This window comes from Miniopterus natalensis, chromosome 11 (genome assembly GCF_054644295.1).
Source record: "Miniopterus natalensis isolate mMinNat1 chromosome 11, mMinNat1.hap1, whole genome shotgun sequence".
Lineage (NCBI taxonomy): Eukaryota > Metazoa > Chordata > Mammalia > Chiroptera > Miniopteridae > Miniopterus > Miniopterus natalensis.
In genome coordinates, this window is record NC_142091.1 from 13,436,908 (window position 1) to 13,581,086 (window position 144,179).

Here is a 144,179-nt window from a genome sequence, read left to right on the forward strand (position 1 = left end):
ATTCCCACTTTGCTGAAAGTTTTTACCATAAATAGATGTTGGATTTTGTCAAATACTTTTCTAAATCTATTAATATGGTCATATGATTTATACCCTTCATTTTGCTTATGTAGTGTATCATGTTAATTGATTTGTGGATATTGCACCAAACTTGCATCCTAGGAATAAATCTCACTTGATCATGGTGTATGATCTTTTTAATGTATTGCTGAATTCAGTTTACTAATATTTTGTTGAGGATTTTTGCAACTATGTTCATCAGGGATACTGGCCTCTGATTTCCTTTCTGTGTAATTAATGTCTGGTTTTTGAATGAGGATAATGCTGGCCTTGTAAAATAAGCTTAAGAGACTTCTCTCCTCTTCAGATTTTTAGAATAGTTTAAGAAAGATGGGTGTTAATTCTTACTTGAATATTTAGTAAAATTCACTTGTGAAGCCATCAGGTCCAGGACTTCTGTTTGTTGGAAGGTTTTTTTATTACTGATTTGATTTCATTAGTAGTTAGCAGTCTGTTCGGATTTTGTTTGTTATTAATTCAGTCATGAAAGATTATATGTTTTTAGGAATTTATCCATTTCTTCCAGATTATCCAATTTGTTGGCATCTAACTGTTCATACTATTTTCTTATAATCCTTTGAATTTCTATGATTTTTTTTTGTCATTTCTCTTACATACCTGATTTTATTTACTTGGGTCCTCTCTTTTTTTCTTGATGAGTCTGGTTAAAGGCTGATTAATTTTGTTTATCTTTTCAAAGAACCAGATCTTGGTTTCACTGATCTTTTATATTTTTTAGATTATATTTCATTATTTCCACTCTGATCTTTATTAATTCCCTCCTATTCACTTTGGGTTATGCTTGTTGCTCTTTTTCTCATTCCTTTAAGTATAAGGTTAGATTGTGTATTTGAGATTTTTCTTGTTTCTTGAAGTTGGCCTGTATTGCTATGAATTTCTCTCCTAGAACTGCTTTTGCTATGTTCCATAGATTTGGGGTCATTGTGTTTTCATTTTCATTTTTCTCAAGGTAACTTTTGATTTCTTCCTTGATCTCATTGTTAACCCATTCATTGTTTAGTAGAATGTTTTTTAGCCTCCATGTGCCTGGGTTTGTTGTTGTTTTTTCTGTTTTTTTCTTGTAATTGATATCTAGTTCATTTCTTTATGATCAAAGAAGATCCTTGACACAATTTCAATCTTCTTAAATTAAAAAAAAAAAAAATTTTAATCCTCACTTGAGGATATATTTTCCATTGCTTTTCAGAGAGAGTGGGGGAGAGAGAGAGAGAGAGAGAGAGAGAGAGAGAGAGAGAGAGAGAAACATCAATGTGAGAGAAACACATTGATTGGTTGCCTCCTACATACTCCCTAAGCAGAGCTGGGGATGGAGCCTGCAACTGAGGTACGTGCCCTTAACTGGTATCAAACCTGAGACCCTACAGTCAGCAGGCCAACACTCCAACCACTGAGCAAAACTGGCTAGGACTCAATCTTCTTAAATTTACTGCGACTTGTTTTGTAGCCTAACGTGGTCTATTCTGGAGAATGTTCCGTGTGCACTTGAAAAGATTATATATTCTCCTGGTTTGGGGTGAAATGCTCTAAAAATATCAATTAAATCCATTTGGTCTAATGTGTCATTTAAGGCTGTTGTTTCTTTGTTGATTTTCTGTCTGGATGATCTATCCATTGATATCAATGAGGTATTGAAGTCCCTTACAAATATGTATTGCAATTGGTCTCTCCCTCTACGTCCATCAATATTTGCTTTATATATTTAGGTGCTCCTACATTGAGTGCATAAATGTTTACAAGGGTTATATCCTCTTATTGGATTGATCCCTTTATCATTAGGAAATGTCTTTCCTTGGTCACTTTTACACACTATGTTTTAATAAAGTATATTTTGTCTGATACAAGTATTGCTACTCCACCTTTTTTTCATTTCCACTTGCATGAAATATCTTATTCCATCCCTTTACTTTCAGTCTGTGTGTGTCTTTCACTCTGAAGTAAGTCCCTTCTAAAGAGCATAAGTTGGATCTTGTTATCTTATCCAGCTAGCCACACTATGTCTTTTTATTGGAGCATTTAAGCCATTTACATTTAAAGCGATTATTGCTTAGCCAGTGTGGCTCAGCTAGTTGAGTGTCTTCCCATGTACCAAGAGGTCACTGGTTCAATTCCCAGTCAGGGTACATGCTTGGGTTGTGGGCTCGATCCCCAGTGGGGGTCATGCAGTAGGCAGCCAACTGATGTTTCTCTCTCTCTCTCCCTCTCCCTTTCTCTCTCTGAAATCAATAAAAATGTATTTTTAAAAATTAGAGTGATTATTAAGAGATACGTAGTTATTGCCACTTGATTATTCATATTTATGGGGGGGTTTCTTTCTTCTTCTTAAAAAGTCCCTTTCACACTTCTTGTGGTGATAAACTCCTGCAGCTTTTTCTTGTCTGGGAAGCTCTTTATCTCTCCCATTCTAAATGATAGCCTTTCTGAATAATCTTGCTAACATCTACCATATTCATTATGATTTTCTATTTTTTACTCTTATATTTGTTTCTATTTTTATTTTCCACTTTTTTCTGCCTTTTGTGGTATTTTGCATTTTATATGATTGTATTTTCTCTCCTTTCTTAAAATATCAGTTTATACTACTTTTCTTATTACTTTTTTTTTTAGTAGTTGCTCTATAGTTTGCAATATAAATTCACAAGTAAAACAAGTCTAGATTTATGGCATTTTACAGGTAGCATTGAGTACTTGTAATAACAAAATAATCCTAATTCCTTCCTCCTGTCCTTTGTATCACTGCTGTCATTCATTTCACTTATGTATAAGCATACATAAGCATATATGTACTATATGCATAAGATATATACATAAGCATACATAATAAAATCAAATACAGTATTGCTAATATTATTTTAAACAAACTGTTATCTGTTAGATCAACTAAGAACAAAAAACAAAAGTTTTTATTTTACCTTCACTTATTCTTTCTTTGATGCTCTTTCTTTTTTATGCAGATCTGAGTTTCTGAACAATATAATTTTTCTTCTCTGGAAAGAAGTTTTAACAATTCTTGCAAGTCACTTATACTGGTAACAAATTCTCTCCACTTTTGTTTGAGAAAATCTTTATTTCTCCTTCAGCTTTGAAGGGTAATATTGAAGGGTATAGAATTCTAGGTTGGTGGCTTTTTCTCTCAACACTTTAAATATTTCACTCCAGTCTATTCTTGCTTGCCTGGTTTCTAAGAAGTTCGAAGTAATTATCTTTACTCTTCCATAGAAAAGTGTTTCCCCCCCCTCTGGTTTCTTTCAGGATTTTTCTTTATCTTTGATATTTTGTAATTTGAAAATTATCTGCCTGGGTGTAGTGTTTTGGTATTTATCCAGCTTGGTGCTTCTTAAGCTTCCTGGATCTATTGTTTGAGATTAATTTGGGGAAATTTTCAATCATTATTGTTCCAAATAATTCATTGTTCTTTCCCTCTTTCTTCTCATTCTGGTATTCCTATTATGTGTATGTTGCACCTTTTATAGCTGTCCCACTGTACTTAGATATGCTATTCTGCTTTTCTTGTGTTTTTTTATAATTGTTTTTAATCCTCACTTGAGGATATGTTTTTTTATTTTTTTTAGAGTGAGGGGAAGGGGGGAGTGAGGGAAAGAGAGAGAAGAGAGAGTGAAACATCAATGTGAGAGAGAAACATGGATCGGTTGTCTCCCATACAAACCCTGATTGAGTATTGAACCCACAACCTAGGTATGTGCCCTTACCAGGAATTGAACCCACAACTTTCTGGTGCATGGGACTACACTCCAAACAACTAAGCCACCTGGCAAAGGTAAATATTCTATTGTTTTTTTCAGTTTTTCTTCTCTTTTTGATTTTTGAATATCCTATTGATATATCCGTTAGTTTAGAGATTCTTTCCTCAGCTATGTCCAATATACTAATGAGTCCATCAAAGACATTCTTGATTTCTGTTAGAGTGTTTCTTATCTCTAGCAATTTCTTTTTTATCCTTTCTTAGGATTTCCATGTCTCTGCTTACAGTGCCCATTTGTTCTTGCATGCTGTCTACTTTATCCATTAGAACCCTTAGCATATTATTAATCATAGTTGTTTAAATTCCAAGATCCTTGTCATGTTTTGATCTGATGTTTACTTAGTCTTTGTCTTCGTGTTGTGCTTTTTGCATATAGTTATATCTTATAACTTTTTCTTGATAGCCAGATATGATGTACCAAGTAAAAGGAACTGCTATAAGTAAGCCTTTAAAAATGTGATGGTAAGAGGTATGTGTATGGCATGTGGCTGGGGGACGGGGGGGGAAGCATTCTATAGTTCTATAGTTCCATAATTAGGTCTCAGTGTCTTAGTGAGCCTATGTCTCTGGACTCTGAACTTCACAAGTATTTCTTAGTTTTTTCTCCCCTTTTGGTGAGTTAGGCAGCTAGAGTGTGTTGGAGTTGGGTATTTCCTTTCAGTTTTGATAATACCCCAACAGACTGGACTGTAGTAAACTAGTTTCCCCTGAGGGCACTTCAAAATGGTTCATTTTCCCCCCCTCTCCCTGCTGGAAGCCTGAAGAGATTTTTTTCTCTCTGATACTTAGTATGGAAACCTGGTCAACCTCCTGAAATAACTCTCACAATATTGTGAGACCCACCCCATATATCTGGGTCTCCCTGGAATTTTTAACTTTCAGAGCTTCCAGCAATTCATTAATCATAGTTCAGGTTTCCCTACCCTGGCAATGGTTCCTACAGGTGGCTTCTGCTGGTGAGTCTCTGCTCCAGCAAGTCATGACCCCCTGTATTTGCCTGTCTGACTCTCCAATATTGGGTGCAGTGGTTTGCTCTGTGTCCCCCCATCTCTTATGGATCCAAAAAGAGTTGTTGATTTTTCAGTCTGTTCAGCTTTTTACTTAAGATTTAGTAGTGACTTCCAAACCCCTTATAAGTGGAACCTGAAACTCCATAATTATCTTTTAATTAATGAATAAATGAAAAAACATTTCTTCATTCTTTCATTTGTCAACAGATGTTTACTGGGTACCTACAACTTGCTAGACAGAATTCTAGGCACTAGCAACAGCAGTGACCAAAACAAACTCTTGCCTTTATAGAACTTGCATTATAGTGAAACCTTGAAGTTTAACAGTTTAATAAGAATATGTCTTGGTCTTAACAATTTTGCATTAAATTTACCAAAAACAGAGAATGCTCTTTTGATGTTCAAATTAAGTTTTTGTGTCAATTTATTTGTTCCGTAATGACATTCGTTGGGCACTTATTTTTTTTCTTAGGCATGCAATATCCCTTTTCATTTAATCTGTCATCACATCTCTGAGCTCTTGTTCATTGAATACTGGTTCTCATTAAATTCTAAAAAATGCAGCATTTATGAAGGTTTACTTTCTGTTTCCTTAGGTTATATTTTCATATGAATTGAACTCTTTTGCATGCAATGCATGATTTCATTGTGCTATAGCATTTTTGCATAGTGTCATCTTGCTCTTTCTCTGCTGTCTCTTCTGGGATTTCATTATTTATTATCTATGCTGTCTCTTCTGAGACTTTATTATATATTCTAGAAGTCTCTGCTTTTAGTTAGGGTGGAGGGTGGTACATCAGTTCCATGTTGGATAACTTTCAAGCTTTTGATCATTTGATTGGTAACTCTGGAGTCCTTCCTTCCATGAGAGAGAGAGAGGTGGCTTCATTGTTCATTTTTATGATCACCTGTTTCTCTGCAGTGGTAGTTACTGCTAATCATTTATTAAAAGGAGAAAAGAATAAGAATACTTAACTCCATTTTTTTTTTTCTAGATTTAGTTGATATTAGGGAGAAATATGTTTGGCCAATTCAGGAGTTTGCTCTGGAGAATTTGGGGTGAGGTAAGGAATATAAGCCCTACTACTCTTCTTGACTACTCTACAGAATCCTTTTTCAGTCCCTCAGTAACCAGGTTTTGAAATATTTTGCTTAGGTCAACGGTTTTTAACCTTAGACGGAGCTACTGAGCTTAAAAAATCCTGACATTCAGGCTGCACCCTGGATCAATTAAAGCAGAATCTCTGGAGGACCCAAATATTATTTTTAAAAGCCCCAATATGGTTTCAAGCTTAAGAACTGAAAGCTTAAGTCATGCTCCTTTCCTTCTTTGGTGGCAGTAATTTTTTAATAAAAATTCTTTTTGTTCATTCTGTGATATGCTTTTGGAGAGAAATTCTATAATAAAATTTTAATCTGCTATCTTCCTAATCACTTCTTAACAGGAAATTGAAAAGTTCTCAATAACAATTTGCTAATTGCTTAAGAATATATTTTTTTAAATATATCTTTATTGATTTTCAGAGAGAGGAAAGGAGAGGGAGAGAGAGAGATAGAAACATCAATGATGAGAGAGTCATTGATTGAGCCCACAACCCGGGCATGTGCCCTGACCAGGAATCGAACCCTGATCGCCTGGATCCTAGGTCGACGCTCAACCACTGAGCCACGCCTGGCCAGGCAAGAATAATTTTTATATGTATGATACAGTCCTCTAAAATCCAGTGCTGCCTTCCCCTCACCTATTTATCATGGGGGGAGGGAGGAGACCCAAACCTCTCTATTCTGTCTGTGGGTCATAGAACAATCCTTATTTTGAATAAAAGTAAGAGTAGTACAAATGCTATAGTTATATCCAGTATTAGGAAAAATATAAATTCACTTATTCAACAAATTTGTGAATCTATAGTCATGATTCTTCTCAAAACCTTGAGTGTGTGTGCATGTGTGTGTGTGTGTGTGTTTGCAAGTGCACATGTATGCTGGGGGGGAAAAAAGAAAGGACAGGACCTTGGGAAATGCCTAAATTATAAATGTGAGTAGGAAAAGAGGATCTAGTGAAGGTGACTTAGAGAATTCAGAGAAATAGGAGAACAAATGACATGCAATCTTTAGGAGAGTGGAAAGCATGTCTAAATTTTTCATTTTCTACCTTCGGTGCCTAAGATGGTACCTAGGAAAATTGGTTGGGTAAGTGATATATATTTGTGGAATGAATGAATGAATTGCAAGTACAGTGTCATAGCTGCCAAGAAAAGAGTGGCAGGTCATATGGTACCAAAAAAGTCATCCTTGAATTGATTGGGGAAGCTATTGCATTTGATCACTGAGAAATTATGGAAGAGACCTCATATTTGCAAGAAGGGAAGGCAATGAAAAACTGGAGGTGGTGAATATGGATTTCTTTCTCCAAAAGCTGGCAATGAAGAGAAAAAGAAAGTGGGGGGACAAGTAGTAATAACTCAAGAGGCAACCATGATGGAAGAAAGTTTTATTTTGAAACTGAAAGGACTAGAGTGCGTTTTGTGCAAAGAGGGGGGAAAAAAAAAAAAAAACACAATGGAAAAGAAGTGATTAAATGGGAACATGCCCCATTCTCCCATCTCTATTAAAATTCACTGCATACCCAGCAGTGTTCTTATGAGACTCTATTAATTTGTTAACTATATAGAGGGAGAAAAAAGAATAAAGCAGGGATTAAGCATAATCAATGATTTTTTTAACTACAGAATTTGCCAATGACTTAATATATACATTTTATAATATGCATTATCACATTAGCTTGTTTCCTTAGGCATACGGCATCCCTTTTCATTTCATCTGTCATCACATCTTTAGCAGTATTTCCCATAGAAGCCTTGACTAGTGTTGCATATAACATGCCTTGGAAAATATGCTTTAGACATTCTTTCAGAATGTCTACACATAACTTCTTTCCTTTTTCTTTGACATAAGCACTATTTAAAAAAAAATAAGCCATTTTTGTTTAATTACCAGTATCATTTTCTGTTATTTTCTATTGCAAATACTCAACAGTTTTCACTTATAATTTAAATAAGTCTCAACAGAAAGGATTTAAGTATCATACTTTCAAGGGTCAGAATGAACTGAAATGCTGTTCCATCACTTACGAGCGGAGCAATCTTGCACAACTCACTGAACCTCCTCGTGCACTGAGCTCCCTCTCTCTCTTCCATATAAGCATTGGTATAACCAACCGTGCAGCAGATTAGCTATGAATTAGGGGTGTAGTTAAAAGGGCTAATTTCCACAAATCTTTGGGCAGAATTATAAGATAAACATGTAGACAGAACTAAAAAATATGCAGCCAATTGAAGCGCCTAGGGGGGGAAAAAAAGAGAAACAAAGAAACCCCAAGTGACTTGTTGGGGAGAGAAATGTCACAGACTTTGCTTGCCCTTGAAGAATGGGCAGAAGCAGAAGGCACGTGGTAGACAATAACCGATGATTAGTTAATTAATTTGCTCTGGCTCACAGAGCAACCTAACTTTGATGGGAAACAGACATGTCTTCTTTTTGCTGTTTCTTATTAAAATATCAAGCTGCTTTGTAAAATACATTTTTAAAATGATTATGCTAAGCCTCTGACTAGCAAGCAAGCTGACCATGGACTAGGCAGAAGGGTTTGGGATCATACATAGGTTTACCTGGATGCAGTACAACTGATGATGTTTTTCAGTCACAAGGAACAAAAAAAAAGAGACAATACCATCAAATATAGTGGTTAAGAACATGGGTTCTGGTGTCCTGGGTTTGATTCTAGCTCTTGCATTCAGTAGCCATATGATCTTTCACAAGTAGGTTTACTGAGTGTCAGGCTCTTTGTCTGTCTAGACAGCATAAACATACAAGCCATTAGGGTTGTTTTTAAGATCATGATAGCAGTGCTTCACTACCAAATCACACCTCCACCTCCCTCTCAATGAACGGTAGCTGGTATCAATAAGAATACTATTGGCCCGGCCGGCCGTGGCTCAGCGGTTGAGCGTCGACCTAGGATCCTAGGCGAGCGGGGTTCGATTCCCGGTCAAGGTACATGCCCGGGTTGTGGGCTTGATCAATGACTCTCTCATCATTGATGTTTCTCTCCCCCGCCCTCTCTCCCCCTCTCTCCTCTCCTTTCTCTGAAATCAATAAAGATATATTTTTTAAAAAATAATAAGAATACTGTTGGCATCATAAATATATGGTTTTTGTACTCACTCAGATCTGGGTTCAAATTCTGGCTCCATCACTTACTAGTTGTATGAACTCAGAAAGTTGCTTAATTTCTCTGAGCCTCATCTTTATATTTGAAATGAGTATAATACCTACCTCTCTGGTGAACAGTGAAGGTTAAACAAGATCATGTATGTGAGGCATACATAACACATGGCAGGCACTCAACAGATGCCAGTTCCCTTTATACCACCTTCCCTAGAGGGTAATATCCAAACTTATACTGTGGAACCCAAGGTCCTTCATAGTCTGGCCTCTGGCTCCTTTTCCAGTGTCAGCTCCTAGCACCTTCCCTCTATCTTCCTGCTCTTCTTTCCTAACTTCTCTGTCTCCCACCTCATTAGCTTCTCTCCTTAGAATTGGGATTATGTTGTTGGAGGAAATGGCCCCTTTTGAGATTCTAACCAAGGGAAGAGAAAATCCCACATCTGATCGTGATAATTAAGTGAAGTCAATAGCTCTCTTATATCACTGCTCATAGTCACCTGAGAGAGCGTTGGTTTCTTACAATATGATACTGTAAACCATTTCTCTTCTTGAAAAACTTTATTACTTTGCCTTTAAACATTTCTGTGTGCACCCACACACACATACTTGTGTCTCTCTGGCCTCCTCTCTACCTCTCTTGCCAGTTTTGCATCTTCCATTACCTTACTTGTTAGTTCCCCAGCACTAGGGACAGTGGAGACTTTGACAACCATAGGGTTGTTGTGAGCATTAAATAACACAGCTACAACTCAGCTTTAACTGATTGTTGTGTTGGAAAAACAGAGCCCAGGGTTACCTATTTTCAAGGGACTTTTTTTCAAGAGAGCCCAGATTTCTATGTGAACTATTCTAATTTTTAAGGTTTGCAACATGTTTGAAAATTAAAAAGTGCACTGTGAAAAACATGCTAAACTCACTCTTTGGGCCATCAGTTTGCAACCTCTGCTCTAGATGTTTGGACAGCACTACCAATGATTCCTGTGTGCATCCTAGGAGTTACAGGGACTATATACCTGTGGGTTGCTCTTGGCTGTAGTCCAAGCACCTTTCACAGTGTCTGGCACATGGCAGGTAAATAATAAAAACACCTCGAATGGATGAGTTGTATGGACATCTTTTATAGTTAAATGTATTCATCATTTTTCAATATGTTTGGAAAACATTTTGGTTTCATTCTTAGATTACTTCCTGTTACAGATCTGCCATTGGTTTTTCCCAGCTGTTTAATGCTGCTATTCTTAGTACTTTGCTTTAGAGTTTGTTTCAAGATATTCTGGATGCATCCTGCTTGTATCAGACATGGGCAACACTCTTCCAACTGCCTTGTCATCACTTCTGTCTTATGGCATCATCATTTTCTACAACAGAACATTCCCAGTTCAGAGAAAATGGTTTCACTGCCTATAGAATAATAGGGCTAGTCCAGGATTTTTCCCCCATCAGAGCATCTTCCTCAAACTGTACAGCATAATGAAGACGGTTGTTTCTAATAATTCATTCATTCAAGGCTAAGTCATTGAAAAAATAATCATTGAGAGCATACTTGTGCGCCCAGCAGAAAGAAGTAAAGACTAATAAAACACAATCATTAATTTCAAGTAGCTTACAGGCAAGTAAAACAAATATAGTGTAATATGTACGACAAAGAAAAGGAAATATACACAGGAAAGGCGGTACAGCCACGTGGACAAGGGCACTGGTTCTGGAACAGACTTTCCACCTCCCAAGCTTGGCTTCACTATTTACTAGCAACTTATTTAACAGGTGGTTTGGTTTTCCAATCTGTAAAGTGGGGTATAGGGGAATACTACCTGGTAGGATTAATATGAAGATTTAAGTGAATTAACATGTGTAAACTCTTTGGGACAGTGTTTACTATAAAGTAAGCACTAAATAAATGTTATCTGTTACTACACCTGAAGGCACACTTAACCCTGTGTGTGCTTGGTGTGTGGAGGTAGCTAGGTAAAGAGAAAGTCAGGAAGATTGTCCTGAAGTCATTGTTGATGTAAGTCTTGAAGATTTATTTCCTCAACAAATAGCTACTTGATATTTACTAGGCACCATTCACTAGACAAGTAAGTGTAAAGCAATAGGAGTTGGAAAATACAGAAGAAAAACATCCTAGGCTATGGCAACAGCAAGTTCAAAGTCATGAAGGGCCAAGGCAAGTTCTTGCAAGTGCAAATAGCTCAATGAGGCAAAGAACTGGGAGAGACTCGAAGAGGGGAAAGAGATGGTAAGAGAAAGAAGTGAGGATGAAGGTGTCAGATTGTAAGCAGCCTTGAACGTCATACTATGGCACTTGAAATTTATTCCATAGACACAAGTTGCCAAAGAAGGTTTTAAGCAGGGGAGTGATGGGATCAGATCTGTGTTCTTAAGACATTACTCTGGTGATAATTTAATCTGAACCAACTCAATTTTCTTTAGGAAGTGAGACCTCCTGCAAAACTCCTTATCAGAGAGCGGTAGGATTGTTTTCTATGCAAATCAGAACTAACAGAGTTCGAAATAAAAGCACTTCCAAATTAAGAAGTGAAAATGAGTTTTCCATACAAGCAGCATAAATAATACTTTGGTTTGGAGCGTGAAGTATTTATCTCAAAAGAAACACCTGATAATGCATGGGGCTCTCGGAATGAACCAACCAACTCTAGCTTGGCCCTTCTGCAGCTACCTCGCTTGTACGTGTGTGTCATTCATTCACTTAACCAACAAACATTTATTGTGCCAGGCATTGCCCTGGGCACTTGGGATACAACAGTGAACACCAACAAAAAAAAACAAAAGGTTCCTGACGTCTGGCATACAGAGACACAGGTCATAAACATTAATAATAAATAAATTACATGAATTATTAAAAGGACCTAAGTTATCGGAATAAAAAAATCAAGCAGAGTAAGGAAAATTGGGATTGTCCATTCATGATCGGAATCGTAATAGGATGACTTCAACCAGGAATGAAAGGAACTGCAAAACCCTCTGCAGTGTAAAATTCACGATAAACTCTATGGTGGGTGCAAAGTGCTGTGACTGCACATGGGTCTAAGCAGCAAAAAGAGGGTTACAAAATATATATATATTAGCATGACTTGTATGACTATATATACGTGCATGACTTATAAAGACTGTGTAAGCCTACTTTGAACAATGTGATGTGGACAAGGCTTAAAAAGGGCTGTAACATTATTCTGACAGTTGCTTCCACAATAAACAACTCTGGGGCTTGGTGGCGGTGGTAGCGTGTGGGTGGGTGTGCTTTGGGCACCATCTCCTGCTTGGAACAGAGCCTGCCACAGAGCCCCATTCTTCTACAACCTGTCCTGATAACAGCCCAATCCGGCAGGAACCTCGATTTTTTTTCCTGCTTACCACGAAAACAAACCTCCTTCAACAACCTAGTATCCTAGAGTGGTGTCCTTCACCGCTCATCCGCCCTTCACGCAGGCCTGGCTCCGAAGGAAGCGTGCCACCTACCGAAGCACCCGCGCCAGCTAGCCCGTCCGGAGCGCGCGGCTCCAAATCCCGCCCTCGGATTATTCTTGGGCCTTAAAAAAAAAAAATGTTGCCACTATTTGGGCCGACAGGAAGTTATGCTCTGGGCGCAGATATCTGATAAACACTTCCACCTATTGTAGCCCGCTCAACAGCTGAGCCAAATTTCAGACCTCCCTCTGCCTGCCTGTTCCTTCAAGGCGCTTTCGCGTTTCCATTGCCCGCGTCTCCGCGGCGCGCAGCCAGCGGAAACCGCTGGCGCAGATGGTGCGGGGGCTGCGGAGCCGGGCTGCAGAAGCCCAGGAGGGCGACCCAGGCAGGCTAGCTCGGGATTGCGCAAGAGGTCAGGCGACGCCGCGGGCTTCCAAATGCGTGCAGCCGCGGCGCTCTGCGACGTGCAACTCCGTCCCCAGGCCTCCGGGGTGGGGGTGGGGACGAGGGTGGGGAGACCCCTCTGCAGTCCCCCGAAAGCGAGGCAGGAATCCCTGCAACTCCTGCGTTCCGGCAGAAGTGGCCCCAGCTGCGCGAATGCGGGCGCTGCAGCGGCGCCATCCCCCGCGGGCGCAGCGCGGGAAGGGATGGGTCGGAGCGAGCGGGCTGGGCGGCGGGAGAGGCGCGTGTCCGTGCTCCAAAGGCCCCGGTCCGTGACACCAACCCCTGAGCTCCTGCGGGCTGCACCCACCCCGAGCGGCGGACCGAGCAGGTCAGTCGGTCGCCGGCGCCCTAGGGTTTATATAGGAAAGCGCCGCGCCGCAGCGCCGCAGGCCGGGCCGCCGCGGGAGCGCCGGCGCTGGGGGGAGGCGGCCGGGGGCGGGCCCGGCGCGGGGCGCCCGGCGCGGAGGGGCGGGCCCGAGGCGGGGCGGGCCGCGGCGGGCGCAGGCGGGCGGGCCGCGCTGCAGTCGCCTCCAGCCCGCGGCGTGCAGCGCAGGCGGCGGTACATGGCCCCGACGGGAGGCGCGCTGTCCTCGCCCGGAGCCTGGCGCCCGGCTTGAGCGCGGCGGCCGCCCGGGCCCCGCGCGTCCTCGCCCCTCCGGCCGCGGTCCCGCGGATAGGACCGCGTAGCCTCCTCCTGGGCCGGGATTAGCCTGAAAGTCTTCTTCATGGAAGCGATGTCCCCCCAGCAGGAGACTCTAGGGGGGCAGCCGGGGCGCTCCTCCTCCCTGACAGGAATGTGTTGGATCGCGGGAGGCCCCGGCACCAAGAAGGTGAGGACGCCGAGCGGGGCCCCGCGCCGCCGCCGCCCCTGCCGCAGCAGCAGCAGCCCCCTCGCCGCGCGCCCTCCGCGCCGGCACCGGGGCGCGGGAGCTGGGCGCTGCGGGGATTTAACGCTCGGGGCTCGCGGCCCCGCGGCGTTAGTTCTAGAACGTTCCCGCCTTACTCGTCCTCACTCCAGCCTCACCGCCGTCTCCCCAATCACCCCGGTACCCTTCGCTACTACCTTTCGCATCTAGAGTCGTAATCACTCCGGCAGCGGGCCAGCAGCCTCCCTGCTCATCTCCATCCGCGGCCGGGCCCGCCGCAGCCCCGCTCCCCCGCCGGGGCGCGGGCCCCCAGATTGGGGCAGAGCCTTTCCCCCGCCCCTCGGGGTGCTCAGCCCCCGAGTCTCCCCCGAGGTCCCCCGGACACTCACCGTCCCTCGATGGGGTCAGCTCCGAGTTCGGGAGGGCTGGCAGCGTCCTGCGGGGCGCCGCAACCCGCGATCCGGAAGGTAGGTGGCGGGGCTGCGCGCCCGCGGGGCTCAGGCCCCTCACCTGGCTGGGGCGGCGCGACAGCTCCGCGGGGCTGGGCTGAGCCGGGAGCCTTAGGGTTGGGCCGGGGGCGGGGGAGGGGGGTTTGCGCCCAGCGCGGCGCAGATGGAACGACGCGGGCTCCCGAGGTGACGGTCAGACGTGTAGGTAAGCTTGGGATGCTAACGGTCGGCCCTGCGGGACGGTTCGGTTGGTTCGGCCTAGAACCCGACTGGGTGGGGCCGGTGGGCTGCGGTGCGGGGTCGAGTGTGCCGAGGCCAGGGGCCTTCGCCCTGCGCTGGTCCCCTAGCCCTGGGACTTGGGGGTGCTGGAGAGGGGCCTGGGGGGTATAGCTGTGGACGCGGGGGCGGCGCGCGTGTTCCCTGTCAGAGCTGGGAGGAGGGATGCGGGGACAACTTGTAGCGCTCGGCTGGGAGGGACGCGGCCGCGGCGCGGCGCGCTCCTTCCCGTGCGGCCCGGTTTCTTTGGAGCCGGCCCCTTAGCAAGTGCACGTGGCCGCCAGCGGCGGCCTCTGCCTTCCCTCCGAGGCACCCATTTGGGTGTTTCTAGCTATTGGGTGTTTCTGCTCGTGCTCCTCCCCCCCCCCAGGACCTTCCGATATTTGGCCGTTTGTGGGGGTTTTTTGCTCTGTCCTGGCGGTTCCCTCCCTCCCAGCTTCCCTGGAAACATTGGATTGGAGGGATCCTCTAACTCTTTAAAGAGCTGCCTTCATGCATTGCATTTATATGCTGAGAGCAGCAAGGGGTCGCGCCGGCGCCCCGACCGTCCTGTCTCGCTGCCTCGCGCGACCCTCACCACCCGCGTTCTGGGCTGGCCAGCGGCCCGCTGCCGCGAGGTGGGACCGGTGCGCCGAGCGCAGGCGCGTCTCCGGGCGCCGGGGACCTGGACCGGCCGCAGAGCCACCTGGAAGCGAACTTGACGATGTGTCATCGGCTGTGCTGTCGGCTCGGCTGTTGATGTATGAGACTGCGGCGTGTGGCTGTCCCCTTTACCCTTCAGAGATGCAGGGAGCGCGCGTGTGCGCGCATTTACCAGGCTGACACTACATTTGGGAAGCTGAATGAATGTTCGGAAATTGTAGATTTTAAAGCAGTTTTTATCCTTGTAAACTTAAGGAATTGGGGGAAATCAAAGATTCATACCCTTTTTTACTGAGGGTAATTAAGCTTAAACATGCCGGCAAAGGGAGAAAGCATTAGAGGGGCTTGGCCATTGCCAAGGTAGCACTTGTCAAATAAATGAAAGGTGGCTTTGCCTCGTAGGCCGTTGTCCTTACCAGGGCTGTCCATTATAACCGTAATGGGTTGTCATATTGCCAATCTAGGCTTTTCCTTTTCCTTTTTATTTTTATTTTTGATTTATTTATTTATTTTTGAAAGGGAATAGATTTTGCCAATCTGGTCATTTTACAGCTTTTTACTCCCTTTTGGAGTAAGGGTGAGGTTGAAGAACTGTTTTATTTTGCTTTTAATATGTTTTCCAGAAAAGTGAATCTCTGCTTATTTTAAACATAAATAGGCATATCAGTTTGATTTCAGACCTCCATGTTAGCAAAAGAAAGTAAAATATTTCCACAGTGTAGCTCATAGAGTCATTGTCATTGCTACTCTTACGAACGAGTCTTCATGTATCCCAAATACTCACCAGATTGATCTTTTTTGTGTTTCATCTTGCCTTTTTGGAGCTTGGTAGTCTTCGTGAGTCATGAGACATTTCAAAAAAAAAAAAAAAAGTCTACTTGTGTGGTTGAAATGTTAATTACTAAGGCTTGGTCAATGTTTAAATGCCATGTACAATCAACATTTAAAAAAATGAAATAGAAAATAAAATATTAGTACATTAGTAAGGATAAGGGCTGTTTTGCATAACTTCTTTTTCCATTTCATATATGTATGTGTGTTTTGGGGAGTGATGTAAAATGTGTTTCTTACTTTTACTGGTCAGATTTTTTAAAGGCAAGTTCACTGGCCACACTGCTGTATGAAATAAGTTCATGGGGCTTTTAGTTCTAGCTCTGTTAACTCTCTCGATGATCTTGAGAAAATCACTTAATATGTTTCAGTTTTCTTATTTGTAAAATGGGAATCAAAGAGATAATGCTAAGGAAAACGTACATAGATGACAATTATATCTTGTACTGTGTGAAAATAAGGTGATCTTAAATTAATAGTTTACGAAAAATAGCATCTTTCGAGTTAGTCATCCTGAGAGCCTGTCAACCCAGTGGGACTGCCATTGCCTAGAATGCAGGCCATATTCTCAGCAACTACTGTCACTGGGGCAGTGTTGAACAGTGTGGTAGAATTTAGAGTGTGATGACCTAGGTTCGAGCCTCCATTGTGTTGGTACTAGATTTCGGACCTAGGTAAGTTACTTAACCTTTTTAGTTTTCTATTTGTAAAGTGAAGATAATAATAATACCTACCTCCTCAAGCTTGTTGGGAAAATTAAATGTGGAGTTGAGTGAATATTGACATATAATGAGCCCTCAATAAATGTTAACTATTATTGTTTGTAATTTCCCTCATATCTATAAATCATACTCCTGTGTCCCAGTTGTTCAAGCCAAAAATCTAGGACTCATTTTCAGTTCCTCCCAATTCCTCACTCTACAGCCACCATCAGAAAGGCCAGCCAAATATTGCTTCAAAGCATATTTCGAATTTCTCCTTCATCTCCGCTGCTGCCACTGAGTCCAAGCCAGACCGCCACCATCTTTCACTTGTACCTTTGCAGAAACCCCCTCACTTGTCTTAACACCTTTCTTGCTCTTCCCTGGTCCAGTCTCCACTTCACAGCACCAGAGTGATCTTAAAAAATATAAATTGATCATGTTGCTCACATGCTTAAAAACATGTAGTAGTTTTCCATCATATTTATTTATTTTGTTATTTATTTATTATTTTAATTCTTACCTGAGGATATTTTTTCCATTGCTTTTCAATGGAGAGAGCGGAAGGGAGAGAGAGAGAAAAAAAACATTGACGTGAGAGAGACACATCGATAGGTGCGAGGTCAAGTTCCTGCTCTAACCACTGAGCCAAACTGGCTAGGGCAACTTTCCATCACGTTTAGAGTGAGATTCAGACTCCTTCTCTTAGGTCTCTACTTATGCAACCTCCTCTCCCTTTGCCACCTTGTGTTCTCCAGCCACACAGGCCTTCCTTTTCAAACATCCAGTCATCAAATTCATTCCAGTTCTGAGGCCTTGGATTTGCTCTTCCCTCTGCTTCTGCCACAAGTATTTGCAGCATCGACTCTCTTCTACTGTTCAGACCTTAGGTCCTCCCAGGGGCCTGTCCTAACTACCCAAGTGGAAGTTGCCCCTCACTCATCTCTATACTTTCTATTTTATTTTCATCTTAGCATTTCATCCTTGCCTGATACTTTCTTGTTTCCTTGTTATGTTACCTGAATCCCTCATGAGACTGTGAAAACCGTGAGAATATAACCTTATCTGTGCTCTTCAAGGGTGCCTCCCGAGCGCCTAGGACAGTGCTGTATGTCAGGTGCTCAGTACCAGTTGGGTTATGTACAGCAGTGAACAGGACAGATAGTGGCCTTTGCAGTCAGAGTTTATGATTTAGAGCAGGGTCAGCAGACCTTCTTAAAGGGCCAGATAGTAACTAACTTAGGTTTATAGACCATAAAGTCTCTGCAGCAGCCATCCACTCTGCCGTTGTGGCACTAAAGCAGCCAGAGACCATATGTAAATGATTTGACATAGCTGTGTTCCAATAAAACTTTATTTAGAAAACAGATGGTAGGTCCCTGCTGTATCGTTTGCTGGCCCCTGGTCTAGACCATCACTGTTGGCCAGAACTTTCTATGCTGATGGAACTGCCCTTTCTCTACAATGTCCAGTTCGGTAGGTACTAGCTACATATGGCTAATGAGCACTTGAAATGTGGCTGGTACAACTGAAAAACTAAAAATTTTTAACAGCTTCACTGAGGTATAATTTACATACAATAAATTATATATATTTAAAGTATAAAATCATTAAGTTTTGACACATGTATACACCTGTGAAACCATTATCACAGTCAAGATAATGAACATATTTATCATCCCCCAAAAGCTTCCTCATGTCCCTTTCTAAGCCCTTTGTTCCTTCCTTGTTCCTAGGCAACTATAGATTAATTTGCATTCTCAAGAAATTTATATAAATGGAATCATTGTGTGCAATCTTTTTTGCGTGGCTTTTTAAATTCAGCATAATTACTTTGAGATTCATCCCTGTTTTTCCATGTATCAGTAGTTCATTTCATTGCTGACTAGTTTTCCTTCATATGGATAAGCCACAGTTTGTTTATCCACCTATTAATGGGCATTTGATTAGTCCCAGGTTTTGGCTATACAAATAAAGCTTCTGTGAACATTTATGTACAAGGTTTTGTATGGACTTATGCTTTCATTTTGGGGGGTAAATACTTAGGTGTTGAATGGCTGGGTCATATTTTAGGTGTATGTTTAACTTAAGAAACTGTCCAATTATTTTCCAAAGTGGTTTGACATTCCCACCGGCAGTGTGTAAGAGTCCAGTTTCTCCACATCTTCACCAGCACTTATTATCTGTCTTTTTTTGTCATAATCATTCTGGAGAGTATAAAGTGGTACCTCGTGGTTTGGATCTACATTTCCCTAATGACTAGCTGAGCATCTTTGCACGTGCTTACTTGTCACCCATATGTTATCTTAGTGAGGTGTGTATTCAAATATTTTGCCCAGTTTCAGTTGGGTTGTTAGTTCTCTTATTATTGAGTTTTGAGAGTTGTTTATATACTCTAGATTCAAACTATTTTATCATATATGTGCTTTTGCAAATGCTTTCTCTCATTCTGTGGCTTGTCATTTTCTTAACAGTGTCTTTTAAAGAACAGAGTTCTTAATTTTCGTGAAACCTGATTGGCCATTTTATTAAAATTTAATCTTACTTCATTGTAATTTATTTGAATTTAAATTTAAATAGCCACATGTGTCTAGTGGGTACTGTAATAAACAGCACAGGTTGAGAGGAAGAGACAAAAACAATAATTTAAAAATTCATAACCAGTAATAACTTATTAAAGAAACAAACATGACACTGATTTACACAAATGTGGATACGAAGCTGGACCACTCTGGCATTAGGATGTTGAGGGAAGGCCCCTTCAAAGTGATGCTTGACTCTTCTCTGGGTTACAAAGAGCATGCTATATAAAGATTCCAGAACTGGGAGTGATTGTTCAAAGGTCCCAAGATAGAAAAGAGCATTAGATTGTAGATGCTGTATAAGAAGTCAGTTTCTTTATTTTACAGCCACATTTGACCCCAAGCAGAATTACCTAGTTGATTCATCCACCTTTACTTAATAGTCAGATGATTTCACTATTTCCAAAAATCAAAGATTTTTCATCAACTGAGGCTCTTCTAAAGAATGCACAAATAGATTTGAACATTAATTTCTTAAAATGTGGCTCTAAAACATAACAGCAACATGTAGATAACCCATTCCTGGTAGAATTCTGGATAATGCATCTTCAAGGATATCCACATGCAATCAGAAACGTTTGTGTGAAATGGAGTGGAAGCACATATTAGAATAATTCCAGGCAGGGATAATTTGTGTCATACTCAAGCACCCTGACCCTTTGGTTTCATGTACCAATTGGAAACTCTTTGAGTAAGATGATTACGTATTGGGATAGGGAAGACAGACAGGCACAGAAAGTAAGTCAAAGCAAAGGATTTTAAAATAGCTCCAACATTTTAAAATGTGGCAGCTGCTGTTGTGTGTCCTTCATTCTGTCTTTTTTGTCTACATTCTCCAAGTCCAAATCTGTTTATAGCAACTCACTACAGAACACCCCTGAGAGCTGACTTTGGCCATGGGTGTGTCTTGTGCTGGGCTTTGAATGACATATCTTGGTGAGTAAGCTTTAGTTTTATTCTTTAATACTGAGAAGAATATTATGGTTAAACCAGTGTCCTACCGAGTCCTTTCCTGGCGTTTATTCACAAAGTGAGTGGCGCAAAATCGGGGACCCGAGACTGTTTTGGCCGAGAGGAGTCTGGAATTCTCAAAAACTGAATTAACTTGATCAGAAATGGCCTCTGCTATCACTGGTATGACCTCTGAACTTCTGACTGTACTATGTTTCTGTCTGTAAAATGGGTGTAATAATCCATATGCTGTATATCTCACAAGGTGATTTTTTATGGGTCAGAAGAAGAAAATATATGAAAACACTTCTGGAAAAAAGCACAGAAACCATTAGTATCCTTTCCAGGTGAAAGGAGGTATAAAGCAATAAAAAGAGTTTTAGTTCTTGGAATTTGATACTAGAACATTTACATGCGAATGAGTGAATGCCCTCTGTCTTGTTCAGCTCGGGCTGCCGTGACAAAGTGCCCTAAACTGGGTGGCTTAAAACGACAGACACTTCTTTCTCACGGCTCTGCATGCTGTGAATTCCCATCACCTGGAAGCCGGCTAACTCAGTTCCTGGGGAGAGCCTGCTTCTTGGTTTGCAGTTGGTCATCTTTTTGCTGCACATGTGGGGATGGGGTGGGGGAGGGAGGGAGGAAGAGGAAGGAAGAAAGAGGGAGGAAGGAGGGAGCAAAAGGGGAAGGGGAAGCAGCCAGATGGAGCTGGAGCTGGATATCTCCAAGCTCATCACAGGGCCACCACTCTTGTGACCTCATCTAAACCAAATCACTTCCCCAAGACCCCCCACCTGCTAATATCATTCTATTGGTGGTTAGAAAATGAATTATATGAATTTGGGGGTGAGCACAAACAATCAGTCCGTAAAACTATCCCTCAAAGCAGTCACGCTTGAAGGTCATAAATATCAAATATCCAAAGGTAACAACTTGAGCAGAAAGAGTTTACTGTTTGTCGTTTATGGAATAGTAAAGGAAGTTTTTAAAAAACTCTTTAAGTGAATGCCTAACTATATGTAATACACGTAAATTATCTGGGGCAGGTAAAGGAACTGGGCCTTGCCAAGGGCACGTGTAGTAAGCAGCAGAGCTGGAGTTGGAACCCAGCTTTTCCAACTCTTATTTTTCTTTCCGATTGGACCACAGATGTATTTGTTATTATTTGCAACATAAGATGTAGGAGAGAGTAGATCTGAATTATATGTAATCAGCTGAGAAAAACACATTTTTCTCCCGAGAAGTAATTTTATTCTTTGGGGAATAGAGCCTCTACCCTCTCCATCTACCATTGAATGTTATGTTCATTGTTGCCAGTAGGTAAATGTATTCCTCAGGGTTCTGCAGAGAAACAGACCAATAGAAGTCTGGTGATCTGCCATCTACAAGCTGGGGACCCAGGAAAGCAGACAGAGTAATTCACCACCACCTTTTCCTGAGGGCAAAAAAAGATGAGATGAGACATCCCAGCTCAAGAGTGAGGGGTTGGGGGGGGGTGCGGAGTATTCCTCCTTCCTACACCTTTTGTTCTAGAAAGACCCTCAAAGGATTGAATGATGCCCCCCCACACACACTTTGGGGAGGACAATCTGCTTCACTGAGTCCAGTGATTCAAATACTCATCTCACCTAGAAGTACCCTCACAGACATACCTGGAAATAATGTTTCACCTGGGTACCTCATGGCCATTCAAATGGGCACATAAAATTAACCATCCCAGTAAATATTGACTAATAGTGACAATGACACAGTCATTGGTCTAACGACTTCAGAAATGTGTGATTTTTATGCTTGGTATCAATCATTTCCATGTTGTATGTAAACAAAAGGTGGTTCTGTTTAAGGCTTGCTTTCCATGCTGATGTCTCAGTCGTGCTTTCTGTTGGGAAGCTGGGCCTATTCTCCAAACTCAACCATGTTTGCAAGTTCTGTATGGGTGCACCGAATGCTGTGCCTCAGCTGACTCCACCACAGAAAATCGTGTGGGAAACCCAGCTGAAAAGTCCTCCATTCAGTAAACATTTCATACCACGAATCTTGAATGAAGGAAAGAGAAAACAACACGTGCTTCCATGGTTTGTTTTTTTTACTTAAAATGTGAACACAATAGTGCATTTTAACATAGCAAAAAGAAAAATTAATTTTTTGTGACTGTTGTATTTTTTATAAAATTAAAGGACAGTCTTGTTTATACACATTTGTGTAAAAAATAATTATTAATTTTGAATTACTGAGCATTCCAAGTTAGAATGGAAAGTTGTAACTCATGAACTGAAAATTCACAAGTCACAGGTACTTAAGTAGTACAGTTGTTGCTTCTGGTTGAAGTGAAGATTATTGTAAAGTGATTTATCACCCCTGCAATTTCAGCATCCCCTCAGGTTATGATTTGGTGAAAGGTCTGCAGGGCAAAAGGCAGAACATGTTCACTAGACTGGGAGAAGTGAGACCACGGATAGAGCCTGCAGAAGATGAGTCCTCCAACTTCGGTCATACGGCGTCGGAGTTCTTCCACAGCTCTCATCCTGCCACTCAGACCGTAGTGGCTGTTCTTTTCAAAGTAAAGACATCTTGTACCTTATAGGGCCACATATAATTTCTCAAAGATACGTGATTATAAAGCTTGCCTGTCCTTAGATTTCAGTTTAAAGTGCCACTAAAGCGGTATAGACCATACACACACCTACATGTACCTGCATTCATATACACAGTGCTGTGAGGAAATATATGTACATTTTATTATTGTGATTTGATAGCATTTCATACTCATACCCTCATGTCTCCAGAGCATTTGGCAAAAACCTCTGTTGTGGATTGAATGTGTCCCCTGCGAACTCATATGTTGAAGCTCTAGTCCCCAGGATGATAGTATTTGGAGGTGGGGGCGTCTGGGAGATAATTAGGTTAGATGAAGTCATGAGAACAGAATCCCCATGATGGTATTAGTGCCCTGGTAAGAGCCCAGAGAGCCTGCCCTCTCTTTCTCTGTTTCCCATGTGAGGACACAGCAAGAAGGCGGCTGTCTGCAAACCAAGAACCCAATCTGCGGGCACCGTGACCTTGGATTTCCCAGTCTCTAGAACTGTGAGAAATATCTGTTGGTTAAACCATCCAGTCAGTGTTATTTTGTTAGAGTAGCCTGAGCTGACTGACTACCTCTAAAGAAACTCATTGAGCAAGGAGTCTGCTCTTCCGTTCTTTCTGTTGCTATCTCAAGTGTTCTAGATCACAGGGATGCTCCAGATTTCCACGTGTGCAGAAAACCTGCAGGGTGCTTGCTCAGTCTGGCAGTGGCAACGGCGGCGGTTTTCTGAAACAGCCCAGGGCGAAGGTAACATTTCGCTTTCCTTTCCTTACGGAAGACCAGGCCACCGTGTGGGAGCCCGGAAGGGGAGCAGAGGACACCACCTTCCGTCAGCCCCCAATAATGGGGCTTGTAGGCAGCACGGCCCAGTTCATTTTATAATTTTGTTTCAGTCTGATTTTCTTTATCTAGGACAAGTTTAGATTAGAAACATCCAGCCGACATCAGAAATAGCCGTATCAGCACTGTATGCCAGTGCTGTGCCGAGCAGCCTTGACCTAATTTTGACAGACAGCTGTCACATGGCGCAACTGAAAGGTAAAACCTGTTTTTGGCTGTCTGGTCACTAATGTGTGGACTCTGAAAATGGAATGTGCCCACATCAGCTCATATTTCAAAGATCTGAAAAACCCAGCTGCTCTGTGGCCTCCTGCTTCCCTGTTTACCTGGGTCCTAATTTATACCTAGGCGAGTGTCTGTCCTTCCTCTTGCATCCCTCCACCCACCCTCTTGAGCGTCAGCTTGAGCAGTAGCCATGACTGAGTTGCACTTTATCTGAATCTGGGTAGACATGGGCCTGCTTTGTATTCTCATTTGATGCACTCTTACCGTTATGGTTCTTGGCCTTGGTCACCGTGCTCTTTCTCTCTGCTTGAGGAAAGGGAGAGGTTGCTATAAGGCAGTCTCCAAGCCGTTGCAGATGTGTCTGACACATTCAGCCCAGCCCCTTAGCCTTCAGGCAGGTAGATAGGTCCTGGGGCAGCCAGAGAGCCTTTTTGTTTATTATACTGTGCCATGGATGTGCAGATAACATTACTTTGTATGGGCCGTGGTGTGGAAAATGTAGGGAAGCCCCGCCTGGAAGGGATTATGAGGGAGAGCGCATCAGTGATTGGCCTTGCCTACTCCAGGGTGCTGCTGAAAGGGTGTTCATGACCTGATGTTGAAACTGGTGGCTTTGCCAAAGAGGAAAGTCCATCCAACTTGAACGCCCATGGTGATGCCCCAGAAGTGTGCATGGGTGGGTGGAGGCCAAGGAACAGAGAATTATATATAAGGGGAGTTCTGCTGTCCTCATATTTATTTCTGCGCAGTACTTATGTACTCCAAAGCATTACTGTCACGTGCTCTCCATGTCAGAGGGCTTTCACATGTAACATCTTAATTCGATTCTTTGGGGTAGGTTGGGTAGTTGAGTCATTTTTACAGAGACAACTCTGAGAACTCAAGGGGTAGAATCAGGGTCCAGAATTTAGGTCTAATGTCTCCTAGCCCCATACCCATTTCTCTGTGTTACATTGATTCTCATGTTTGTTGTTTTATTTCAAAGTGGTTGTCTCACAGAAAGAGGAAAGATAGCGGAAGGTAAAAAAATTTTTCTTAACCTCAGAAAAGAACTTTTATTCCTTTCCAGTAGTCTGTGTTGTGATGACATTGGTTTAAATTAAATGTTCAGTGTGATTCTGGATCGAATGGTTATAAGTAAATAGATTACACTCTTGAAAGACCAAACTGACAGCAGTGAGAAGCTTCGGCTCACCCAGTGGTCAAAACACTTTTGTGATAATAGGACCTGAGAAGCGAGGTGCAAGGTTAAGAATATGCTCATTCCCTTGAAGAGCCAGTGTCTTTGACATATGTCTCCTCAAATAAATGCGGCAGGCATGTAGGGAAGACAAGAAATTGTACAGACTAGCCACCAAAGGATTAATAGTCAATTTGGGGTAAGCTAATTTGCAGATGTGATTAAATATCTCTTCTAGCCTTGAAACTTTAGAGTATTTAAAAGCTTTCATCAAAGCCCTTATTTTAATGCTATGCTAATTTTAAATGTTCGAAAGCGACTTCCGCACATTTGACTTAAATTCAACTGATATGCTTCAATTTTTCTTCATAAAATGACTGGAAAAAAAACAAGTATGAAAAATTGCAGTTCCTTTCTTTTGATAGGTTTTCTTTTCCTTTAATTAAGAATATTCAGATTCAGGGTGATTTAGAGGTTTCAAAAACACTGCTATATCTCTTGGTTGACACAGAGTTAAAATTCCAGTGAGAAGCTACATATAGGTTTTTGTGTAAACAGTGTTTGCTGAGTTGTCGAACAAAAGAAGAAAACTTGTTTCTGCAGTTACCTGTTTACAACTGCATTTTCCTTCATGGCCACACTAGGTTACCGACTTAAACTCTCAGATATAGTCAGTGTTAACTCACTGACTTAGCACACAGGCACTGGGAATTTACTATGTGGAAATACTGAGCGGAGCACTGGAGGGATGGGGGAGGAGTGGTGGCAAACCACAGTAGGCAGGTGGGCGTATTCCTGGGGTCTGTGAGGAATTCAAGTGGGCAGCCGCTCAAACATTTAGTACAAAAACATGTTAGACAAAAAGCAAATAAATAAGTTCCAACTTCAGATGATTGTTATACAAATAAAGAAAATTATAGGTTCTGGTTATGAACCAGTTGGCTGGGATGGAGCCCATTGGTTTAGGAGTTTGGTAGTTAGCATTTTTTAACAGCTTTATTGAGATATAACTCACATACCATACAGTGCATCCACTTAAAGTTTACAATTCTGTGGCTTTTCATATATTCACAGCATTGTGCATCCAGCACCACAGTCGATTTTAGAACATTTTCATTACCCCAGAAAGAACCACCACACCCCTGAGCCATCACGTCCCAATTCTCTCCTCTCCCCAGACCCCAGGCAAGCACTAATCTGCTTTAAGTTTCTATGGATTTGTTTATTCTGTATATTTCCTGTAACAGACCATATAATATGTGGCCTTTGGGGACTGACTTCTTTTAGTTAACATAATGTTTTCAAGAGTCATTCATGTTGTCGCACGTGTCAGTACTTTCATTGCCAAGTAATATTCCATTTGATGTACATACCACATTTTGTTTATTTGTTCATCAGTTAATAGACATGGGAGTTGTCTCCACTTTTGACTATTATGAATAATGCTACTGTAAACATTCATGTTTTTGTGTGGACATGTTTTCCCTTGTATGTACCTAAGAAGAATTGCAGGATCATATGGTAACTATCTTTAGCCATTTGTAGACCTTCCAAACTATTTTCCGAGTGATGGCACCATTTTACAGTCCCCGCCAGCAGGACACGTGTCGATCAGGAGCATGACTGGGCCATGGGGAATCCAGTGTATCCACAGGCCCATCAACAATTATTTAGCTGCCTTTTCTATTATGGTCATCCTGGAGAGTATAAAGTGCTGTTTCGTGGTTTCGATCTGCATTTCCCGGATGGCTAATGATGTTGAACGTCTTTCATGTGCTTATTGGCTGTTGTGTATCTTCTTTGGAGAACTGTCTCTTCAGATCCTTCGCCCATTTTAAAATTGGCTTCCTCGTCTTTATTTAATTGTAACAATTCTTTATATATTTTAGATACAAATCCCTTATGATTGGCAGAAATTTTTCTCCTATTTTGTGGGTTTTCTTTTCACTTCTTAAGAGTGTCCTTTGAAGCTCAGAAGTTTTTCATGTTGACCGTCATGTCTTATTTACATTGTCTTCTTTTGTGCTTTTCGTGTCATATCTAAGAAACCGTTGCCTAATTCAAGGTCACAAATATTTCTGCCTACATTTTCTTCTAAAAATGTTATAGTTTCTGCTCTTTTAGATCTTTGATCCATTTTGAGTTACATTTTGTATATGGCACGAGATGGGAGTCCAGCTTCATTCTTTTGCGTGTGGGTATCCAGTTGTCCTGGCACCATTTATTGGAAAGTAATTAAATTTATCATCAGAGAAATGTTTGTCATGTAGCTCAAAGTGGCAAATATCAACACTATGTCAAAAGATGTAGTTTGCAGTGTGCAAGGATGACTCTTACCATCCTGCTCCATGGCGAATGCTGGAATGAGGACCTTCCAGCAGAGCCCTCTAAAGGTTTGTTTGTTTGTGTGTGTTTGTTTTTCTGTGTGTGTGCGCGTTTGAGGATAGTGATATAGATGTGGAGAATGAGTGACTTTTAAAATTTGCCTAAAACTGCCTGGCTGGCGTGGCTCAGCAGTTAAGCAACGACCTAGGATCCAGGAGATCCCGGTTCGATTCCCGGCTGGGGCACATGCCCCATTTGCAAACTCGATCCCCAGTGGGGGCCATGCAGGAGACAGCCCATCAATGACTCTCTCATCATTGATGTTTCTATCTCTCTCTCCCTCTCCCTTCCTCTTTCTGAAATCAATAAAGACACATTTAAAAAAATAAACAAAATAAAATAAAATTCATCTAAAACCTTCACTTACTGGGTGTATAGTTTGTGCCAGGCCTTGTGCTATGCTTTGGGAATGAAGAGATAGGCCTGCTACAGAGTAGAGTCCCAGGAAATAATTGTTGAAGGATGGGAGATAGTTTGGAAAGAAGATATAGTCCCTGCTTTTAGAAAGGTGCAGGAAAATAAACAATATAACATGAAAGCTCTAACTGAAGCATAGTATGTAAAGCAAGCTAGGAACACAGGAAATTGAATATATAGTTAATCCAACTGATTAAAAGAAAGTTGAAGTAGAAAGCACGTTGCAGATTAGCTGGTAATGTTGCTAGAGTTTTGTGTTATTATTGAAATATAGAAAACAACTAATTATAGGTATTTGTTTCTTATCTTCAGTTATGAGTTCTGTTCATTTACTCTGGCAGAGTGGGTTTTTTGCCCTCAGTGGAAAGGAGACAGCTTAGAAAATCAAAGATCTAATTTCCCTCTAGTGTTTATGGTCTACCTTCCTTATAAATTGTTGTTAGTAAAAAAACAGCAGTTTAAAATTCAGTTACTATTTATTTCCTTTTACAAATTTCCCATTTAGGGGTGAAGGAACAAATAAAAGCTATCTATGTTTGTTTGGTTTTTAGCTCATATAAAACTCTTGTTTAGTTTTTTGGGCTGCATAAGACTAGATAAATGGTATGATATCAAGAAACTTGTTCCCGGAAGATTAATGCAGTTGAATTTTTTTACCTAATGTGTCGTTTATCAATTTAGACAATAATATTACCTTTTTAAAAATTATTTGGTTTCAAAATGGCATCCTGTATTTATGAGGTCACCTAGATATGAGCATCAAGAACTTGGACCTTCTGAAAAATCACACTGTGGGTTGTGATTTTTAAGCTAACAAAGAAAACATACACTGTTTCAAATCTACCTTCTCTTTCCTGTGAGTCAGAGTCGTAGTTTTCACTGTCACCGAACAACTGTGAAATCTATTGGTGCGACCCGGCCGGGCGTGGCTGAGCCGTTGAGCATCGACCTGGGATCCAGGTGATCAGGGTTCGATTCCCAGTCAGGGCACATGCCCAGGTTGCAGGCTCCATCAATGACTCTCTCATCATTGATGTTTCTGTCTCTCTCTCTCCCTCTCCTTTCCTCTCTCTGAAATCAATAAAGATATATTTAAGAAAAAAAAAAAAAAAATCTATTGGTGCGACCTGTCCTGACAAGTTTGTACTTTTGTACGTTAGTAGAGAATCAGTAATCTCATTCTATTCCCATGCGTTGTATTTCACACAGTGGTTATCAGCAGCAAGAAAATCGAAGTCTTTATTGCCTGAGAACGCATTCTTTGATATGGGAATTTGTTTCAAAGTTACTATTGACCCTTTGTTTTGCTATACTTTTGAGCAAAAAAAAAAAAAAAAGAGATCTGTGTATTTTGAATTAATTAATACTTAAATCTATTTATTAAGCCCTCATTATATTGGCAACTCTTAAGACTTATTTCTCACAAGAGAAATCTAATTCTAACTGTGTGATGTAGGAAATGTTTATTATCTTGCAAATCCAAGGTGAGTCTTTGGTGGACACTTAACATGAGACTATCAGAAACAGAAGGTACCTAGGAAGCTGTGTAGTTGGGTTTTTCTCATTTTGTAGGTGAGGAAATGGAGGCCTAGAGAAGTAATGGGATTGCCTGGAGCTGCATAGCTCATTAGTGGCACAGTCAGTCTCAGTACAAACAGTAGGATCTCAAATAAATATAATATTCTGCCTGTGGTTTGATTGCATTCTCTTGAATGTGCGTTCACTAGATGAAGTAGATACACTCCACTTAGCTCCTCATACATCTGACAGTTTTGTAACTACCAGAGCGCAGCTTTACTATGTACACAGACGACCCTCTATATTAGGTCTCCAGGACAAACTATTTTAATAGCAGCTTTACAGAAGAAATTATGTCACCCCTCTTGGGTTATCTGTCCTCGTGTTTAACAGCCATCACTCTCAGAAAGATTTCCTTGTATCAGAGGGTTTCGTATTTGGGTTCCATGAATCCCTAAGGAATCTGTATGATGTGGGTTTCTGAATATCCCGAAATTATGTGCACAATGTAGTTCACAGCTTTTGTAAATTCCTCAAAGAACCACTACCCAAAGTCAACCTGCATTCTCAGCCTGCAGCTTAACAGTTTCTCTTTGCCTTACCTTCCTCGGGAGATACTTCCTGTCCTCCACCTTATGAGTCCGTTGTATTAACTCGAAGATTACCAGTGTTTCCAAATGAAGGATTTCAGATCAGTTTAACTTTTCTCATAGGCTCTTTTTTTCCCTCCACAATTTAAATCATTTTTACGGCTGTCTTTTGAACCCTTCCCAAATTCTTTATAAACCTGAAAGCCAAGTAGCTCAGAATTAGAAATTATATCCTAATGCAGGTGGAGTCCAGGATCTGCTGACAGTGAGTGGTTTCTAGGGTTAGGGGCGGCGGAAGTGAGACTGCTGAGATAGATCCAGGAAGGCCCCCCTCACCCCCCACCCCGCTAAGGAAGGCTGGGCACACAGACCCTCAGCGTCGAAAGAGACAGAGGGTCGGGCCCAGGTCAGGGTTAAATGGATTGGGCACGTTTCAGAGTTCAAAGCATAGTAAACAGATCCTGAATAAAGGAGTCGGACCAGTGAGCAGGAAACAAGCCCGGAACTGAGTGTACAACAGAATCCCACAGAAAATCTGCAGATGAACAGACTGCCACATTTTCTTAGTAAAAATCAACCCAATCTTCCAGTATTGAGACGCTTCACTTGGGGCGGGCGCTTGTCCTCCAGATTCCGCGTGCCCTGTAGCTGCAGTCACACTCGCCTCCAGATGTTAGATTCCTGGGAGTTCGGTTCCGCAGAGGTGTGACTAATGGAGACGGGGGGATGCGGTTTGCAAGCCCTGATATGAAGTTGGCTATCAAAATCCCTGGGGCTGAGAGGATTGCAGGCAGTTGTGGGACTCTGATGAAACCACAGGTGGGCTTCCTCTCCAGAAGGAAGGCACCAAATACATATTATACAAATGGTTTTATACAGTTTAACCTGCCCTGAAACCGATTCATGGTTAATAACTCCCGATGGAAAAATGTTGCATTCTGTCTTTCTTATCTGTTTGTTTCCTGTCCTTTTATTAATGTTTTATATAATTGTTTCATTTGCTATCTGAGCTATGCTAAGGAGGTTTGGGCATGCAGTGTCCACATGGGAGCCAAGAGATTAATGGGCGAAACGGCAACCCTGAGGGCATGGCACTGGTGACAGCAGTAACTTGGGAGAGATCTTGGGGGGAGGGGGCACGGTGAGTTTGGGGGAGAAGAACTGAGCCAGAGAGTCCAGCATCCCCTTCCCACTGGATGAGTCACCTCTGTCCCTACGCTAGGGTCCAGGCTTTATTTCGGCAGCTAAGAAGCAGTTCCTTTATGAATCGTGTAATCCCCTTCTGACGCTGAGCCGGTTAGTCCTACGCGGTTCTGTGAGAGCAGCGTCCAGCTCCCAGGCGGGGCGGCCCGGACCCTCGGGCAGTGGGTGAGACCTCTGGCCAGGACAGGACGAGAGGGCAGAGTGGAAAGAGTGGCTTTGGTAAGGCAGCTTGAACTTCAGTCGTGGCCCTTTTGGGGCTGTTGCTAAGTTTACTCATCCATATACACCGGCAGGCCCTCTGACGCTGCCTAGAGGATTAAATATATAAGATTGAATTTAGAGAGTCATGATATAGATAATTCAAGCTAAATCAAACCTCATTTACCACAAATTTAAGGTCCTCTGAGACAGTTAATTCTATATTACATAATACCTAGAAAAGAAAAAAAAAATCACTTTTTTTTAATTACACCAAAGAAAAACCCTGTTTGAAGAAGGTATTTCCAAATCTGTAAATATTTAAATTTTAAGGTCTATTGAATCTATTCTCCATCTTTTGCTGTGTTTTTTTGCCTTGCTTTACTTGGGCTCTTCAAACCCTGTCTTCTCTCGAAGCCCAGCTTGAGGCCCACCTGCCCGTTATACAGACAGTAGAGCCTACGTCGATGACATTTTGGCGTATAAAGGAGATAATCCAGTTCTGCCTTTAGCACAGGGCCCAGCACGTAATGAGCAACGTGGACATTAGTGGAAGAGGATGGTAGTGGTTCTGATCATGCTTTTTCCAAATACTCTGGTCAGCATTTGACCTTATTCTCAGGCCATAAAAAAATAGTTTCTTTCGCCCTGGCTGGGTGGTTTAGTTGGTCGGAGCATCGCCCCATACACCAAAAAGGTTGTGGGTTCGATTCCCGGACATGGCACATACCTAGGTTGCGGGTTTGATCCCCGGTCAGGGTGTATACAGGAGGCAACCGATCGATGTTTCTCTCATGTGCATGTTCCTCCCTCCTCCCCTCCCTCTCCCTTCCTCTTTAAAAAAAAAAATTACTTTCTGTACTACTTTTTGACACTTAGTATCCTAGTTTAGATGTTACTGTTTTATCACCACAATGAGATGGCAAACTTCTTCATAGACAAAGATAGGCACTGTAAAACTTGCTGAATTCGATTGGCATTTACTGTCCCTGCAAGCCACATGGTCTTCATTATGATTCTCCTTCCTCAACAGAAAATGAAAACGCTGGCGGAGAGGAGGAGGAGCGCCCCATCTCTTATCCTGGATAAAGCGCTGCAGAAACGGCCCAGTACCAAGTAAGTGGGAGCTCTGCGTTACGCGTTTGATCTGCGCTGCACCCCTGTGTGCGTAGGGTTGCTTGTTTGTTTTTTAGCGGCACCAGGATTCTCTGTTTAATAATAGGAAATGGGGTTTCTGAGGTTGGTTAAGAAGGCCTAGCCTTTCTGTGAATCATAAAGCATTTCAGAGCTGGTATGTATGGTCGGGTTGCTTAAAACTGACTCAAAAGTGCATCTCACATCACGTGGTACACAGACATGAAGGCTCTGCATACAGTTAAAGTTCATTTATAAAAATAACGAGAAATCAGAATACTAAAATAGGAGTTATTTTAACCACCACATGTTTGCTGCGCATAAACGTTTGCCGAGGTCTTTATCATAAGGTGACGCCTGTGCTAGGATGTAAGGCGAATTTTTACCCATTTTAGATACGAGGAAAGATTAGGATCATTAAAAAAAAATGGAATGTCGATTTCTTATAGGTATTACTGGTTAAATGAATTAGTGACTCTATTAGTGAAATTTGAAGGGGAAAAACAAGCTAAACATCTGTTGGAATGGCCATTTCGCCTGTTGAGGCTGAATACCATTTCACTGGGCATTTTAAGAAAATCGTTCATAATGTGTAGAAATTGAGTGGATATTCAGCCATTAACTTATTAATTTTTAAGTGGCATTTTTAACTCAGGAGTTTTATGTTCAAAGGAGTCCTGTGGTGATTTTCTCCTGCTCTGTGAATCCTTTTTTGTAAAAAGAAGTCCTTATCACCTTTATTTAAAGTGAGTGCATATCTGATATTTCTATGAATGATGTGCTAATTTAACATAAAATCTATGTGGAAGCATGGCATTTTTTTCATTGCCCAAAATAAATTATATAGCTAAATTCCAGTTAGTGAAACTTGCAAAATCCTTAGGTCATTCTCAGTACTCAGCAAGTTCTCAGACTCAGGCAGCCCCATACCTGCCCCCAAAAGACATAAGCTTTAGTCATTGGTTGATCAGGAAATGTAAATTACTTTTTAATAGAAGCCTAATAAAAATTTAATTAGGAAGAGATCCTTCCGCCAAATAAACAGTACATTTCAGTGCCATATATAAATTACTTAGGTTACTGTGTATCTTTGCATTAGTGTGGATAAAAGAAAATGGTTATGTCTTCACAGTTTGACCTTGATTACCTAGAAAACTCAGGAGAAAGAATTTTTTATGGGAGGTAGAAGAGAGGAGGCAGAATTATCAGTACAACTTTTGAAATTCTCTTAAACATCTGTGAGTTTCATTTCAGGATAGAAATAAATGTATATGCATAGACTTTTATATGAAAAAAAGGTGGCATATGGTTTAATAGGATTGAGGACAGCTGATGTAGATGAAATGCCACATTAGAGAAAATGCTAACACTCGCTTGGCTCGGTGGAATTGTTCTGAGTTAGAGCCAGTATAATGTGCCGCCATCTCCTACCTCACTCCTGTCTCCCCATTGCCTCTGCAATAATTGCTGCTTACATGAGAGCCAGTTCCCCACATTCCTGCCTCAGAAATATGATTGCGTTTGTGTCAAGTAACAACAGGGAAAAAGCTGAAGTTGAAGTTGCATGTGTTTTAATCTTCAGTTTATTTCCTATGAGTTTCTCTGGGACAGTAATATGAGTACTTACTGCTAGGAAACAGGACCTTTGCTGTCTTATAGAAATAATGCTTTTACACTGTGTCATGTTGGTGGTTAATGTATATGACACCACCCCCCGCTGGTAAAAGCTGTTGGGTGCTGCATGTATACAAAGTATTTGCAAGTAAAGTAATCCCAGGGTTGGAAAGAACCTTAAAGGTCTTGTAGTCCAGTAGTTTCCAAACCTGTCAGTATTCTGCAGTGGGACCCAGGCCTGTTTTTCAAAAACTCTTCAATGATTATTTGTTCAGTTATTATGTGTTGGTTGACTTCGTGAATGAGCAGGTGACTCCATTTCCAAACCAAAATAGGAACTTAGTAAGTTAGCACCGTGGTTTCTGATTCTCCTGCCCTCCTTTAAGTAGCCAATACGTAAGAGACATTCCTTTGTCATTGGTATCGCTTGTGAAATTCTGGCTTAGGAAAAAGGGAGTTTCCTTTTAACAAAATAATTCTGAGTTATTATTGGGAAGTCATTTCATGCAGCAAAATACCACGAGAACTCACGTGTGTGATCCAGAAATGACGCACATGTTGGCACTCTTGCGGTGTTTCTGCACTGTTCACTTGCGGATAAATTCAAACTCTCCCTCCAGAAATTCACTTGTTTTGATATGGCCTTCAGCCCATATCACAAAAATTACCTGCTTTTGTTTAAAATTACAATCTGTCAGAGCTTTTAAGCTGGTATTCACCTATCTCCATCTTCTCCTCCAAGTCGGTTTCTTGTGTCTGTGCTGTTTGCAAGACCTTGTGCTAAGTACTTTAAGTATATTACCTTTTATTATTTTTTTCATTTATCTTTATTGTTGAAAGTATTACAGATATCCCCTTTTTTCCCCCACTGACCCCTCCTTCCCTGCCCCAGGCCTTCCCCACACTATGGTCTGTGTCCATGGGTTATGCATATATGCATATAAGCTATTTGGTTAATCTCTATATTACCTTTTAAATCTCTGCTCTGTGCTGCTGAGAAGAGAAAAAGACGGTGCCAGAGGAGCACTGCGATCTGGCAGAAAGTGCTTGGGCTTTGGCCGCGTTCATGTGCTGGCTCTCCATCCTGACTTTCTGTGTGGCCTCAGAGAAATTAACCAGCTCTGAGTCTGTGCTTTTCTCTGTAAAATATTGATCTAATGCTCACATTATAGAATGTGAAATGAGAAAATAACTAAAAATGATCAGAAGATTGACTTAGTTATTAGTTGCATCTTTCCTTCCCATAGATATATTTTATTATCAAGGTTCAGACACCCTGACTCATACAGTGAAGTCAAGTTTGTTAATGAAAAGTGCCTACTTTATCATCACAGGATTGTGTAACTAAAAGTGATTCCTTGGGCCTGTCTCATTATATAGTGGAAATTGAGTCGAAGACTTGCCCTAAGTCACACAGTTAACTCAGCATTGGAGGTGGGACTGGAAACCCAGGTGTTTGGTCTTGGTGGAATATTCTTCGCATTATACAAGCAAAAGTTGTATGATCGAGTGTCTAAAAGCTTGGATTCTAGAGCCAGTTGCCAGGCGTGAATCTCAGTACTGCCCCTGACTAGCTGTGTGATCATGGGTAAGTTTTTAAGCCAGAAATAATAAACAAAACCTACCTCATAAGGTTGTAAGGCAGACTAAGTAGGTCTTACATATGTAGAGTAGTCTGGTACCTAATCCATGCTATATGTATAAAGGCTATTTATTATTATCACTAGCGATAGTAGCAGTAGTAACAGCCGAAGTAGAAATACACGTTATCCTGGTGGAGAGATTCTTCCCGTCGCACTTAGGAAGTGAAAATATGAAAGATGCCATCTGGAAGCCAGCTAGATTCTAATATTAAATTCATTTCAACAAGATAATTATATTTCTAGGTCTGGCCTGAAGCAAAATTAGCTCAGAACGTTTTGGATTTATTCTTGACAGACCCTGATACCTTTTGAGGTCCCCCTAGGAGGAAATTCAAAGGATGCCTAGAATGACTCTGGGAAGTAAGGGCTTGAGGCACGTAGGATTGGCCTGGTTTGCTCGGCCACTTTAGGTGAAGAGGCTCTAGGAGGTTCATATGTGCCAAAGCTGTGAATCAAGAGCACACACAATAGAATTTGCTGGTAACGATGCTGGGGTGAGGGAGCCAAATCAGAAGGCGTTGGAGAACTAGGGAAGCAGCTGTTTGCTAATTGGCTTTGACTTTCTGTCAGCTCACTCCTGTTGTGCATCACCACACACACACACACACACGCACGCGCACACGCACATGCACGCCAACAATGTCCTCATCTGACTGTCCCCCATTGTGTGCTACAAGTTCTTCATCATCCTGTTTTTTTCTCTGTGATGTGAGCGTCGTAACTTTAATATTAGTCTAAAGTAGATAATAACTTACCATACTTTCAAATGCAAGGAGAACATCCGTACTTCAGAGTAGTTTAGTGAGGATCATGGTCAACTCTTTCATAGCAGAAGGAACAAACACCTCTTCCTGTGATAGTTCGGTGTGAACTTTCCAGAGATGATTATTGGAATAAACTGAATGACCTCCTAAAAGCCACTCTTGTGCTGAGACTCTACGATAGTTATGGTAAGTTTGATATAATTTAAAAGAAAAGTCAGTTTATTTTTTCTTAATATATCTTTATTGATTTCAGAGAGAGGAAAGGAGAGGGAGAGAGAGAGGTAGAAACATCAATGATGAGAGGGTCATTGATCGAGCCCGCAACCAGGCATGTGCCCTGACTGGGAATCGAACCCCGATCACCTGGATCCTAGGTCGACGCTCAACCGCTGAGCCATGCCTGGCCGGGCAAGAAAAGTCAGTTTAAAAGAGAAGTTACTATCAAAATGAGCCAGTCAGAGAAAGACAAGTATCACATGATCTCACTCATATGTGGAATCTAATGAACAAAATAAACTCATGAACAAAGTAGATCCAGCGACATAGAACCATGGATAGACTGATGAATCTCAGAGGGAAAGCAGGGCTGAGTGGGGAGAGATTAACCAAAGAACTTATATGCATATATGCATAACCCATGGACACAGACAATAGTGTGGTGAAGGCTTGTGGCGGGGCGCACAGGTGGATGGGATCAGTGGGGAAAAGGGGATATCTGGAATACTTTCAACAATAGAGATTAAAAAAAATTTTTTTAAAGAGAAGTCATTAGACTTTCTTTTGGAATTCTGTAAACCTTCTATGCCTAGATACAGTTTCTTGGTATAAGACTTTTAAATAAAAATTTGAATTTCAGAGGTTTTTTAAAGATATTTAAGGCCTTTTAAAAATTACAGTAAACTTTAGTTGGCCCTTGAACAACATGGGTTTGAATGCATGGGTCCACTTATACCTGGATTGTCAATAAATATGCAGTTGGCCCTCTGCATCCCAGGTTTTGTATTTGTGGATTCAACCAATCACGGGTCTGTATTTTCAGTGCTGAGTTGGGAAACCATGGATGCACAGGGCTGACCGTATGCCTTGTTTTGTGCCATTTTATATAAGGGACTTGAGCATTCATGGATTTTAGTATCTGTGGTGCCCTAGAACCAATAACCTTCAAATACTGAAGGACAACTGTAGTTAAGTTTGGGGGGACACAAAAGTTAGAGATGGATTTTCAACTGCACTGTTCTCGGTGCTCTTAACCTCTGCATTGTTCAAGGGTCAACTGTATATGGACATGTTATCTTAGAAAAATAAAATCTGACCCAAATGACATTCACTGTGCTGCCTTGCTTATGTGCCAGTTGGCTCTACAGAAGGCCCTTTCCTACAGTTTTGGACAACGTGTTCTGAGGTTTTAATTGATAGAGCCGTGGACGATTCAAGGTCTATGATTAGAAGAGCACAAAGTAGAAATTTATTACATGGAGATTGCCAGTGGCGTGCAAGATCCCTTCTTTCCTTGCAAGGAACATTTTCCAAAGTTGTAAAATTCAGATGTAAAGGAAAGAGACAGCAATTACTTTATAAGGTGGCAAAGTTGGCAAATTTTTACCAAGATGGAATTCATTGCTTTAAGCGAAAGGCATCCCAGGCCTGCATATCACTTTATTGTTTTCAAACGACTTTTCATGTTCGTTAGAAATGATCAAATGCATCTGTTCCTGGTGTGCTGTGCTGTTTGCCTGTGGTACGATTCTGGGAGGAAAGCTTTAGAAGATCTTATTAAATCTCCCCACAGTCTGGTGGGCTTTGGCAGGGCCAAATTAATTTATTTTCACACTTGCAGAACAGCACATCCGTTTAATTTCTTCGTTCCATCTATAGCCTAATTTGCTAATTGCAGTTCTGATTTAGTTTTATCTTCCATTTTGGCACAGGGAAGGCACCACTTCATTAGCAAATGTTTATTCTTCCTTCCTCACCTCTCTCCACAGGGTGCACAGGCTTAGGCTGTCCTAAGACATCCTTACGGCATTGGGCTAGTTACTCCCTTCCCAGTACAGCTAGGCTTTCTCAGAGGAGCGGCATGAGAACTTTGGCAAATTCCTTAAGCTCCCCAGGCCTCACTTTCCTCGTCTGTAAAGTGGGGATAACCTCACAGGGAATTAATAGTTAATATTATAATGTACCTAGCACATGGTAAGTGTTATATAAGATTTTTATTAAATAAAAGTATCCAAAATATAAATCTTTGTGCTGCCCAGTCCCACGATGTATAATTTTCCTAGCGTCCCAGGCTTAGGGCTTGTCTTCTCAGCTTGACTACCTGCTTTTTGAGTGATGGGACCATGTTTTCTGCTCTTCAAATCTATATGCACAGTGTGGGCATAGAACGGGTATTCTGTAAATATCAGCTACGCTGAATGAGTGATTCCTTTCTCCCCCTAGCTCAGTAGAACGTCTCTCAGGGGGAGTGGAAAGAGGGTAAGAGTCCACTGCTGCCAGCAGCAATATAGGCAGTGTCAAAAAGCCACCCAAAGAAGTGACAGCTCTGGGGTGACCAGCTGTTCAGTGTATACTAATTTGATGCTCACACGCTTAACATGTCATCTGCATCATGTCACTGCCATTGGTTCTCCGACACAGAGCTCCTGGTGCGATGAGAACACGCAGAGAATGGATTCTAGCCCCTGCTCTGTCACCAGGTGACCCTGGTAGAACCGTCTAGCCTTCCTGCAGCTAAGACCCTCCTCGCTTGTCAGCGGCAGGGGCGGGGGAGAGCGTGGTTGACTAGACCCTTTCCATACTTCCTGCAGCGGCCCTGAACTCTACTCTGTGCTCACCCTCTAACCAGTCACAGGGGAATGGACAGGGGTGTGAATAGTCACTGCAAAGCCTTTTGTCGCAGCTCTGAACACGTCCTCAGGAGTGTCTCTGTCACACCGCTAAGGAACAAGCATGCCTTTCACCCTGTTTCTGCGCAGAGGTCAGGCATTTGCTCATGTGGGATTTTTGGTCTGTTTGTTCATCATGTCATTTTGGTAGCCAGCCTCCACAGTGACCCCAGTGAGCCCCACTTTCTGGTAGCCACTCCTTTGTGTAATCCCTCCCCTCGTTGTATCAGAATTGACCTGTGTAACCGATAACGCGTGGCAGAAAGGATGGCCTGTCGCTTCTGACATTAGGTCATGAAAGACCGAGCTTCTGTCTCAGTTGCTCTCACACTCTGTCTGTCTGAGCACTTGCTCTGGGCGAAGCCATGTCCTGAACAGCCCTATGGAGAGGCCTGCAAGGGAAGGAACTGAAGCCTCCAACCAACAGCCACGTTCAGTGAGCTTGGAAACGAATCTTCCAACCCCAGTCAAGTCTTCAGAGAATGCAGCCCCCGCGTGATGCAACCTCATGAGAGACCTGAGCCAGATCCACCCAGCTAACCCATTCCTGCCTGGTCCCTGGCCCTCAGAAACTGTGTGAGATAATAAATCTTTGTTGTTTTAAGCTGCTGTGGTTTTGGAGTGATTTGTTATGCAGCAATAATCAACACAGCCATCTTCAAATTATGGAACTAGCTTTCTAGAATGCTTATCCCATGTACTTTGTTGGAAAGGGGGCCAGACGACATTCTTTCTTTTTAAACAGCTTTATTGAGATACAGTTCGTAAAGTGTGCAATTCAGTGGTTTTTAGTATATTCACAGAGTTGTGCAGCTATCACCACAATCCTGAAACATTTTCATGCCTCCTAAAAGAAACCCGTAGCCATTAGCTGTCATCCCTCATTGTCTCCCATGTCCCTTCTCCCTTTATCTCCAGCTCTGAGCAGCCACTGGTCTCTTTTCTGTCTCTAGAGCTTTGCCCCTTTTGGACATTTTATATAAACCCAGGCATGCACCATATGCGGCTTTTTGTGACTGGCTTCTTTCAGCTAGCATGATGTTTTCAAGTTTCCTCCGTGTCTTAGCTTGTATCAGTACTTCATTACTTTTAATTTTCAAATAATATTTTATTGTATGGATAGATACAGCACATTTTCCTTACCCACTCATCAGCTGATGGACATGTGAGTTATTTCCACCTTTTGGCTACTGTGGATAATGCTGCCATGGATGTTCATGTGCAAGTTTCTGTGTGGACATTTCATTACTCTCGGGTATGTACCTAGGAGTGGAATTGTTTGGTCATCTGATAACTCTATGTTTAGCTTTTTGAGCAACTACCAGACTATTTTCCAAGGCAGCTGCACCGTTTTACATTCCCATCAGCAACGTCTGAGGGTTCTGATTTCGCCACATTCTTAGCAGCCTTGGTATTTTCCGTGTTTCTTACTATAGCCATCTCGGTGGGAAGAGGTATCTGGGACAGCCTTAGGGCTCACCTCATCTGTTCCTCTTAGGGACCACTGTCCTGTGCTCTTGTTGTCCAATATCTGAATTAATTGTTTCAGGGTTTTTTTCTTTCTTTTTTTAAAGTTTAAGTTATTTTAGCATGGTAGGGAACCGAAATCTTTATTTTAATGACTTTTTATCTTTAGTATTTCCTCCCTTTCATTTATTTTTTATTTTACTTGTTCTTCTTTTCCTAACTTCTTCAAATGGAAACTCAGATTATAGGTTTTAAACCTTTCATCTTTTCCTAAAATGAGAAGAGTTTTCTTAGCACTGCTGTAGCTGCATTCCACATGTTTGGATATGTTATGTATGGATATGATTTCCCTGTGATTTCCTCTTCTATCAATGGTTATTGATTTTTGCTGTTTAATTTCCACATATTTTGGGACTTTCCTGATGTCTTTCTGCTACTGATTCCTAATTTAATTGTATTGTAATTGGAAAACATACTCTGTGTGACCTCCGCAAATTACCTGCTAGGATTTTTATTAGTATTGCACTGAACCAGTAGATCAGTTAGGGTAGAATTGGCACCTTAAAAGTATTGAGTCTTTCAACATGTGAACAAGATATATTTCTCTATTTATTTAGGTCTTTTTAAATATCTGTCAAAAGTGTTTTATCATTTTTAGTGTACTGGCATTTTACATATTTTGTCATTTTACCCCAAGTGTTTCATATTTGTAAATAGTATTTTTATTTAGTTTTTTTCAAGTGTTTGTTGCCTGTATGTAGAAATACAATTGATTTTTATACATTGTACATTGTCTATCATGCAACCTTGCTAAACTCACTTACTAGTTTTAGTAAGTTTTTTGTTGGTTTTGTTGAACTTTCTACAGAGACACTCATGTCTGTGAGCAAGAATAGTGTGACTACTTCTTTACAATCTAGATGCCCTTTATTTCCTTTCCTTGCCTGATTTCTCTGGCCAACACCTGCAGTACGGTATTGAAGAAAGCAGTGATGGTGGACATCATTGTCTTATTCCTGATATTAATAGGAAAGGAGAAAGGCCCTTCTGTTCCTGGATTGCTGACTTTTTATCATAATTGAGTATTGAATTTTGTCAGAAATTCAATTTTTCACCATCTATTGAGATGATTGTATGATATTTTTGTTTTCAATTTGTTAGTATGTGAACTATATTGACCTGTTTTAAAATGGTAAAGCAACTCTGCATTCTTGGAATAAACCCCTCTTGGACATGATATAATGTCCTTTTCAGCTATTGTTGAATTCAGTTTGCCGAAAGGTGTTTTCAGCATCTATGTTCTTGAGGGATATTGGTTCGTAGTTTTCTTTTCCTGTAATGTCTTGGTCCATCTCTGGTACCACGGTAATGCTAGACCCTGAATGAGTTGGGAAGTCTCTCCCCTTCAGTTTTCTGGAAGAATTGGTGTAGGATTAGTATTATTTCTTTCTTAAATCTTTGGTAGAATTCACCTCTGGAGCTGTCTGGGCCTAGAATTTTGTTTTGCTCATTTGTTTTCTGGGAAGGCTTTAACTACATGTTTCATTTCTTTCATAGGACTATTCAGGCTATTTACTTATTTTGAGTAAATTGTGGTAGATTATGTAGTTGAAGGATTTTTTCACTTTATCTGACTTGTCAAATTTATAGCCATAAATTTCTTCATAATATTCCCTTATTATACTGTTAACATCTATAGAATCTGTTGAATTTTCTTTTGAATTTCTGATCTTAGTAATTCTAATATTGGTGTATTATGGGATGATAATACTGGTATCTTTTTTCTTTGATTCCTGATTAATCTAGCAGAGGTTTTGCAATTTTTATCAGAATTCTCAAAATAGCTTTGGTTTCATTAATTTTCTCTGTTGCCTTTCTCTTTTCTATTTCAGTGATTTCCACCTTGATCTTGATTATTACTTTTCTTCTGCTTGTTTTGGGCTTAATTTGCTATTGTTTTTCTTAAGTTCCTACGGCAAAAGTTGAGGTAGTTGTTTTAAGATCTTTCTTTTCTAATATAGGCATTGAATAGCATAATTTCTCCCTAAGTGCTACTTCAGTGGCATCACATGGATTCTGATATGTAGTGTTTTCTGATATGTTGTGTTCATGTGAAAACACTTCCTAATTTCCCTTTTGATTTCTTCTTTGATATACGGGTTGTTTAAAGGTGTGATTCTGTAGTATAACAAGATGTTCTTGCTTCATCTTACGTATTTTCTGCCTCAGACCTGGAATCAAGACTGTAACCTGGATAGTGGGGGAGTCACTGCTGCTAGGTCGGTATTCATTCCTGCGTCTTCTCAGTGGATGTAAGAAGATACCTTCTTTAGAGACAGAGCATGTCATCACTGCCTGGCTGGTGTGGCTCAGTTGGCTGGGCATCCTCCTGCGCACCGAAAGGTCACCTGGTCCTTTCCCCGTTGGGGTGCACGCGGGGGTTGTGGGCTCCATCCCCGGTAGGGGGCGTGCAGGAGGCCAGTTGATGTTTCTCTGTCACATCAATGTTTCTCTCTCCCTCTCCCTTCCTCTCTAAAAGTCAATTTAAAACTCTTTAAAATTAAAAAAAATGTCCTAACTGAATATAAATTGATTCAGAGCTACAGGTGTTTCATGTAACCTTCAGAACAACCTCATCAGTACTACACCACAATCCCACTACTGGAACTAGTTGATTTTGTTAAGCAGTTACCTTCATGGCACATCCCAGTAGTCACGTATAATCAGGTTACTGTTTTTGAAAGTCACTTGGGATAGTTTGTCCCTATGTGGCTATTCGGCTAATTTGTTTTAATTTTATTTTTATAGTTTCATTAAACTTTATTGTATAAATAAAAACTATAAAATTTCAAGTTTTACAGTTTATTATAATTTTGTAATTTTGTAGTCTTATAAAAAGTGATAAAAATTTTTGTAGTGTAATAAAATGTATAATTATGTAAATATTTACATAGTCCAGTTGAATCTATTAAAACAAGATATATTCAAAGAAATTTAGTTTCTGTTTCTTTCTCTTCAACCTTATGTTTTTCCCTTTGCCATTGGTGACTTAAAAAATTCAATTTTATATAATCAGATATGAATAGATACACATATATTACCCTTCTTTTTTAAACAATAATATACTATGTACTTTCTACCCCACTTTATTCACATTACACTGTATCTGCATGATCACTTCATACTGTTACACAGAGATAGTTTTCTTCCTTTTCTAAAGCTGTTTGGTAATTCATGGTTTATATATGAACAATATTTGGTAATTCATGGTTTATATATGAACAGTGTTTGGTAATTCATGGTTTATATATGAACAATGTTTGGTAATTCATGGTTTATTCAGCCAGTCCCTTATTAATGAATGATTGGTTACTGTGTTTTCACTCTTTTGCTATAAATGATCCTACAGTTAAAACAAAACACCTTGTACTGATGAGAAAGGATTGCTGTGTGTCGTTTTGGTAGCTAGCGCCACAGTTTCCCCTCTGTGAAGGTTGTGGTTTCCATACTCAGCACTAATGCAGAGGAGTTCCTGTTTCTGCCACAGCCTCACTCAGAGTATGTTGATATGATGTGTCAGGGTAGTTTTAATTTAAATTTCTGTTGGTGTCACTTAATTTTTCTTAAACTGGGAACTTACACCCAGATAATATTTTCCTATCAGTATTACAGTAAGAAGTAAAAATTTTACTAAATTTGCAAATTATCTCATTGGTTTTAAAGGTGCTTTCTCAATTGATTTCTGGATGTGAATTCCTTGTCCTACTGCCATTTTTTCCCTCACTGTGCCCCCTCCAGTGTCTTGGGTAAACACCTAAGGTCTTCATTTATTATATAAAAATGAACTTATGGCTGTTTGTGCCCCTGAATACTGAAGTGGACTACTTCCTCTTGGACTTAGTAATGTTCTGCTTTTAATGAAAAATTAAATAAGATGAAAACAGGAAAAGTAAACAAAGGAATCAGTACCAACTTTTTATTTTTTAACCTCCAGCACACATTGGAGAAATGGGGTAACTTTTAAGTGGAACTACTGGTTCAACCGTGGTCCTCTGATACATTTGTTTTGGAATTGTGCAGACTTCCAAACTGAATATCATTAATCTGCAGTGTAGAAATCTGAATTCAGTTCTCATTGGACTGAATTTTTTTACTCTAATGACAATTAGAGATAACTAATTTGGGGGGCATTTAATTGTTTTCTAACATTGTAATTAGGAAAAACTTTAAACATAAACAGAAGTTTATAGGATAGTACATTGAATATTCATATATCCATTGCCTATATTTTGTCTATAATTGTTGACATTTGCCATATTTATTTTATCTATATTCATCTAAGTATCTCTCTGTTTATGAACCATTTGAAATTAAATTGAGACATAGTGCTTTCACCAAAATACTTAAAGATAAAACTCCTAAAAATAGGGCTTTCTTCTATACATCAAAACCATTGTCACACCTAGGAAAATTTAAATTTCCCTTAACATCATCTAATGTATGTTTATATTCAAATTTCCTAGTAATCCCTGCATTTTAAAATAACTGTTCTTTTTAAACCAGGATTTAAATCAAGGTTCTCAATTGCATTTGGTTGTTAGGTCTCTTTAGTATCATGTAAAATAGAACAGTCCCTGCAACTTTTTAAAATCTTTACTTATTAACTTTTTAAAGAGACTAGTCCTAAATTCTGGATTTGTCTGGAGAAGAGTCAACATATTAGTTATCTATTTCTGTGTAACAAATTACCTCAATCTTAGAAGCTTATAACAAAAAAACACATTATTTCACACAGTTTCTAAGAATGAGAAATCTAGAAGCAATTTAGCTGGGTGAGCCTGGCTCAGAATCTCTCATGAGGTTGCAGTCAAGGTGTCAACTGGTACTACAGTCATCTGATGGTTCGACTGATGCTGGGGGATCCACTACCAGTAACTCACTCGCCTGGCTTTTGGCAGGAGGCCTCAGTTTGTTGTTGCTGCTGCTGTTGTTTGCTTTTTTAAAAATATTTAATACATCAAAAAGCCTGCTTTAGCAAAATAAGCCAGTCAGAGAAAGACAAGTACCACATGATCTCACTCATATGTGGAATATAATAAACAAAATAAACGGATGAACAAAATGGATCCAGAGACACAGAAGCATGGAACAGACTGAAGGCTCTCAGAGGGAAGGTGGGGAGGGGAGAGTGGGTGGGGAGAGACTAATCAAAGAACTTATATGCTTCTGTGCATAACTTACGGACACAGACATTGGTATGGGAAAGGCCCCAGGGGTGGGGTGGATGCGGGTGGTGGGGATCAATGGGGGGAAAAAAGGGAACATCTGTAATACTTTCAACAATAATGTTTTTTAAAAGGCGTGCTTTATTTAGTGCCATGGTAGTCCCCCAGAAAATAACACAAAGGCCCCTTGTCAGTAACATACATGCTCAAGTTGACCAGCCAACTCATATTTCTAAACACATGTGTACATGTGTTTTTAAACCAAAGCCACTGGGCTCAGGTGACTGCTGCTGCTTCCTTCTGCTAGTTGACCAGTGTTCACCCCTCCAGAGGGCGGGGCAGGGCACAGAGAAACCCTGAAACGGTAGAGAGGGTTTACTAGCCCCTAACAGCCAGCTTTTCAAGCACCGCCACCCTCACCCCACACTCAAAAGGAGGGGAGGCTTTATTTCTCACCAGACTGCTCACCTCAGATTGGCTCCTGGTGACCAGAATGGTTTTTCTCCCTTAGAAAATGCACACATATCTGCACACCCATATATTTTTTTTCTCTTTGCATTCAAATACAAATCACTCATCTGCTTTGTGTTATAAATGAGGACCAAGCAATGAGAACTTTTTCTTCTCGGGTAGGGCCGCCCATCCCACCCTGTCCCCTGCGCTTGTCTTTGAGGGACGGCCTTTAGCCCAGGCCGGGACCACAGCAGGGTAAGAGGGCACCTTCCTGCCTGACTCCCACGCTCTCCTCCCTCCTAACTCTCACTTTAATGGGAAAGCTTGTTCTAACCTTTTAACAGACGGACCTTCCCACCGAGAGGGAATGTCTAACCTAACCAGGGAGCAAGCCCGGCCTCCCCAGCCCACCCCTGCAGCTCCCTGGAAGAAGAGCACGGTTCCGCGCCCCCTGTCACAGATACTGTGCTCACCGTCGGGATCTCTGTGCCTGTTGGACAAATACCTGCTGAAGTGGAGCGTGGATATGCTTCCCGCCCTCCCCACTAACACAGGAGAGCTTCAGGGATGGGGGAAAGGATGAGAGAGAGAGAGAGAGAGAGAGAGAGAGAGAGAGAGAGAGAGAGAGAGAGAGAGAGAGAGAGAGAGTGTGTGTGTGTGTGTGTGTGTGTGTGTGTGAGGAGATTAAGAACGTGACCCCTCTATCCTGGCCAGAGAAAGCAAGAGATATTAACTGAGCACAAGGACTCAAAAAAGACCTTGATTTTCCACCCTTTGAGTTGCAGCGATTGTGACCATTGAGAGGGGCGAGGGGGGAGCGGGAAGAAGCTAATTGGAAGGGGTTCCATGGCTGCAGGCCTAGCCCACTTAGTTTTCATACTGGAAGGGCTCATCGCCAGTTTTGTTGAGAAGACACATGCAGATGAGGGCTTCTGTCACCAAGAAGGGGTCCCAGTAGGCAGAGGGGTGCTGGTCTTCAAAGCAACCCTTCTTGTCCTGGCCCACAGCCCGGGGAACGCGGGTGCTAGCGCTGCGGTTGGCCACGCTGGACAGGAAAGCCACTGCTGTTGGAGGTTTCCTTGAACCCGGTTAGGCTCGGAGCGTCGTCCTGGCCCCCTTGGGACAGCAGGCTGGGGCTGGAACCGGTACCGGTGCCGCTCGCTCGGCCTCTCCATGGACTCCTCAGTGTCCCTGACCTTTCTCCTCTCGCAGGGCCTTGGTGCTGAAGGAGGCCTCGGTTTTTTGCTATGTGGTCTCTCCGTAGGGTTGCTAATAACATGGCAACTGACTTCCCCATAGTAAGCGATCCAAGAGAAACACACACACACACACACACACACACACACACACACACACACACACACTCTCCCTCTCTCTCTCTCTCTCTCTCTCTCTCTCTCTCTCTCTGACCGAGCTGAAAGCTAGAGTATTTTTTATAACCTCATCTTGGAAATGACATAGTGTTACTTCTGCCAAATTCCCTTGGCCATAGGGACCAGCACTAGTACAGTATGAGGGGACATGTAGGGGTCTGACTGCCGACAGGCATGCCAGCCTCGAGGCTTGCCACCACGGCCCGCATTCTGGATTTGTCTGGTTTCTTTGTGTTGTCATTAAATTTGTTCCTTCATCTCTCCAGCATTTCCTATACAAAGTTATGTGTAACTGCTTGGTTACATTCAAGCAATCATTATGTGCGAGAGTGCCCCTTATAAATGATCCAGTGTATTTCGTATGGCATCACTTCGGGACGTATGTCACGTCAGGTTATCTTACTTGGCTAAGATGATCTGACATCCTTTGCGAAGGTGTTCTTTCCCTTTGCTGTTAGAAAGTAATCAGTAAGTGGATATTTTCACCCTTACTTGATATTATGCTCTTTGGGCAAGAATTTGAATTCCATATGATTTTTTTAATATCAGTAGCTCACTTTTTGTGCTTTTTTTCATCTGCTATGTGCTTTTAAATACATTGCTTCATGTGCTAGAAGATACTTTTAATTATCCTCATTAATAGGTAAGAAAATTTTAAGTGCCTAGAGTTAAAACGGTAAAATGCACAAGTAGTAAATGGCAATACCAGCATTTAAATTCAGGTATGCCTCATTCCAGAACCCAGGCTATTGACAGTACTGCTTATAGGAAGGATGGGAGAGCTCACACCCAGAGCTTTACACCGAGTGTAGAAGGAGGTCTCTGAAAATGCAGGGAGGAGCCCAGGTGCTAAAGGGGTGAGCTGTTGAGGCTGAAGTCTAGGCTTCCACCTTGTGCATGGCATTGTGGGCAGAATTCCCTGGCTTAAAGTCAGAATCATGACTAAACAATTCTAGGGAGATGAGAATCTGTACTATTTTAGAGATTTCTAGAGGCCATTGTAATACTCAAGAACTCATTTCTTAGCAAAAAATATATATACTTTTTACTCTAGAAATAGAATTTTGTTGTAAATTTACATATATCTGATGCATAGTTGTGGTTACAACTATAACATAAAGTCGAGATTAAGGAAAATATTTCAGTGATTCCAGACAGAGTTTCACTGGTGGGGTGAAGGAATGGAGGGAGGAGGAAAGGAGATGGGCCTCAGTGGGAAAGAAAAGAGAGTCTTTTACTCTTTTCTTGGTTAGACTCCTAAAGCAGTGCTGGCAAAGAGTATTTTTTGAGGTAACGAAAATGTTCTCTCTCTGGCTAGAAGCTACCATACTGAACTATGCAGCCTTAAAGGGTAATTACAAATCCAAGTGGAATTTAAAATTTCTTAATTGTTCCTCTTGATCTCAGATACATGCATTTCTCCTTTTGTACTGGTAAGGAAATGTGGAGTCTTAGAAATCATGGAGTTTTGGAATTGGAAAGACTTTTCTAAAATAATTACATGGATCTTACCACCAGTCTTTGTTGTTTTATGAATAAGGAACCTAAGACTGAGCGAGACCGAATACCTTAGATCACGCAGAAAGGGAGTGTCAGGGCCAGGCCAGGCAGGGCCAGGGCCCAAGTTTTCACTGTCCTCCTAGTCTCAATTTTCCTCTCATATCTGGTCTTAAAAATACGAGAGTAGATGAGAAAGAGACCAGCATAATCAAGCACAGGACAAGAGAACAGCAGACGTGCCAGCTTGTTTCCTGAGGCATTGGAAATGGGCACCCAGAAACGTGGGTAGCCTCTTAGTTCTGAGAGCAGTGGCCTTTGGGAAGCGATCAGGATCGTTGTCCTTAGAGATTGTGTTCCTGAGACTATCCACCCCACCTTGGTGTAGGAAATAGGATAGAGCTACTATTGATGGGCTTGGATAAAATTGGCTCTGTGCTCCCAGGATCCAATGATAATGATATGAAAAGACGCTAACCTGCCAACACTCTCCCACCAACCCCCAAGTTAAGCTTTGGGATTAACCCCTTTCAAGAGCTGATGGAAGAACAATTTGTCCCTCTTTCCTCTCAGGCCTTGCCTCGCCCTGTTGTTGTTTATGCACCTGTGTCCCGTCCTCAGAGTTCTCTCACAGCTCTAACACGCACCCGGGAGCTGGAAGGGACACCGTGCTGAAAACAAAAACTGAGGGCAGTGGTCCTTGGGGTGTGGTCCTGGAACCAAGAGCATCAGCAGCACCTGGGAATATGTTTGAAATATTGATTATAGAGCCCCACCCCATAATGAATAAAAAATTCTAGGACTAGGACCCAGCATTCTGTGCTCTAACAAATCCTGTATGTATTCAGATACAGGCTAAACTTGAGAGCCACTGTTCTAGGGTATCCTCTGGGTGAAGCCTGATCGTCAGAAGTGATTAGGCCATAGACAGGTGGCGTAGTCCACGGAACTGGATTCAGGGGGTGTAGTTAACCCTTAGCAACACGAGGAGGGCGGTTTCCGGGCCTCTGCAGGATTAAGAAATGTCTGGAGAGAGCTCCTGTAGGCTCTAGTAGCCCAGGACAGAAACAGGCAAACAATAAACAACAGCCTTTTCTTGACTTTCATGAACTAAATTTGTAAGACAACCAGGTGAGCTAAATTCCAAAGAGTGACGAGCCCCTCCAAAAAGAGACAGGACACACATTGTTTTGGCTTTGGAAGAACATGGGATGAGGGTGTGTCATCAGAATGAGTCCTGCGTGGTGTAGACCTGGGCCAGACTTTGGTCCTCAGGGAAGAAATGGAGTCGTTGCTGAACAATATATTCATGTTTCACTCTATTCACATGTTGTGAAGCTGCATTTACCCTGCCCTGTAAATAAGAATGGTTTTTCAGCACACACTCTGTGTTCATCTCCTTTCCCTCCTACACAGACACAGTGAAACAGATGAAATTAGTAGTTCTTCCTACCTGCCCAGCGAAAATTGTTGCTTGCTGTTTCCAGTGGGAGGGACCCTCTCCTGAGCTACTTTTAAATATGTGTTCTAGTGTTTGTGCCAAGGACGAGATAGGAACTGTAATATCTTAAGGAAGAAGAGGATTATACTCAGGCTACATGGGGGCAATAGTTTTTCTAAAGCAAGCGACCCCTCTAGACTTATTAAAAAAGTTTTTAAAGTCCCAAATAACTGCTGCTGCAGAGTCCGTGTGGCGCCTCTGCTGTGTGACGGGGAACCGCCGCTACTGGCGGTGACAGGCGTTATGTGCTGAGCGCGGACCTGCTCCAGAGGTGCTTAGCTGGTGCCTTAGGTGATTATCTCACTTAATCCTCACAACAACCCTGAGAGGTAAGCACTAACACTGCCATTTGACGGACTGGCAAAATGCATTTTAAAGGGCTTAACCAGCCGGCCCAGGTCACGCAGGCTTGGAGCAGCAGACCGGGTTTGAAACTCTCACCCACTTTAGAGACCTGCCTCTTCCCATGTCACTAACCCTTGTAATATCTGCCACCTTCAGAGAAGACCCATGACCGTCTAGAAGGGGCTTTACAAGAGCATAACAAGATAGACATTCATCATCATCATTAGTTTGGCAAATATTTGTTGAGTATTTCCTGTGCCAGGCACCGCTAGCAATACAGCAGTGAGCAGTGAGCAAGGCGGCCTCAAGCCCTTATCCTCGTGGAGGGCGGGGACCCTGATTTTGTTCTGCTGATATTTTGGACACATTAAGCTCTGGTTCTGATCGAAAGGAAGGCTTGCATCCCCGCATCCCCCCACCCCACCCACTGCGGTCACCACCACCACCCGCCGTTTTTGTTTTCTCTTTCCAAAGGCTATCTACTTAGTTTTCTAGTTATAAAAAGGAAATAAGAGTCGAGGCAGCTCAAACGTAGTTAACTCGACTGCCTTTGTGGACTACTAACACTCCCTGTGATACCAGAGTTGAGGTCAGTGGGAAAGCTTCTGCTGAAGAATGAAAAGAATGAAGCTTCCGTTTCAGTTCAGCTGTAGTCTGCTTGAAGATTTATCCTTAAATCTTCTCCACCCCCTAGGTTCAGAAACCTCTGGAATGTATTTCCAATATAATTTTATTGGGAATGGTAGGAACGGTAGAGTGCTTTCCCACTAACCTCTCTTTCCGGCGAGGCCTCTGTGACAGGGACTCTTGCTTTATCGCTGGTGCTGAACGGTCACGGAAAGCATGTGATAGCCACACACTAAAATGTTCACAGCCTGGAAATAAATTAGGCCACATGTGTGTTTGCTCAGCTCCACCAACACAGATGCAAGGCGTGCTTTCTGCTTTGTTAAGGTAATGATGTCATTTCAGCTATGTGAAAAATGACTGAAAATATGGTTTGGTTTTAGTTGAGCTGTCAATTTTTATTTTGTCTAGCTTTTAATATGTGGGTTTCATGCTTTAACATGCACCAGCAGTTATTTATAAGTATCCCATTTATTACTAACATTTTATAAAACTTTGAATAAAATAGAAATTAGGACATTTGTCCTTAACGTTAATTTATGATCGTCGTGATCAGTCTCTTATGATTTGAGCACGAGGAAAACAATTTGAGAATGATGAAAGGATTTTCAGTATGGTGGGTCCCCATGACTGGTGTCCAGCTGGTGAGCACGGTAACGCTTCTTGTTGTTCTGCAGCTCAGTTGGATTTCAGTTCAGCAAACATTTGTTCAGTATTTTGTAAGGAGCAAAACTGAAAGGCTTGCCCTTGCGTCGGGGGTTAGGATTCCAAAACCACACTGTGCATCTTCACACGTGCCTTTGTACGTGTGCACAGGACCAAGTCTTTGAGGGGGCAAGTCTGAGGATCTGTGACTTGGGCAAGAGAGACGGTTGGCTTAGGTTATTTCTAATAGCTTTTTCTCACTTTTTGGAATGCTTTGATCGCTTGAAAAAAGCCCTGTCACTATGAACTAAATTGCGTGAAGTCCAATGTTCCCCTTCCTGGAATTCTCCTCCCCTCCTCTTTTATTTTTTTTTTTTAGGAGCAATGATGGAAAAGAATTCCAGAAATAGAGTAGCCTGGGTTTAAAGGTGGGCTGCAACCATAACTCTAGGTAGAGAACAGCAGCAACTAATCCAAGGGTTCTGCCTCCCTCAAGTGAGTTACTTTAACCTGAGCTCCACTGGACCCGTGGTAACCATTCATCTAAAGAAGGAAGGACCTCTCTTTCCCACCCCTACCCCACCCAGCTAGACAGGATTAGCACCCGCACAGGTTCCCCGAAGTGTGGCGTTGGGGTCTGGTTTGGGTTTCTGAGTGATAAACTGAGTGATTTCTCCACTTTACTTTTGTAGGTGGGAAAGAAACCAAGGACACTTTTGTTTGCTTACCTATTTATTCTGCAAGCATTCGAGTCCCCTGTGCAAGCGATCATTCTAGAAATCGAATCAGAAATAAGACATGGATGCTACCTTGCTACACAGGGTAAAGCGCTCACTAGGAGCCTGCCATCCTTTCGGGAAGCACGGCACAGATGCAGGATAACTAGAGGACATAAAAGGTGACATATATGTAAGTGCTGAGTAGCACATTTGTGGCACATTCTGTCAACAAATCACTGTAACACGTGAGTCAGATACTGCTAATATACCAGGATACAGACATTTTTTAAAAGGTTTCATGTAGTTTCTGTGTGGAGAGAGGGGAAAGATTGAGCAATATAGGTAATTTAAACATAAACTGCAAAATGTTTCCTGTTCTCAGTGTCCTTTTGGCAATTTTTTTTCATTGTGGCCTATTTCAGCCAGAAAAAGGGGAACATTGACAAAGATTATTTACCGTGAGAAAAACTAGATGAAAAGTACTGCCAGAACTACTGCTTCTTTCCCAGATTTAATTCCTAATCCAAAGCCTACTTGTTTTTTGAATCGGGAAACCATTTTCCCAGGCCTGACTTTACAATGAGTAGTTTTGTGACCTTTAGCAAATCACCTGATGTTTTTATTTGTATTTTTTATTATTATTATTTTCAATCCTCACCTGAGGATATTTTGTCCATTGCTTTTTCAGACAGAGAGGAAGGGGGACAGAGGGAGAGAGAGAGAGAAACATTGATGTGAGAGAGCCACATCGATTGGTTGCCTCCCACAGGCGCCCTGGTCTAGGATGGAGCCTACAACCGGAGGTACGTGCCCTTGGTCAGAATTGAACCTGGGACCCTTCAGTCCACCGGCCGACGCTCTAACCACTGAGCCAAACCAGCTGGGGCTCACCTGGTGTTTTTATATTGAAGTTTTTGTCTTTCATCCAAATCATGACTCTGAAAAGCTCCAATGGGTGCTGACTCCTTGTGAAGCCTTTCCTGGCCTCTTGCCTTCCTCCCTGCTCACCCCTCTTCTTCCCGCTTCACCACCTGCTTGTCTCCAAGGACACTTCCTGACCCCTGAACTCCCTTAGTATTTTGAGTTATACCTCTTTTCTGTGCTACTTACCACTTCTGTGTTTGTTTTGTTTTGTTTCTTGTTCGGGTGACAGATGTGAAAGTTGTACAGGGTAGAAAGAGTAATTTAAAATACCCGTCCTTTTAAGTGCTGTCATATCATATTTCATTCATATATTCACACCAATGGTGACAGCCCCGGGTGAAAAGGGTTAATACTGGAAAATAGACAGTTTCTTATATAGTAGTAAATATAAAAAATTGTTTCTCTTTACTCTTTAAAAATGTTTAACACATTTGTTGACAGTATGTATTGTATATGTTCAATATAATGCTTTTATTTGAAGGTTTGGTTTTACTTTCGTTGGAAATTGGAAAGTATGTTAGATGTTAATGTTTTAAAGGGTTAATGTCAAGATTAGACTTCCCGGCACAGGCCTGCATGAAACACTTGAGATATACTGTGTCAGCTGTAGCTAAAACTGTTTTTATTCTATCTACAATGAGTGATTTTTAGTATAGCAAGACAACCATGTTATCTGGAAAGCTCAGTTACCTGAATTTTGGGGTACTTTTACCAAAAAAAAAAAAAATACAAATGAGAATATTTTATTTTAAGCTAACAGCTGAGCTTTACTTATTTAAAAAGCATTTCACGTTCTGATGTGGGACTTACAGGCCTATTCCTTTTGCTGGAATCATAGTGGCTGGCGTCCCTACCTGCCAAGTCCTAGTCAAGGATTTAGTCATATGTATGTATGGGACTGAGTTTGGTAGACAGGAAGGTTGTTCAGCCCCAGAGTTTGAAACAAAAAGCATCCCAAGCTTTTTGGTAGTTATTTAAGACTTTCATGTACAATGTAGTTTTAAAACATCACCTTTTTGAAAACTGAAATACACTGGCTGTCAAAGAAAGTGTTCTAAATCTTTCCTCTATAATGTACTAACTGATTGTCGACTTCAACACCGATTTTATGAAAAGCTGCCAGTGTTGATAAAAGTTGCTGCTGCTGAGCACAAGAAAGCATGCTTTGCATTCTCAGACAGAGGCACTTCCTTAGCACTGTGGGGGACCATTTTCTGGAATATATGAAAGTATCTGCTCTAATTATGAGATAACTTTTATGCTCTGTTCAGGGTACTTTTATGTGTTCCAGTGAGAGAATAGTGTTAGAGCTTTGTAATAGCTCATTACAAATAATGGTCAAGGCCATGTTATTAGTATTTCTTGGATGTAGAAACTGCTTTTGTGTGTTTCCAGTTTTATTTGGCATCTTTTTAACAATTTTCTTTCAAAACTGAATATGGTTTTGGACATGTTAAATGGTGACTCTACAGAATCATCAATTAGCTAACATTTGATATTAACCAAATTGGAATCATTTCTTCATAAATTTCCACCAGAATTGTTACTCACAGGGTCACTGGTGCCTGCCATAATTCTAGGTCAGACCATCGTCCTTGACCTTTCTGCGCTTTGAACACCCTGCGCCTTCCCTTCTTCCCTGGGCACCTTGGTTCTGTTTACTAATGAGCAGCTCATTCTACTTTGCTAGCTTCTCCTTCTTTCCCAACTTCTGAATGTTGGTGTGTCCCAGCGCCCAGTACTCGAACCTATTCTCCATCTATACTAACTCCCTAGATGATCTTATCTCTTTCATAGTTTAAAAAATCTCCATTTTTATATCTGATAGGTAATTCAAACTTAATATGTTCAAAACTAAGTTTTTATACCCTCCCCTGCCCAAATTAGTCATGCCAAAAATCAGTCTATTATCAAATCCTATTAGGTTCTACACTTGAAATATATCTGGTACAGAGTGATTTCTTACCACCCCCATCACTACCAAACCACCCTTCTTTCTCTCCTAAGTTACTACTTTTCAAGAGGCCTCTAAGGGGCTTTTAGTTAAGGAATTTTGCCAACTTATTACTGTGATTTTCTTTTAAATTTTCTTTTTATTTTATTTATCTTTATTATTGAAAGTTTTACAGATGTGCCCCTCCCGCCCCCCCACTCTCCTCCCACCCCTCCTCAGGCTTTCACCACACCATTGTCTGTGTCCCCGGGTTATGCATATATGCACTAAGTTCTTTGGTTCATCTCTCCCCCCCTTTCCCTCTGCTGTAAGTCAGCCTGTTGCATGCTTCAATTTAAGCAAATGTTTATTGCATGCTTCCTCTTTGCCGCCTCTATGCTATTTACCTAATAGATCCTGTCATTTCTCTGCCCACACCATCTCCTCTCCATATCTCATTCAGAATAAAAGGTGAAATTTTTGCATGGCCCCTGGCCATTTCATTGGCTGTTATATCCCCAGGGCCTTAATGCATTGTAGGCAATCGCTAATATGTAAGTGACTGAGCAAATTTTTTGTAAATATAGAATATGCTTTGGGATTTAAAAAGTAAAAGTTAGGGCTACCTGTTTGGAACCCCTCTCGCTGTGGCGAGAGCTTTTGTCTCTCCTTCAGTAAACTTTTGCTTTCGCTAAAAAGAATAAAGTAAAATAAAAGTTAAACCTCATCAACTAGTTTACCATCTCAATATAGAAAAACAACAGTGAATTTAAAAATTCCTTTAATATTCAACTTTCTAGTTAGCATTCACTAAAAAATTATTTCTCCTTTATTTTCCGAATGATTTAATCTGAAATAAATGTATCAAACCAAAATGCCCTCAAAATTTTGTTTCAAAGCCCCTAATGAGGTTTTTCTTTAAGAGATTTCAACCAATTTATTGCTTTGATTTTTTTAAATGTCTTATAAAGCAAGTGTTTATTATGTGGTTCTTTCTTACTGTGCAGTGTATTATGTAGGTATTTTGGTAAAATAATAGTTCAAGGTTCCTGTCAAAGCTAAGTCTTCTCTGTTTGTTATGAATCGACTAACAGAATCAACTCATTTATGTACAACCTGTGCATTGACATGTTGGCATTAGTGAGCTGGAGGTCGTAGTAGATAACTTAAGTCACTGCCTTGAGTATACTGCCTTTAGTTTCCAACTCGTGGGTATAATATATTTCTTAACTTTTAAGAATTAAAAATTAATTCTTAATTTGGGTGTAGCTCAGCAGTTGAGCATCGACCTGGGATCCAGGCGATCGGGGTTCGATTCCCGGTCAGGGCACATGCCCGGGTTGCAGGCTTGACCCCCCAGTCGGGGGCGTGCGGAAGGTGGCCGATCAGTGACTCTCCCATCATTGATGTTTCTATCTCTCTCCCTCCCTCTCCTTTCCTCTCTCTGAAATCATTAAAGATATATTTTTTAAAAACATTGTAAGACATACATTATTTTTAAGTCCACACAATTGACTAAATTGAAATTCTCAGAGACAATGCTCATAAGGTCATGTTCTCTCCTTTCTTGTAATGTCAAGTGCTTTTTATTAAGTGAATTCCTAATAGATGTTGTTGAGCAACCTCTGTGTCAAGGTTGATCAAAAGTTATGTAGTTAACTCCCTTCTTTGGAAACAGTATTTCTGTGTATGGATCTTGCTCTGTTAGTGTAACCGTTTATTACTGTCCTCTGTCCTTCACGATCTCCTTCCATATTGCTCTTCTGCCTTTGCTTACTTAACGGTTTGTTTTCCTTGCTCTTTAAATATTAACATCATTGATGTAAGATTGCTGTTCTCATTATATCACATATACTGCCTGTTCCAATCAGTAGTTTGGTTATAACTTAAAGGTTCTCCTTTGTATTTTTCTTGCTTTTACAGCCCTGCTCACTCAGCCATTCATTCATATAACCCATAAGCCCTTATCCTAGCTTAGTTCACTTTGATCCTGGTATTAACATGACCACTAGGCTCTATTCTATTAAAACCACGTCAGAATTCAGACTGTATAATATGAGCTACATGATGCATCATTTAATCATTGATCTTAATTTGGAAGAGGAAACAATAGTATATATTGCATGTAACTCTATCATGTTATAACCTTTTTGTAGTTTTCTTTGGTAATTTGAATGTGATTTTATTTAGATGATGACTGTTGAAATATAATAGTACTTTCTCCTATTTTATCACATCAATGAGACAGGTAATTGCTTTAGACTAGACTTTCCTGAAAAGTGCTTCCAGGGTTGAGATGTTGGAGATAGTCGTGAGTATCTAATGGACTTTTTATTGCCGAATAAGATGAAGTTGTGATGTTGATAGTGGTTTGTTGGTTTTGTTTTTGGTTTTGGTTTTAGCTTCATTTCAGTAGTCATCTCTTTTTGTTCTATATTGCTTCTTGACTAACTCATTCTCTGAGACCCACTAGGGTTACCTTATCCAGGTAATATAGAGCTCCAACCTGGCATGGCATAACCAGGTAGGGAGAAGAGAGCAAGAAGTAGAAAGTCCAGTTAGGAGTTCATGGCAAACTGTAGTGGAAGTTATGAGGATCTAGATTTAGGAAATTTTATTTTTTTAGTTAGATACCCTGTAAACATAAGATGTGATTTTATGTGGGGAATGAAAGAGTCCAAAGTAACACTAATGCCCTCATACATTGCTAGTGGGAATGTAACATGATACAGCCACTGTGGAAAACAGTCTGGCGGTTCCTCAGTAACTTAAACATAGAATTACCATATGACCCAGCGTTTCCACTCCTGGGTATATGCCAGGGGTGGGGAACCTTTTTTCTGCCAAGGGCCATTTGGATATTTATAACATCATTCAAGGGCCATACAAAATTATCAACTTAAAAATTAGCCTGCTATATTTGCTCAAACATTTAATTAGCTCACCCCTAATGTGATGGCTGGAACTGCTTCTCTTTAGTGAGGCCTTGGCAGGGCCAGACCAAATGATTTCACCGGTGACATACAGCCCAGGGGCTGGATGTTCCCCACCCCTGATATACTAAAAAGAAGAAAAAAAACAACAGATGTTCAAACAAAAATATGTACATGAATTTTTATAGCAGCACTGTTCACAATAACCATAAGGTGGAAACAACTCACATGCCCATCAACTGATGAGTGGATAAACAATGCACTATATCTATACAATGGAATATTATTTATCAGTAAAAGGAATGAAGTGCTGATCCATGCCACAGTATGAATGAGCTTTGAAAACATTATGCTAAGCGAAAGAAATCAGACACAAAAGGCCACATATTATATGGATTTGCTGGCAAAACCATAGAGAAATAATGAAGTTTGTAGTTGCCAGGCATTGGGTACAGTGGGCAATGGGGAGTGACTGCATAATGGATACAGGTTTTCCTCTGGGAACGATGGAAAGATTTGGTAACTAGCTAGTGGCGATGGTTACACAGCATTGTGGATATGCTAAATGCCACTGCATTATACATTTTTAAATGGTGTTTTATTTTGTGTATTTTACCATAACTTTTTTAAACTTCAAAATTAAGCAAGTTAAAAACAACAACAATAAAAACCATAACCCTGCCCAGCCGGTATGGCTCAGAGGTTGAGCATCGACCCAGGAACCAAGAGGTGACCAGTTCGATTCCCGGTCAGGACTTGATCCCCAGTAGGGGGCATGCAGGAGGCAGCCAATAGATGGTGTTTATCTCTCATTGATGTTTCTATCTCTCTATCCCTCTCCCTTCCTCTCTCTCTGAAAAATCAATAAAACATATTTTTCAAAAAGTAACCCTTTCAGCTTGCACTGCCTTCTTAATTCACCAAAATGACCAACACAAAGGGAAAACGGACAGGTACCCGCTATATGTTCTCTAGGCCTTTTAGAAAACGTGGAGTTGTTCCTTTGGCCACATGCATGTGAATCTGCAGGAAAAGTGATATTGTAGACATCAAGGGAATGGGCACTGTTCAAAAGGAATGCCCCACAAACGTTACCATGGCAAACCTGGAGGAGTCTACAGTGTCACCCAGCTTGGGGTGGGCATTGTTGTAAACAAACAAGGGCAAGAGTCTTGCCAAGAGAATTACTGTACGTATTGAGCATATTAAGCACTCCAGGAGCTGAGACAGCTTCCTGAAAGTGTGGAGGAAATGATCAGAAAAAGAAGGAAGCCAAAGAGAAGGGTACCCGGGTTCAACTGGAGCGCACGCCTGCTCCGCCCAGGGAAGCACAGTTTGGGGGAACCCATGGAAAGGAGCCCGAGCTGCTGGAACCCACTCCCTATGAACTCATGGCATGACAACTGTAAAACACTAAAAGATCTCTGCACTGTTGTTTTTTATTTAAAAAGTAACATTAGGGCAAGGATCTCAGACTTAAATGCTTTCAAGTCCTTGAGAGATCCAGTAAGCAGAGTGAGGAGCTGGCAGTAAAGGGCACGCGGTGAGTCGGGCGCTCGAAATGAAAACCTCTGTGCAGGCCAACGAAAATGTGATGTGGGCTGTGGTTTGCAGCCTCTGCCAGAAAGTGAACTGAGCGACAGCGCCGGGCGATGTCAAGGGATAGCGGACGGAGTGACTTACCCCATAGCCTTCTACTGAGCGGGGCGCCACCAGCGCGTGCGGAGGCCCTCAGCACGCATCTGTCTGGTGGGTGGGAAATAAAGAAAGTAAATTTTAGAAGGTTGGGCAGTAGGTCCGTATTCCTTTTTCTTAGCCAATCCTATCTTCATCTCATCCTCCACGAATCCATTTTCAGATGTTATCTGTATTTTTCATCTCTCTCAAATATGGGTCTTTCCTGTCTCCTTTCCCTTCCTCGCGGCCGGCTCAGGTCCGTGGCATTTCTTGCCCTAGACGCTGCAGTAAATCCCCAAAGGCCTGCCGTCCCCAAGCTTGCCCCCCTCTGTTTTCTTCGGTGTATCACAAAACACGGCGCCCTGCGAAAGCCTGCTGGTGCCCTCCGATTAAATCTGAATGTGACCGGAAAGCATCCGGCGGCGGCTGCCCTTCCCCGGCCCTGTGGCCCGGCCTCTGGGACCTCGCGCGCGGCTCCTGTCCTTCGCACTCGCCCCGCGCCCAGCCCGCACCGACCGGCCGTCCTCTCAGGCCCTGGCTCCCTGAGAGGCCTTCCTAAGCAGTCCGACCGCAGGCGCTCCGAGTTTTGCTGCTCTCTGGGCCCCGGTGCGCTGCATCTCACTGGTTTATCACGGTGTGTGCTGGCCTGGTTCCTGTGTCACACTGCCAACGCCTTGAGGCTAGGGACCACACCTGTCCCCACGCCTGCACGTGGCACACCTCCTGCAAAGGCAGCCCTGAGCACTATTCTCAATAATTAACCACATGGTGATCATACACTCAATATATGTTGAGTGGGAGTATTTAAGAGCTTCAAGGCAGGCTATAAGAATCGGGGATTCGGGTGAGCCCTGGCCAGGTGGCTCAGTTGGTTGGAGTGTCGTCCCATACACCAAACGGTTGCGGATTCGATTTTCAGTCAGGGCACATACCCAGGTTGCGGGTTCGATCCCTGGTAGGGGTGGGTATGGGAGTCAACTGATATATGTTTCTCTCTCACATTGAGGTTTCTCTCTCTCTTTCTTTCTCTCTGTCTCTATCTCTCTATATATATTTCTCTCCCCTTCTCCGCCTTCCTCTCTCTCTAAAATCAATAAAAACATAAACTTGGGTGAGGATTTTTAAAAAAAAAAAAATAAGAGGATTCAACTGAGAGAAAATTTTCATGGAAGAGATGGCATTTGGAGTGAGCAGGTCCTCTCTAGTACATGTCATCATAATCATTCATTGATTACTGTGTGTAAACATAGACATTTCTAAGGAGTATTCTATTCTAGATTTTAGTTTATTTTCTTTTGTGATTTAAGATGAAGCAACATCGCCTCTAAAACCATACCTAAACGTGGACTTGCTTTGAGAATGAGCCTTAGAATAGCTATGAAGAGATATTACTGTGGGCAAGTTTTATGAGAACTATTATCTAGTTTTAATAAAAAAATTATTAGGGTCCTTAGACATCTCTCTGCCTTTCAGAAATAGCTTCACAAAGTTAACTTGAAAATGGAATGTTAACACATGAGAAGCCCACAGCAGGTTAATTCTTAGACTCTGCTTGTATTTGTTAGGTCATTTTAGAGCTCTGCTAATTATAACTTGTAAATCCTAATCAGGCTATATTAAGAGGCTAAATAGAAGGTTATACCCTTACCCTCCTCCCCATTTCCATACTCTAGACACTAAAATAAACACATCTACACTGCACTCAGAATAAAAACAAACCCTTCAGAGTCACATAATTGAGAAATACATTTTTAAATAGGAAACACTGATTAAGATTATAGTTTTAAAAAGCACAAAGGTTATTTGTGTTTTTGTTTTCTTCTACAAAAGAATTTATTCCTTTTAAATTATGTGAGTGCTGAGATGTTTATTTTTACTCAAGTAAATTCTACTGTATGAATGTGGGGGTTGGGTTTTAAACCCATGCTTAGGTTGCTAAGGCATCTCTTGTCATAATTATATGTAGATCTTTAAAACGTATGTTGATAAATCCACACTGTAAGAGAAAAATATTTTAAACTCATGGGGGATTCTCCTCCACACTACCATCAGCTCTACTTACTTGAAAATATTATTGTGAGGTGGAAAATGAGCCAGTATGTATAAAAATCCCTTGGAATTGCTGTAAAACGTAAACCACCTTAAAAATAACCTAACTAACCTTGGGGATCTTTGTGAACCCCAAGCAAAAAAAGAATTTTTTAATGCACTGTTTGCTCCAGATTTGCCATTGTCTATGAGCCATTAAACGTTTTGGAAGTATTGCATAAGCCCAGGGTCAGCAAGCTGTGGCCCAGACACGCTGCCTTTTTTGTAAATAAAGTTTTACTGGATCACAGCCACACCTAAACATTTAGGTCTTGTCAGTGGCTGGTTTTGTGTTAGGAGATCAGCTGAAGTTGACAGTGGAGACCATATGACCCAGGAAGCCTAAGACACTTTCTGTAGGACCCTTTGAATAATAATTCGAGGATCCCTAGTTTCAACTATACTGCTATCTAATGCTTTATCATTATAATAAAAAAAGCAGTTATTTATTGAATGCCTAAAATCAAAATTCAAAAGGCGGTTTTTCCACTTGCAGAACTTTCCAGTCAGGCCAGTAAGAAACTGCAGCTATGTAAAATGCTCCACCAGCCATTCCTCATCTATTCGTTGTTTGTTAGCCTGGTTCTAACTCAGTTTGCACAAGAACAAGTGAAATCTCATCCTTATTTTCTATACATTTGACATCACTACATAATAAAAGATGCCATTATGCCTCCTCCTGCTCCCCACCCCAAAAGAATTTGAAATAGAAAGGAATTTTCTCTGTGACGGTGAACATGGGCCTTTTCTCTCTGCTTAAGTCCAGTGCATGGTATCAAACATAGAAACTCCCTTTCCCTTCTCCTTTTTAAAGGATTTTTGATTGATTTCCTTGCTTTGTTACTCACTTATACATCTCTTTAAATTATATATAGTATGTGCTTAACTAGTAATTAATGAGCATAGTAGAATTTACCAATCAGGAGAGGTAGCTATAGCTCAAAAACTACAGGAATTGAGGGAAGAGCTCTCAGAAGCTCACCTTATCTGAAGTAGAAATATATGCTACTTAGACTTTAATGCACGGTTGTAAAATTTTAGAATGTCAGAGCCAAAATGTGTTATGGAGTCACAAGTGGTTCTTAAACTTCTACGTGTATTAGAATCATCTAAGTTTAGGCTTGTTAAGATGCAGAATGCTTTGCCAGCCCTCCAGAGTTTCTGATTAAGGAAGTCTGAGGTGGGCCTGAGAGTTTGCAGTTTAAAAAAGCTCCCAGCTGATGCTGATGCTGATGCTTGATGCTGATGCTGATGCTGATGCTGATGCTGATGCTTCTTGGGGGAGACCACACTTTATGAACACCTATAACAGAGGGAGGGGTAGCTGATCCAGGCACTGCCTCAGAGAGTTACCAGGATAGTGTATGCTCCTTCCTCAGCCTTTTAGTATCCGCCAGGGGAGGTCACTGTGACCCATACTGTTCCATCCCAGAGTCATAACTAAGCCAGACTCCCATTTACTGTGGCTGCCATGTGAACCAGATGCTTGGGATGACAGGGCATGGCCTCTTATACCCTATACTTTCATTCTACGATTCTATTTATATGAAATCCTAGAAGAGGCAAAACTAATCTTCAGTGGGGGGAAAATCACAATAGTGGTTGCCGTGAGGGTGATAGGGTAGGGATTAACTTTTGTAAGGAATTTGAGGGATTTGGGGGCTGATGGAGGGAAAGGATATGACCATTGGACAAGGTTGCATGAGCAAGGAAGGTTCCTCACAGCATCAGCCTGTCTAGAAGCTTGTGGCCCCAGGGCCACATCTAGAAGGGGAGGAGGGCAGGGAATTCCCGAGGTGATGGAAATTGAAGAGCGTGTGTCTGGAGATTACATGGCTAAGTGAAGTCGATCAGGAGGAGCGAAGTCCGGTGTCTTTGGGTCAGAGAGCTCCAAAGGGTGGTAGTGACATGGGGACTTAACAACCACAAGACTTTGTCCTATCAATGGGTAGCAAATGTTGGGCATAGTTTTGTGGAGTATGCAAAGCAGGCAAGCTCTAAATGGCTAAAAATCTGCTTGTTTGGGCTATTTTTTAAATAATTGGGTATATGAACATTTGAGTTTGGTTCCAGCAGACATTTTAGCTAATGGGTCTCAGTCTGCAGTGAAGAAATGAACACCCCAGGGACCTGTACATCAGGGCCACCTTCAGCTTCTAAATAAAACTACTGAGAAGGGAGAAGAGGAAATTGTTTGGAGTGATGATAATGTTCTCCATTTTGATAAGGGTTTAGATCACACAGGTGAATACATTTATCCAAACTCAGTGAATATACACCTATGATTTGTGCATTTCATTGTGCATACATTTTTTTTAAGGTTCCATGTGCATTTTATTTTTCTTTTGTTAAGTTTATTGGCGTAACATTGGTTAATAAGGTAATGTAAGTTTTTTAAAATTATAGATATTGAACTCTAGTTAATATTCATGCCGAAGTATTTAAAGGGAAATGTACTGCTGTGTGCAGTCTACACTGAAATGCCAAACATAAAATGGATTAATGAGTAGACAGAAGGACAGATCCTTGGATAGGTATGTTAAAGCAAGTAGAGCCCTAGACGGTTTGGCTCAGTGGTTAGTGTGTCAGCCTGCAGACTGAAGGATCCAGGGTTCAATTCTAGGCAAGGGCATGTACCTTGGTTGCAGGATCGATCCCCGGTTGGGGCACGTGTGGGAGGCAACCAATCAATGTGTCTCTCTCACATCAATGTTTTTCTCTCTCTTCCACTCTCTCTGTAAAGCAATGGAAAAAATATCCTCAGGCGAGGTTTAAAAAAATAAAATAAGGCAAGTAGAGTACAGTTTTAATGTTAGAATATAGGTTGGGGTATATTTGTATTTATTATAAAACTTTCAACTTTGCTTTATGTTTGAAAAGTGTCATAAAGAAATGTTAAAGACTACTGTGTGGAGATAGACTGTGAGACCAGTTAGGAAACTATACCATTGCATTCAAAAAATGATAGAATTTCAGATTTCCTGACCAACTATAAGCTATAATTTTATAGACACTCCTTCCTACATGTGATCATTTGACTAAGGGTCTGTGGTGTTCGCTGTTACAGGGAAAGTCCTTCTGCTAGCATGGACACAGGTGCATTTCTGTCGTCACCTGTGTGCTCCAACAGGACTCTGCTAATTGATGGCCGAGTAGAACTCAAACGAGGCCTGCAAAGGCAGGAGCGACATCTCTTCCTGTTCAGTGATCTGTTTGTTGTGGCCAAAAGCAAGTGAGTACACTCCACCCTCTCTCCCGGTTATCGTTATAAAATTGCACTTCCACCGACAAAGATAACCTTTCTGTTCAATGCTCACTGTAAGAATGTCTGGTCGCTATTACCATAGATAATATCTGAAGTGAGCTTTATGTTTGTTTTATTTTTGCAAAAAAGTTTGTTTCAGTTGTTCATTCATTCAACAAGTGTTCATTTAAGCCCCACTCTGTGCCCCTCTCTGCATAAGCATAGGAGATACAATGACAAATGTGATGGGTATGGTTCCTGCTTTTTGGCACTTTCATTCTAATGGGTTTTTTTGGGGGGAGGGGGGTAATTACAGATTGTGATTAGTGCTGTGAGGAAAATAGGGTGCTGAATGAAGTGGAAATGGAATCTATGTTAGGTAGGTGTAGTTGGGGTGTAGTCATTGAAGGATGCAAAGCACCCAGCCATTCAGATATGAGGAGACTGAGCACCCCAGGAAGGAGACATGCCCGGGCACAGGTGGGGGGAAGGCTTGGCCCCGGGGAGGAGTTCACAGAAGGCCTGTGTGTGCACCCGGAGCAGAATGGGCGGGAGGAGAGGAACAGGAGTTGAGATTGAAGACAGACAAAGACCAGGGTATCAGGACCTTTGTGGGCTGTTTTAATTATCTATTGCCATATAACAAATTACCCGAAATATAACAGTGCATAGCTACAAGCATCCCATGCAGTTTCTCTGAGTCAGGAGTCTAGGAGTGGTTTAGCTGTGGTTCTGGCTCAGGGGCCCTCATGGGGTTGCAGTCAAGCTGTCAGCCAGGGTTATAGGCGTTTCAAAGTTGGACTGGAGCTGGGGAGTCCACTCCCCAGCTCACTCGTGTGAATGCTGGCAGGCCTCAGCTCCTCGCTGGCCGTCGGCCTGAGGCTGCAGTTCCTCCCCAGGCGGGGCCCCGCAGGGCTTCTCGTAACATGGCATTGCTTCCTTGGGGTGAAAGGTCCGAGAGAGTGAGCAAGGGAGCAGGCAGATGTGGGAACACCCAAAAGAGAAACCGCAGTCTGTTATAAGCTAACTTTGGAAGTGGCACGCCATCAGTTCTGACATGCTGTTGGCCACACAGAGCAGCCGTGGCACAGCGTGGAGGGGACTACTGACCAGTGTGACTATCGGGAAACAGATCATTGGGGGCCGCCTTGGAGGCTGGGTGCCACAAAGGCTAAGATACGGAGTTTTATTTTATTCCAGAGGGTTTTAGTTAGGGTAGTAGCCGATGTGGTTCGTATTTCTGAAATATTGTCCTGGCTCTGATAGCTGGTGGGTGGATCAGAGAACAGGCGCGCATGGAAGCACAGGGACGGAACAGGGCGCTGTAGTAGGCCTGATGAGAGGCACTGAGGAAACGGCAATTCATATTTGGAATATGCTTTAGAGATTACCAAAAGAATTCTCTTTCCACTCAACACTGAATGCCAGTGCCGTCAATGCCCAGCTAGAACATGGTGCCTGCTACTTGTTCCATCATAAAAGGTAACAGTATTTTTAACAAATCTAATATCATTAAAGAGACTTTTAGTCATTAGAGAATGGTAAACACTTTTTTCTACTATCCGCACTCTCACACTTAAGTTATGCCATGATATAAAGCATGGGCCTGGCTAAATTCTCATTTTGTAAAACATTATATTTAATCTGAGTGATATTAATAGTAGAGACCTCACATTTATTGGGATCTCATTATATGTTAGGTATGTTTCTAGAGACTTTAACTCTCATAGCTGTTCTACCAGGTGAATATTATTTTTCTCATTTTACAGAAGAAATTGACACTCAGAGACCTTAAGTGACTCCCTCAAGATCACAGAGTTAGTAATTAGTTGAGCCCACATTTAAACCTAGGTCTATCTTATTTCAAAATCCATGCTTTTAACCAGTGTGTGGTCTGCTGTCTCTATTACCTCTTCTCTTATGGATTTAATAGAAGGTTCCTCAACCATTTCGATTTTTTCCAACCATGAAATCAATCTTTCTTTTTGCAATAAAATAAAAGGATCTAACCAAATACTCATCTAGGAAGAAATACTATAGAATGCTTAGTAAACTGTTGATTTTTTTTAAAAGGCAAAGATAAAGATAACTGTTTCATAATGTGTTGGGTTCTCTTACTTAGGAAAAGTGCCCCCTTTTTTTGTGGTAAGAACACTTAACATGAGATCTACCCTCTTAACAAAATTTTAAGTATAAAATACAGTATTATTAACTAATAAGCACAATGTCGTGCAGCAGATCTCTAGAATTTATTTATCTTGCAAAACTGAAACGTAAATGCTTATTAAATAACAACTCCCCACTTTCCCCCTCCTGCCCCACCCGCAGCCCCTGGCAACCAATATTCCACTCTGATTTTATAAGTTTGGATTTTTTCTCAACAATTACAATAATATTTAGAGTAGAAGTCTTTTGTTTTCTTACCTAAAGTCATTGCTCTGAATATTGCTAGGGTTCAAGTGGTTTTGTGTAACCTATATAATGTTTTACTAAAAACCTTTTATATAAAGACAGTTTCTTTCCCACTAGAAAATTGCTGTTGTAGATATGTTGGCAAATCTGTGCCTGTGATCTACTTCTCACGTAAGGTGTATGTCATTTTTTTTCTATTCTACATACTGCTTTGGAGATCACTCTTTATGTCCACTTAAATGTTTTTATGAGGTGACAAAATCTGTATCAATTGATTTAATGCTGTGCTTATTTAAGAGATTCAATTCATGAAAGATTATCTTAAGCACTTTTCACTTTCATTGGGGATATTAAAAAGTGTGAGTAATCTAAGTTAATTTGGGGGAGGGTTAATGAACCCAGGACCCCTGGGATGGAGAGAATATGTAGGTACAAATAGATGAAAGAGTAAGACTGAGATAGAAAAGCTGAAGGAAATGTAGAAATATACTCCCACACAGGGCTTTCCACAGATGCAAAGTGTTTCAGAGCACAAACAAGGTCAGGAGTCAGCACTGCTCAGTTCAGACTCTAGCTCTGCTAATTAAGCTCTTTGAATTTTGGCAAGTGTTTTAATCTGTCCATGACTCCATTTCTTATCTGTAAGATGTTTGAGGATTAAACTAAATAATATATGTAAAGTGCTTATAGCAGTGACTCCCACATAAGTTTTCAATAAGTATTAGCCATTAAAATGGAAGCCATTCTTTATACTTTTAGAGACCTCCTTGTTTTTATATCAGGAAATGGATAACATTGGCATCTTATTGATCTAGGGACAGAATCATTGGAATAACTTTTCTTCAGGTCAATAGATGTGGCAGTTTCCACATGATATCTGAACTATCTAATACAAAAAGAGACCTGCATTAGAAAACACAAAATGTATGAACACATACCTCTCCATCCAAAAGATTTGTTATTTCCATTTTACATTACCTAAATAGTTGCCATCAAGAAATAAAATTTTTAAAAGAAAAAGATTTTATCTTCAATTGAGTGTTTAATTTTAAAAAATTAAAAGATACATAACAGTAAGGTGAAAAATATTGAAGTAAAATATAGAAGGAAGCCATCGTGCCACCAGGCACTTTTCTATTACACTTAGGTTAAGTGTGCCCTACGGGAAGCATAAACGAGGCTTTGAATCTAGATTATCTTTCATATATAGTTCCTGCAAAACTCTTTTTCATTTTATAAATCCTACCAAGGAGTTCTAGCTATAACTGTTCCATGAGGAGATCTGGCCAGTGTTGCTCAGTTGGTTAAACGACATCCTTTGCACCAAAAGGTCACTGGTTTGATTCCCAGTCAGGGCACCTGCCCAGATTTCAGGCTCGGTCCCTGGCCAGGGTGCATACAGGAGGCAACTGATAGATGTTTCCCTCTCACATCAGTGTTTCACTCTCTCTCTCCCTCCCTCTTCCTCTCTCTCTCTAAAAATCAATAAGAACATATTTAAAAAACATATTCCGTAAGAAGTTCTAGGAATTCTTCCATATGAACCATCTTTGACATCATTTTAGCTTTTAGTGTTTCCAAAAATGGTTCTGAATGATAGGAAGTCGCCAGGTTTCCCTGGGCATTCTCTGTATCCTTCCCAGTGCCTTCTAACTATTTAAGCATAAGATCCATTATAGACATTAAATATGTGAATTAGGTCAAATGATGTGGTGGTGTCGATATCAGGGTTCCAAGGGAGATTAGGTAGAAATTGTCAAAAAGCAATTTCATTGCCTAAAGTAGATCACCTTCTGGATCCCCAGAGATAAATACTAATTATGTCAACTCTACTTAAATATAATACTTCCTGTCCTCTTTTTCTTTTTTCAGTTTAATATAGGTTCTGTTTTTAGGCTAGTTTTTCAATTTCAGCCAGAATATAAGGGGAAATGGTATGAACAAAATCTTAAGAATGGAAATCTAAAATAACCTTTGTTTCTAAACACTAAAAAATGTAACCACTCAGATTGAAATGCATTGTAAATTCCTCTGATTAATTTCAGGTTGTATTTTTTAGTATAGCTATCTCTGTTAAGGTGAAAATTTTATAAATGTTTTAATAAAGAATGTGTACTTTAATCTTCTGTTCAGGTACTCAAATATTTTTGGAAGTAAGCAAATTGTAAATAATAAATTAATTTTTTATAACAGAAGTTAATTTTTAAAATTAGGATTTTGATCCAAATGCAGTGCTCAACATACAGAAAAATGAAGTGGCCAGTTTATGGCTAAATGCAGGCCTGAGAACTAATACACCAAGTGCTTCCAAGGCATTTGGGGGCCATGGTAGCCAGCTATTGTAAAGTTGACTGTGGTGAGCACTGAAGGTTAAAAAAATGAGTAAGACATTCTTTGCCTTGATAAGTTTAAACTGTTCTCTTATCACAAGTACAGAAGCTCTCTTGAAATTTAAAAAACAAAATCATAAGTCCTATCTGTCTGGTTTTTATCTTTCTAGATATAACAACTTTAAGATAAAAAATAAAATAAAATTAAGTGACATGTGGACAGCAAGCTGTGTGGATGAAGTGGGAGAAGGCAATACCGATGCCACGAAATCATTCGTTGTGGGCTGGCCCACGGTGAACTTTGTGGCCACTTTCAGGTAAGAACATAGGGGAGCTACTATGAAATGGTCAACTCGGTAATTTCTAGGATGGAGAGAAAACAAGTTAAGCAAATTTTGTTCTCATTTTTTAAAAGGAAAATATTTTATTCTGATTGAGTTACTCTGAAGTCCTTTGACACACACCCAGTAAAGACACTTGAATGCCATATGCTTTTCCCAAAGAGCTTTTCATTAAAATAGGTGAAAAGTGATGGTAAATATTGAGAACTCAGGGAGTCATTCATCTTGTCTGACTGGTGATTTTGAAAGGATCTCTACAGAAACACCTTCAGGACGATGGAATAGGAATAGAGTTATCAGAGCTCTAAGACCCCTCTCCAACCTTCCCCCTCCTAGTTTTTAAGTATTGTTTTACATATTGTTCACTTGAGTTGGTCTTTTCAAGCCACTGAAGTAAACATTTACTGAAAGAAATTTTATAAAATAGTCCAATTGCGTTTGAATAACCAATTTTTACTCTCAGATTTTCTAAAGAAATTTTTAACTATTGAAATAAAATTAATGTCATGATTTAAATGAGTGCCTGAATTTTACATCAGGTTCTGATTTGTTACCAAAAGCAAATTTATGATTCAGGAAGTTAAAGTGAGTTTCTTAGATTCACTCCCTGTCTAGGGTGGGGTTGGAGAATGAATGGATAGAGAATCTTTGTGCTCTTAACCTCAACATGCTGAATTGGCACTTTTCAGTTCAGGATGAGCACACCAAGACATACAGTTGAAATTCTGAACAACTGCACCGGCAAGTCCAGTATTTGTTTTACACTTAAAGTCGGTGTTCATCACATGCACATAATGTTTTTCTTTTTGCTTCTCCTCTCCCCACTACCACCAAATTCCTCAGGCATCATCTTAAAGCCAAATAACTAAAATTTTCCAAGCTACTAATCTTCTGATAAAGGAAAGGCATGTCATTAAATGCACTGCTGGCCACCACAAAATTTTAAGAACTTATTTGGAAGAAACATGTGTTTGTTTCATTTTCTGCATATCTTCTTTTCCATGACAAATTTCTCTAGATATTACCATTTTCAATTGCTTGATCTCATTGGAGTTATAAGTTAAAGGAAGCAATTTCAAGTGAGGGGTGGGGCTATGTGACATCTTTAATCAAGGAGTTGTGGTGAAACTTCTTTTATGAAGAAGGGAAATGTGGAGACAAGTTTCACATACACTGTATTCCTTGAAAAATCGGATACTTTAACCAAATGATTAAGGTTAACATAACGTGTTATTATGTGAATATCATATACCGCTTGATAGAAAGTGATGAACAATTCACCTCTTTGGTATTCCTCCCCAGAACACATAACCCCAGTCTAATCATGAGAAAAAACATCAGACAAACCCAAATTGAGGGATATTCTTTAGGTTACCAGAAAATATCTATAGTCGTACTCCTCAAAACTGTCAACGTAAAAAAAAAATTAAAAATAATAACAAGAAAAGACATAGAAACTGTCATAGACCAGACACTAAGGAGACATGATAACTAAATGTAATGTGGTATCCTGGATTGGATCGTAGAATAGAAAAAGGACATTAATAGAAAAACTGGTGAAATAGTCAAGAATTTTAGTTTATAGCAATGCACCATTATTGGCTTCTTGGTTTGACAAATGTGCCACGTTAATGTAAGAGGATAAGATTAAAAGAGTCTGAAACTGAGTGAGAGGCATATGGGGACTTTCTGTACTATCTTTAAAACTTTTCCAAAAAACTAAAATTATTTCAAAATTAAAAGATTACTTTTTTAAAAAGTAGTGTTGGAGAGTACTGCCTCTGGTATGGCAGAGTGAGATCTTAACAGACTGACAACCCTACAGATAACAACCATAAACTCTGAACAAAATACAAGCAATGACCTGAAGGTTCTGGAAAGTGAACAGAAGTTGGCAGATTTGGGTGAGAAATTGAAACTTGGAAAGAGGCACCAGCACTGGTGAGTGAGTTCCGTTTTTAAGGCATTAGCCAGAGGCAAGCAGCAGTCACATCATGGTGGAGGGTAACTAAATTAACCAAAAACTCAACAATCTTTTTGCTGAAGAATGGAAGGACAAAAGTCTGAGTCAGCCACAGCCACAGCCACAGCCACAGAAAAGTGAGGAAGGAAATCTCAAAAAGGAGAGTATCAGAGAAGTTACACTACAGATTTTGTCTATAGACTCTTCCCAAGTCTCTGCATCACTGCTGAACCACACCAGCATGGAATAGACTCAAAGCAGATTGAAGCTAAGGTTAAAAGAATTGAGCTGATGAGGCGCTGCCCACCACAGGTGAGATGGAGCTTGCAGCTTGAGTGTGATCAAGTTACTTGCCTGTTAAAACAGAAACATCGACGCTGTTTGGCAAATATAACAGAACTCAGAGTCTCCAAAACAAAACATTGTGATGTCCAGAATACAATCTAAAATTTCTTAACATACCAAAAAACAGGAAAGGGAAAAGATAATTAAGAGGCTAATCCTGAGATGATCCATATGTTGGATTACCAGAAAAGAACTTTAAAGCAACTCTTATAATTATGTGCAGTAGGTAAAAGGAAAAGCCAATTAAAATGAATGAAAAGATAGGCAGTCTCAGCAGAGAAGTAGAAAGTATTTAAAAAAGAGCCAAATGCCTTGGCTGGTATGGCTCAGTTGGTTGAACAGCATCTAGTTCGCCAAAGGTCACCAGTTCGGTTCCCGCTGAGGATACATGCCCTGGTTTGCAGACTCAGTCCCAAGTAGGGGGCATGCAGAAGGCAGCTGATGGATATTTCTCATGTCTATGTTTCTCTCTCCCTATCCCTCCCTCTCTCTCTAAAATTCATAAAAAATTAATAATAAAAAAGAGCCAAATGAAACCTCTAGAACTGAAAACTACAGCATCTTAAATTTTAAAATCCCCTGTGTGGACTTAGTTGCAGAATAGAAATGAAAGAGGAAAACGTGAATTTGAAGATAAATCAATACAAATTGTCCAACCTGAATGGGAGGAAAATTTTTTTTTAATGGAAACTGCGTCAGAGACTTATTGGAAAATACCAAAAGGTATAATATATATGAAATTGGAATTCCAGAAAGAGAAGAGGGGGGGGGAATGAAACATAATGAATATTTAAGGAAATAATGGCTTGAATACCTTGGAAATTTGATGAAAGACATAAAATGTGCAGGTTCAGTAAGCTCAGTGAACACCAAACAGGAGTCTGAAGAAAACTTCACTTTGTCATGGAATAGGCAAACTGCTTTAAACCAAAAATAAGAGAAAATCTTGAAAATGCCAGATAAAAACAACACATTACATACAAAAGAACAACAATTTCCATCGCTGTGGGTTTTTCATCAGAAACTATGGTGGTTTCAGAAGACAGCAGAAGGGCACTGTTAGTGTTGAAAGAAAAATATTTCAACCTAGACTACTATAGCCAGCAAAAATATCCCTCAAATGAAGGTGAAATAAAGATCTTTTTTTAACTCTAAGAATGTATTGCCAGCAGAACTGTACTGCCAAAAAAATATATATTAATGCAAGTTTTTCAGCCTGAAGTGAAATGAAATCAGATGGCAGCTAAGATCTTTAGGAAGGGATGAAGAACATCAGAAATGGTATTTAGATCTCAATAAATGTTAAGAAAATCAAGGTCAGGATCAGTTTAAAATGCCATCAGGTAGCTCAAGAAGCAGTCACTATAATATGAATAAAGAAGAAAAATACTAATAGCTTTGAAAGATAAGACTGACAGACAACTGCCAGCATCTGTGAGGCATTTCTAATGGAGCCAGACTGGGGGAAGAGCAAATAATTACTGTGAACTTCCCATGCTTTACCTTGGGAAATGGGGTATATCATCACATCTCAAAAACAGCCAAAGGAATTTCATATCTCTGTCACTACTTGTACCTTGATTCACATACTTAAGCTCTATATCAACCAGAAAAATAGGCACGGCACCTTGATTTTACAAATAGCTATACAAGTCCTCATTTAACATAATGGGTAGTTCCTTGGAGACTGACTTTAAGCAAAACAGTGTATAACAAAACTAATTTTACCATAGGCTAATAGATATAAAGAAGCATTAAATTTCTACAGCATATTTCTGGTCACAAAAACAGCACCAAACTTCCAAAATAAAGACCCAAAACATTTCTAATGTTAAATATTGAAGTAAATCTGAGCTACATATATATTTAAGAAAGGTTATGAAAACAAGTAAGACAATTATTTTTCAACCCACCTATTCCATTTGAGGGTTACAGGTGGCTGGAGCCTATCTCTGAAGCTCACGGAGCAAGGCGGGACCCAGCTCTGGACAGGACTACATTCAGTCACAGGGCGCCCTCACACACATACACATAAACACACACACACATTCACTCATACTGGGACAATTTGGACACACCAGTTAACATGCACATCTTTGGGATGTGGGAGGAAACTGGAATACCCAGAGAAAACCCATGCAAACATGGTAAGAGCCTGCAGAACCCACACACAGTGGCCCCAACCAGGAATCAATTTTTTTTCTTCTCATCAATGTTGCAGTGGAACAATGTTGAGCAAAATGACATTATTCTAGGACCTGATGTATGGTAAAATGGGAACATAGTTCAAAAGACACAGGAAATATTTAAATCTGAAAGAGGAATCAGAATATTTTTACTTAAGTACTTAATCTAAATCTTAGACTACAAACAAGTATGCAAGAAAAGCCTGTATATTTATAGATAAAAGTAGAACGCACCTTGAGCCCCCATTTTTTCAGCTTGGTAAGAAATCATATTTTCTCCTTTACTGGAATCTGTTTTCTTAGGATAGAAGCAGAATACAGGAGATTTCTCTGATATCTCCAAAGCAGATGAAAAGCCTCTGACCTTCCATTTCCTGTGGCCACTCTTTTTCAATGCTCAGAGTTGTTCTTTTACATCCAGAGATGCTCACTCCCTGCCACATTTGGGGTGCGTGTATCTTTGTTGATGTGGAAATTTTGGTGCCTATGATCAGGTCTCCCTAGTTGCCCCTTACAAACGTTTCTTCTGGGTTCTGTTTCCTTAGGCACCTCAACTGAGTAACATATGGTTCCCAGCTCACTGTCAAAGGTGACAGACTCTATCCCCTCCCCAATTTGAGGATATCTTTCCAATCTTCCTTGCCCTTTTTCTTCCTCTAAAACAGCCTGCTTTCTCCCTTCCTGGCTTTTATCAAATGAGCTGAGGTGTTTATGAAACTGTAAGGTAGATAGCCTTGATTTTCTGTTTTTAGTTCTATAAAAAAATGCCTGAGATTAAGAATTACTAAGGATGAAAAGTCCTGTATGCTTGCATAGGAGCAGTAAAAAGGGGGAAATACAAAAAGACTACACAAATCAATCTTAACCTGACATACTTCATAATCATACTTTATAATTTTTAAAGTAGTGTATGCTGTACATTAAAACAGTGGAACACTATAGAGCAATGAGAATGGATGATCTAAAACCACATGCAGTAGTATAAGTAAATCTCACAAACATGATGCTGAATGAAAGAAGCAAGACACAAAATAATGCATACTACATGGTTACACTTATAGAAGGTACCCAAACACCAACACTATTCTGTTCTGTCAGGACAGTGGGAACTAGTGCCTGAAAAGGAGCACAGCAGACCTTCCACGGTGCTTTTCTGTTTCTTAATCTGGGTGTTAATCCCATGGGTGTAAAAATTCCTCAAGCTGTGCACTTAAGCATTGAACAGTTTTCTCTATGTATCTTATGTGTCAATAAAAAAGTTAAAAGTTAAAAAACACTGTTTTAAAGGGGCAATTTTCTTTAACTGCTTTGAAAAAAGTTAACAGATCTAAAGAAAACTCACCTGTTTTTCATCATAGATTTTTGTTTGTTTTGTTTGTTTATTTTTTATTTTATTTTATATTTTTCTATCACCATTTATCCCCCTATACCCTCTTCTACCTTCACCCATTCCACCCGAACCCCCCTCCTCAATTACCACATTGTTGTCCATGTCCATGAGTTTGTTCTTTGTGTCTGTGCGTGTGTGTGCACTAAATCCCTCCACACCCCTCAACACCCTCAGCATAGATTTTTATTTTTTTGCTTAATGAATTCAATATTAGACATAAACAAACTTCAAAAATCTGCTGTTTAGGAAAGGAGAGTAAATCAAAAGGTTTTAAGAAATTGTGGAAGATGCAAATTGCATGGTCGCTGGTAAAAGATGCAGTATAATACCAGATGGCCAGTCCTGGGAGATGGCCATGGAGGAAACCGCTAAGCACCAAACTTAGAGACAAATGACAAATATTTGATAGGAGTATTTTTCTGTAACTAGAAAATAATTAGGGTTTTCTCAGTTCTTTAAGACATTTAGAAATAAGATTTTAAAAGCTAGTGAATAACAAGATCATACAGAAATAAACTTTAAATTGTTTTTAACTTTAGGAATTAAAATTAGCAATGACCTCAGAAAAAAATTGTTAATCAATACTAATTTAGTTGTAAATGAGCTGATGTTACTCAGAAGATTACAGTAATTAAGATTAAGTTTTCTGTGCACACACGAGGAGAGTTGAGCTGCACCTTTGCCTTGAGTGTGGAGTCAGGACTGGAGCTGCCACTGCAACACCAAGGATTGTCTCACTAGCCCTGACCCTCTGCCACAAGGGGCAGCACCATCTGCTCCTTCTTGACCATTAGTCCACCTCCATCTCCTGCCCTTCCTTCACCTGTCCCCACCCCGCATTGTGAATCCAGGCAGTGGTGGCACTGCAGCATTCTGAATGGCAGCAACAATAGCAGCTGGGTGCTGACTGCTGGGACCGGGTGGACATGGAAGCCCCATGGCCCCCTTGGCAGTGAAGGCCCACTGTAAACACCTCTGGTGGGGCCTTCCACGTCAACACCAAACCCTTCATGCCCAACGTCCACCCCACTGAGTTTGTGCCAGTGCCATCCTTCCAGCAGGCAGGCCCAGGAGCCACCACTCCAAGCTGGTGCCTCTACCAACAACCATGGAGCAGGCAGCCACAGAAGGCCCCTTAGCACCTGTGGAACCGTCTCAGGAAGAACAGTCATTATGTGAAGGTTCAAATTCAGCTGTTTGCATGGAACTTTCAGAACCTGCTTTGAAAAATGGAGAGACAGGAATGTCCCCAGAAGAACCATGGGAACACAAAGAAATAAGTGAAGCAGAGCCAGGAGGTGGTTCCTTGGGAGATGGAAGACCCCCAGAAGAAAATGCCCAAGAAATGATGGAGAAAGAGGAAATACCAAAACCTAAGTCTGTCGTTGCACCACCAGCTGCTTCTAAAAAAGAACATGTAGATGTAGTATTCACTGGGCACATAGATGCTGGCAAGTCAACCTTGGAGGCCAAGTAATGTATTTAACTGGAATGGTTGATGAAAGGACACTTGAAAAATATGAAAGAGAAGCTAAAGAAAAAAACAGAGAAACTTGGTACTTGTTGTGAGCCTTACACACAACTCAGGGAGAATGAGACAAGGGTAAAACCGTAGACGTGGGTCATGCCTATTTTGAAACAGATAAAAAGCATTTCACAATTCTAGATGCCCCAGGCCACAAGAGTTTTTCCCCAAATATGATTGGTGGTTGCTTCTCAAGCTGATTTGGCTGTACTGGTAATCTCTGCTGGGAAAGGAGAATTTGAAACTGGATTTGAAAAAGGACAGACAAGAAAACATGAAATGTTGGCAAAAACAGCAGGTGTAAAACATTTTATTGTGCTTATTAATAAGATGGGTGATCCAGCAGTGAATTGGAGCAATGAGAGATATGAAACCATAAAAAAGAACCAGTCAGAAATGAAGGATACACTATGAAATGAAGAATAAGTTACAGGGAATCAACAGTAGAGTAGATGAAACAGAGGATCAAATCAGCAAGTTAGAAGAGAAGGAAGAGAAAAACACCCAATCAGAACAACACAAAGAACAAAGAATCCCCCCAAAATGAGGATAGTTATGGAGCCTCTGAGTCAACGTCAAGTGTACCAACATCCTCATCATAGGGGTAACAGAAGGAGAAGAAAGAGAGCAAGGAATTGGAAACCTATTTGGAAAAATAATGATGGAAAACTTCCCTAACCTGATGAAGAAAATAGACTTACAAGTCCAGGAAGCACAGAGAGTCCCAAACAAGATGAACCCAAAGAGACACACATTATAATTAAAATGCCAAAAATTAGAGAGAATCTTAAAAGCAGCAAGAAAAAAGCAACTAGTTACCTGCAAGGGAGCTCCCATAAGACTGTCAACTGATTTTTCAACAAAAACATTTCAAGCCAGAAGGTTATTGGCATGAAATATTCGAAGTGATGAAAAGCAAGGACCTACAACCAAGATTACTTTACCCAGCAAAGCTGTTATTTAGAATTGAAGGACAGATAAAGAGCTTCCCAGACAAGAAAAAGCTAAAGAAGTTCATCACCACTAAACCAGTATTACAAGAAATGTTAAAGGGTGAAGAAGAAGAGGGGGAAGAAGAGGTAGAGGAGGAGCTCAAAAATATGAATAATAAAATGGCAATAATTACATATCTATCAACAATTCTCTTAAATGCGAATGGGTCAAATGCTCCAATCAGAAGCTATACGGTAGCTGAATGGATTAAAAAAACAAGACCCTGTGATATACCCGGTCACTTCAGATCAAAAGATACACACAGACTGACTGTAAAGGAATGTAGAAAGATATTTCATGAAAATGGAAATTAAAAAAAAAAAAAAAACCCAAGTAGTAATACTAATACCAGACAAAATACATACAAGAGACAAAGAAGGACCAGCAATTTCACTTTGGGGTATTTATCTGAAGAAACCCAAAATACTAAATCTAAAAAGCATATACATTTATATGTTCATTGCAGCATTATTTACAGTAGCCAAAATATGGAAGCAACCTAAGTGTTCATCAATAGATAAATAGATAAAGAAGAGATGCAGATATACAGTGGAATATGACTTAGCCATAAAAAAGAATGAAATCTGCAGCAACATAGATAGACCTAGAAGGTATTATCTGAAGGAAATAAGTTAAACAAAAGAAAAAATGCCATATGATTTCACTTATATGTGAATCTAAAACACAAAATAAATTAACAAGCAGAACAGAAACAGACTCATTGATACAGAGAGTATTTTGACGGTTGCCAAAGGGGAGAGGCTTAGGAGGATGGTTGAAAAAGGTGAAGGGATTAAGAGGTACAAATTGGTAGTTACAGAATAGTCATGTAAGTATAGCATAGGGAATATAGTCAGTAATTTTATACTAACTATGGTGTCAGATGGGTACTAGATTTACTAAGGCGATCACTTCATAAGTTATATAAATATCTAATCACTGGGCTATAGACCTGAAACTAATATAATATTGTACATCGACTGTAATTGAAAAATAAAAAATATTTAAAGAAAAAAAATAAATAGAAGAATAAGTTTTGATGTACAAATTTACTAAATTACAATTCTGCTATATGTATGAAGGAATAAATGTTTCTTTTCCTGACGACAAACTGGTTTCTTGGCCGTTAGTATGCCAAATTTCTCTTTAATCTCTTTAATCTCAAGTTAAGCATACTTTCTCTTTGTATGGCACTTACAGCTACAAAAACCCTCTGAAATAATTAGCCCCATTTTACAGATGTGGAAACTGAAGCTTAGACATGTTAAGTGATTTGACCGTCATCATATAGTTTGCATATATCCTTGAAATCAGGTGTTTGGATTCTAAATCAAGTACTCTTTCCACTGTAGAAGTACCACTTGTAGAAGAGTCGTAAAGTAAGAAAATGGGTCTCTCTTGGATCCAAGAGGTTTTAATAAAACTGGATTTGACTGTATAGTTTTTCCTAATAGGGAGTTTCACTTCAGGGTTCTCCAGGACACAGTTATGTGAAGGTGGCAGTCTTGTGCAGCTATGTCAGCAAAAACAGGCTGTTAATAGTTCATTGACTTAAATATGTCAGCATAAGTACTTTATGTGGTTTAATTTTTCTCTCCCATTTTATTTGCAGTTCCCCAGAACTGAAGGACAAATGGCTCTCTCTCCTTCAGAGGTATTTTTTCAGTATACATATTTTTAATCTTTAATGTAGTTAAATGAATTAAATTCATCTCTGCAAAGATCCCAAACTGTTCCCCTTCTCCTTAATAGAAATTGTTCATTTGTCCTCAAAATAAAGCTGTTATTTAGACTGTACACTAGCTACTCCATACTATAAATAATGTTTTCTCATTACATGTGTTTACTTTCTAGGGAGGAAAACATTGAGATCTGGTTACATTATTTTAGACAAAAATTAGTAATGTTTTCCATCTCTTTTCCTGTCTCTATTTGGAGCTAATAGTTTCCTCAGAGCATGTATTAAGTTTTCATATATGGGGGGGGTTCCTGCTGAAAGATCAATCATTATTTCCATCTTTGAGCATACAGATGAAAATGGTCAGTTTAGGCTCATCTCTTATTCCCATAGCTCTTCCCTGCATTCTTTCCCCCCGCCTCCCCCCCAAGCAGTGGGAAAACCAAGGTTGACACCCCACTGGAGAGCCAAGTGAGAAGGGGAAGGCCACTGCTCCGGTTGGGTCTAGTAAAGCATTATGTGTGTTTATGTAAGCAAGGTGCTGGGCCTGTCCAGAGCAGGTAGGGAAGCTTGGAGGATAAAACACGCAGAGGTGCCTAAGCCCAGCTGCGCTTCTCAAACCCCCTACTCGAAATGGGTCTCCCGTTCGTTTTTGCTCCCATGCCTAATGTCCTGAGGATTTTTTCTCTTCCAACCCATAATGTAATCTCACTTTGCTGAGTCTTTCCACCTGTCTTTTTAAAAATAGCATATAAGTATACTGAAAATATTAGCCAAATAGATTGATTTGAAAATAAGCCATTTAGCAAAATCCATCTGACTCAGTGTTGTTTTGGGTTGTTGTTGATTTGATTAGATACATCACTCTAGAGAAAGAGAAGGACTATCCGAAGAGCATTCCCCTCAAAATCTTCGCCAAGGACATTGGGAATTGTGCCTATGTAAGTGTTTCTAAGCCAGAAAATTAAATTCCAAGTCCCTGCATAAGGCAGAACACCATTGATAAAAAAAGGAGGCAGGCAGGCAGACAGAGAGACTGTGTGTGTGCTGTGCAAGGCAGGCATTTAGAAATACCACTGTGGCAAAATGCACTTTCCTGGGTACATATATGTCTTTGTATTTGTGAAAAGTAAACCCTGGAGAAAATGAAGCTAGAGAAATTCATATTAACTATGGTATTTAACACTTACACTTGGAAGGAATATTCTTGTCAGATGTCTTTCTTCCCTCTGGCATTAATGTTCTTCTGGATCCTTTAGATGGCAGCTGCAGAGGCTCTATTAAGCCATTTCCACAAGGACACATTTCCTATTAGTATTAAGAAAATTTTTCCAACTCATCACTTCTTAAGTAGAGAGTGGTTTTGGAAAGTTCTTCATTCTTTGAGTTTTTAGGGGGATTGACTCCCTCAGGTTAATAAATGGATGAGCTGGGAGAGGTGACATTTTTAATGATCAGCATGGTTCTGTCACACAGTTTTTATCATGTTGGTCAAATAAAAATTAAGTCTACTTAATTCTAGTTATTATGTGTAATTTGATGACTAAAATATAGTACAACTGTCGAGACATAATCAGTGATGAACAAAATGGAAACTGGTGAATATTTTTATTTTTACTATAAATTGTCATTCTTCACAGCAGCTCTAGATCACACAGAATAGTTTTGTGTGTGGAAAAATATGTAATACAAACAGTTGTGTTGAGGCCAAAATCAAAAGTTAAGCAAATGTTCTGACATGAGTGCCAGATGTTACTGCTTGAGGGAAACAGTCAGATTTTGATATATAAAGACTACGGATATCTCCTGTAGCAAAGTGGCAAAATCAAACAAACAAACAAAAAAACAACCACCACTCTTTTTCTGCTGGCTTTGATTCAGTTGTTGTGGCAATTGGTTACATTCAGCATTTTCATGGAAAAATCTCCTGAACTTTTTTTTAACACTTTCAGTGTATTTGGAAAGTGTGTGCTGGAGAAAGGACTGGTGTCCCACTCTCATTTGGAAGAGAAGACATGTGATGTGGTTGGCACCCTGGTTAAATCAGCGACAATATGACACGCTCTCCTTTGCTGTCCGGAGTTGCTCCATGGCAGGGGCCTTCTTTCAGGGAGCCCTGCTTCCAGAAAGAGTGATTCCCCCAAATAGAAATCTGTGCATGGGAAGCATTCTCTGTCCTTGGCCTTTAGTTATATAGCCTGTCAGTGAATTCTACTAATATGGGGGGAAAAAGCCACATTTTCAGTTTTGTCTGTTTGTTTACTAGCCAAAAAGCTCTATCTAAAGAAATTCAATTTGTTTTGTCTACCAGAGAGGCATGCACGGAAAAATACGCATTCTATAATTACTATTATGGACATATGTGCCTAATATTAAGAAAAATTCTCTTAGAAACCAGGTACCTTGGGAGTGATTATTAGTATTATAGGGTAGATTACTCAGTTCACGAGAGAGCATTTTTAAATTAAATGGAGGGATTTGCACACTTTTTTTAAAGACACAGAAGCCTTTCGTGGAATTATATCTCAAGTTAAAGCCCAATATATAAAACATCTTCGCCACTCTGGTCAAAGACAAACACCGGGCTGGGTGCTCTGAGCCTTCCCTGTTGGATTCTGAAACACATTTGCATAATCTTGGAGCTACAAGGAGCACAATCTGAAATCAATAAACAACCAACCTTAAGAGGCATTTTGACTTGTCAAGTGGTTCATTGAGGAAGAAATACTATAATGGAGGGATAAGTAATGAATTATCAATGGATTTCACTTAGCTTTATTTTTATATCACTTTCGGTTATGTATCATTTTGTTTTCATTTATGCTGCTTATTTGTGCCATTTAAGCCCTATCCAGGGACACAGCCTTAACTCCTGATGTATCTGATCATTATAATATGAAAAATATATGTGCATAGTAAATATTTCTTTTTTGATAGCTTAGCATTGTCTTAAACAATGTCTTGGAATTCAGTGAATGCTATAGCTAGCTCAGAATCTTGCTACCCCTTTCTGATTGTTGCAAACTGTCTTTCTGTTTTTAAGTAGTAGTTTCTCAGTGTATATTAGCACAGAGCTAATATACACTTCACCCCATTCAAAGCAGAGTTGGTAACAGAATTGAGCTTCCTAAAATGTCAGTCCTCTGTGCTAGACCCATTGGTTTTAAGGCCTCTACAGATTTCAGCAACCAGAATCTCAGTAGCCACGGTGCCTAACATTAGCAAATGCTCAATAAATAGTGGTTTTTAAAAATTCTAAACTTTAAATATCTTTAATATCTAGTTATTATTCTGGTTTTACCTAAACTGACTTTTTACCGTGCAAAGAAATAAAAACCCTCACTGTGCAAACAGTATTCAGGGAGAAATAGAGAGTGATCCAGTTCTCTCCCTCTTTTATTACACGTTGCATTATGGAAATGAAGCAGAGGGGCAGCCTCACTCATTTCCTTTTGGTTGGGAGGGTGGTCCATGGACTTTCTCTGAAATACACTTGCTCTATTTCTTTCTTGCTTATACTCTTAGATTTGTGAGCCACATATTCTTAATTTCAAGAAAAATAGATGTTTTAATAAAAGACATAATATATAATGGCATGCAAGTAAATTATAATCAAGGGTTTATATTCTAATTAAATTACATGCTTTAATCTGTCAACACTTGAAATCAAGATTTGCCTTTAGATAATCATTTGACAATAATTATTTGTTCACCCATTTTAAAATCCTTTACTTATGGCTGTATTCCTTATTTCTTTTTTTCTACAGTCTAAAACTATAACAATAACGAATTCAGATACGGCGAATGAAGTTATCAACATGTCTCTCCCAATGCTAGGGATAACTGTAAGTCACTCTGCTGGACAGTGTTCATTCACAAACTTTAATACCTTAGATACACATAAATACGACCCCTTCCATCATAAGACAGCTGATTGCTAGAGATACCAAAGTCCCCAAAATATTTCGTCCCCAAAAATGTCGAAAATAAGGACAGCAAAGCCTTAATATTAGCTTAATATTAGGTGCCATTCTTCTACTTTCATTTTAAAGCCTGTGCAAACTGAAAAGTACAAGATTAGACTCTAATTTTAGAGTGTTGATAAGATAATATGTATTGTATTGCATATGCTATTTGCACACACAGTTGGGCTTTTTTGGAATAAGTTTCTTAATAGGAGAATTCCAGCCTCGCCCCTCTTTCCCTCTTGTCACTCTCTGACTGTCTTCCCGAATCTTCGCCCGGTTCTTTGCCCTTACCTAGTCATTCTTGTTACTCTCAAGGCTCAGTAGGCCTTAGGGTGAAGAATTCTGAAGGATTTGCTGTGTAGTGGAATTTTTACGTAAAGAACACATAGCTAGAACCCGTGTCCACTGGCTGCACATCCAGAGGATGAGATGGCTGGTACCTCTCATGAACTGGTAAATTCACAAACAAGCTTGGAATTGGGTGGTGGAGTTAAAGAGCTTTAGTGTGCACACCCCACTTCCCCCTGCTTTGCATTTAGCTTCTTTCTGTTTTATGGGGCAAAGACAGGTTTTCAAAATATTATTAATGGTGAAGATTGGGATATTTGAGGGTGAGGCAGGGGAAGGAGAACGGGAAAGTTCTCGTCATCTCCCTGCCGATATGTAAGCATCATACAGTGGGTGCTTGTATTAAAGGGAGTGACTTGCAGACGGATGGAAACTAAAGGAAGCGCTTGCCCAACACCATTTCTTGAGAGAGATTCTCTGTGAAAACACCTACGAAGCAACACATGACATATGGTTAACATGTGCCATAGTCTGATTCACTATGTTTAGATTTGCTTTTACACAATGTAGCAGTAAGCCTCAGGGCAACCAAAACTTAGGATAAGAAATCTGATTTCTTTTAATGAAGTTTAACACTATATTTAAGATGTAATTAAGTGTATTTGTTTCATTTGTACACTGTATTTTGTGTTTACCACTCCAGTTGAAGTCTCTGTCCATCACCATTTATCCCCCTGTTCCCCCCTCCGTCTCCCCCTCCCCACTGAGTTTGTATGCAAGGGGTAAAGGAGGCACCTCGGCACTGATTTCTAAGCTTATAAATTTATGTCTTGGAAGAGAGTCAGTAGTTTTTAAAGGGAAAGAAAGGAGATTAAGACATAACTCATTTTCTTATTTATGCTTTTCCTTTGGATAAAGTGATCCATCTCCTCAGACCAAAAATGTTTCTATTCAGTAGAATAATTTTTACAGCTCTAAGAGATTATTACAGACACTACCAAAAAGAGAAAGGATTTTTTATTAGATTTTTCTTCCTATTTGCAATAAAATTTCTGGGCTAGGGGGTGAGGAAGGAAATGACCAATAGACCAGGGGGGAAGGAGGGAAATTTTTTTTATTGATTTTGGAGACAGGAACGGGGGAGAGACAAAGAGAAACATCGATGTGAGAGAAAAACATCGATCAGTTGCCCCCCCTTACATGCCTGACCAGGGGTCGAACCCACAACCTAGGTGTGTGCCCTGACCGAGAATCAAACCCACAGCCTTTTGGTGCACAGGACGGTGCTCCAACCAACTGAGCCACCCGGCCAGGGCAGGGCCGTGATTTTTCATCAGGAGATAAAGGCAGGAATATTAATATTCCAATCTTTTTGGCTTCATTTAAAACATTTTTGCTTTTTCCTCTCCTAGAAACAGCAGTTTGTATCATTGAGTGTTATTTCTTTGAGGTTGGGTTGTAAGTCTGCTAATGAACAGTTCCATTGTTTTCCCTCTCTGGGCCTATTCCCTAGACAGAATTCTTGTCCTTTCTGTCACCAGGACTGAACTTGCGTGCCCCAAACAAATCCAGTGTAGACTGTGCCAGCTACCTATCTCTCAGAGCCTCGTGGTCATTCTTCTGCTCAGAATCAGCTGAGCTAATAGTCAGCTTTTGAGATTTTGTGTTTTTCATCACAGACACAACAGTGTTTGTGGGTCCTGGGTGACAAGGAGGTCTTCGCAGGGGCATGTTGGAGATTAAGCCCAGTATTGTCTGAGTAGTCAGGAGGCATAGCTGAAGTCGGGACTCTAGAGAAGATGTTAGTCTTTTAGAAAACCGCAAAGGAAGTTGAGAAACTTCCTTTGTGACTGCACACTCCGTGGGCCACCCGTGAGAGTGAGGTTCTGATTCCGTTGCAGTTCTTGGATTCCGAGCCATCGCTAGGACAAGGCAGGATTCCTGAGTACTCCTTTGGGGATTGGAGAGAGGGGAGAAGGGCTGTAGGAATCAGCACTGTCTTCTTCAAAAACTATAACCACTCCCATGTATCCAAAGGTATTTATATTGTTCCCATTTTTGGTGCAAAACATAAAAATGCCCCCCAAAAAAAAAATGTGTTTTCATTCAATCACCAAACATAAAAGAATTATTGTAAATTATTTTCTTTCGAAGGGCTCTGAGAGAGATTACCAGTTATGGGTCAATTCTGGCAAAGAAGAGGCACCATATCCACTTATTGGTAAGTGTCTGTGAAGATCTAAGATAGGATAGATTATGTTTTAATTTTTATTCTAAATGTCACATGGTCCTAAGCGTGAATGCTATTAAATATTAAATCTCATATAAACTTCATTTATTTAATAAATACCTATCAAGCATTTTCTGTGTGCTACACAAATATCTCTTCGCTCAAGCAGCTAATGGTATCATTAGGAAGAGAAATGTAAATTTCCTCTCTTCATTTATACTTTACAGAGAGCGCTGTCTTGCCAAACCTTTTTAAATTTTTTTTTTACAAGAAAGCAATATGTTTATTCCTCTATATTTTCCTCTATATTTTTATTCTTTATATTTGGTTCTTGAATTTCCTGCTCCCTTTCCTACCTGTTAAGTTGCCGCTCTAGAAGATCATGTGGAGTCCCCCCGTGCCTCTTAATCTCACAGAACTGGACTAGAGGCCTTCAAGAAAATCAGATTGACCCATTTAGATGCCGAAGAATCTTCACTGACTTACCTACTAGCTAATACTTCCTTACGTTTCTATTTCCTTAACCAAATGTCTCAGCATTTGTTTTGAGGAATTATTGGTAAATAGGTTCACCTTGCCTTATTTAAATCATTTAACTAAAAAATATTTTTTGATCAGTTAAGGTCATTCAGTGTGGTTAAGGAATGGAACAATTAAAATAAGGGACAGTATCTGTAACAGATCTCAAGATGATATGACGTCGATGATTTCTGTTCATTTTTAAACGCTTACTTTCTGCCAGACGTTGTTCGAAACATATCCTTTGCATTATGTCATGTAATTCTTTCATTTACCTGCGAGGTCACTGTTGCGTAATTCAGAATGTTCCAAGTGATCTGAATAATCTGAAAGCAGACTTTTCTGCGGGCCCAGACTTTCTGTACGGCTTTTAGCTTACTCTCAGACTCAGAGGAAAGCAAGCCTTCATGCACCTGCCAGGGACAAACTCACCACCCTAACTGCTTCGTCTGTCATGTTACCATTTTTATAAAAGTTAGTGAGCAACAAAGTTGTAATTAAAATTCAGATAAATACTTAAAATTTAATGGCCTGGCCGGGCGTGGCTCAGCAGTTGAGCATCGACCTAGCATCCAGGAGATCGAGGTTCGATTCCCGGTCAGGGCACATGCCCGGGTTGTGGGCTCGATCCCCAGTTGGGGGCGTGCGGGAGGCAGCCGATCAATGACTCTCTCATCATTGATGTTTCTGTCTCTCTCTCCCCTCTCCCTTCATCTCTCTGAAATTAATAAAGATTTAAAAAAAAAAAAAAAAAAAACCTACTCCTCTGTTTAAAAAACAAAATAAATGTTTAAAAAGTTAATAAAATTTAATGAAATAGATTAATTTAATTAAAGCTATATGGTAACTTTTAGACTTAAATCAGCTTCAGGTTTTATCCCTAACTCTCACTAAAAAAACCACGGAACACAGGGCATGACTGATACTTAACAACAGTTCTTCATTGCATATTGTAATGTGCATTGCAAACTGCAGTTGTGGATTAGTGGCTTGCTATTAAAATGAGTTTGTTTGATTGCTGTCATAGTAGTACCTTTTTTTTTTTTTTTCTTTTGCCTTAATCCCTGGAGTACTTGACATTAATGGAATATTGGCATTGTATGCCTATGCCAGATAAAAAGGAATAGGAAGAGTTCACCGAGTTACATTCAGTGATAAGTCAGGAACAGAAGAGAAATTATTCTCTGTACTTTAAGAAAAACTGAACACAGCACAATGGTACTTAAGGATTGAATTAAGAAAATGCAATCACTTACAGTACCAAAGGGCAAAAACTCATATTTCAGTCCGACATCCAGGGTTTAGTTTTTCCAGCGTACAGGTTCCTTTCTGCATCTTGTTTCTGCTTCTGACGCCCTGCAGCCCCCCTTCTGATTGTCGCCTGTGATTCCCCCCCCCCCCCCCCCCCCCAGAGCAGCAGTGGGAGGAAAGCAAACCAGCCCTGATGCTCCCGGGCAGCTCTGACTACACAACTGATAAAACGTAACGAAATGTCTTTTTCAGACATCTTGTGTTGAGTAATAGTCATGAGTGATGCTTGAAATATATAGTGTTTTGCTCGTATTATTTAAGTGATATTAACACTAATGCTTACTTATTTGATTCTTATAATAGTGATGAGTAAGGCAACTATTTTAAGTCATCGATTTGAGGTTGATAGAGGTCAAGGATTTTGCTGAAGATTTACAGATATAGTTAATATCAATGGAAAAACTGGAATACCTTTAGATGTTCGTGGATGTGAACATAGAAAACAACTCACAAACCAACCTGTGCGTTGGTTTCCCTCCCCCGCCCCCTTAAAACTACTCTGGTAGGGCCACGTGTACTGTGCAGCGGGCTCCAGCTCTGAGAGTGGGCATGGGGGTCGCCCCGTCAGCAAAAGGGTTCTTTATACCAGAAGTCCCAGGAGCGAAGAGCAGTACAGCCCGGTATGTCGCACACACGCTCACAGGGGCGGTCAGCCTAAGGTGTGCATGAGGACCTCTGTTTGTGCAGGGCACGAATATCCCTACGGGATTAAAATGAGCCACCTGCGGGACACTGCCCTGCTGACGCCGGAGCCGAAGGACTGCGGCAGCCCGCCCAGCCTGCAGGAGCCCTTCCTCCTGGAGCAGCTGCCCCGGGAGATGCAGTGCCAGTTCACCCTGAAGCCCAGCCGCCTGGCCGCGGCCCTGCAGCTGAGCGGTGAGTTGCTGCTCCTTCCTCCCAGAGCCCTTTCCTTAGCGAAATGTTTCATTCCTGAAAGCAGAGTTGGTACAAAGGCGAAGACCCAGACTTCCAGCCAGACGAGGTATTTTTTTCACTCGAACTTGCTCGGTGTTTTGAAAGGGAAGTTTGGGAAGATGGTTTTATAAATCAGCAGCCGGCGTGACTAACAGAAGCAGCGGCACAGCCTGTCCCTCCCGTCATCGCTGCTCTTTCCCCTTTAACCTCACGCCCGCGGCAGCGCAGGTGCCTCGGTGCCTTTGTGCCGCAGTACATCGCTCCGTGTGTTCCCCTGGGTGGTCGCCTTATTGAAAGGAGCTTTCAGTGATGGGGTCAGGAGACCGATGCCCTCCGCGGATCCTGGTCCCGATAAGCACGTGAGGCTAAGATGATTTCCACCAAAATCTCGCCTCAGTCTGCTAATCTAACCTGAGCTCCCTGTCACACAGCCTTCCCTCGCCCTCCCCACTATAAAGACTGATAAAGCGATACTCAGCAGAGGAGGCCCAGCATGTACCCTAACCCAAGTTGTAGCTTCAAGCCCTCAGCCTGAAAGTAAGATTGTGTAAGAAACAGAAGGAGCAGGAACCAACAGGTGTGAGTGAGAGAGCAGAAAAGCCATGCTGAATTTCTGTAGCTGCCTTTCGGACCGCCCGGGGACCCAGTGAACAGTGGCAGCTATTTTGTATACACCTCCCCACACGTGAACATCCAACTTTCTCTTTTTTAACTTTATTTTTATTATTGACACAAAAAAACAGATGTCTCCCATTATCCCCCCCTTTGCCCACCTCAACCTAGCCCCTGTCGCCCTTCTCTCTGGCCATCACCACACTGTTGTCTGAGTCCAAGGGTTAGGCATACATGTTCTTTGGCTAATCTCTCACCTTCTTTCATCCAGTCACCCAACCCCCTCCCCTCTGACAGCTGGCAGTCTGTTCCATGTAGTCATGCCTCTGGTTCTATTTCTTTGGTCAGTTTATTTTGTTCATTAGATTCCACATATAAGTGAGATCATATGGTATTTGTCTTTCTCTGACTGGCTTATTTCACTTAGCATAAGATCCACCTACGTTGTTGCAAAAGGTAAGAGCTCCTTCTTTTTTATAGCCACGTAGTATTCCATTGTGTAAATGTCCCACAGCTTTTTTATCCACTCGTCTACTGATGGGCAGTTGTGCTGTTTCCAGATCTTGGCTATTGTTAATAATGCTGCTCTGAACATAGGGCTGCATATATTCTTTCTAATTGGTGCTTCAGGATTCTTAGGATATAGTCCCAGAAGTGGGATCACTGGGTAAAAGGGCAGTTCCATTTTTAATTTTTTGAGGAAACTCCATACTGTTTTCCACAGTGGCTGCACCAGTCTGCATTCCCACCAGCAGTGTACTTGGGTGCCCCTTTCTCCACAGCCTCGCCAGCACTGGTTGTGTGTTGATTTATTGATGGCAGCCATTCTGGCAGATAGAAGGTGATACCTCATTATAGTTTTAATTTGCATCTCTCTGATGATTAGTGATGTTGATCATTTTTCCAGCATTATCCTAATTCCAAAACCAGATGAAGACACTAAAAAGAAAGAAAATTATAGGCCAAAATCTCTGATGAACATAGATGCTAAAATCCTCAACAAAATATTAGCAAATCAGATCCAGCAATACATTCAAAAGATAATATACCATGATCAAGTGCAATTTATTCTGGGAATGCAAGGCTGGTACAATGTTCACAAATCAATAAATGTGACACATGACATAACAAACTGAAGGACAAAAATCACATGATCAGGAAGAGGGGTGGGAAGAGATTAACCATGAACTTATATGCATAGCCCATGGACACAGACAATAGTTCAGGGAAGGCCTGGGGAGGGGTGGGAGCAGTGTGGAGGGGGCCAATGGTAGTAGGGGGGAAGAGGGGACATCTGTAATACTTTCAACAATGAAGATACATTTTAAAAAAATAAATAAGCCCAGCCAGTGTGGCTCAGCAGTTGAGCAGCAACCTGTAATCCAGAAGACTGAGGTTTGATTCCCAGTCAGGACACATGCCTGGGTTTCAGGCTTGATCCCCAGCAGGGGGCATGCAGGAGGCAGCCACTCATTGACTCTCTCATCATTGATGTTTCTGTCTCTCCCCCTCCCTTCCTCTCTCTCTGAAATCAATCAGTCAATCAATAATAAAAATAAACCTTAAATATTTTTTAAAAATCACATGATCATATCAATAGATGCAGAAAAAGCATTCAATAAAATCCAGCACCCACTTATGATAAAAACTCTCAGCAAGATGGGAATAAAGGGATCATACCTCAACATAATGAAGGCCATATATGAAAAACCTATAGCCAACATCTTACTCAGTGGGCAAAAACTAAAAGTGTTTTCCTTAAGGTCAGGAACAAGGCAGGGATGTCCACTTTCACCACTCTTATTCAACATAGTACTTACTAGAAGTCCTAGTCACAGCCATCAGACAAAAAGAAGAAATAAAAGGCATCCAATTGGAAAGGAGGAAGTGAAACTGTCATCATTTGCAGATGACATGATATTGTACATAGAAAATCCTAAAGACACCACCAAAAAACTACTAGATTTAATAAATGTTTCAGCAGAATAGCAGGGTACAAAATTAATATCCAGAAATTGATGGCATTTTATACACTAATAATGAAGTATTAGGAAGAGAAACTAAGAAAACAATCTTATTTACTATTGCAACAACAACAAAATAAGGTACCTAGGATTAAATTTAACCAAGGAGGTAAAAGATCTGTACTTGGAAAACTATAGGGCATTGAAGAAAGAAATTCAGGAAGATACAAATAAGTGGAAATATATATCATGTTCATGGATTAGAAGAATTAACATCACTAAAATGTCCATTCTACCCAAAGCAATCTATAGATTCCATGCAATTTGTATTACAATACCAATGGCATATTTCACAGATCTAGAATAAATATTCCAAAAATGCATATAGAACAAAAAAAGACCCCAAATATCCTCAGCAATCTTGAAAAAGAAGAGCAAAGTTGGAGGGACCACACTACCAGATGTCAAACTACACTACAACACCATTGTCATCCAAAACAGCCTGGTACTGGCATAAGAACAGGCGTGTAGATCAATGGAACAGAACAGAGAACCCAGAAAGAAACCCACTCCTTTATGGTCAATTAATATTTGACAAAGGAGGCAAGAACATACAATGGAGTAAAGACAGTCTTTTCGATAAATGGTGTTGGGAAAATTGGACAGATATATGCAAAAGATTAAACTAGACCACCAATTTACATCATACACAAGAATAAATTCAAAATGGATAAAAGACTTAAATGTAAGTCAGGAAACCATAAAAACCCGAGAAGAAAACATAGGCAGTGAAATCTCATACATCTTTCATAGCAATATTTTTGCTGATATACCTCCGAAGGCAAGAGAAACAAAGGAAAAAATAAACAAATGGGACTATATCAAAATAAGAAGCTTCTGCACAGCATAAGAAACCAACCACAAAACGAAAAGGGAACCCACTGTATGGGAGAACATATTTGCCAATGATACATCTAATAAGGGGTTAATTTCCAAAATATTTGAAGAACCTATACAACTCAGCACCAGTAACACACACAATCCAATTTAAAAAATGGGCAATGGGCCTGAATAGACACTTCTCCAAAGAGGACACACAGATGACCAAGAGACATGTGAAAAAATGCTCAGCGTCGCCATCCAACTTTATCTTTTTTATTGCATTTATCTGTCATCTTGCCAACATCCACTGTAAAAACTTACATTTGAACCAGCCATCTTCTCTCCTATAATAATAACTTGAGTTCTTGAAATCTAAGGTTTTCACTCACATCTCCAGGCCATTTTGAAGGGGTCTTACAGAGATGTAGTTTTCCATCCATTAAAATGTGAGCTCCATGGAGGGAGAGCTTCTGGCCTGTTCACTGCTGTATTCCCAACACCTGGAACAGTATCTGACATATGTAAAGAAGAACTGAAATATTTTTGAATGAAGGAGTGAATTTATTAATAGGTCTGTTACTGGTGACTAAAGATACAAAGAGAATGTTGCTTTTATCACTGAGTTGAGGAGACTACTACTATACTCTTATAAGTTTATACCCATGTTTTTCAAACTATTTCTTTGGGTCTCTTATTAATTTTATTTTAATTAATTTGATCAATAAGCAAGGCCAAGGATCCAAGAGCCACACTAGAATAAAGACATAACTTTGTATGTCCATTTCTGAGGGAAGCTTACTCTAGTTAGCAGAAGGAAAATATCTCAGTTACCCAAAATAACCAAAGGTGAATGTAGTTACCCCCAACCTGTTTTTCAGATTTTGCCTCGGTGTGGGGGAAATGTAACCACTGTTGAATGTACCTACCCTACTGAAAACAGTAGCAGGAGATCTCTCAGAAGGCTACCCCTGCGACTCAGATCACTGTAACTCAGTCCTGCGGTGGCTGGTCCCCAGGGAAACAGCTCTAGTGTTAATTGGGGGTTCAGGATATAAACATTAAAGACCCGACCTCAAGACCCAACTCAAATATCACTTCCAGTAGATCTTTGTTCCCTCAGACAGGTAGTTGCCCCCTTTTCTGGATGTCTAGAACAGTTTTTATATCTCTAGTGTAACCCATAAAAATTACATTACGATGATTTGCTTATATGTCTCATTAGCCTGTGAGCTTGCTTAAAGCCTGGGAACTCGTAGCAGGGCTTAGTCTGGTTCAGAGAAGTCTGGTGTAGAGAAGTTACGTGGAAGACTGAGCGGCTTAGAAACGCCTTCATGGGAAACCTTGAGTGGAGCAGAGCTCGGGTTGAAGTGGGGTCTTTCTGGGAATGGACTGAAGTAGCTCTGGAGGCTCTGGGCAGAACTGAACCCCCAGCTCTGCTCCCGCTACAGGCTCGCCTGTCACGTGTGCTTCAGGCCCAGGGCTAATGGGACTGAATCTTTATGGTAGGTGGTAAAATATGGGTGCACCTTTTTCTTCTACCTGATTGCCGTATCATTCTAGAATTCTCCCACACGTTTCATACCCTGGGTGGGAGAGGGGGCCGTTTTTAATTTGGAGAGTTACTTGGCTAGAATAGAATTTCTAATTAAGGTTTTGTTGTGATTTTTACTCTATAAGCACAGACTTTTAAGAATTGTAATTCTTAGTGTTCAGTTCCCCAACTTAAGCATGAAGGACCGCTAGCGGAACCCTGCCAGGCTTGGTTAGGAAAGTGAGAGCTACATGAAGTTTGTTTGCCATATCTTCATATCACCTTTATATTTTAATAGCAATAGCGTGATTTTCCTCAGCCTCTGACATTTAGAAAGCAACAGCTATGTGTTCAGAGCTCTTCAGGAAAGTGAATTCTAATGAAAGTTTTTTCCCTCTGCACCCCAGAGGAAACGGAAACTAAAACTGAATGTCGCACATCACAAAAGGCATGGCCGCAGCCGGGGCTGTAATACAGCACAGGGCTCGCCTTCTGCTTAGCCGCTCTCTGCACTCGCAGGGTAGCTGGGTCCATAACTCTGCGATGAGGCCTTCCTCCTAAGAAGTGTGTGGCAGCTAGAAAGTCAAGTAGATCTGATAGTTTTAGAAACACTGAAACCAGGTTAAATGTGAGGAAACTAGACCAAGTACAACTACTCGACATATGCAAACATACAAATTAAAGAAACATTTGCACAAATGGGCATCACTGGGCATGCTGGAGCCTCTCCTGGGTTTAAGAATGGGTTTCGGTCCCTTTTCTGTCCTTTCAGGGTGGCACAGGTTGGGAGTGTCAGGGCAGGAGGACAGTGGGAACTCCGGTGAAGCAGAGCCGGGCGTTCTTCCTGTCTGCGTCCTTCCGAAGGCTCCTAGGCAAGTGGAGAGGGGTTGTGGGGAGGAGATTGGTGTCTTAGCAGCTTTAATCAAGATCACTGTCACCCATGCCCTGGGCCAAGTAGTTCTTTTCATGCATTATCCTACTTAAGCCTCTCAATAAGCCTTTGAGAGGTAGGTGATATCATTCTCATTTTAAAGAGGTTAAGTAAGTTGCCCAAGTAAGTGTCAGAGCCCAGAGTCTAACTGGGCTCCTGACTCTAGACCCAAAGGCCTTGACACCTGGGTGTGTGCACACTGAGGGTGCCCCTGTGTGTCCTGGGGAAGCCAAGGGTGGATGGTGGCCCGAAGGCCATTCAGTAAAGTGTCACTTATTTGTTTATCTTCCCACAGCTTGGCTTTTTTAGCGTTTGGTTTAATTTGATCATTCTGAGGAAATAAAACATTTCTTTGAAATGAGCACTTGACACTGCTGACCCTGTTCAGCCTGAAAAGCTCATCTCCAGCGCCCCATTGTCCAGGGATGTTGAGTAGTTAAACATCAGCTCTGGTAGGCCAGGTGGCTGTCGGTGACAGGAGCCAGAGTTCAGTGACTAAGTGCCGTGCTCTCTCACTGGAGAAGATGGGGCCCGGCCTGTGTGGCTCCACCTGAGGACCAGGGCTCTTTAAATCTCAGTGCAGTTGGCCTTAACTACAGGCTATTTTGAATCTGCCCCACACATGGGTGTTTCAGGGGTCTGCAGAGATTTGGGCAGAGTTTACACACAGCACTTGGAGCTCCCACTATTAAGTTTTCTCCGAGGATTTCCTCTCCTCGCTTTCCAGCTGCTGTGGATACCTCCACCTCCCTTCTCTAGTTCTCCAAGCCAGCGAGAGTGCAGGTTTCTCTCCAAATTTTGGTCACCCCACCACCCTGGGTCCTGTCTCCAGGCTAAAAGCTGTAAAAATAGAAAACTTACCCAGCGCCATGCCATTCCCTTCTTCCAGGTGTCAAACTTTTATCTCAAGTATTTCCCTTCTTTTGGTCCCTCTTTAGTGCCCTCTGATAGACTTTTTAAATTCTGTCCAGAGTTTATCGTTGGTGTCTGTGTGTAGGCGTTGGGGAGGACTGTTTAAGAGGATCCTTTCTAGATCTCAAATCCTGTGCGTATCCATCAGCTCTCGTGTGAAAATTAGACGCGGATGACATCAAAACTGTTCCAGCACTGGGGTGCCGCAAAACCCTGATTCACCCTGACCTCTGTACTTCTGCCTGTTTTGTTCTATTGTCTGTTTATTCTTTCCCGCCTACGTCTCTCCTTAACTAGCTGCTCAAGAATGGCTGTTGAGTGTTATTCAATGGCAGGCGCGGTGCTGGGGGCTCTGGGGCTGGAGCTCATCCCAAATCCACATGGGCCGCCGGTGCCCCCGGGCTCCCGGCCTCCCGCGTGGGCAGGCGTGTGGCACCCGTCTTCTGAAGGCCTTTGGTGCTCTGCTCCTCCCCGGTGGCATTTTATTCATTAGCGTCCTCGCTGCTTCTCCCTGCCACCACCAGTCTTGCTCCGCCATCAGATTAGAAGCTTCACCATGGCGAGGGCAAGTCTCATTCAGGCTTGCAACGGGCCATGCTGCCTGAAGGCTTTTCTAAGCTGGGAACTGAAAAGACACATGCAAGTCTGCCGCTGGAAAGAAGGGGGCCCATGTAGGGCATTAGCTTCCTGTCTCAGCAGCAGAGGGGCCATCGGGTAATAATGCACCCTTGGCTTCAAGAGACCATCTTAATAGAGACCACTCTCCTCCCCCTCTCCTCCTCCTCCTGTTTTGTTTTTTTTACTATTTGATTGTGGTCTAATTTAATGTTCAGCTATTTTGTGTGCCTAGTCTCTTCCTTAGAAGGAGACAATACATATATGTTAGTATGAAACACTTTTTGCTTTAAGTTGTTACAGCACAGCAAGGGGCCCTTTATTTCACCTTAGAGAATTCAACGCCAGAACTCATGTAAATAAACCAGCGACGGTCCATAAACGGATAGGAGAATCACCTGAATGTTTGATCTTTCACACTTTATAAAATGTAATAATGAAGCTTCATAGATTAACAGTAACAGGGCAGCTATAAACACTTTTTCTCTTTGAGCCACAGTAATGAACATAATGTAAAATGGAAACTGTGGAAATGAGGTTAAGTGAATTAACCCAGTTTTCATACTTCTTCCTTAGATTCGGGTCAGAAGACATTTAAAAGGAGAAGATCTATCATCAATTGGGCCTTTTGGCGGGGTTCTGGCACTCACCTCGACAACCTCCCGATGTCCCCAACCTCTCCTATGCCAGGACAGCTCTTTGGAGTGTCTCTGCCAAATATCTGTGAGAACGACAACCTGCCCAAGCCTGTCTTGGTAAGCCTCATTCTGGCCTGGAACCCCAATGGGAAAATAGATTTGGGGAAGGAGAGAGCTCTGGAGGGCAAATCTGTCCGCAAATGGAAATATTATAGACACCTATGGCTTTGGCTGAGAATCTTTGTTATTATTTCTTCAAAGAATAGAAATCTGATTACGCTATTGTGTAATCATAAATTAGACATAATATGAAGAGGTCATGTAGTCTACTCGCCTCAGGAAAGAGCCACATAAGCCTGCTCAGATAAATTAGAATTTGCTTGGTAGACGGAGAATTCACATTAGCCCTCACATTTCCCTCACTTCCTTTCTTGGATCCTACATTGTTCAGAAAGCCTCCTGCAATCACTTTAGCAGCAGAGACTACTCAATCAGATGCTTTTAAAAAATCTTACATGTGTTGTATTTGTACTTCAAGTGTTTATGCATAAAGATAAATCCTCTGGCATTTCGTTATCTTTCTCGCATAGAATAGGTCAGATGGAAACCACTGCGTTTGTCTTGTCCCCAGTTGATAGAGTAAATGATCATTGCTAAGCGGCATTTACTGAGTATCCAGCATCCTCTAAGTCCTAGACTAGATGTACGCATTTTATGGTATTTTGTGCATCTGTAAAAGCCAGACACTGGCCTAGCCACTCCATTGCGTTCCCTGCACAGCGGAGTTAGGAGGTAGTTACCATCACCATCATCATCATCTCTGGTTTACAGATTTATTTTAAAAGCCTCAGGTTTGCCCGAGATTACACATTAAACATGTGCTCTAACTAGGTTTCAAATCCCATGGGTCGCTTTCTCCAACACCCATTCTTTTCCTGCATCGAAGGCAGAGACTGTACAGCTTGAAAGAAAGCAGAATGAGAGATGGGTCAGAATGGAACGGGATGGAGAGAGCCTCCTGGGGGAACAGGAGGAAGGAACTGCGGGAAGTAGAGTGAAGTGTGAAGATGCATAAAAAGAGAGAGGAGCAAGTGGAGAATGCATTTGACGATAATATTTCCATATTTGGGGAGAAGAGTTTGTGTAAGAGAGTAATGGGGATAGAATCCTGAGCTAGAAGAGAGTCCAGTTGACAGACCTTGAAGCAGTTAGGGAAATCTGAGTTTAAAGTGGCTGTCGGTGCCTGGCCAGCATGGCTCAGCGGTTGAGCATCGACCTAGGATCAGAGAGATTGGGGCTTGATTCCCGGTCAGGGCACATGCCCAGGTTTTGGGCTCAGTCCCCAACAGGGGACGTGTAAGAGGTAGCTGATCAATGAATCTCTCATCATTGATGTTTCGATCTCTCTCTTCCTCTCTCTGAAATCAATAAATAAAATATTTAAAAAATAAAAATAAAGTGGTTGTTGGTTCATTGAAACAAGAAAATCTCATTAAAGCAAGTGTTTAAAGTAAAATGTTTTTTAGGTGTTGAATAAAAAGAAGAAAGGACATTTAGAGATACCAAAAAAAATATCTGACTAATTCTGCCAGCAGTCCATCCAGCCCCAGCCCTCATGCTCTCCCCTCGTCCCCCGAGCCTCTGACAGCCGAGAGATTGCTGGTGTGTGAAAGTGCCATTTTTTCTTTGCTTCCCCATAGGATATGCTTTTTTTCCTTTACCAAAAAGGACCCCTCACAAAAGGCATCTTCAGACAGTCAGCCAATGTGAAATCGTGCCGAGAGCTGAAAGAGAAACTGAACGCTGGAGCTGAAGTGCACCTAGACTGTGAATCTATTTTCGTGATAGCATCTGTGCTGAAGGTAGGAAAGTCCTCCCTCCATCCACCCCCTGGCACGGCTCTGGAGAAAGACAACTGGTTTCTTTCATTATGATATTATTCTCATCTGCAAAGAACTGTAATAGATTAGGACCTAAAACGTGTTAAAAACGCTTCACAAAGTCAAGATTGTCCTTTAAAAGCCACCGCCAGTGATATGGCATGTCAGACATACTTTTTAAAATGTTTCTATCCCACGCCTCTCCTCTCCTCTCCTCTTCACTTCTGCTACCCCATGCAAAAAAATAATAAGTTAAATTAAAAATAATCGAAACACATACAGCACAGTTTACCAAAACAAAGATCCTGATTATGATGACTTCCTCACAATCTCACTACCATCCTAATAAAGGCAGATTTTTCAAAAATAAGCTTTATTAAACTTTGAAAAAGAAGTTTATCATAACAAACAAACATTTGCCTAACAACTGAAAAAAAAAACTGCTCTCTGAGACCGCTGAACATTCCATGCTCTGATCCAGTCATGGTGCCTTCCCTTGTCCCTGTTGCCTTTTTAAAGTAAAAGTGGGACAGGAGTGACCGCAGTGCCTGGGCCTCCTTTATAAAAACCCTTCCGACAGCTGAAGTTCTTTACGATTCTCACCCTCACCCGTGGTTACTCAAGTCACATCCACAGTTGGTTCAGAGCGCTTCTGAGATGATTTCCTCACACGTTCTTGAAAGTGCCTCACATTTTTGGAAAACGTAGAGTCGAGCTCAGCTTTGAACAGAGCTTTTGACCCTAGTGATAGCTCTGCGGACCTGCCTCAGGCTTCCGTCTCCAGCAGGGTGGGCAGGCACCATGCCAGGGCCCCAGAGCAGGCCCCAGCCGCATCCCAGGGTGGGAGCATGAAAACCTGACGACAAGGTGGTGAAGAAGACGCCTGCATGCCCCCTCCTGCAGGGCGCCCAGCGGCTTCCAGAGCCCTGCTTCACGGCCTAGTGCACAGGGAGATGATTCTGGGCAGATGGGCCGTGTCTGTTCTTAGCCCCTGCTGTAGGCTGTGCAGTAGAGATCGCTCAGGACAGCTGGAGAGCTGGAGCCAGGCTCATCCAAACCTTGCTGCACAGGGTTTGTGATTACTCTTCAGCCCTGGAATACAATAGAGCATGGTGTGTTCAGCCAGATATGTGTCAGGGATACACACACACACATAAACACACACATATATACAATGAATTTTTCTCTTGTAATCATATAATTAGGCCTTCTCCCATCTCTTAATTTTAGAAGCTAACGCCTGTGTTCTAGAACATTTTCCTTACAATGCTATTCTTCACAGCCCCACACTTCTTAAAAGTTTGTGTTAAATTATTGAGGCTATTGCAAAAAAGTGTAATCCTAGAAGAGTTCAATTGTATTTCAAATTGCAGAAACATTACATGTGCAAAAATAAGCAAACGACAAAAACTGATTCAAATGGTTGAAAAGTCTGGTTGAACAAGAAGTTAAAGTTTTATAATCATGTAACTGCATTTTACTCTCATTTCTTCCAAGCGGGTGCAGGAAAGGACACACTTTTTGTCAAAAGTTTTTGAGCTTTTTTTTCGTTTCTTGTTTTTGAGACTATTTAGAGGCGCTGGTTTAGTTTTCCTTTCATGTTTTACTTATGCTGGTTTTGCTTAAATATAAGCTCAACTCTTCAAACTATAATTGAAAGAAAATGGCTTGAGACACTGTAACTTTGATCCATCAGATCTTTGAGGGAAAGGTCATTTAACCCTGCAGGAATCTCATCTCCCATGAACCTGGTACTTCTGCTGATGGCCTTGGGCCCTGGTCTGGAGGGGAGGAGACCGTGAGGGCCGTTGAGTGTGAGCTGGTGATTGTAATTCAGAACCAGCGCTCTGATCCTTTCTCAGCTGTGGTGGTGGTTGCATTTCGTAACTTGTTTTTCCAGCTGTGGAGAGTTCATTGAGATGTTACGACCTATTATCTTTCAAGTGTAGGTTTAAGATTTAATGATGTTTTTCTTCAAGACAGATCATAAGTATGTTTTCCACTGAGATTTTAAAAGAGAGCTATTGTCACTGCCCCACTTTGAAGTAACAGAATTTGCCTCTTCGAAATCTGACTTTTAAAGTAGGTGCAGCAACTAAAATTAGTTTGGAATTATGAAAATTCAATGGCTTTGCCCAAAAAGAGGTAACTTTTGTAAAGACACACCTGAATCACAAGTATCCATGTACATTTCCACTGGGAGAGATAATAGAACAGAGAAAGACATAATAGGACAGGAGGAATCAGTCATCTTCCCACTTGTTAACCACTCCTTAAAAAAAATTGTATCATGATGGGACACGTGACTACAAAGAGGTTTTTAAAATTATCTTAGAATCTCAATTATAGTTACTTGGCCTTCCCTTGTCCCTCATTAATATCGGTGCATATGCAAATAGCAACAGCTCAGTAATGACCACTGCTATGTCTGGGTCTGTGCTTGGCGCCGAAGGGTATGAGTAGTGAGTGAGGGTCTAGTGGGGGAGATACACGTGTAATCAGCTAACTGTGACGAAAAGGTACCACAGCCTTCATATCAGTAATGTAAACATGACATGTAAGTAACAAGTTGTATGTTGCCTTTTGTGAAACACATCGGTAAAGCTGCTGGTTTGGTTTTCCAGCACTATTTAAATTGCTCAGCTGCATCTTTCACCTACCTCCGGGAACTTGCAGAATGATAGCCAGCCACGGGCACAGCGCTTAGACGTGACATTGGGTTTTCTCTGCCTAAAGTTTACTGAGGTAGAGATCAGGCTTCGCAAGCTTAGCCTTGCGGATACCATGCCAAAAACAACAGAGAGAGTTGGCTTAGAACAGAAATGACGTAGGACCAGAAACAAATTTGGGTTTTTTTAAGCGTTTTATAAACAGAGGTCAAACAACAAACGCCCTTGGTCATATGCTGCTTGTGTTCCAGTCTGGTCTCCCCACACCCAGCCCCACCAGCGTTTCAGCAGAGCAGGGTCTGGAAGGCCGGAAAGGAAAATGTGCCGGGGGGTGCTATTTAGTGTACATCGGGCATGGGGCGCTTCCCCAGCCTCCCAGAGCCCGGCCCCTGCCTGGAATGCTTTCTCCCCCAAACAGTGAGGGCCCCTGTATGGGGAACAGCAGGGAAACTCTCTCTAGATGGACTTTGTCACCAATACTCCTGGGACAGAAAGTTTGAAAATAGCGGGGACTTTATTTTATTCCCTGCTCTGTCCCTAGCACCTCAGGCAGTGTCTGCACATAGGGATAAATATGTATAGCGTGACTGAGTGACTGATTACATCATGAACCCCACAAATACCTTTGTGCATTTCTTTGACTTAGTGATTGGAGAGGGGGCAAGGGGATTTAGGATGACTTGCCAGGCCCTGTCGCATAGTCCTAGTTTGCTAAAATGTACACAAACGAGCTTTCAGCCCAAGCGGGTTGTCCTGTATCTTCCCCACTATAGTCCTAACTCCAGTTATCCCTCTGGTTTTTGTTAGAAAAAAGCACAGCATGTGTTTCTACATGTGCACATTAGTGGAGAGTTGGCACAGAGCTCTGTGTATTCCAAAGAAGGGAAGACGTAACTGAACTTTGCAACAAAATGTTTTATCATTTCTCCAGTCCATGTTTAGCATGAGAATAATGGTTTAAAATATTTATTTTTCCCTCTCTGTTAGGATTTTCTACGAAATATTCCCAGAAGTATTTTCTCATCAGATCTCTATGATCACTGGGTCTGTGTAATGGATCAAGGAAATGATGAAGAGAAAATAAATATAATTCAGAGGTAATTATTCTAATTTGGTCATGCCTCAAAAATACTTTTTAAAAGCACGTATATTTTATAAGCTTGTCTATTAAAGTAATGACGACTATCAAAATCATATCCGTGGGGACCAGTTTAAAAACAGATTTTTGCTAGCTGCTGTCATTGTTGCTGCTGTTTCCGCCCTAATCTTGTTAGCCTGGCATTGTGCACACTTGCCCACTGCACACCTTCTCTAGATCCAACTCTGAGAGGAGCTGAAACCCATTAGAGTAATAGCTAATGCGATAACTTCTGATCTTCATTCTGGTAAATATATAACCAGACAACTCCTTAAATGCCTCGTTCAGCAGCTGAATTCATACAGAGAAAATTTCCTCCCTCAAGGACCCCGGAGTCCGGTGGAGGCACAGGTACAGCAGGAGTCCCGCTACGGGGCAGTGTGGCCGGCGCTCTGGAAGGGGTGTGCGGGGAGGGCCGTGCGGGAGCGCTGCAGGGAGGCAGCAAGGAAAAGGGAGTGGCCCGCTGCGGCTGACCACAGGAGTGTACCGCCTGGGCTCATGCAAGGGGAAGCTGCTGGCAGGACCTACCCAGCCCATTCCTCAGCATTCCCTGCATTGCAGAGAGCAGGGAAGACGTGTCCATCGAAAGAAAGCAATACTTCCAGTTCTTTGAAACCCCAAGAATCCCACTATCATTTTTTTGCATATGCCTGTTCAGGACAGTTTTTGCTAGAGCAGCTTTCAAATATGAATTGTTATCTACACACTGCTATTGATAGACATCCCTTATGCATAGAAGAACATAGTACAACTGTTGGAGACACCGGAAAGCAAAGCCTTGTCACAAAACACTACCTCTGCTTCCATATGGTTTGGGGGAAACCACTCAGAGATAGTGGAGATCAGAGTCTGTGCTTGCGGCTCATTGTCTAAAACGGGTGGGGAACGAGGAGCATCCGGCCTGTGGGCCGTGTACAGTCAGCGAAATCATTTGGTCTCGCCCTGCCAAGGCAACCGCAGGAGGGACTTGAAATTCAGTAAATCTAGCAGCTTTTTTCATGGCTAAGTTTTAAGCTGATGATTTCGTATGGCCCGCAAATGATGTTATAAATATCCAAATGGCCCTCAGCAGAAAAAAAGGTTCCCCACCCCTAATCTAAAACTTTATATCCTACCGTTAAAGAATGATTTCTTTTAAAAAAAAAAAAAGTAAAGTGATGACTGTCATACAAATATAAAATGAACTCGTGAAGATTTCATTGAAATCATTAATTCATGAGAGAACCGATGTTGCGGACAGTTCAAAGGAGATTTCAAACTGCCACAACTTAATGTAGTTGAATCAGGAGTGCTGACTGAGATGCGAAACTGGCTGTCTTTACTGGGGCGTTGAAGGGGAGGGGGACAAATAAATCATTTGTCTCTTGACCAGACGGCTTTCAGTTCTGTGGACAGGTGTTAGGTGCACTGAGTGCTGCCCATCACCCACCATTTGCGGAGCTGGTAGAGTTAGCGCAAGGGCTTGCAGCCCCGCAAACCCGGGTGACCAGAAGAGTGTTCTAGATGGACAGCGCCTCGCCCCGTGCAGCCCCCTCGGTGATCTTTCGGTTCATTTCAACGTCTTGCGTACTTTGTCGCTACAAAACTACACTCACCGTCAGTTCGTGGTACTGAAGAAATGCCTCTCTGTTATTTTTGCAACAAGAATCAGGCCACCTCATTTCCTTCTCTTGGTTACAGATTCTTTTTTTAAAGAAGCCACAGCCACGACTATCAATATATGTTTCCGGATGGTAGTAAAAGTCACTTTCGGTGAATGATAATGTAAAAATCCCTTGTCGGTTACAAAATAAGAACAGTAGGAAACAGACTGTGATAAGCTTGACTTACATGCGAAAGTGATACAAGCGAGATGAGCCTTGGGACAAACTGACTTTGGAGGCCAGCGAAGCAGGGCCTGAGCGGTCTAATGGGTCAAGTCTGGGTTCCCACCAGGAGACACAATTCCTGCGTTGCTATTTGGAAATAAAGCGGCACTTTAAGTTTAATGGTTGTCAAGTTTCATCAGAAAGCTTTTTGGGGGATTTTGGTTGAGAATATTCTGAAATGTTATAGGATTTGCCTGAGTTAAAAGAGATGATACTAATTTCAGGGAAATATTTCGAGTAGTGTTTTTCATGAGCCATTTCTCTGCATTCTTTTACATTTTTACTGAGTTGTGAAGACAGTGTACAAAATAAAGAACTAAGTCTTTGTGCTTATTTTCTCTCTTTCTGGGCAGGCAACCCTCCCTTAGCCTGGCACCATGTGAACTGAATGCCTGCACATCTGGGCTGTGTTCTTGCTTTGCACGGGGAACTCATGGAAAGCGAGGGTTGCCTGTTTATACAAACTTTTTGTGAACTATCTTGCTTAAAGAGTGTATTTTTTTCTCTCTGTAGGCTGTTAGATCAGCTCCCAAGAGCCAATGTTGTTCTTCTAAGGTATCTTTTCGGGGTGTTACACAACATTGAGCAACACTCCTCATCTAACCAGATGACCGCGTTTAATTTAGCCGTGTGTATTGCTCCAAGCATTCTTTGGCCTTCTACTTCCTCCAGCCCAGAACTAGAAAACGAATTGACAAAAAAGGTAATGACGTTTTCCATTTTTGTGCCCCCGGGGGACTGAGTCCCCATTTTGAACCTAAAATTCGGGATATTAATTCTGAAAGACATTTTAAGTAACATAAATCTGAGTTCATTAATTGTTCTGTCCTATTTTGGTAGATTATAGAAAAGTGGTTTCTGGAGCAGAAAAGTGCTAGCAGTTGGGTTACTTCTCTGTCCCCTTTAAAGAGACAAAAAACTATGACTGACTTAGACCACAGAGTGATAAGAAAGTAGTTGATATGATTTTAAAAAGAAACCAGGACTTTGAAGTTAGACAAGCCAAGGTTCAATTCTCAGCCCCGCCACTTGCCAGATGTACAATCTTGGGCAAAATTAGTTACATCGATCCAGTTTCTCATCTGAAAACTGGAGGTGGTGATAATACCTCACTCATGCAGTGGTTACTTGAAACCACACTCCTGTGGTTCCAGGTGCTCCCACCATTCTGCCTGATCCTTTGCCTCAGCTATTGGAGCAGGGAAACTATGGGAAGATTCCTGTACATTTCAGTGGAAGCACAAAGCTCCCTAGTTAAATCTTTCCTCCTCCCCAAGCACCTCCAGTTAGGGAGCCTACGGGAAGGAAATGCATAGGCAGAGACCAGTTGGGAAAAATGCAAGTTTTCTCTCCAGCTGTTTCTCTCACAGTCAACCCACAGAGGATGCCCTCTTCCCAACCCAAGACAGCCTCCTTTTAAAAAGAAACACATTCCGTAAGTCTCCATCTAATGATGCTTTGAGGACCCTAATAACAAAGTGTGTTTCTTCACCCCAACACTGTAGAGAATACTTAAAACTACCCTAATTTTAAAGACATAGCCATTGGGATTAAAATGTTAGCGTTAGACCAAGGCCACAAATAATAACTTTAGTCCACTGATTAAAATTCATTTCTGTCTCAAAATTCCTCTTGACAGCGTCATAGCTTTTTAGGGGAAACTCTTTTGTCTACTTTTAAAACAGACGAATTTTCTTCCGGATTCTTTTGCTGTTTTGTTGAAATCAGGATTCATATATGAAATATGATTTGTAGACATGCTATCTGAAAAGTGGCACTTCATTTCTGTCCCTTTTTGTACAGGTCACTCTGCTTATTCAGTTTCTGATTGAAAATTGCTGTAGAATATTTGGAGAAGAAATCACTTCCCTCTTTGGAGAGGTTTCAGTGAGGTGTGATACTAGAGAGAATACCTCAGGTATTGTGAATAACTGGATTGTTTTTTATGAGAAATCAACACGTGTCTGTGCAGGTTGTGGGGACAGTGGTTGTCCCGGATCCCACAGCAGCTCAGGGAAGGGAGCCACTGACCTGGGTCAGTGCGCCTAGGGCTCCTTCGTTAGCAGGCCTGCTAATGTCAACACTGCCATGGGGTTAGAAGTGTGTAAGACGAGATCCCAAAATTCAGGAACTTGTTAGTGGCAGCATGACATGGTTTGATGGTTTTAACCTTTTTTTAAATAAAACTTTACAAGGAATGCTAATATACATAATAGAAGGACTGTGGTTAAAACCAGAGTAGAAGGCCCAGAGGCAGTAGAGGCGGGCCTGGTCTCTTCCTTTCTCTCCTTCCTCTTGCAGTCCCTGAGACACCTCAGGATGCCAGTGAGCTGTGAAGCAGTTTCAAAGCAGCTAGCCTCATGGTGGGATAGGGGAGACTTGAAGACATGCCACCTTCCAGAGCAGGCATTCCTGTACCACCAATTACTAGTTAGGTTACCTTTGGCCAACTGTTCTCTCCAACTGAACATCGATTCTGTATCTATAAAATATGGATAACCATAATGTCTAACTTTTTTGTTTTACTTAAAGATTAAATAAATAATGGATATTAAAGAACTTTGTCAAAGAGAAATTGATAGGGTTAGTAATTGGTTGCCCTGAGACCAGAGTGGATTATGTGTGTTCACCAGCAGTCCATGCTAGACGGCAGTCTTATTCAGAACCCAAGCACACCTGGCATTGAGTCCCTTTTATTTTTATTCTTTTATCATTTCTCGGTATTATGACAATGTCACCTTGCTTTGAGGAAATCTTACTTAAGGAAAGCCCATTCCTTCAGGAACTAAGATAAATCTAGCATACCCAAACAATTTTATTTTATATTCCACACTAACAAATTGAGAAGATTGTGAAAGATTCCTTTTTTCCTGAGAGTAGAAATTTGAAAAATCTGCATGAGAAGAGAATTAGACTAATCACCGTCAGGTGTTTTTTTTAAGGCAGCATGTATTTGGAGTAAGTAACAAGGTTAATCCTGGTTTGATTTTTTTCACAGATATCTCTTGCTTACAAATGACTGACTCCTCCTATGACAGCCTAGAGAATGAGCTGAATGAAGATGCTGATGCCCCGTGTAGTGACCTGGTGAAGAGCCTTGGCCAGGGGAGCAGGAGCATGGACTCCGTCTTAACCCTTAGTGACTATGACCTCGACCAGCCGGAGGTGGAAGGTCTTTTGACCCTGAGTGACTTTGACTTAGACCGTTCTAAACATGAAGACATTCAAATGGAACAGCCTCTTGAATCCAAGCAGGTGACCGTCACGGTACTGTACAGAGAGGCCACCCTGCAGGACCACGCCGGGGCCCCGTCTGGCACGACCGCACCCAGCTATCTGCCCACAGCTGCCACGGAGGCTCCAAAGAGCCCCCGGCGGCACCGGCGCTGCTCGGAGCCCAGCATCGACTATCGGGATTCCAAGCTTTCTTCTTTCAGGGAGTTTTACCAGAAGAAGCTACGCAAGTCCAGCTGCGATGCGATCCTGTCACAGAAGGACAAGGACCATCTGAAGCGGAACGAACCCTCCCAGGAGGAGGGTAAGGCGTGCTTTCAACAGAGTTTAGTGACAGCCACCGATACCAAGAAAAATGCCACGAATAAAAATGCTAAGAAGAAAAGCTTCTTTGGCCATGAAGGAAATCACATGCGGCTTCCCCCGCAGTCCAAGCCGGTGGCCATCTCTGTGGCATCTTGCAGTCACATATCCCCTCATGATCACGCCAGGAGCCAGCCCTTGGACGCAGACACACCCGGCCACACCCCCGCGCACACAGCGGACGCCCTCAAGAGCTGCAGGCGGCACCGGCGCTGCTCGGAGCCCAGCATCGATGACCAGCACTCCAAACTCACCTATCTCAGGGGCATTTTTTCAAGAAAACACAGTAAAGCCAGCTCGGAAGCCGGCCACTTGCACGGAGAGGAGGCTTATCTCAAGCAGCACAAGTCTTTGCAAATGGAGGGGCAAAAGCTCATTAACCAGAGTTTGGTGATGGGGATCGAGGTGGGCAAGAGCAGTGCCACAAACCAGAACCCTGAGAAATTCTTACCCTCAAGATTAAGCATTTGCCCCAGGACTAGCTATTCCAGCTTGTCCTCCCCAGGCACTTCTCCGTCTGGCTCCTCGGTGAGCTCCCAAGACAGCGCTTTTTCTCAGATCTCAGAACATTCTGTGTTTACACCCACTGAAGCTTCCTCTCCAATAGATTGCACTTTTCAGGCTCCAAGCAAGCAGGAGGAGCTTTCTTCTGACTTCTGCGGGTCCAGTCTCGTTTCTGGGGTGCCCGGTACCTCCTCTGGGCAGGCCGGCAGCCGCCCGGCTTATACAAAAAAGGGTACGGTGGAGCGGCACTCGCAGGTGCATTCTGTAACTCTCCATCCCAGCATGTGGTTGAGAAACGGCATGGCCAGTCTGAAAAACTGGTCCCTCAAAAACAAAGCAAGGGCCAACAGGTCAGAGGGCAGGAAAACGGCCTCTCTCCAGGGACCCACCGAGCCGCCTCCACACGCCTCTGGGCTTCCAGAAGCCACCTCCCTGCAAGACACACAGAAAGACATGCCCCTGAGGGCAACAGAAGGACTTGGGGTTGTGCAGACGGCCCAGCGGTATAGCTCATGCCCCAGCGACGTCTCAGAGAAACACGGTAGCGCTCCCTTCGGCCTACTGGAAGACACATTCGAGCTGTGCATGAAGCTACATGGGGAAGGAGAGGGCAGTGGGCGGTGCTCCCCTGGCACCCTGCCGTGTTCGAGGTCCTCACCCAGCTCTTTGGTTGCGGATGATGTATTCAGCCCAGACTCGGGGCCTGTGGTAGCTTGTGACGTTGGGGACAAACATTCAACCAAAGACATTTTCCCACAGTAAGAATCTGATGTCTACAAGAACAGAAACTGGGCTAATAATGACATCAAGACAATAATTATTATGACCCCTTTGTATAAAGTACCTGGAATAGGTAGCATAAAGATAATTATTGCTAATACTTGAGACAATAAAATAATTCATTTTATTAAGACCATTTGGCAAAATATGTAGACTTAAAAAAAATTCATCACCTAAGTGATCGCGAGGCCTTTCATTATGAAAGCGTGGGATCGGGCCTTTCGTGTGATTTTAAAGAAACTAGCAGAGAGAGAAAGCAACTCCTTTTTTTTTTTTTTTTTCAATTTTATTGAATTTATTAGGTGACATCGGTTAATAAAATTATATAGGTTTCAGGTGTACAGTTCTATAATCTGTCACCACCCAAAGCCAAGTCCCCCATCACCGTTCACCGCGTTTACCCTGTTCCGCTTGCCGCACCCCCTTTCCCTCTGCTGATCGCCAGGCCGTTGCCTGTGGCTATGAGGGTTCTTTTTTGGGGGGGGATTACTTAATCCCTTCACCTTTTTCACCCAACCCTCTGATGGCTGTCAGTCTGTTCTCTCACTGAGTCTGTTTCTGTTTTGTCAGTTTATTTTGTTCATTAGATTCCACATACAAGTGAAACCATAAGGTACCTGCCTCTCTCTGACTGGCTTGTCACTTAGATTAAAAAGGGACCGTGAAGATCCGTGTCCTGAGAAGGCCAGGACTGCGGAGAGAGGGGAGGGCACAGCGAAACCATCCACGTCGCGTGGAATGTGTTTAATAAATAGGCAAGAAAACGCCGCTCATCAGAGCACTGGGAAGGAAGGCGTCCTGGTCATGGAGGAGATGGTGGGAAACATTTCCCAAGCCCAAGTCAGCGGCCAGGTCTCTGACATAGTCACGTCCTCACAGGATCATTCCAGAAAACAGCCCACCGCCGCGGCTGGCCCGGAAAACTAGAGCGGCTCGGGCGCATGAGCACAGGGCGCCGCTTTTCCGTTGCGAGTGCTGCTTGACTTGCTTTCCTTGGGCTGCAGGCTCCACAAAGCCCCAAGAACCAGCTGTGCAGAGGAAGGAGGACCCGGCTGCTCCTCAGCGTCCCCTCCAAAGGGACCCGTGCCGGGAACATTCTTCAGAAGCGCAGCTTTCCCTCCTAGGAGGCGACCTGAAAGCGCTCGCTACCTGATGGTGGAGGACCGCAGCTGCGACAGTCCTTCCCGTCACAGGGATGCCGGTGCCAGCATGAGGAAGGCCTGGCCCCTCTTTGCCAAAATGCTTTCCTGCAGCCCGGCCTCTTAGCCAGAACCATTCCTGACCAATCGCCCTTTTTCCCGTTTTCCCGTGGCCGTAGAGGGCCGGTGAGAGGGTGCCAGCTGTGCAGAGCTGCAGGCCAGAAAACCCACCGAGGCGGCTGCCAGGCCTTCAGTCGCTGGCTTTGGATTGCCCTACCTCCCGGAGTTTTTATGTATTTCTGTCCCAGTGATTCATGGTTTACATAGTGTATTCCCCACCCCGCTGGTTTATTTTATATCCCTGGACATTGCTCTTCTCTCTGCCTTAAGGTGACACTGGTACATCTCCTGGATTAGCTCCATTGATGATTAGGCCTTGCCGGTCAGTATGAAAGGACAGAGTCAGGGAAGGATGTGCATCTTCCTGCATTTGAACTTGTTGCTTATAAGAAGCTGTTTAGAACCCGTTGGGTCTCTCTAGTCCACCATCAGATGGACCTTTCTCCCACAAACTAGCTTATTCCGAATTATTTTTCTGAGCCACCAAGAAGCTTTCATGTCAGATGTTCTTTCCCTGTTGTCCTAACTGTAGCATTTTTTTTCAGTTATAGGGGAAAAAATGTTTTCTGGCAGCCCTGGCTGGGTAGCTCAGTTGGTTAGATCATCATCCTCATATGCCAAGGTTGTGGGTTCGATCCCCAGTCAGGGCACATACAAGAAGCCACCAGTGAATGCAGAAATAAGTGGAACAACAAATCGATGTTTCCCTCTCTCTCTCTCTCTAAAGTCAATAAAATAAAAATAAAAAGTGTTTTCTGTAAAATACAAGAAGTCTTTTCAGTATTAGCTATTGGTGCTACCTACCTCTAGGGTACATAGCCCTGTTTACCCTAATTAATTATAATCAGCTTTTATAACTCTGGGTCCAAAGAACTCCTTCATGACACTGACCATCTCAGTCACAGATGTGAAGTGGATGTCACCTTGTAACCAACCACTCCTATAGTTAAGACTCCTCAGTGTACATATGCATTTTTTGCGGTATATAAAGGCAACAGGGATTCCCCTTACCCTTAGGGCAAAGCTACTGTCAGAACTGCAAGATGTGAATGAAGCTCTTCCAGCTTGGAGTGTCTTTCTGGAAGAAATTTCTTCTCTACTTAACAAAATAATAGTTCTAGCCTTTATATATGTTGATGAGTAGAAAACCATCCACCCAATTTGAAACAGAAGAAAATAGATGTTGAGGTTCTTAATTATTCCTACTCTCTGTGTTCCCTTAGATCCTCCTGTAATACTTAATGTGAATAGTTTGTTAATATTGCTGTAAAGTATTATATTGTATGATTCGAAGAACATGTCATTTTATTATACTCCGTTAATCTATAATATATTAGACTGATGCTTTATCAAAAATGCTTTGAGTTTGTATAATATATCTTGACAAATTTTACTATCCTGTTATGTAATAAATGTGTATTTTTGTACTTGCAGAAACTGCTGCTAACTTTTAAAGTTGTTTGGTTTTCAAGGCACTGATAATGGATATGTATGAAGTCCATGCTGTCTATTAAATAAAATACCATTCTCCAAAGTTAACAATCTCAACAGAGCAATGTTGCCTTTGTAGAATTGTTTTAGCTAATGAGCCCAAAACTTTACCATTGGAAATTTCATAAAAGGTAATTAATGTAGAATTGGAACTTTGAGCTTTTTAGTCATAGGCCAGAGTCAGTCTTTCTCATCTTACCATTCAACCAACCAAATCATGCTTTAGACAGATCTTCATTTGTTTAAGCATTATGTTCTCATCATGTTCCTAGAATCAGATATAATCCATATTCTCCTATCGAAAGAACCATCAGCTCAGTTTAATTGATCGCATGAGATTTTCTTGTCAGGATTTGAACCGTCCTGACCAAATTGACCCAGTTGCTCCCAGACACATGCCCAGACATCAGTACTTCTCATGTTGTACAAACTAAATTATTACTGGTTTCTCAGAGTTCACTGTGTAATTTTAGCCACCATTTCAAAGACATTCAAGAAAATGTGCTTAGTTCAGAAAAATTGTTTGCTCTAACAGCAGTGAAGACCACGACGCCACTGTCAGAAATGTCGCTGATTCAATTCGGGCCGTGTACACACACACCGATGTTAATTTCTCCCTAAATTTTACAGAAATACAAAGATCGCTGTTTAAAAAAAAAAAGTCTTAATTTACTAAAACCATTGGATTCAAGAAATTATCTCACATTGTGATTTTTCTACTTTCCATGGCATGACACTGAATTGAAAGGATCTAATGTTTCCTGGAATCAATTGGGCATATTTTGTTTATTGAAAAGAAACTGTATAAGAATATTAAGTATATTAAGCCAAATTGTGGTAGTAAGTATTTTACTTATCTTTTCCTACCTGGTCATGTTTTAATGACTTCAGAGGAAGTCTTTGCAAACTGCTTATTTCAATACAAAGGGGAAAAAACCCACAAATAATGGTTGAGTAAAATGTTAACATTAACATCTATTCTGGTTATGAGGATATCTTGCAAGCTAAGTTTTCTGCTGAAAGAAATTTCTCTGTGCTACCGACCCCAAGTATGAGTCCTACTCTCTTTCTGAGCCACCTGTGAATATAAATCCTTCATTTGTATTGTTTTGTTTTTTTGAAACATAGTGACCTCCTTGAGCCTCATTCAGTTCTGCATAATGTCAGATGTATGGTAGAATTAAGAGAAGACTCTAGGGTGTAGTTTGGAAATTTTTGTTTTGAAGTCCCAAAGAAAAGATACACAGAGGGTGACATTAGATGTATATCGTCACTGAATTTGTACAGTGTGTTCTCATTGTGGAGCACCAGAGCACGCATCCAAGTTTTCAATAGTTCAGAGTGTTTTTTCTGAACTAATTTGTTAAGGAAAAGAATAATTTTCTGGAGTTTGATGTTACATGGAAATGTCTGGTGCAGATTTGAGAGACATGAAGATTTAAATAACTGTTTTCATCTAGGTTTCATTTTTCATTACAGTAACTTGCAATTAAATTTAGAACTCCTTGCAGCCTCGTACTCTGCTATGAGGAGTTTAAATAAATTGCTATAAACCTGCATTTGTGAGGTAGCCTATTACTCTGAGCAGATAGAATGGATGCTATAAAGAAATGCTCCTCCTCTGCCAAGTTACAGGGGCTGTGATTGTTACTCCAGAAAATCAGGAGGAAAAGAAACATTTTATATCTTTGCCCAAGAATGGGGTGACTGAGAAACAGAGAATCATCAAAATGTGTGAACACAGAGAAGCTGCTTGCTTGAAGGCAGAGCAAATGACGGGGGGGGGGGGGGGGGGGGGGGGGGGGGGGGGGGGGGGGGGGGGCAAAGATGAGCTAATTCAAGCAAGAAACTGAACCATGGGAGGTCAAAGAAATCTGAAAAGGGGAAAGGGCATGCTGGGAGGAGAGAGAGGTGTTACAAATGATAGAGGTACTAATCCAGCTGTTAATTGCCAGGTAGCGTTCTAGACTTTAGGGATACAAGGTGAAAAGAGATTGTTTCTGTCCTCAGGGGCTTTAAACAACCAAGGGAAAAACTGGGCTGTGTAGATGAAAGGGAACAATAACATCTATTGGGCACTTATTGTTGCCTGCATGCACTTGCGATGAATGCATATATGCATTTTTTTATTTAATGATCACAAGAACCCTACATGGTACATTTATCTAGAACCTCATTCTGGCTCTCTTTTTTTTTTTTTTTTTACCCTGGAACCTTAAAATAGGGGCTATAATACTTTTTCCATGATAAACCAGACACTATTTATATACAGGAAGTCAGTCCAAACTTACCAAGTTATAGTGTCTTGGCTAGGTAGCTCCAATTTAAGAAAATCATTCCGTCTCAGACATAATTCAGAAAGCTATAGTAAATGTAAAAATAACTGTGCTGAAAATTTGGTCCAGACAAAAGGGTATAGACTTGTATCTCCCTGCTCCTCCCCACTAAGTATAACCATATGGTGAAGTATAATCATAAATCCTCAAAATAATGCAAAAAGACAGCCAAAGGAGAACCCTAAAAAGTGGTAAGAAAAAGGTAAATTGATCCAGAACCCTAAAACAGGAGAAACACAGTAGCAGAGCATCCTACATCCCCTCAACCAATAGGAGGCAACTCAGGCTGGCCTTTCCCAACCTAGCATCAGAAGGCAGCCCAAATATGCTCATTCCTCCTCTTGATCAACTGAAGTCCCTTTAACAACATTGGGTAAGCCAGGCACCACCTGCGAGGGATAGATGAGCACCCCACTAACATTAAGGGGTGGGGGCAGCGTTATCCTTTCCTGCTGAGCCTGAGACTCCCCTCCCGAGGCAACAACAGCAAGAAGGACTTAGCCACAACAAGCAGTCCAGCCTGGGAAGCATCTGTGCCCCTGCAGCCCTAAGATTCCCCTCCCCCGCCCAAAGACACTAGGTTGCCAGACATCAGAGGGAGGAAGGATTCTACCACGAAAAGCATCCAGTCAGGGAACAAAGAGGGACAGTGGGAAGCAGGCTTCCCTGGCAAAGGACAGATCAAAATTGCACCACAAAGTCTCTGATTAAACTGTCTTTGGGCCCACAGCCCCCAAACGTAGGCCACGACCTCAATGCCAAAACAAAACAAGGTGACCGCCCACTAAAATAAAGGATTTAAATAGGACTGGGAGGCTCCTAACATAATAGACAAAACGTCCAGAATACAATTGAAAATCACCTATTACACCAAGAGCCAAGAAAATTACAATGAGAAAAGACAGCTGACGCTAAGATCAAGATGATTTTAAAACAGGCGTCTTAAAAATGTGTCAACCAAATACAAATGTTCTTGAAACAAATGAAAAAAAAGAGAAAATCTCAGCAAAGAAGGAGTTATACAAAAAAGCCAAATGAAAGTTATAGAACTGATGCGTAACAAATTTTAAAAACTCATTGGGTAGATTCATTAGTAGAGTGGAGATGACAGGATAGAATCAGTGAACTTGAGGACAAATAGAATTTACACTGTCTGAACACAGAAAACAGACTGGGGAAGAAAAAAAAAAAAAATGAACAGAGCCTCAGGGGGCTGTGGTACAATAACAGAAGTTCCAATTTCATATCGTCAGAGTTCCAGAAGGAGAGTTCTGTAAGGCTGAAACAGTTTTGAGAGAAACGATGGCTGAAAACTTCCCAAATTTGATGAAAGAGACAAACTTACACATTTAAGAAGCTGAGTGGAACCCCAATTGGATAAATGCAAAGAAAGACACATCATAATTTAATCTTTGGAAACTAAAGACACAAAAAATTTGAAAGCTTTTCACATTTAAATAATAGGATTTATCATCTGAAGCCACGGAGGCCAGTAGAAAGTGGCACATTTTGCAAGTGCTGAAAGAACTATCAACCTAGAATCCTATGTCCAGTGAAACTCTCCTTCATAAAATGAAGGGAAAATTAAGGACATCCTCGGATGAAGGGAAACTTTTAAGAATTTATCATTAGCAGACATACTCTTGAAGACTGGCTAAAGGGATTTCTTGTAACAAAAAGTAAATGCTAAAAGAAGGAAACTCAGAGCATCAGGAAAGGAGAAAGAACAACAAAATAGAAGAGTCCATAATAATAGACCATACTTCTCATTAGTTTTGTAAGTCACATTTGATGCTTAAAACAAAAATTACAACACTATTTGATACTTAGGACAATGTTATTTAAAAGTTGGAAAAACAAAGGGTCCTAAATGGAAATAAGATTTTCATACTTCACTCGAAGAGATAAAATGTCGATACCAGCAGATATGACATGCTATGTATATCTACTGCAGTACTCGGAGCAACTACAGGCACTATACGTTTGGAATCTACATCCTTCCCAAACACCATAAGTAAATCAAGATGGAATCCTAAAAAATGTTGAAGTAACACACAGGAAGGCAGAAAAGAGAGGCAGAGCATCAAAAACCATAGGAAACAAAGAGAAAACAAATAATAAAATGGTATACTTGCCAATGGTACGCCCTTCCCAGGTAACTCGGGTGGTTAGAGCATCGTCTCGAAATGCCAAGGTTGCGGGTTTGATGCCTGGTTAGGGCACATACAGGAATCAACCAGTGAGTGCACAGATGAGTGGAGCAGCAGGTCAGTGTTTCTCTCTCTCTCTCTTTTTTTTCTCTCTCTCTCTAAAATCAATCACTAAATAAAAATAAAATGGCATACATAAGCTCTAACATATCAAGAATTACCTTTAATATGAATGATATACATACACTAATAAAACAACAAAGATTGACACAGTGAAGTTTAAGAAAAACAAAAAAACTTACCTTATTATATCCTACCTACAAGAAACTCACTTAGCCCGGCCGGGCGGTGGCTCAGCGGCTGAGCGTCGACCTAGGATCCAGGAGTTCACGGCTCGATTCCTGGTCAGGGCACATGCCCGGGTTTCGGGCTCGATCTCAGTCGGGGGCGTGCAGAAGGCAGCCGATCAATGACTCTCTCATCACTGATGTTTCTATCTCTCTCTCTCCCCCTCCCTTCCTCTCTCTGAAATCAATAAAGATATATTTTTTTAAAAAAAGAAACTCAAATTCAATCACATAGGTAGGTTGAAAGTAAAGGGATGAGCCATGGCCAGTATGGCTCAGCGGGGAGAGGGGAGGAGAAGAGATTAACCAAGGGCCTTACATGCACAAACGCATAACCCGGAGACAGACAACAGAGCAGTGGGCCTGGGGGGGGAGAGTGGCGGGTGCAGGGGGGGGGCGGTCAATGGGGGATTAAAGGAGGCATCTGTAATACTTTCAACAACAAAGATAATTTTTTTTAAAAAAACTATGTAATTGTAGCGATCAAGACAGTGTGGTATCGGAGGAGAGTTAGACAAAGTATGGAACAGAATGGAAAACCCAGAAGTAGATCCACAGAAATATGACCAACTGATTTTTGACAAAGGTGCAGATGGATTCAGTGGAAGGAGGGCGGCCTTTTCTACAAGAAGCGCTGGAGCATCTGCATATCTGAAGGCGAAAGAGCCTCATCCTAAACCTCATTCCTGACACAAAAGTGAATCCCAAATGGGTCATGAGCTTAAACATAAATGTGAAACCAGAACGTAAAATGTCAATTATGTCAAAAATGTTAGGCTATAATGTTACAATGTAAATTTTAAACTATAAAATTGTTAGGAAAGGAAGGAAAAACAAGATGGCGGCGTAGGTCACAGCTGCACCCGCCGCCTCCCGCAGCCACATCAAAATCACAACTAAAACACAGAACCACCGTCACTCAGAGCCTCCTGAGAGCTGGCTGCACAGAAGCCCCGCAACCAGGGAGCTGAAGGAGCACCGAGACCGGGAGGAGGGGCGCAGACGCGGGCGGGTCGGGGCTGGATCGGGAGACACAGCCGCGGGCCCACACCCGGTGCCGCAGTTGAAACTCTGGAGGGAATCTGGGCGGTGGGGGTTTCCTGGAGGAGGGAGGGGTCCCAGCCCCACAGCAGGCCCCCAGCCCAGGGCTCCAGGCCAGGAAGAGACGCCCCCACAACCTCGGGCTGTGAAACCAGGGGACTGTCCCTAAGGGTCGCGGAGGCCGCCGGAGCCCCAGCAGCTCCTCTAAAGGGCCGCGCACGGACTCACTCGGATGCTCCCTCTGAGCCCAGCACCGGGCAGCAGCCGGAAAGGACCCGGGACACTCAGGGGGGAACTAACCTGCCTGAGATCCGGGCGAGAGGCGGAGGGGCGGCTTCCTCCCAGGCAGAAGGGCTGGCGGAGGCCATGGCTCCTTTGGCGAGTCCTCCCCGCGCAGCCGGCAGGCAGGCGCCATGTTTGAGTCGCCAGCACCTGGCTCACACCGTTGGCCCCGCCCCGTGATTCCCGGAGGCCCCGCCCCTCCCCACCTGCAGCTCATCCAGGCCATTTCCAGGGGCTTTTCTGTGCAAGTGGCCTCTCCAGCCTCATGCTTAGGACTTTCCTAAAATCTCTCAAACAAGCAGCAGCGGGCCCCATACGGCTTGATAAGTGGCCCCAGGCCTGGCACTAGCGGCAGCTGCATTGGCTCATAGCTTGGCCTCTCCTGGGCACCTCCAGGCCCAGCACAAGTAGCAGCCAACTATGGTTTACTGAGTAACTCATGCTGGGTGGCCCTGGGTAAGGCACTGGCAGAGGCTGACTTTGCACCTCCCGGGAGGCCCCAGAGACAGTGCCCCTGGTGATCAGACTCTACCACGCTGGATTACAACCCTACCACATCCACAAGTGACACACTCAAGGGGCGCACTTTGTGAACACCAAAGCTCCACTGAAGTAAATCCTGCTCCATGGGGGCGTCTCCAGCACAGCAGCTCTCTGGCTGTAGTTGCAGCTGGTCCTCACAGCTGATTGGCCTGGGGGTCAGTTCTTCCCAGGGACGCCAACAGCAACCAAGGCTCAACTACAACAGGACAGTGCACACAGCCCACACAGGGGAGCACCTGGAAGGCCCAGCTCAGGTGACTGGGGAGGCTGAGCCACTGGACCCTACAGGACACCTACTACACAAAGCCACTCTACCAATTCCAGGAGACATAGCAGCTCTACCTAATACATAGAAACAAACACCTGAAAGCAGACAAAATGCGGAGGCAAAGAAACATGTCACAAAGGAAAGAGCAAAAGAAATCTCTAGAAGAGGAACTAAATGAAATAGACCCAAGCAAGCTAACAGATAGAGAGTTCAGAATTTTGGTTATAAGGATGTTTAAGCAGACTATTAGGGAAATAACTGAGAAAATCGATAACATAATAAAGTATCAACCTCAAATGAAGGCTACAGGAACTGAAATGAAGAATAATTTACAGGGAATCAACAGTAGAGTAGAGGACGCTGAGAATCAAATCAGCAATTTGGAACATGAGGAAACAAAAAACACCCAACCAGAAGAGCAAAAAGAAAAAAGAATCCAGAAATATGAAAATAGTATAAGGAGCCTCTGGGACAACTTCAACAGGCCCAACATTAGTATTATTGGGGTGCCAGAAGAGGCAGAAAGAGACCAAGGAATTGAAAACCTATTTGAAAAAATAATTACAGAAATCTTCCCCAACCTGGGGAAAGAAATAGACTTACAAGTCCAGGAAGCACAGAGGGTCCCAAAGAAGAGGAACCAAAAGAGGCCCACAGCAAGACACATCATAATTAAAATGCCAAAGCCTAAAGACAAAGAGAGGATCTTAAAAGCAGCAAGAGAAAAGCAATTAGTTACCTACAAGGGAGCACCCATACGACTGTCAGCTGATTTCTCAACAGAAACTTTGCAGGCCAGAAGGGAGTGGCAAGAAATATTCAAAGTACTGAAAAACATGGAACTACAACCGAGATTGTTCTACCCAGCAAAGCTATCATTTAGAATTGAAGGTCAAATAAAGAGCTTCACTGATAAGAAAAAGCTAAAGGAGTTCATCAGCACCAGACCAGCACTACAGGAAATGTTGAAGGGTCTTCTATAAGAAGCTAAGGAACAAAAGAATCTGATGAACTAAATAGATCCAGAGACATTGACACATGCAACAGACTATCATATTTCAGAGGAAAGAGGGAAGGGGGGTGGAGGGTGGGAAGAGATTAACCAAAGAAGTTATATGCATATAAGCATAACCCATGGACACAGTCAATAACAGGGTGAAGGCCTGGGGAGGGGGTGGGAGCGAAGTGGAGGGGTCAGTTGCGGGGGAAAATCGTATACCTGTAATACTCTCAACAATAAAGATAAATTTAAAAAGTAAAAAAAAAAAAAAAAAAAAAATTGTTAGGAAAAAAAAGCAGGTAAAGATCTTCAAGATCTAGGGCCAGGCATAAAGTTCTTATATTTGACATTAAAAGCATGATCTATAAAAGGAAAAAAATGATAAATTGGAGCTCATCAGTATTAACAACTTTTGCTCTGTGAAAGAACATGTGAAGGAGATATGAAGCTACAAACCGGGAGAAAATGTTTGCAAGCCACCTATTTGACAAAGGATTAGTATCTAATATATGTGTATGTATATGTGTATCTCAAAGCTCAACAGTACTAATTTTTAATATAGTCTGATCTGGCATGTAAGGTACTTGGAAGTCATCACTTCCATCCTCACGATAAGAAAAAAGCTGAACAAACAAAATAAAAATCTCAGATCCCCCAAACATCACAGAGTCAGATAAGTAGACCCAGGGACTCGGAGCTTACCAGAGCTAAAGCCAGAAGCAGGACATCTGCTGGAGCCAGTACTCGAGAGGAAAACTTCACCTGCAATCAGCAGGTCGCTGGAGGCTGGGTATAGACAAGTTTGAGAGTTAAAAGCTCCAATGGGCCCGGTCTTCAGGGGCGACCCCACTTGGGTGAGTTTGACGTCCAGAAGCCCAACTCGGTTCTCACAGTGAAGATCAGAGAAAGACCCCCCTCATCCTCGCAGCAAGGAGCAGAGAAAAGAAGCCACTTTGGAATATGCCCAGAGCTTTCTGTTTTTAACAAGGCCTGCCTGCAAGGAAAACTATTTACCGGAGCCTCGCCAGCCTGGGAGGAAGGTCCTGCTCAACTCCAGGCCACTCAACTCCAGGCCACTTCCAATCGGGCCTGAGGGAGAGAGGAAACAAAACCAGAAACCTAGCCACTGGAAATTTTTTTCCTCAAAATTCTTGGAGTCAGGAGCGTAGAAACACTGCTTAATATCCACATTTATGAAATGAAGATACCTGTTCATCTTAAAGTCCAGGAAACAATTACTAATTCATTCAGCAAACATGTATGGAGACGCTCCAGGTGCTGTCCCCGCTGGCTTCAGAGGTGACCCAGCGGAGCAGAGGCAAACCTCCCTGCCCACGAGGAGCTGGCGTTCTAGGGGTGGCCGGCGGTGAATCAGACACGTCAAGCATTTGGTGTACAGCACAGCTCGTCTCACTGCACTCCGCTCTATCATGCTTCACAGATGTTGCATTTTTTACAAATTACAGGCAAGACCCTCCACCAGCAGAAAGATCGGCTCATTTATTGCAGTGGTCTGGGCCCCAACCCGTAATGTCCCCAGCATATGCTTGTATTGGATGATAACAGGTGGAAAAGAGAGAAATAAAGCAGGAAAGAGAGAAGTGGCAAGAACAGAAGGGTAGGGCTAACATTTTAGACCAGGTGTCTGGGGAAGGCTCTCTGAGAAGCCACCTTTGAGTAAAGAGGTGAAGAGGCGAGGGGAGACTGGCGGTGAGCTTAGTGGGCATCTAGGGCAAGAGCATTCCTGGCAATGTGATGATTGGGAAAACTGTCGAAAAGCTTAAAGCACTGTGTAGGTAAGAGAGAATTAATTTTATGTCTTAGGTATTTTGTGGGGGGGTGTTTTTTTTCTGTTATCTCTAGGTTTGTCAAAAGATTAAAATATCATCTAGAATCAGAGCCATTTGATGTAACCAAAGAAATCAACAAGCCAACATCAAGTGACCCTCGGAGAGGCCGCACCAGGCCCAAGTCCACAGTGAGGGAGTGGCAGGGCGTTTCCCGGGGCTGTCTCCATGGGCCACGTTCACCTGGCATTTGACTATCTGAGAAACTGGGCCCTCAAGGCTCGCTTAGAACCCACAGCTGGGTGAAGCCACGTCCAGGCTGTGACTCAGAGACTAGCTTCCCTAAGACGTTTTTCAATGCCCACCCCTCTCTTAGCTGAGGACCTGTTTCTGTGCAGCTCTGGTTTCTAATCCCCTTGGTTGCTTCCTTCCCTAGGCGATGCTTTCCACCCAGGGCGGCCCCCTGCTGCCCACCTACACTCAGAGCTGTGGTGGGCACAACACGTGGTTCTTGAAGAGCGGGGCACGCGGCACAGTTCCCAGCCTCAACAGGGTAGGTTATGTTTGACTCAACCTGGCCTGAGGAGTCCTCTTACATCTGGTTCCACCTTCCCTCCCCAAGGTGTCAAGTACAGGCCACAGCTGCTCACAATGTCAGAGGAGCTTGTTTCAGTCAAAACAGCTCACGGTGCCATGTGGCACCAATGTAAACAAGCGGTTGGTTAGGTGTCATGTAGACAAAACAACTGTTCGAAGGACTGGGTTTTCCCTTTCTACCCAGCTCAAGTTGGCACGAGTCTAGGGTGATGCCTGCCAAGTATGCGGGCAGGTCGGGGCCCTGCACACGTGGCTGTTGGCGGCGCTGGCAGCAGCCCCGCCTCCCCACTGTCATTTCGTCCCCTGGGGTGCTTGGTTGGAGGGTGGGGCAACAGAATGGAGCTAAGTCTGAACTAGGATGGGGGCTAAGTGTGCCGGTTCCCTAACCTAAAAGCGTCTCCGACGTTTCCCAAGTTCACCGGCTTGTCCAGAGTGGGATTTACTGGGCCTTGACGTTCACCCCAGCCCGTGCCTTTGTGTGACTGACCAGACGACAACAAAGGCTTCCTTGGAATCTGAGGTTAAGAGAGATGAAGGGCCAGTGCCGCCTGTCTGTCTGCAGTGGGCATATTGCATAATAATAGCTCTCTCTGATCTTTCTTTCGCATGCTCTGGGTTTCTCCACGTCTCCCTCTCAGCTTTGTAATGTGACACTCCACTGCTGGTTTCTTATCTCTGCTGCCTCCCCCCACGGCCCAGCTCTCCTCTCGCAGATCCACACAGAGAACAGAGACCACTCCAGCTTTGAAGCCTTGAGGATCATGTCATTTGCCTTAACGCCTTCTGTTGTGCTGGACTCACTGTTTAGTGATGGGGGGGCCAGGCAAGGACCATAAACCATCCCCTCCCCCCTCTGCCTTTATCCTGCCTTCGTTTCCTCCCTCTCCCAATTCTAAGGTGCCTACTCAGGCAGTCCAGCACGCCCTCATAGGCCTGGAGGCCCCGTCTTAGAGCGGGTCAGGGCCTAGATACGAATATTTGGTCTGGAGTTTTTCGGACCCTCCATAAACTGAGAAGATATGAAAAATAAGACTGTTGACTTTCTTAGACAGTTTTTATACTTTGTAAGTGTCTCCCGGAGGACAACAAAGAGCCCTGTGCCAAGCTCAGAAGAGAAAACATTGTCCATCTGTGGGGGAGCTTCAGGGGTTACCAGAGCCTGGTGGGTCCCCAGGTTTGGCCGGGGGGTGGCTGTGTGATGAGCTATGGCAGGCATGGCCCAGTTTGACACCCCTTAGGGGCCCTGAGCTGCCAGCTCAGCAGGAGCATAATGAGAGTAGGTGTTTTCCAAGTATCCCTAACTTCCCAAGTGTCCTGCTTCCTTTGCTCCTTCCAAGAAGGACTGTGCTTTGAAGCAAGAGAAAAAAATCACCCTCCATAGAGCTCTTCTCAAAAACATTGACTGCAAGGAGCAGGAACTCCCCATCAGGGGTCTCCAGCTGCTTAGGCCGCTCAGAGGTAGAAATGGAGATACCCACATGATTTTCAACATTAAAAAAAAGCCAATGGCTAATGACAGCATCAGCACCATTCTTTACTTTTAATTGTAATTCATGAACTTAGTATGTTAACTTGTGGGAAAATAAGGATTGTCTCCAGACAAAACTAGCTACTTACAATTGCATAAGTGAGGGTTTGGGGTTACTTTTATTTTTAAATAAAATTATATGTTAAAAAGTTGGGATGTACAGGGGCAAGTTCATGAAAGAAGCCATTAGTTGGAGTGATATAAAACTTGGAAATATCTTCATGCAAATTTGACTAAAAAAAATAAAAGAAACCATTAGAGGTGAAGAGACAAGACACCTTTGGCAGCTTGTTCGGGGGGTTACTCTGTGGGAATCCCAATCCGTTGTCAACCTCTCAGACTCTCATGTAGCCCTCCCACTGCACAGATCCCACTGCCCCACACACCGTCCCATGGGACTAATACACTACAAGGTCTTCTCCTGGAAACAAAAACAAATGATGAGGAGGATTTGAGTTTTGTAATCTTTTCTTTCTGCCTGTTCCCCAAAAAGATGTTCTTTGTTACCAAATAGGTACCTGGCCCTGAGCAAATCTGCCTGGGGCCAGCAGGTAGTATGTGGGTTCTTGGCTTCATGTAGGAAAATTTTCACAACACAAATGCAGGTGACAATGAGGGTACATTTATTGGAACCAGGGACAGGGAAACAAGGAAGTGCTTAGCATAGAAGAATCAACAGGAGAGCCTAGGCTGGGCTGCCTTAACTCACTGTGAAGTCAGAGAAAAGGGGGCCTTGGGGGCAAGTTCAGGAAATTAGCCTAGACAAGCTGCCGCTGCCCATTGCTCCCCTGGTTACAAGTCTCACGGGGACCCTTAGAGTTTAGGAGATGCATGGCTATGGGGGAAGAAGAGGGGAAAGAAGAGGGGGAAGGGAATGCGCAGGCTGCTACCCAGAGGGAGAACATGCTCTGGGTCCTTTGCGTTGAGGGTATTTATCTCTCTCTTACAGGCAGAATCTTAGGGGAGGTCTCAGGGGAGGGTTTCAGCAGACTACTCATCAGTTTTCCAGGTGTGTTCTTTCAGGGTTGTGGTATCCATGATTGGTCAGGGCCCGGGCAGGGATCCTTAGTCACTGCAGTTGGTCCTGGCATTGCCCACCTGGTTTTGCTGCTTTTCTGTGCCTGGAGCTGAAATACAACTGAGGCCTAGATGTTATCTCTAGGGAAGTGACCTTCTGTATCTGACTATAAATTGCTCAGCCAATTTGTTCAGCTATCTGTCTCAGTTTCCCTATTCCAGTTGTCCTGGCTTACTGGCCTGTCTCACTCATGAGTAGTGAGGTGCTCAGGAGTGAAGTTTGGGGGAGGAGAAGGGATAAGATAACACAAGCAGGATAATTTCTATGATAATAGTGGTAGTTATTGACATAATACTCATGATCACTTGTTGTGTACCTAATGGCTTTCAGAGTTTATTCAAATCCCATTATTCAAAGCACGTTATGATGTCAGGGGCAAGCATGATTACCCCATTTTGCAGATGAATAAATTGGTTACTCAGTTAGTAAATGGCTGAGCCAAGACTTGACTCCAGTTCCCGTGATTACTCTTGATTAACCTTGTGGCTTTTCAAAGCACCAAGCTATGAGTTGTTGTACACTTAGAGGGTAAAAGTTCTTCTGCCTCCCATCCCACTCCCAATCATCTCAGGTGCTTTTGAGGCTTCTAGATCTACATCTCATGGCTGAAAACAGCCACTCAGATGAAAATTAGACCACCCAGCACTGACAATAAAAGAACAAGTTGATGTCAAAATTAAACACTTTTCCTCATCAAAACATACCTTTAAGAAAATGGATAGATACACATCAAAATTACAACTAACCTACAGAACAACCAGCATTCAGAACAACCTGAAATCTAGCTGAATGGAAGTCCTACAACTAGGGATTTAAAGAAGAAGCCACATCGAAACTGATAAAAAGGGGTGGAGACACAGAACAGGCTGGTCCCACACCCACATGTGGCAGATAAAAATTGGAGAGATATCTCGGCTGTGGCAGTCTCCCCTGATGAGCAAGGGTCCTAGCCCCACAGCAGGGCTTCCAGCCCAGGGTTCCAGTGCTAGGGAGAAAAGTCCCCATAATTTCTGGCTGTAAAAACCAGTAGGGATTATGGCTAAGTGAGACAGCAGGGTTGCTGGAGTCCCAGGCAGTTCCTATCAAAGGGCTTATGGATAGACATACTTAGAATCACTCACTCTGAGCTCCAGCACTAAGGCTGCAGCTTGAAAGGAACCAGGGATATACAGGAAGGAAGTGAATTCTGGCATCAGTACAAGAGCGAGAGGGTCAGCTTTCTCCCAGACAGAAGTGCTGGTAGGTGCCATTGTTCCTTTTCTGAGACCCTCCCCCCCCACACACACACACATAGAGCCAGCAAGCTAGTATTATATTTGAGTCTCCATCAACCTGGCTCACACTGTTCACCCCACCCTGGTGATTCCCTGAGACTGCCCCACCCAACTTGCGAGCCCACCCAAGCTGTTTCCAGTGGCTTTTCCGTACGAATGGCTTGACTTAGCTTATGCTTCAGACTTTCCTGAAATCTCTCAAACAAACAATATCTGACCTCAGCTTGCCCCGTACCTTTCAGTAAGTAACCCCAGGCCAGGCATGTGCAGCAGCCAGCCTTGGTTCACAACTTTGCCTCTCTTGGGCAACTCTAAGCCCAGTATAAGTAACAACCATCTGCAGATCGCTCAGTAGCTCATGCCAGGTGGCCCTGGACAGAATACAGGTGGTGGCTGACCTTGGCCTGCACCTTCCAGGAAATCCCAGAGCCAGTTCACCAGTGTAGAGTTTCAGACCAGGTCAAAATACCACCCAAGCACAAGGGACACACTCAAGGGACAGACTCAGTGGCACTGGAGTCCTGTTGAAGTTATTCCTGCTCCATGGGGTGGGCCCCTGCATAGCTGATCCTCCATGGTGGTCCCAGCCAGTACTTGGGGTAAATCCTTCCCATTGGCATGTCAACAGCAATCAAGGCTCAAATATAACAGGAAGGTGTACACAGCCCACAAGGGGGGGGGGGGGTGCACCTGGAGTTCCCAGCTTGGGTGACTGGGGAGGTTGTGCCACTGGACTCTACAGAACACCTACTACACAGGGCCACTCTACCAAGCCTGGGAGACGTAGCTCTACCTAATGCATAGAGACAAACACAGGGAAGCTGCCAAAATGAGGAGACAAAGAAATATGTCCCAAATGAAAGAACAGAACAAAACTCCAGAAAAAAGAAATAAACAAAATGGAGACGAGCAATGTACAACATTCAGAGTTAAAAACACTGGTTATAAGGATGCTCAATGAAGTTAGAATTTCAACAGCATAAAAAATAATATGAAAATCATAAAAAAAGAACCAGAAATGAAGGATACACTAACTAAAATGAAGAATAATTTACAGAAAATCAAAGTAGAGTAGTGAAGCCGAGACTCAAATCAGAGATTTGGAAGATAAGGAAGCAAAAAACACCCAATCAGAACAGCAAAAAGGAAAAGAGAATACAAAAATATGAAGAAAATGTAAGGAGCCTCTGGGACAACTTAAACATACCAACATTTACATCATGGGGGTGCCAGAAGGAGAAGAGAGAGAGCCACAAATTGAAAACCTATTTGAAAAAATGACAGAAAAAGTCCCTAAATTGGTGAAGGAAATAAACATACAAGTCCAGGAAGCACAGAGAATCCCTAACAAAATGAATTCAAAGAAGCCCACATCAAGAGACATCATGATTAAAATGCCAAAGGTTAAAGACAAAAAGAGAATATTAAAAGCAACAAGAGAAAAGCAGTTAGTTACTTACAAGGGAGCTCCATAAGACTGTCAGCTGATTTCTTGACAGAAAGTTTGCAGGCCAGAAGGGATTGGCAAGAAATATTCAAAGTGATGAAAAGCAAGAACCTACAACCAAGATTACTCACCCCAGCAAAGCTATCATTTAGAATCGAAGGTCAGATAAAGAGCTTCCCAGACAAGAAAAAGCTAAAGGAGTTCATCACCACCAAACCAGGATTACCAGAAATGTTAGTGGGTCTTCTTGAAGAAGAAGGAAGAGGAGGAGGGGGAGAAATAAAAAATGTGAACAATAAAATGGCAATACATACATATCTATCAACAACTGAATCTAAATAACAAAATAAATGAACAAGCAGAACAGAAACAAACTCATAGATACAGAGAACAATTTGAGGGTTGCCAGATGGGAGGGCTTGAGGGGTTGGGTAAAAAAGGTAAAAGGGTTAAGAAGTAGAAATTGGTAGTAATAGAATAGTCATGGGGATGTAGGGTACAGCCTAGGGAATATAGTCAATAATATTCTAATAACTATGTATGGTGTCAGATGGGTACAAAATTTATTGGGACAATCAGTAAGCTGTATAATGTCTAATCACTGGGGTGGATACCTGAAACAAATAAAATATTGTATGTCAACTGTAATTTAAAAATAAAAATTGATTTTAAAAAAGAGAAAATGAATATAGATAGTCCACAGACTGGGAAAATATATATACAGAGCACCTATCTGACAAATCCAGAATATATGAATAAATCCTACAAATCAAAAATAAAAAGACAAATAATCCAATTTATAAAATAGGCAAAAGATATGAATAGATACTTCACCAGAGGAAATATGCAAATGGCCAATAAGCATGTAAGAATGTGCTTAGCATCATTAGTCATAAGAAAATGCAAATAAAAACCACAATAAGATAACACTTAGATAATACTAGAATGGCTGAAATTTAAAAGATTGGCATCACTAAGTGATGTGGAGCAACTGGAACTCACATACATTACATTGCGGGGGCATGTATAAAGTGGTACAACCACTTTGTCAATGTCTTATAAGTTTAAACATACATTCACTCTAGATACTTAATGGGAGATAAAAACATATTCCATACAAAGACTTATACACAAATATTCATTGCAGGTCTTTCATAATAGTCAAAACTATTGAACAACCTAACTGTTCACTAATAGGATAATGGATAAATAAATTATGACATATTCAATGAAATGAAATGGTATTCAGCACTAAAGAGAAATAAACTACTGACTCATACAATAACGGTAGAAAACACATTATGCTGAGCAAAAGAAGGCAAATGAGTGCATGCTGTCTGATTCCATTTACATGAAGTCCAAGAACAGAACATATGAACTGGTTGCGACAGAAGTCAGAAAGTGGTTAGGGGGTGGCAGAATTGATTTGGGAAGGGGCACAGGGAAACTTGGGGGGTAATGAAAATGTTCTATCTCTTATTTTCAGCAGTGCACACACCAAGATGGACGTTTAAAACTGCCGAAACTCTCCTAACTGGACTCTTAAAATCTATGTATTTTATTGTATGTTAATTATACCTCAGTAAATTATTTTTAAAAGGAACACTGCTGGGTTAGCTACAAGGATTATGGCTTTGCCCCTTGGAGGCCAGTTTCCTCCCCTCTGACAGAAACCTGAGATCTGAGCTAATGAACTCCCCAAATAGCGTGGGCCTACGGGGTGAAGGCAATGAAGAGTTTCAGCAAAACAGCCTTAACCAAAAGGCCTTTCTGCATAGTGGTGCTGAAAAGGCTGCTTCTCTCTGCCCCCACCCCAGGGGCAAACTGACCTCTTATTTATTACGTTTATCTGTTAAACCTCAGAAGAGGAATGCCAGAGGCGCTTGCCAATCATTCTCCCTGTTGCCCAGAAAGTAATACAGTGCAACTCTCTGCACAGGGCAGCTGGCTCACAGACCCAGGGTCACCTGTCATGCTGGGCAGGGAGGTACCTCATTGTTGGCATAGAATTCAGTTTTAGTGACAACCTTGCTCCTAATTTTAGGAGTCACTGGACCTCACACAGAGATTGACCTTAAAACTTTAGGCAGAAATAATAAAAACAGGGTTTTAGGCCATATCTGTATACTCCTAGATCAAGGATGCCTAGGTTCCCCTGGGAGGCATAGTCTGATGGTATCCAAACAACCCCTGAGGGCCAGGGAGTTCCCATCCCAGGAAGACCAGGGTGTCAGGGGGCTTGGAAAACAGTCATATGAGGGAGTCACAAGAATCATGTGCTTTTACTGAGGAGGGAGTGAGGGGAGACCCCACAGTTATTTAAATACATGAAGGGCTACCTAATGGGAGAAGAAACAGGCTTTATTTACTCCAAACTGCAAAACTTCAACCAATACATAGAGGTCACAAGAAACTGGATTTTTAATGCAACATAAAAGGACCTTTGTAAGAGCCAAAGCTGCTTAGCATTTCATTCACACATCTATTAATTAAGCCAATAGTTTTTTAATGTCCACAATGCTGTCCACACCCCAGGATGGATCAGTTGCAGACTTGGCCCTGAAGGATACTCACTGAAGATGAGAGACAAGATGCGACCATAAATAACTCAGATACAAGGCAACAAAGGACAAGTGCAGGTGAGAGGGCCACGTAGGGAGAGGGAGGGATTGCTTCCAACCTCAGCTGGGTCCTCCATTGTACTCACCAGTCCTCTTGCTCATTTATTCTTTCATCCATTCAATAGATATGCACTGAGTCCTACTGTGTGTCGAGCACTGTTCTAAGTGCCAGGGATATAGAGTGTATAAAAGACAACCATTTGTCTGCATGGAGTTTAAGTCCTACCAAGATAAGAGCCAAAATGCAAACAGATATTGCAGTGTGTCCACTGGTGACTGGTATTACAGAGAAATAGGGTTGCTCTGGACCTTTATCGCTCTCTTCAAGCAATCAAATAGCCCCTCTTCTCTTGCTTTTGACTGCAATGACCTCCCACCTCACTGAGAAAGCTGTGGCCTCAGCCCCTCCCTGTACCCCCTAACCGCCATCGCCTCCCCTCATTCTTCCCCAGTTATCCATTCTTCCTTCAGGACTGACCGCTCCACTCATGTTCTCCCTCCACCGCAGGGGCCTTGCTCCATCAGCTCCACCAGCCCTTATGCCCCCCACCTTCTCTCTCTCCATTCATTAGCTTGTCCTCAACTCACATGCTTGGTCATTTCCCATAGTCCTAAAGCAACATTCTTTGGCTACTCAAGGATGGCAAGTATGTGTTAGTCAAAAGTTAGTTTTGATACCCTGAACTAACATGGGCGTGGCTCAGTGGCTGAGCACTGACCTATTATCCAGGAGATCAAGGTTCGATTCCCGGTCAAGGCACATGCTCCGGTTTGGGGCTCGATCCTAGTAGGGGGTGTGCAGGAGGCAGCTGATCAATGACTCTCTCATCATTGATGTTTCTATCTCTCTCCCTCTCCCTTTCTCTCTCTGAAATCAATAAAGATTAAAAAAATTAAAAAAACCCACTTTAGTTTGGATCAGTTGATAGCAGCTTCCTTAGCACAGTGGCAAAGGGGAGTTCCCAGGATCATGAGTGGACTCACTGAAAAGATATACCTAATGGATTACCTAGTCACAGAAAGCACCGCTTGTCATGGGCTCTTGGTGAGTACCTGTGAATCCTGTCCTACCCTGACTCTCTCTCAGCCTTTGTTGTCAGACTTCTCAAAAGCTCACACCATACATACTCCTTGCCTCCACTGCTTCACCTCTCCTTTATTACCTCACCTGCCCCATCATGTTTCTGTCCACTGACCAGCTCCAGCAAAGATCACACAGTGATCACTTAATTGCCAGCACAATAGTTGTCCCCTTTATTGTGTTCAGTGTCTTGGTTGCTGTTTCCCAAGGCTATGTCTTCAGTCCTCTGCTCAACTTTCTGCCACTCCTTGGACAATCACATCCATCCCATAGATGCAAATATAACTTGTACTCGGTAGCTTCTCCATTTAGTCTTCTGACCCCTTACCAAGTATTAGAAATGAGGGGGTGGGTGTGATTATGAAGGGATGACACAAGGGAGTGTTGTGATGATGGCACAATTGAGTATCTTGATTGAGATGGTGGTTACTCAAGGCTACACATGTGATAAAGTTGCTTAGAGCTACACACACACACACACACACACACACACAGAGAAAGAGATTAGAGCATAGAGCATATAAACTGGTGGACTCTGAATGAGCTCTATGAATCTTACCAATGTCAATGTCATGGGTTTGCTGTTGCAGTGTGGTTAAATATACAATCATAGTTGTATTGCGGGAACCTGGGGGAAGTGTTCATGGGACTTCCTTGTACCTTATTTTGCAACCTCCTGGGAATCTATAATTATTTCAAAATTAAAAGTTAAAAATTAAATAAATAATTACTTTAAAAATAGCACACACACACACAAAAAAAACACAACAAAATAAAACTTCGGTGGCTGTCCGTTTTTTACAGAACAAAATACAAACTCCCTTGCTTAGCATCCAAAGCCCTTGATGATGAGCCTCACATCCCATTGCTCTTCCCTCAGGCCCCTGATCATTCATTCCATATCCATGGCGTATTAAGGACCCACGATGGGCTGGGACACTGAAAACACAGTGGTGAACAAGACAAATAAGGCCCCTGCCTTCAGAAGCGTATCATCTTTGGGGGAAACAGCCAAGTAGGCAAGCGGTTCCTATGAGGTGAGCCACGTGCCACAACTGGGAAGGACAGAGGCTGCCTGACCTTGACCTCTCTCCTCCTCATCCTTTCCACCTGTGCCAGTTCCTCTGCCCAAAATGCTCTTCCGGGCACAGTGAGCTTTCACTGTCAAGTCGTCCATGAAATCTACCCATCTTCTTACTGTGTAATGCCAAGATGAATTTAATTAACACCAGCCCTTGAATGTACCCAGCACCAGGGCTTTTCTAATGGGGTTTTACTCTGTCTTTTAAAGTACAAGTAGCATTTGATCAAATTTCCAATGCTCTTGGCATTTTATTAAAAGAACAACCACTAAAAAAGAAAAACTGTATATAATTTGATGATTCTCTTGTTTTGCTTCATAAATGCTTAAGAACTTCTTTTGAAGACTGTTCCTACCTCATTAGCTAGTAAAGACCCTGTGATGATCAACCTATTCCACATAATATTTTTGGGAAAAAAGAATTGTGAAAATAAGTATGTACATCTTGGCCTTGGCTATTGAGGGGAAAAGAGAAAGAATTGAGAAGTAAGTGTTCCTGACATGGCTGTGTTAGAAAAGTACTATAAAAGTTTGAAATATTAAAGAAGCACTGGCTAATATTTAGGTATTTCTCTTGATAGTCTTTGCTATTCACTTTTTATGGAAATTCAGTGAAAACACTCAAAAGTGTTTGTGTGTGTGTTTGTTTTTTTTTTAGTGGTGTTTTCCCAGATAAATTCTAGGGGTGAACCTTTACATAGTCACAAGTATGTAATTCTGTAACTGGAATACCTGTATGCTTTGCTTGGTACATCTTCCATGGAGATGTCAATAAATATACTCCTCCATCTGTGAATATTTTAAATGTTGAAATAAAAAATAAGAAACCTGCAAAAAAAAAAAAAAAAGAAGAAATCTACCCATCTTTCATTCAATGAACATTTTACTGAGTGCCAGCTCTGGGCCAGACCTTGCTCCGGTCCCTGGGGCTGAGCTGTAGACAACACCGCAAATGAAACTGAGAGGCGCTGGAGCGGGAGGGGAAGGGACAGTGTGCTGGAGGGTAGAGAGTAGTTTCCAAGTAATAAGAGTGGCCTTGACCTTTACTCTTCGCCTGAAGCAGTAGGTTATCTCTGAAACCCCTCCCAGCGTTATTCCAGTCTTTTTATCAGCATAAGACTCTATAAGGTCATCACAGTTTATGTGTTTCCTGAAAACACAGGCAGGGTAGGTGAAGAAGGATACCAGAGAAGCCTGGACCATTATAGTTTATCGGTTTCCACATGGAAACCTGAATAAAGTTGAAGGGGGTTCATAAAGATGTAACCTAAAAAGTGTGGGCCCAGAGGCTGGGAAGTCCTTGGGGCAAGACAGGGCCCTGGGGGCCAGCCAGCTCAGGCCCAGTCCAGGGATTTGTTTTCCACTTGCATTTTCTTCCAAGAGTGCAAATGTGTTTTCTTCTCAGTCTCCAGTTTGCCACGCTTCCCAGCTCATTCCACTGGGTTGGGTCACCCGCTGGGTTGGGTTGTTTTTCTCCGAATGCTCCCAGCTGCCTCCCTCCCTGCCTCCTGCTTACGTGCACTTTCCCAGTCGTGGGGTGCACCAGTTGTGAATACAACTCTGATTTCCTTTCCTGCCTGCCCTCCCCCACCTACCATTTTCTACTATTCCCCGTTTCTACTGTTTCACTAGCCTGAGCAAGAGGAAGGGAACTAGAATTCAATATTTATTCAGCACTTATTACTGTGCTAAACAATTCACATGCATAATATCATTTGATCCACACAGCAAGTCTGTAAAATAAGCATTATTTTTGTTTCCATTTACTAGATGAGGAAACTGATATTCAGGGAGTTTCCACAACTCACCTCTGGTTGTAAAGCTCAAAGCCAGGATTTCACCCAGGTCAGTGTGATCCCAAAGGTCATGTGCAGCACCAAGTACTTCAATAACTGAAGTATTTATTTTTCTCTTTTAAAACTTATATGGTTTCATATCAGGAACATTATTTTACAGTTTGCTTTATTTCATTCAATATTATACATTTGAGATTTATCCATGTTGATAAATTTTACATCCTTAACTTATTTTAATAACTCTTTCATTTTATAGATATTCTATGCTGATGTATGTTTAAGTCATTTCCAATGTTTTGTAATTATAATGTGCAGTACTTAGCTCTATTGCATGTGAGACTTTATTTAGGGTACATATCTAGAAATGAGATTTCTCAGTTGAAGGGTATGGATGGTGTCTCCATTGTTAACTCTATTTGAATTGCTTATAATCTCTCCCCAAAGCAATGATATCAGTTTATACTCCCATCAGCATCCTACACTCTCACCATCACTTGACATTTATCAAATTCAGAAGCAAATATATATGGCAAAATCTGGATGGCAGGTATGTGGGTGTGTTGTGTTATTTTTTAATACTTCTCCATACATCTGAAACACTCCATAATTAAAATTAAATTGTTACTATGACTGCCTACATTTATTAGTGACTTGGATAAAAACTTATAATTCTTACTAATGGCATCTGCACAGGTCACTGAGCTATCATCCAAAAGACTATAATGTTTCTCAACACCTAAACTGAGCTATGTCATGAGCTGTACTTGCTTCCAGGAACTGCAAAGGATTCCCAAGTGCAAAGATCAAGGTGCCCAGTGCAAAGACTAAGAGGGCCATAGGGCATCATGTGTTGAAAAGTACCGTACGCAAGGGAAGGATGCCTATGAATGCCTAAAAGAATTTAACCACTCCATGCCACAACCTATAAGTACAGAAGGCTCCTCTCCAGTTGGGGAGAAAGTGCCTTTAGAGTATGAGCTCACCCTTCTCAATTCCTTGATCAAAGAATAAAGTTTCATGCTTTACTGAATTCAGTCTTGTTCTATTGGTTGGAACAACACTGGGCAGAAGGACCTTGATTTGGGCCCCTGACCCAAATGGGTCAATAACAATAACACAAAGCTTAGATGAGCGAGATACATGAATGCCAGTGTGATACTGTGATTTATAACAAATATATATATAGATCTGATCTTCGGCTCTGTTCTTGACAAAGATCTCCTAAAATCCTAAGAGATGAGAATAATCACTGTGTCTTTTGTTATGTTAATGAAGTGACTTTTGGACCGCACCTAAGGATGGGGGCTGGTGGTCGGGAGAACTAACCATGTGATTAGAAGTCTGGAACTTCCAGACCTCTGGGAAGGGGAGAGGAGCTGAAGGTTGAATCCACTGCCAATGATCAATGATTTAATCAATCATGACTATGTAATGAGGCCTCTGTAAAGACTCAAAAGGACAGGGTTCAGAGAGCTCCCCGGTCAGTGGACACACAGAGGTACCCGAGAGGATGTGGAAGCTCCACCCCCTTCCCCCAGGCCTTATCCTTTCTGCATCTCTTCCATCTGGCTGTTCCTGAGTTGTATCCTTCTTATAAAAAACTGGTGATCTAGTAACTAAAATTTTTCTCAGGGTTCTTTGTGCTACTCTAGCAAATTAATTGAACCTGAGGAGGGAGTTATGGGCACCTCTGGTTTATAGCCAGCCAATCAGAAGCACTGGCAAGAACCTGGACTCTCAGCTGGTGCCTGAAGTGGGGTGGGGGAGGGAGGCCGTCTCGTAGGACTGAGCCCTTAACCTGTGGATTCTGCTGCTATCCCTGCGTAGACAGTGTCAGAATTTAATTAAATTCTTGGACATCAGCAAGGTGTCTGAGACTCGCTTGTTAGTATGGGGAAACACACACACATGAATTTGAAATTTGGGTCCCAGAACATCTCAATTAAGCCAGGCATCCAGATTAAAAATAACCTCAACCAAAACTGACCAAACCAACAAAATTAAGCTTAATGGAGATGGATTAAAGGTTAAAAATAGAGTTCACCTTCACAAGCACCATATCTGGTGGGAGATCATAACAATGGCTTTGGCATAAAGTCAGTGGGGGAGTGGGTTGAGGATGAGTTTGGATCACCAGAATCTCACTGTGAGCCATCAGTGGGATATCTATTCATAAGACAGAGGTTAATGACATCTGTACCAGCCAGGGTTCTTTGGTTGCAAACAACAGACACTGACTTTGGCTAACTTATGCAAAAAGGGGACTTACTGGAAAATTATCTCTGTTCAGAAACTTGGCAGGAAGCTTCCATAGAAGGTTTGGAAATGGGCAAAAATCTGGAGGACCTAGGAAGCAGATCAGATACAGGAATGGCAGGGACTAAACCCCTCTGTAAACACAGGTCCAGGTCCTGGGCAAGAGAAACATTATTCCTAGTAGGTCCTGAGCTGGCCTGACCAGACCTGAGCTGAAGTTCTCAGTTCCCACCTTGCTTTTTAAAGGAACACAGCCAGTTTAAAATGGAACATATTTAAAGAGGCACCTCTGGGAAACCTGGCTTTTGCAGAAGACTGTCTGAATGCCACTACCAAGGGCACTCAATAGAATAGACCTGCCTCTTGCTACCCCACAGAATAGAATTAGGGACAATAAATAAGTACTATAGAAATTTCAAGGAGACAGAGTTGAAATCAATATAACCAGGGACTTTCTAATAAATACAGCTATTCACAGTGGATTTAACAGACTTTCATGGCGATGAGCTTGCTGACCACAGCAATTATTCAAGGAAAGACTGAATTCCCTCTGATAGGATATAAGGGACGGGCCCCCTGCATTAATAGGAAATAGATTAGACAAGCAATAGGGTCACTCAACCCCTTGATTTGAAATTATGTTTTTTTTGTGTGTTTTTTAAATATATCTTTATTGATTTCAGAGAGAGGAAAGGAGAGGGAGAGAGATAGAAACGTCAATGATGAGAGAGTCATGGATCGAGCCCGCAACCCGGGCATGTGCCCTGACCGGGAATCAAACCCCGATGGCCTGGATCCCAGGTCAACACTCAACCGCTGAGCCATGCCCAGCGGGGCAAAATTATCTTGCTTAAGTCGCTTATTTGAGTAAATCACAAGTGATTTCAATTTTCTTGAAAATTCCTTAGGAGAGCCCAATGTTGGGGACCACATTTCTCAGTCCAGTAGATCCACTGTTTCCTTCTTGATTATAACACATCTGTTTCTTTAGTTGAGTTTAAAATGAAATAGAGATGGGTCATGCTAAAAAAAAACCCACAAAAACAAAAAATCTTTTCAACACAAAAATGACAAAATAGTCCTTCTCTGTTAGGTTCATAACAGTTGAGACCAACTAAAAAAAGGTCATATTCTAATTTCCCATCTATGCTCACTAGATCCATACCCACTGAATGTATTGGCAGCTAGGGTAGCTGTGTGTGTGCATGTGTGTGTGTGCATGTGTGTGCGTGTGTGTGTGCGTGTACATACACGCACGCACTAACATCTTTCCCTCTTTCCCTTTCATCTAGCATATTGCTGAATTTCCATATGTTAAATATGTGTTTGATGAAATTTCATTATTTTTAGAAATCATTTACTCATTAAGCCAATGAGTTGTTTTTTAAACCCCCAGACAAATCTCTTCTTAATATCTGTTTTTCATAGGAACTCACTAGCTATATTTTTTAAGATGACATCCCCAGTGGTCAAACCCTAGGCACTGGGCTGGGGGCCTGGCAGGTGAGACCCTGGCCACAATGGTGAGCTGGGAAGGGGCCAGACCTCCTTTCCAAGTGAGTGATCTGAAAAGTGAGCATGACCTCAGCACACAGGAGCACCACGGAAACAATCCCTGTCATCAGAGCTAAGGGGCACATTTACAGCCTTGCTGAGGACATGAAGCAACAGGGGAAAGGGGAGCTGAGAGCTCCAAGAACAGACCATGAAAAGCCTTACTGTGGGAAGAGGCACCAGGAAGACCAAGCACCGCACAGTGGTCTCAAGGCTGGACGTTCCCGAGGGCTGGAGGCACAGGTTTTGAGGTAAAAGCCACGCCACACACTGCTCTTGGAATGAACTTGGCCAACAGTGACAGCAGTAAGGAAGAAAACAGCATTTTTCTAAATCAGACAGAAAAGGGCAAGAACCATATGATCCCACTCATATGTGGGATATAAAACAAGAGCAACAAATGGACAAGTAAAACAAAGGAACTCCTAGACAACAGGAGGGTGGTTACCGGGGGAGGGGGGCTTTGGGGGTGAGGAGAACCAAGAGGGTAAAGGAGTCAAATATATGGGAACTAGACTCTGGGTGGTGGGCACACAGTAGAGTACACAGATGTTGTATTATAAAGTTGTACACCGGAAACTTATATGATATTATTAACCAAAGTTACCATAATAAATTTCATTTTTTAAAAAACTTCATTTTCCTGGAAGTCCATTATGTGGCAAGCACTAAATTAGGTGCTTTACAAACATCACCTTTATTCCTCAGGACAGAACTGGAACCTAATTTGCAGGTAAGCTGACAAGGCCAATCCACAGGACACAGAGCTTTTTACAGCTTGACTGTGTCCAGTCGCATGGCCAAGCTCCTGCGCTCAGGCAGAGGCACTGAGCTGCACCACAGCGGGTGTGGGCGTACAGTCCTATCACAGGGGAATAAGGACTTGGAGCCGTTACTGCAGTCTACTATATTTCTCATCAAAAAGAAAAACAGTATTACAGCCAGCTTAAAGGCCCCATCGAAGAAACACGGCTGTAACATGAAGTGCTACCTAATACTAAGGTGATGTAAAAGTCATTAGCACTGCCCAAAGTAAAAGGACTAGTCTTCAGCCTGCTCCCTGAGAGGGCACAGTCCTAGATAACTGGCATCTTTTTTTAAAATGGGTTTTGTTAATAAAAGTCAGTTTCCTTCTCCACAGAGAAGAGAATATTGAACCATGTAAAACCTGATACATCACCAGTGGCTTTCCCTTGGGTTGCCTTCCCCAACCAAACATCTTGCTTTAACCCCCTTTTCAAATATGCTCAATTATACCAAGAAAGTGGGATCTCTGAAAATGCCAGTTGAACATACTTCCAAACGGCTGTGGGGATCAAATGAGATGATGCATGTCAAGCACTTATCAGGAGCCAGGCCCAGCTTTCAAGCTCAGTACCTAAGAATGGAGAGCTCCTGTTATAATTAGCCACTCTCCCCCCCCCACCCCCACCCCATAACAGCACCAGCTCAGTGTTGGGCCCCCAGTTCTATTTGTTAACACTTGCTGAGTAGACCTTATTATCAACTGCAGGCTCGTGACTTCTTCAGCTCTCTGCCCAAGAGGTTGCTAAAGGCCCACAGTAGAGGCCAGGGGTCAGAGACAACTGCGGAAGGAGGGCCTGGCCCCTTAAAACTCTAGGTGACAAAGTCAGTCACAAACGCTAAGCACTTCTTCACTTTTGCTTTCTCTTTACCTTTGCTTGACCCCATCAATAGAGACCAGGAAAAGTTAACTTCATCTTACTCATTTGACAACCTTGACTAAATGCTACTAGTTACCAAGCCAGAAAAGAGCACTGAAGAAAGGAGAGGCCATTATGATGTGGATGATAAAGCCAACCTTTGTCCTCTTGTCCACAGGCCAGTGAGGAGATCAACTTTCAACAGTCAGACCTCCAGCGGCCCCAACAGAAGCGACAAGAGACGCTCCACGGGCCCAGGTGACATGTGCTTTCCCTGAATTCGTTTTTCAAGTAACGGAAATTGAAAACATTGCTCAGCATATCATCACATGTCTTTTTTAAAGCAAATATTTGTTGAATAAATAATTGCTCTCTTGGCCTGGCCCATGTGGCTCAGCAGTTAGAGCGTCGTCCCATGCACAGAAGGGTCCCAGATACGATCCCCAGCCTCTGAGCATGAGTGAGACAACCTATCGATGGTTCTCTCACACTGATGTTTCACTCTCTCTCTCTCCCTCTCCGTTCCTCTCTCTCTAGAATCAATGAAAAGCATGTCCTCAGATGAGGATTTAAAAAATAAAATAAAATAATTGATGTCTTGGGAGCCTCTGTATGTCTTGGTCTTGCTCGAGTGACTACGTATTCTAGGCTGTCTGCTCCCACATGGGGGGACCTGGTAAATATTTGCTGCTGAGCGGAAGCAGCCTTCGTCAAGTAGCATCCATTCTACTGAGAGCCGGTGACCACAAAGCTGCTCCTCAGATACTCATCTGAGTGGCTGTCACCTACAGAACCTGAAAGGGGTAATGGTGCTTCACTCTGCCGTCCCCACCCTGCTAACCCGCATCACACCCCTCTCGGGTCCCTCTGTTGCGGGCGCCTTCTGCGCACCCTCCCGTTTCCCCTCTGCAGAGAGAGGCACCGCATTCCGCTCCGGACAGGGCAGCCCGCAGAGCCAACGTGAGTTGGCTGCCCTTTTCCAGAGAGCAAAACATCTTGAAGATATTTGTAATTTTACACCAACTGGAGGGTATAATTCATTGCCTGCTAAATCAAATTCCACCCGCTGCCAGAGGGTTCCAGAGGCCATGTGTATGACACTTAAAAGTAAAAACAAAATGAAATGGCTCTACTCTCACCCTCCCCTCCCTCCCTCACAAACGCACACACTCACAACCCAGTCACGGGCTCTTGCTCTCAGAATAAGCCATGCCACTGACTGCTTGCTCCTTGATCTCTAAAAAGAAGTGGTTCCACTCATATTCGGGATATGCAGACTTTGTGGATGCAAATCAGACCCAGGCAAACTGCAAGGTTAAGAGTGAATTATTGTTGGCTATAAGGGGCTTGAGGGATAGAGGGAATCCCAGCCAAGGAGAGGGATGCAGGCTTGCTCTCCTATGCAATTAATCATCTGTAAATGCAAAGGGATGGCACTGGAAGATTAGGAGAGTCTCGGCAGCTTGCTAAGCCTCTGCTTTCCAGCTGGGGCCATGGGGTCAGGGCAGTTTGATAAAGCCCTCCCCCTCTTCTGGACCTTGGGAGACAGAAAATCATATTGGTAACCAGCAGGAGAAGTCAGAGGAATGATGGTATCTTCCCTTTCTGTCCAGGGCTAATGGGCACTATCCAGGGCACAGGTACTTTGGCCTTGACTCTCCCCATGGTTTCTACACGCAAAAGTTGAATGGATGCCAGTAGCCAACCACGTTCAACAGATTGTTCAATAGTAATCATTGCTGCCATCTATCGAAGGCTAACCATGTGTCCTGCACCTTTCAACCCTATATCAATCTTATTTAATCCTGGCTGCAGCCCTTTGAGGCCATGCTTATCCCATTTTTACAGATGAGGAAAGTAAGGCTCAGAGAGACTCAGTGACTTGCCCAAGGTCATGCATTTGTGGAGTAATGGACGCAGGATTTGAATTCAGGCCTGTCTGATTTAGAAGCACTGTTTGGAATCACTAGACCACTCTCTCCCCAGAAGCTGAAGGAAGCCTCATGACATAAAGTGTGTGTGTGTTTTTTAACTGAAAACAAGAAAAAGGTTTTATCCCCCTGAACACATGGTAGGTTGTCTCCACTTCAGTGAAGATAAATGTAAAAATAACTAAGAGACAATTTGTGGCTCAACTACCACAGCAGCCAGTTATGTCCTTTCAACATATTCTGAGTTTTATTTCCACATTCCCATTCTCTACTTCTTGGCTTCCTGCAGCTTCTTAATCCTCTGTGTGTGCATTTGCCTGTTTTTATTGTGGTGTGAGTTTTCTGCAATCCACTGCAAATCTTCTGTAGAATGGGATAGGAAATAGAAATATGGAAAGGCCAGGTGGACACTGAGATAGATGTAGATAAACGGGTGATTGGACTGATGGGGGGGGGTGGGTGGACATGCACAGGTGGATGAAGAGATGGGTAAGCGGACAAACACCTGGACAGAGAGACGATGGACAAGAGGATGAATGACGGGGCGGGCAGACAGACTAACAGGCAGGTGGACAGAGATAAATAGATGGACGGAGCTGCCAGGACTCATGTGTATACTGGCCCTGACTGACACCCACACCAGCTGCCGGGACCCTCTGAGAACGACAGCTGAGCACAGGTAAGACCACTCTGAGGGCAGAGAGGCCTTCGAGGTCCTCTGAAGTCACACTGATTTGGCGTCTGTTACTAACACTTGGCTCTTTCATAACTG

The 144,179-nt window shown here is 42.1% G+C and overlaps 1 protein-coding gene across 1 annotated transcript; it reads left to right on the plus strand.

The window, feature by feature from the left end:
- The first annotated feature begins 13,639 nt into the window (after window positions 1-13,639).
- On the plus strand, window positions 13,640-111,128 carry ARHGAP20 (Rho GTPase activating protein 20). Its single transcript, XM_087821554.1, has 15 exons — window positions 13,640-13,781; window positions 32,423-32,505; window positions 65,904-66,068; window positions 70,993-71,139; window positions 81,178-81,219; window positions 82,100-82,184; window positions 85,011-85,088; window positions 87,654-87,720; window positions 90,247-90,435; window positions 98,498-98,676; window positions 100,260-100,421; window positions 104,096-104,205; window positions 106,628-106,817; window positions 107,918-108,032; window positions 109,113-111,128. Exons 1-15 carry the CDS (start codon window positions 13,677-13,679, stop codon window positions 110,975-110,977), a joined length of 3,582 nt encoding a protein of 1,193 aa, XP_087677680.1. The 5' UTR covers window positions 13,640-13,676; the 3' UTR covers window positions 110,978-111,128.
- Window positions 111,129-144,179: the final 33,051 nt, after the last annotated feature.

What these genes read in the sequence shown, in the direction of transcription:
- ARHGAP20 (XM_087821554.1), top strand. Translation starts at nt 13,677, where the DNA reads ATGGAAGCGATGTCCCCCCAGCAGGAGACTCTAGGGGGGCAGCCGGGG. An exon ending in CAGAAACGGCCCAGTACCAA is followed by an intron (nt 32,506 to 65,903) that starts GTAAGTGGGAGC and finishes TCGCTGTTACAG; the next exon opens with GGAAAGTCCTTCTGCTAGCA. An exon ending in AAAATAAATATAATTCAGAG is followed by an intron (nt 104,206 to 106,627) that starts GTAATTATTCTA and finishes TTCTCTCTGTAG; the next exon opens with GCTGTTAGATCAGCTCCCAA.